A 144179-nucleotide genomic window follows, 5' to 3' on the forward strand; every position below is an offset into this window, starting at 1 on the left:
ACAAGTACATCTCCGCTCAATGTACAAGTACGTCTCCGCTCAATGTACAAGTACCTCTCCGCTCAATGTACAAGTACCTCTCCGCTCCATGTACAAGTACCTCTCCGCTCAATGTACAAGTACATCTCCGCTCAATGTACAAGTACATCTCCGCTCAATGTACAAGTACGTCTCCGCTCAATGTACAAGTACCTCTCCGCTCAATGTACAAGTACCTCTCCGCTCCATGTACAAGTACCTCTCCGCTCAATGTACAAGTACATCTCCGCTCCATGTACCAGTACCTCTCCGCTCAATGTACAAGTACCTCTCCGCTCAATGTACAAGTACATCTCCGCTCCATGTACAAGTACCTCTCCGCTCCATGTACAAGTACCTCTCCGCTCAATGTACAAGTACATCTCCGCTCCATGTACAAGTACATCTCCGCTCCATGTACAAGTACCTCTCCGCTCCATGTACAAGTACCTCTCCGCTCCATGTACAAGTACATCTCCGCTCCATGTACAAGTACCTCTCCGCTCAATGTACAAGTACCTCTCCGCTCCATGTACAAGTACATCTCCGCTCCATGTACAAGTACCTCTCCGCTCCATGTACAAGTACCTCTCCGCTCAATGTACAAGTACCTCTCCGCTCCATGTACAAGTACCTCTCCGCTCCATGTACAAGTACCTCTCCGCTCCATGTACAAGTACCTCTCCGCTCAATGTACAAGTACCTCTCCGCTCCATGTACAAGTACCTCTCCGCTCCATGTACAAGTACATCTCTGCTCCATGTACAAGTACCTCTCCGCTCAATGTACAAGTACATCTCCGCTCCATGTACAAGTACCTCTCCGCTCCATGTACAAGTACATCTCCGCTCCATGTACAAGTACCTCTCCGCTCCATGTACAAGTACCTCTCCGCTCAATGTACAAGTACATCTCCGCTCCATGTACAAGTACCTCTCCGCTCCATGTACAAGTACCTCTCCGCTCCATGTACAAGTACCTCTCCGCTCAATGTACAAGTGTCGACAGTACCTCTCCGCTCCATGTACAAGTACCTCTCCGCTCCATGTACAAGTACCTCTCCGCTCAATGTACAAGTGTCGACAGTACCTCTCCGCTCCATCTACAAGTACCTCTCCGCTCAATGTACAAGTACCTCTCCGCTGAATGTACAAGTACCTCTCCGCTCCATGTACAAGTACCTCTCCGCTCCATGTACAAATACCTCTCCGCTCCATGTACAAGTACCTCTCCGCTCCATGTACAAGCACCTCTCCGCTACATGTACAAGTACCTCTCCGCTCCATGTACAAGTACCTCTCCGCTCCATGTACAAGTACCTCTCCGCTCAATGTACAAGTACCTCTCCGCTCCATGTACAAATACCTCTCCGCTCCATGTACAAATACCTCTCCGCTCCATGTACAAGTACCTCTCCGCTCCATGTACCAGTACCTCTCCGCTCAATGTACAAGTACATCTCCGCTCAATGTACAAGTACATCTCCGCTCAATGTACAAGTACGTCTCCGCTCAATGTACAAGTACCTCTCCGCTCAATGTACAAGTACCTCTCCGCTCCATGTACAAGTACCTCTCCGCTCAATGTACAAGTACATCTCCGCTCAATGTACAAGTACATCTCCGCTCAATGTACAAGTACGTCTCCGCTCAATGTACAAGTACCTCTCCGCTCAATGTACAAGTACCTCTCCGCTCCATGTACAAGTACCTCTCCGCTCAATGTACAAGTACATCTCCGCTCCATGTACCAGTACCTCTCCGCTCAATGTACAAGTACCTCTCCGCTCAATGTACAAGTACATCTCCGCTCCATGTACAAGTACCTCTCCGCTCCATGTACAAGTACCTCTCCGCTCAATGTACAAGTACATCTCCGCTCCATGTACAAGTACATCTCCGCTCCATGTACAAGTACCTCTCCGCTCCATGTACAAGTACCTCTCCGCTCCATGTACAAGTACATCTCCGCTCCATGTACAAGTACCTCTCCGCTCAATGTACAAGTACCTCTCCGCTCCATGTACAAGTACATCTCCGCTCCATGTACAAGTACCTCTCCGCTCCATGTACAAGTACCTCTCCGCTCAATGTACAAGTACCTCTCCGCTCCATGTACAAGTACCTCTCCGCTCCATGTACAAGTACCTCTCCGCTCAATGTACAAGTACCTCTCCGCTCCATGTACAAGTACCTCTCCGCTCCATGTACAAGTACCTCTCCGCTCCATGTACAAGTACCTCTCCGCTCAATGTACAAGTACCTCTCCGCTCCATGTACAAGTACATCTCCGCTCCATGTACAAGTACCTCTCCGCTCCATGTACAAGTACCTCTCCGCTCAATGTACAAGTGTCGACAGTACCTCTCCGCTCCATGTACAAGTACCTCTCCGCTCCATGTACAAGTACCTCTCCGCTCAATGTACAAGTGTCGACAGTACCTCTCCGCTCCATCTACAAGTACCTCTCCGCTCAATGTACAAGTACCTCTCCGCTGAATGTACAAGTACCTCTCCGCTCCATGTACAAGTACCTCTCCGCTCCATGTACAAATACCTCTCCGCTCCATGTACAAGTACCTCTCCGCTCCATGTACAAGCACCTCTCCGCTACATGTACAAGTACCTCTCCGCTCCATGTACAAGTACCTCTCCGCTCCATGTACAAGTACCTCTCTGCTCAATGTACAAGTACCTCTCCGCTCCATGTACAAATACCTCTCCGCTCCATGTACAAATACCTCTCCGCTCCATGTACAAGTACCTCTCCGCTCCATGTACCAGTACCTCTCCGCTCAATGTACAAGTACATCTCCGCTCAATGTACAAGTACATCTCCGCTCAATGTACAAGTACGTCTCCGCTCAATGTACAAGTACCTCTCCGCTCAATGTACAAGTACCTCTCCGCTCCATGTACAAGTACCTCTCCGCTCAATGTACAAGTACATCTCCGCTCCATGTACCAGTACCTCTCCGCTCAATGTACAAGTACCTCTCCGCTCAATGTACAAGTACATCTCCGCTCCATGTACAAGTACGTCTCCGCTCAATGTATAAGTACCTCTCCGCTCCATGTACAAGTACCTCTCCGCTCCATGTACAAGTACATCTCCGCTCCATGTACAAGTACATCTCCGCTCCATGTACAAGTACCTCTCTGCTCCATGTACAAGTACCTCTCCGCTCCATGTACAAGTACATCTCCGCTCCATGTACAAGTACCTCTCCGCTCAATGTACAAGTACATCTCCGCTCCATGTACAAGTACATCTCCACTCCATGTACAAGTACCTCTCCGCTCAATGTACAAGTACATCTCCGCTCCATGTACCAGTACCTCTCCGCTCAATGTACAAGTACATCTCCACTCCATGTACAAGTACCTCTCCGCTCAATGTACAAGTACATCTCCGCTCCATGTACCAGTACCTCTCCGCTCAATGTACAAGTACATCTCCGCTCCATGTACAAGTACCTCTCCGCTCCATGTACAAGTACATCTCCGCTCCATGTACAAGTACCTCTCCGCTCCATGTACAAGTACCTCTCCGCTCAATGTACAAGTACATCTCCGCTCCATGTACAAGTACCTCTCCGCTCCATGTACAAGTACCTCTCCGCTCCATGTACAAGTACCTCTCCGCTCAATGTACAAGTGTCGACAGTACCTCTCCGCTCCATGTACAAGTACCTCTCCGCTCCATGTACAAGTACCTCTCCGCTCAATGTACAAGTGTCGACAGTACCTCTCCGCTCCATCTACAAGTACCTCTCCGCTCAATGTACAAGTACCTCTCCGCTGAATGTACAAGTACCTCTCCGCTCCATGTACAAGTACCTCTCCGCTCCATGTACAAATACCTCTCCGCTCCATGTACAAGTACCTCTCCGCTCCATGTACAAGCACCTCTCCGCTACATGTACAAGTACCTCTCCGCTCCATGTACAAGTACCTCTCCGCTCCATGTACAAGTACCTCTCCGCTCAATGTACAAGTACCTCTCCGCTCCATGTACAAATACCTCTCCGCTCCATGTACAAATACCTCTCCGCTCCATGTACAAGTACCTCTCCGCTCCATGTACCAGTACCTCTCCGCTCAATGTACAAGTACATCTCCGCTCAATGTACAAGTACATCTCCGCTCAATGTACAAGTACGTCTCCGCTCAATGTACAAGTACCTCTCCGCTCAATGTACAAGTACCTCTCCGCTCCATGTACAAGTACCTCTCCGCTCAATGTACAAGTACATCTCCGCTCAATGTACAAGTACATCTCCGCTCAATGTACAAGTACGTCTCCGCTCAATGTACAAGTACCTCTCCGCTCAATGTACAAGTACCTCTCCGCTCCATGTACAAGTACTTCTCCGCTCAATGTACAAGTACATCTCCGCTCCATGTACCAGTACCTCTCCGCTCAATGTACAAGTACCTCTCCGCTCAATGTACAAGTACATCTCCGCTCCATGTACAAGTACCTCTCCGCTCCATGTACAAGTACCTCTCCGCTCAATGTACAAGTACATCTCCGCTCCATGTACAAGTACATCTCCGCTCCATGTACAAGTACCTCTCCGCTCCATGTACAAGTACCTCTCCGCTCCATGTACAAGTACATCTCCGCTCCATGTACAAGTACCTCTCCGCTCAATGTACAAGTACCTCTCCGCTCCATGTACAAGTACATCTCCGCTCCATGTACAAGTACCTCTCCGCTCCATGTACAAGTACCTCTCCGCTCAATGTACAAGTACCTCTCCGCTCCATGTACAAGTACCTCTCCGCTCCATGTACAAGTACCTCTCCGCTCCATGTACAAGTACCTCTCCGCTCAATGTACAAGTACCTCTCCGCTCCATGTACAAGTACCTCTCCGCTCCATGTACAAGTACCTCTCCGCTCCATGTACAAGTACCTCTCCGCTCAATGTACAAGTACCTCTCCGCTCCATGTACAAGTACATCTCCGCTCCATGTACAAGTACCTCTCCGCTCCATGTACAAGTACCTCTCCGCTCAATGTACAAGTGTCGACAGTACCTCTCCGCTCCATGTACAAGTACCTCTCCGCTCCATGTACAAGTACCTCTCCGCTCAATGTACAAGTGTCGACAGTACCTCTCCGCTCCATCTACAAGTACCTCTCCGCTCAATGTACAAGTACCTCTCCGCTGAATGTACAAGTACCTCTCCGCTCCATGTACAAGTACCTCTCCGCTCCATGTACAAATACCTCTCCGCTCCATGTACAAGTACCTCTTCGCTCCATGTACAAGCACCTCTCCGCTACATGTACAAGTACCTCTCCGCTCCATGTACAAGTACCTCTCCGCTCCATGTACAAGTACCTCTCCGCTCAATGTACAAGTACCTCTCCGCTCCATGTACAAATACCTCTCCGCTCCATGTACAAATACCTCTCCGCTCCATGTACAAGTACCTCTCCGCTCCATGTACCAGTACCTCTCCGCTCAATGTACAAGTACATCTCCGCTCAATGTACAAGTACATCTCCGCTCAATGTACAAGTACGTCTCCGCTCAATGTACAAGTACCTCTCCGCTCAATGTACAAGTACCTCTCCGCTCCATGTACAAGTACCTCTCCGCTCAATGTACAAGTACATCTCCGCTCCATGTACCAGTACCTCTCCGCTCAATGTACAAGTACCTCTCCGCTCAATGTACAAGTACATCTCCGCTCCATGTACAAGTACGTCTCCGCTCAATGTATAAGTACCTCTCCGCTCCATGTACAAGTACCTCTCCGCTCCATGTACAAGTACATCTCCGCTCCATGTACAAGTACATCTCCGCTCCATGTACAAGTACCTCTCTGCTCCATGTACAAGTACCTCTCCGCTCCATGTACAAGTACATCTCCGCTCCATGTACAAGTACCTCTCCGCTCAATGTACAAGTACATCTCCGCTCCATGTACAAGTACATCTCCACTCCATGTACAAGTACCTCTCCGCTCAATGTACAAGTACATCTCCGCTCCATGTACCAGTACCTCTCCGCTCAATGTACAAGTACATCTCCACTCCATGTACAAGTACCTCTCCGCTCAATGTACAAGTACATCTCCGCTCCATGTACCAGTACCTCTCCGCTCAATGTACAAGTACATCTCCACTCCATGTACAAGTACCTCTCCGCTCAATGTACAAGTACATCTCCGCTCCATGTACCAGTACCTCTCCGCTCAATGTACAAGTACATCTCCGCTCCATGTACAAGTACCTCTCCGCTCAATGTACAAGTACCTCTCCGCTCAATGTACAAGTACATCTCCGCTCCATGTACCAGTACCTCTCCGCTCAATGTACAAGTACATCTGCGCTCCATGTAGGGCTGGGTATCGTTCAAAATTTTTCGATATCGATACCGTTTCGATACTTGGATTTCGATACCGGTTCCTGAACGATACTTTTTTCGATACCAATTTTTAGAAAAATCCATTTTAACAAAAATAAAACTGCATTACACATTGAAATTATTTTACAAATCTTTAGTTTCCCCCCATCTTAAGTTTTACAGCAGAAAAAAATAAAACCTACTGTATTTAACATAACTTTAAGTTCTCTAAACGTATTGCCGTCCCTACAAAAAATATTGGAGTACTACAAAGGAAAGAAATGTAGCTAAAACAAATAAATCAGTGGAATAGTTTTCAGTGCAAAACAGAGAGTTGCAAATCAGGGTTTAATGCTCACTGATGCAACAGAACTCTATTCTTGTACAAACTGATGAGATGGCTCCACTTCATGCATGGAAGACTAGTTGAGCATTGACTAGCCTATCAATATAGCCTTATATGCCACAAAGTGAATCACATTTATATTCAACAAACTATCATGACATCAGCGTTTGTTAACGAGTTGCTAAAAATACATGGGCGATAACTGCCCGCTTGCACATAACGCTAATTAATTAAACATTAACGCTAGCGTTGCAGATCAGTGTGCTCAATGCTGCAACAGAACGTCATTCTTGTCAAATCTGACGAGACAGCTCAACTTCACTGACTAGCCAATCAATATAAATGAATCGCATTTACATTCAACAAACTATCATGACATCAGCGTTTGTTAACGAGTTGCTAAAAATACACAATGCCCGCTTGCGCATAACGTTACGGCGGCAATTAATTAAACGATCTAATGCTACAACTCACAGCCAGATGCATGGATTTGTCAGACTGAGGGATCTGATAACCGCTAACTTGCGGTAAGCTGAGCTGACCCACCTCTCAATTATTTCTCTTGTCTGTGGAAACCAGTCCGTGTTGTTTCTGTTTCTTTTCCTGCTTTTCATCATCTTCGCCATATGGTAATCCAGGATAGGAGTAGCTTGAGTGGCTAACTTCTTGTATACTATCCGCACCGCACGCCTGGCTCACAGTCACAACAAACACACCGGCTAAAGTGGGCGTAACGTTTCCTGCATGCCTCTACATGACAGCCAATCACCAGCCGTATTAGAGCGCGGCGTGCAAGCATGTCGCATGCTTATAGGCTCAATGACGCTGTTTTGTTTTGGTATCGAAAATTGGTATCGATTGACAAGGGAGGCTTCGATACCCCTTAGTATCGATGTTTCCATTTCGGTGCCAAGTAAGTATCGAAACTCGATACCCAGCCCTAGCTCCATGTACAAGTACCTCTCCGCTCAATGTACAAGTACCTCTCCGCTCAATGTACAAGTACCTCTCCGCTCCATGTACAAGTACCTCTCCGCTCCATGTACAAGTACCTCTCCGCTCCATGTACAAGTACCTCTCCGCTCCATGTACAAGTACATCTCTGCTCCATGTACAAGTACCTCTCCGCTCAATGTACAAGTACATCTCCGCTCCATGTACAAGTACCTCTCCGCTCCATGTACAAGTACATCTCCGCTCCATGTACAAGTACCTCTCCGCTCCATGTACAAGTACCTCTCCGCTCAATGTACAAGTACATCTCCGCTCCATGTACAAGTACCTCTCCGCTCCATGTACAAGTACCTCTCCGCTCCATGTACAAGTACCTCTCCGCTCAATGTACAAGTGTCGACAGTACCTCTCCGCTCCATGTACAAGTACCTCTCCGCTCCATGTACAAGTACCTCTCCGCTCAATGTACAAGTGTCGACAGTACCTCTCCGCTCCATCTACAAGTACCTCTCCGCTCAATGTACAAGTACCTCTCCGCTGAATGTACAAGTACCTCTCCGCTCCATGTACAATTACCTCTCCGCTCCATGTACAAATACCTCTCCGCTCCATGTACAAGTACCTCTCCGCTCCATGTACAAGCACCTCTCCGCTACATGTACAAGTACCTCTCCGCTCCATGTACAAGTACCTCTCCGCTCCATGTACAAGTACCTCTCCGCTCAATGTACAAGTACCTCTCTGCTCCATGTACAAATACCTCTCCGCTCCATGTACAAATACCTCTCCGCTCCATGTACAAGTACCTCTCCGCTCCATGTACCAGTACCTCTCCGCTCAATGTACAAGTACATCTCCGCTCAATGTACAAGTACATCTCCGCTCAATGTACAAGTACGTCTCCGCTCAATGTACAAGTACCTCTCCGCTCAATGTACAAGTACCTATCCGCTCCATGTACAAGTACCTCTCCGCTCAATGTACAAGTACATCTCCGCTCAATGTACAAGTACATCTCCGCTCAATGTACAAGTACGTCTCCGCTCAATGTACAAGTACCTCTCCGCTCAATGTACAAGTACCTCTCCGCTCCATGTACAAGTACCTCTCCGCTCAATGTACAAGTACATCTCCGCTCCATGTACCAGTACCTCTCCGCTCAATGTACAAGTACCTCTCCGCTCAATGTACAAGTACATCTCCGCTCCATGTACAAGTACGTCTCCGCTCAATGTATAAGTACCTCTCCGCTCCATGTACAAGTACCTCTCCGCTCAATGTACAAGTACATCTCCGCTCCATGTACAAGTACATCTCCGCTCCATGTACAAGTACCTCTCCGCTCCATGTACAAGTACCTCTCCGCTCCATGTACAAGTACATCTCCGCTCCATGTACAAGTACCTCTCCGCTCAATGTACAAGTACATCTCCGCTCCATGTACAAGTACATCTCCACTCCATGTACAAGTACCTCTCCGCTCAATGTACAAGTACATCTCCGCTCCATGTACCAGTACCTCTCCGCTCAATGTACAAGTACATCTCCACTCCATGTACAAGTACCTCTCCGCTCAATGTACAAGTACATCTCCGCTCCATGTACCAGTACCTCTCCGCTCAATGTACAAGTACATCTCCACTCCATGTACAAGTACCTCTCCGCTCAATGTACAAGTACATCTCCGCTCCATGTACCAGTACCTCTCCGCTCAATGTACAAGTACATCTCCGCTCCATGTACAAGTACCTCTCCGCTCAATGTACAAGTACCTCTCCGCTCAATGTACAAGTACATCTCCGCTCCATGTACCAGTACCTCTCCGCTCAATGTACAAGTACATCTGCGCTCCATGTAGGGCTGGGTATCGTTCAAAATTTTTCGATATCGATACCGTTTCGATACTTGGATTTCGATACCGGTTCCTGAACGATACTTTTTTCGATACCAATTTTTAGAAAAATCCATTTTAACAAAAATAAAACTGCATTACACATTGAAATTATTTTACAAATCTTTAGTTTCCCCCCATCTTAAGTTTTACAGCAGAAAAAAATAAAACCTACTGTATTTAACATAACTTTAAGTTCTCTAAACGTATTGCCGTCCCTACAAAAAATATTGGAGTACTACAAAGGAAAGAAATGTAGCTAAAACAAATAAATCAGTGGAATAGTTTTCAGTGCAAAACAGAGAGTTGCAAATCAGGGTTTAATGCTCACTGATGCAACATAACTCTATTCTTGTACAAACTGATGAGATGGCTCCACTTCATGCATGGAAGACTAGTTGAGCATTGACTAGCCTATCAATATAGCCTTATATGCCACAAAGTGAATCGCATTTATATTCAACAAACTATCATGACATCAGCGTTTGTTAACGAGTTGCTAAAAATACATGGGCGATAACTGCCCGCTTGCACATAACGCTAATTAATTAAACATTAACGCTAGCGTTGCAGATCAGTGTGCTCACTGCTGCAACAGAACGTCATTCTTGTCAAATCTGACGAGACAGCTCAACTTCACTGACTAGCCAATCAATATAAATGAATCGCATTTACATTCAACAAACTATCATGACATCAGCGTTTGTTAACGAGTTGCTAAAAATACACAATGCCCGCTTGCGCATAACGTTACGGCGGCAATTAATTAAACGATCTATTGCTACAACTCACAGCCAGATGCATGGATTTGTCAGACTGAGGGATCTGATAACCGCTAACTTGCGGTAAGCTGAGCTGACCCACCTCTCAATTATTTCTCTTGTCTGTGGAAACCAGTCCGTGTTGTTTCTGTTTCTTTTCCTGCTTTTCATCATCTTCGCCATATGGTAATCCAGGATAGGAGTAGCTTGAGTGGCTAACTTCTTGTATACTATCCGCACCGCACGCCTGGCTCACAGTCACAACAAACACACCGGCTAAAGTGGGCGTAACGTTTCCTGCATGCCTCTACATGACAGCCAATCACCAGCCGTATTAGAGCGCGGCGTGCAAGCATGTCGCATGCTTATAGGCTCAATGACGCTGTTTTGTTTTGGTATCGAAAATTGGTATCGATTGACAAGGGAGGCTTCGATACCCCTTAGTATCGATGTTTCCATTTCGGTGCCAAGTAAGTATCGAAACTCGATACCCAGCCCTAGCTCCATGTACAAGTACCTCTCCGCTCAATGTACAAGTACCTCTCCGCTCAATGTACAAGTACCTCTCCGCTCCATGTACAAGTACCTCTCCGCTCCATGTACAAGTACCTCTCCGCTCCATGTACAAGTACCTCTCCGCTCCATGTACAAGTACATCTCTGCTCCATGTACAAGTACCTCTCCGCTCAATGTACAAGTACATCTCCGCTCCATGTACAAGTACCTCTCCGCTCCATGTACAAGTACATCTCCGCTCCATGTACAAGTACCTCTCCGCTCCATGTACAAGTACCTCTCCGCTCAATGTACAAGTACATCTCTGCTCCATGTACAAGTACCTCTCCGCTCCATGTACAAGTACCTCTCCGCTCCATGTACAAGTACCTCTCCGCTCAATGTACAAGTGTCGACAGTACCTCTCCGCTCCATGTACAAGTACCTCTCCGCTCCATGTACAAGTACCTCTTCGCTCAATGTACAAGTGTCGACAGTACCTCTCCGCTCCATCTACAAGTACCTCTCCGCTCAATGTACAAGTACCTCTCCGCTGAATGTACAAGTACCTCTCCGCTCCATGTACAAGTACCTCTCCGCTCCATGTACAAATACCTCTCCGCTCCATGTACAAGTACCTCTCCGCTCCATGTACAAGCACCTCTCCGCTACATGTACAAGTACCTCTCCGCTCCATGTACAAGTACCTCTCCGCTCCATGTACAAGTACCTCTCCGCTCAATGTACAAGTACCTCTCCGCTCCATGTACAAATACCTCTCCGCTCCATGTACAAATACCTCTCCGCTCCATGTACAAGTACCTCTCCGCTCCATGTACCAGTACCTCTCCGCTCAATGTACAAGTACATCTCCGCTCAATGTACAAGTACATCTCCGCTCAATGTACAAGTACGTCTCCGCTCAATGTACAAGTACCTCTCCGCTCAATGTACAAGTACCTCTCCGCTCCATGTACAAGTACCTCTCCGCTCAATGTACAAGTACATCTCCGCTCAATGTACAAGTACATCTCCGCTCAATGTACAAGTACGTCTCCGCTCAATGTACAAGTACCTCTCCGCTCAATGTACAAGTACCTCTCCGCTCCATGTACAAGTACCTCTCCGCTCAATGTACAAGTACATCTCCGCTCAATGTACAAGTACATCTCCGCTCAATGTACAAGTACGTCTCCGCTCAATGTACAAGTACCTCTCCGCTCAATGTACAAGTACCTCTCCGCTCCATGTACAAGTACCTCTCCGCTCAATGTACAAGTACATCTCCGCTCCATGTACCAGTACCTCTCCGCTCAATGTACAAGTACCTCTCCGCTCAATGTACAAGTACATCTCCGCTCCATGTACAAGTACGTCTCCGCTCAATGTATAAGTACCTCTCCGCTCCATGTACAAGTACCTCTCCGCTCAATGTACAAGTACATCTCCGCTCCATGTACAAGTACATCTCCGCTCCATGTACAAGTACCTCTCCGCTCCATGTACAAGTACCTCTCCGCTCCATGTACAAGTACATCTCCGCTCCATGTACAAGTACCTCTCCGCTCAATGTACAAGTACATCTCCGCTCCATGTACAAGTACATCTCCACTCCATGTACAAGTACCTCTCCGCTCAATGTACAAGTACCTCTCCGCTCCATGTACAAATACCTCTCCGCTCCATGTACAAATACCTCTCCGCTCCATGTACAAGTACCTCTCCGCTCCATGTACCAGTACCTCTCCGCTCAATGTACAAGTACATCTCCGCTCAATGTACAAGTACATCTCCGCTCAATGTACAAGTACGTCTCCGCTCAATGTACAAGTACCTCTCCGCTCAATGTACAAGTACCTCTCCGCTCCATGTACAAGTACCTCTCCGCTCAATGTACAAGTACATCTCCGCTCAATGTACAAGTACATCTCCGCTCAATGTACAAGTACGTCTCCGCTCAATGTACAAGTACCTCTCCGCTCAATGTACAAGTACCTCTCCGCTCCATGTACAAGTACCTCTCCGCTCAATGTACAAGTACATCTCCGCTCCATGTACCAGTACCTCTCCGCTCAATGTACAAGTACCTCTCCGCTCAATGTACAAGTACATCTCCGCTCCATGTACAAGTACGTCTCCGCTCAATGTATAAGTACCTCTCCGCTCCATGTACAAGTACCTCTCCGCTCAATGTACAAGTACATCTCCGCTCCATGTACAAGTACATCTCCGCTCCATGTACAAGTACCTCTCCGCTCCATGTACAAGTACCTCTCCGCTCCATGTACAAGTACATCTCCGCTCCATGTACAAGTACCTCTCCGCTCAATGTACAAGTACATCTCCGCTCCATGTACAAGTACATCTCCACTCCATGTACAAGTACCTCTCCGCTCAATGTACAAGTACATCTCCGCTCCATGTACCAGTACCTCTCCGCTCAATGTACAAGTACATCTCCACTCCATGTACAAGTACCTCTCCGCTCAATGTACAAGTACATCTCCGCTCCATGTACCAGTACCTCTCCGCTCAATGTACAAGTACATCTCCACTCCATGTACAAGTACCTCTCCGCTCAATGTACAAGTACATCTCCGCTCCATGTACCAGTACCTCTCCGCTCAATGTACAAGTACATCTCCGCTCCATGTACAAGTACCTCTCCGCTCAATGTACAAGTACCTCTCCGCTCAATGTACAAGTACATCTCCGCTCCATGTACCAGTACCTCTCCGCTCAATGTACAAGTACATCTGCGCTCCATGTAGGGCTGGGTATCGTTCAAAATTTTTCGATATCGATACCGTTTCGATACTTGGATTTCGATACCGGTTCCTGAACGATACTTTTTTCGATACCAATTTTTAGAAAAATCCATTTTAACAAAAATAAAACTGCATTACACATTGAAATTATTTTACAAATCTTTAGTTTCCCCCCATCTTAAGTTTTACAGCAGAAAAAAATAAAACCTACTGTATTTAACATAACTTTAAGTTCTCTAAACGTATTGCCGTCCCTACAAAAAATATTGGAGTACTACAAAGGAAAGAAATGTAGCTAAAACAAATAAATCAGTGGAATAGTTTTCAGTGCAAAACAGAGAGTTGCAAATCAGGGTTTAATGCTCACTGATGCAACAGAACTCTATTCTTGTACAAACTGATGAGATGGCTCCACTTCATGCATGGAAGACTAGTTGAGCATTGACTAGCCTATCAATATAGCCTTATATGCCACAAAGTGAATCGCATTTATATTCAACAAACTATCATGACATCAGCGTTTGTTAACGAGTTGCTAAAAATACATGGGCGATAACTGCCCGCTTGCACATAACGCTAATTAATTAAACATTAACGCTAGCGTTGCAGATCAGTGTGCTCACTGCTGCAACAGAACGTCATTCTTGTCAAATCTGACGAGACAGCTCAACTTCACTGACTAGCCAATCAATATAAATGAATCGCATTTACATTCAACAAACTATCATGACATCAGCGTTTGTTAACGAGTTGCTAAAAATACACAATGCCCGCTTGCGCATAACGTTACGGCGGCAATTAATTAAACGATCTAATGCTACAAGTCACAGCCAGATGCATGGATTTGTCAGACTGAGGGATCTGATAACCGCTAACTTGCGGTAAGCTGAGCTGACCCACCTCTCAATTATTTCTCTTGTCTGTGGAAACCAGTCCGTGTTGTTTCTGTTTCTTTTCCTGCTTTTCATCATCTTCGCCATATGGTAATCCAGGATAGGAGTAGCTTGAGTGGCTAACTTCTTGTATACTATCCGCACCGCACGCCTGGCTCACAGTCACAACAAACACACCGGCTAAAGTGGGCGTAACGTTTCCTGCATGCCTCTACATGACAGCCAATCACCAGCCGTATTAGAGCGCGGCGTGCAAGCATGTCGCATGCTTATAGGCTCAATGACGCTGTTTTGTTTTGGTATTGAAAATTGGTATCGATTGACAAGGGAGGCTTCGATACCCCTTAGTATCGATGTTTCCATTTCGGTGCCAAGTAAGTATCGAAACTCGATACCCAGCCCTAGCTCCATGTACAAGTACCTCTCCGCTCAATGTACAAGTACCTCTCCGCTCAATGTACAAGTACCTCTCCGCTCCATGTACAAGTACCTCTCCGCTCCATGTACAAGTACCTCTCCGCTCCATGTACAAGTACCTCTCCGCTCCATGTACAAGTACATCTCTGCTCCATGTACAAGTACCTCTCCGCTCAATGTACAAGTACATCTCCGCTCCATGTACAAGTACCTCTCCGCTCCATGTACAAGTACATCTCCGCTCCATGTACAAGTACCTCTCCGCTCCATGTACAAGTACCTCTCCGCTCAATGTACAAGTACATCTCCGCTCCATGTACAAGTACCTCTCCGCTCCATGTACAAGTACATCTCCGCTCCATGTACAAGTACCTCTCCGCTCAATGTACAAGTACATCTCCGCTCCATGTACAAGTACATCTCCACTCCATGTACAAGTACCTCTCCGCTCAATGTACAAGTACATCTCCGCTCCATGTACCAGTACCTCTCCGCTCAATGTACAAGTACATCTCCACTCCATGTACAAGTACCTCTCCGCTCAATGTACAAGTACATCTCCGCTCCATGTACCAGTACCTCTCCGCTCAATGTACAAGTACATCTCCACTCCATGTACAAGTACCTCTCCGCTCAATGTACAAGTACATCTCCGCTCCATGTACCAGTACCTCTCCGCTCAATGTACAAGTACCTCTCCGCTCAATGTACAAGTACATTCAAGATTCAAGATTCAAGATTCAAGATTCAAGATTTTTATTGTCACTCCATGGTACAAGTACCACGTGTGAAATTCTTGTGCAGTGGACTCCGTTTACGACATAGTACAAATAGGCAACAGCAATAAGTAATAGGCAATAAGAAATAGGCATCAATAAGCAATAAGACAGCAATAAGGCAATAAGAAATAGGCATCTTATAAGCAATAAGACAAGTCGGTGGCTTATACGACAGTGGCATATTCATTGCACATAGGTGCACATGTCATGTGCATACGTTAGACGTGTTCTCCGCTCCATGTACCAGTACCTCTCCGCTCAATGTACAAGTACATCTGCGCTCCATGTAGGGCTGGGTATCGTTCAAAATTTTTCGATATCGATACCGTTTCGATACTTGGATTTCGATACCGGTTCCTGAACGATACTTTTTTCGATACCAATTTTTAGAAAAATCCATTTTAACAAAAATAAAACTGCATTACACATTGAAATTATTTTACAAATCTTTAGTTTCCCCCCATCTTAAGTTTTACAGCAGAAAAAAATAAAACCTACTGTATTTAACATAACTTTAAGTTCTCTAAACGTATTGCTGTCCCTACAAAAAATATTGGAGTACTACAAAGGAAAGAAATGTAGCTAAAACAAATAAATCAGTGGAATAGTTTTCAGTGCAAAACAGAGAGTTGCAAATCAGGGTTTAATGCTCACTGATGCAACAGAACTCTATTCTTGTACAAACTGATGAGATGGCTCCACTTCATGCATGGAAGACTAGTTGAGCATTGACTAGCCTATCAATATAGCCTTATATGCCACAAAGTGAATCGCATTTATATTCAACAAACTATCATGACATCAGCGTTTGTTAACGAGTTGCTAAAAATACATGGGCGATAACTGCCCGCTTGCACATAACGCTAATTAATTAAACATTAACGCTAGCGTTGCAGATCAGTGTGCTCACTGCTGCAACAGAACGTTATTCTTGTCAAATCTGACGAGACAGCTCAACTTCACTGACTAGCCAATCAATATAAATGAATCGCATTTACATTCAACAAACTATCATGACATCAGCGTTTGTTAACGAGTTGCTAAAAATACACAATGCCCGCTTGCGCATAACGTTACGGCGGCAATTAATTAAACGATCTAATGCTACAACTCACAGCCAGATGCATGGATTTGTCAGACTGAGGGATCTGATAACCGCTAACTTGCGGTAAGCTGAGCTGACCCACCTCTCAATTATTTCTCTTGTCTGTGGAAACCAGTCCGTGTTGTTTCTGTTTCTTTTCCTGCTTTTCATCATCTTCGCCATATGGTAATCCAGGATAGGAGTAGCTTGAGTGGCTAACTTCTTGTATACTATCCGCACCGCACGCCTGGCTCACAGTCACAACAAACACACCGGCTAAAGTGGGCGTAACGTTTCCTGCATGCCTCTACATGACAGCCAATCACCAGCCGTATTAGAGCGCGGCGTGCAAGCATGTCGCATGCTTATAGGCTCAATGACGCTGTTTTGTTTTGGTATCGAAAATTGGTATCGATTGACAAGGGAGGCTTCGATACCCCTTAGTATCGATGTTTCCATTTCGGTGCCAAGTAAGTATCGAAACTCGATACCCAGCCCTAGCTCCATGTACAAGTACCTCTCCGCTCAATGTACAATTACCTCTCCGCTCAATGTACAAGTACCTCTCCGCTCCATGTACAAGTACCTCTCCGCTCCATGTACAAGTACCTCTCCGCTCCATGTACAAGTACCTCTCCGCTCCATGTACAAGTACATCTCTGCTCCATGTACAAGTACCTCTCCGCTCAATGTACAAGTACATCTCCGCTCCATGTACAAGTACCTCTCCGCTCCATGTACAAGTACATCTCCGCTCCATGTACAAGTACCTCTCCGCTCCATGTACAAGTACCTCTCCGCTCAATGTACAAGTACATCTCCGCTCCATGTACAAGTACCTCTCCGCTCCATGTACAAGTACCTCTCCGCTCCATGTACAAGTACCTCTCCGCTCAATGTACAAGTGTCGACAGTACCTCTCCGCTCCATGTACAAGTACCTCTCCGCTCCATGTACAAGTACCTCTCCGCTCAATGTACAAGTGTCGACAGTACCTCTCCGCTCCATCTACAAGTACCTCTCCGCTCAATATACAAGTACCTCTCCGCTGAATGTACAAGTACCTCTCCGCTCCATGTACAAGTACCTCTCCGCTCCATGTACAAATACCTCTCCGCTCCATGTACAAGTACCTCTCCGCTCCATGTACAAGCACCTCTCCGCTACATGTACAAGTACCTCTCCGCTCCATGTACAAGTACCTCTCCGCTCCATGTACAAGTACCTCTCCGCTCAATGTACAAGTACCTCTCCGCTCCATGTACAAATACCTCTCCGCTCCATGTACAAATACCTCTCCGCTCCATGTACAAGTACCTCTCCGCTCCATGTACCAGTACCTCTCCGCTCAATGTACAAGTACATCTCCGCTCAATGTACAAGTACATCTCCGCTCAATGTACAAGTACGTCTCCGCTCAATGTACAAGTACCTCTCCGCTCAATGTACAAGTACCTCTCCGCTCCATGTACAAGTACCTCTCCGCTCAATGTACAAGTACATCTCCGCTCAATGTACAAGTACATCTCCGCTCAATGTACAAGTACGTCTCCGCTCAATGTACAAGTACCTCTCCGCTCCATGTACAAGTACCTCTCCGCTCAATGTACAAGTACATCTCCGCTCAATGTACAAGTACATCTCCGCTCAATGTACAAGTACGTCTCCGCTCAATGTACAAGTACCTCTCCGCTCAATGTACAAGTACCTCTCCGCTCCATGTACAAGTACCTCTCCGCTCAATGTACAAGTACATCTCCGCTCCATGTACCAGTACCTCTCCGCTCAATGTACAAGTACCTCTCCGCTCAATGTACAAGTACATCTCCGCTCCATGTACAAGTACGTCTCCGCTCAATGTATAAGTACCTCTCCGCTCCATGTACAAGTACCTCTCCGCTCAATGTACAAGTACATCTCCGCTCCATGTACAAGTACATCTCCGCTCCATGTACAAGTACCTCTCCGCTCCATGTACAAGTACCTCTCCGCTCCATGTACAAGTACATCTCCGCTCCATGTACAAGTACCTCTCCGCTCAATGTACAAGTACATCTCCGCTCCATGTACAAGTACATCTCCACTCCATGTACAAGTACCTCTCCGCTCAATGTACAAGTACATCTCCGCTCCATGTACCAGTACCTCTCCGCTCAATGTACAAGTACATCTCCACTCCATGTACAAGTACCTATCCGCTCAATGTACAAGTACATCTCCGCTCCATGTACCAGTACCTCTCCGCTCAATGTACAAGTACATCTCCACTCCATGTACAAGTACCTCTCCGCTCAATGTACAAGTACATCTCCGCTCCATGTACCAGTACCTCTCCGCTCAATGTACAAGTACATCTCCGCTCCATGTACAAGTACCTCTCCGCTCAATGTACAAGTACCTCTCCGCTCAATGTACAAGTACATCTCCGCTCCATGTACCAGTACCTCTCCGCTCAATGTACAAGTACATCTGCGCTCCATGTAGGGCTGGGTATCGTTCAAAAATTTTCGATATCGATACCGTTTCGATACTTGGATTTCGATACCGGTTCCTGAACGATACTTTTTTCGATACCAATTTTTAGAAAAATCCATTTTAACAAAAATAAAACTGCATTACACATTGAAATTATTTTACAAATCTTTAGTTTCCCCCCATCTTAAGTTTTACAGCAGAAAAAAATAAAACCTACTGTATTTAACATAACTTTAAGTTCTCTAAACGTATTGCCGTCCCTACAAAAAATATTGGAGTACTACAAAGGAAAGAAATGTAGCTAAAACAAATAAATCAGTGGAATAGTTTTCAGTGCAAAACAGAGAGTTGCAAATCAGGGTTTAATGCTCACTGATGCAACAGAACTCTATTCTTGTACAAACTGATGAGATGGCTCCACTTCATGCATGGAAGACTAGTTGAGCATTGACTAGCCTATCAATATAGCCTTATATGCCACAAAGTGAATCGCATTTATATTCAACAAACTATCATGACATCAGCGTTTGTTAACGAGTTGCTAAAAATACATGGGCGATAACTGCCCGCTTGCACATAACGCTAATTAATTAAACATTAACGCTAGCGTTGCAGATCAGTGTGCTCACTGCTGCAACAGAACGTCATTCTTGTCAAATCTGACGAGACAGCTCAACTTCACTGACTAGCCAATCAATATAAATGAATCGCATTTACATTCAACAAACTATCATGACATCAGCGTTTGTTAACGAGTTGCTAAAAATACACAATGCCCGCTTGCGCATAACGTTACGGCGGCAATTAATTAAACGATCTAATGCTACAACTCACAGCCAGATGCATGGATTTGTCAGACTGAGGGATCTGATAACCGCTAACTTGCGGTAAGCTGAGCTGACCCACCTCTCAATTATTTCTCTTGTCTGTGGAAACCAGTCCGTGTTGTTTCTGTTTCTTTTCCTGCTTTTCATCATCTTCGCCATATGGTAATCCAGGATAGGAGTAGCTTGAGTGGCTAACTTCTTGTATACTATCCGCACCGCACGCCTGGCTCACAGTCACAACAAACACACCGGCTAAAGTGGGCGTAACGTTTCCTGCATGCCTCTACATGACAGCCAATCACCAGCCGTATTAGAGCGCGGCGTGCAAGCATGTCGCATGCTTATAGGCTCAATGACGCTGTTTTGTTTTGGTATCGAAAATTGGTATCGATTGACAAGGGAGGCTTCGATACCCCTTAGTATCGATGTTTCCATTTCGGTGCCAAGTAAGTATCGAAACTCGATACCCAGCCCTAGCTCCATGTACAAGTACCTCTCCGCTCAATGTACAAGTACCTCTCCGCTCAATGTACAAGTACCTCTCCGCTCCATGTACAAGTACCTCTCCGCTCCATGTACAAGTACCTCTCCGCTCCATGTACAAGTACCTCTCCGCTCCATGTACAAGTACATCTCTGCTCCATGTACAAGTACCTCTCCGCTCAATGTACAAGTACATCTCCGCTCCATGTACAAGTACCTCTCCGCTCCATGTACAAGTACATCTCCGCTCCATGTACAAGTACCTCTCCGCTCCATGTACAAGTACCTCTCCGCTCAATGTACAAGTACATCTCCGCTCCATGTACAAGTACCTCTCCGCTCCATGTACAAGTACATCTCCGCTCCATGTACAAGTACCTCTCCGCTCAATGTACAAGTACATCTCCGCTCCATGTACAAGTACATCTCCACTCCATGTACAAGTACCTCTCCGCTCAATGTACAAGTACATCTCCGCTCCATGTACCAGTACCTCTCCGCTCAATGTACAAGTACATCTCCACTCCATGTACAAGTACCTCTCCGCTCAATGTACAAGTACATCTCCGCTCCATGTACCAGTACCTCTCCGCTCAATGTACAAGTACATCTCCACTCCATGTACAAGTACCTCTCCGCTCAATGTACAAGTACATCTCCGCTCCATGTACCAGTACCTCTCCGCTCAATGTACAAGTACCTCTCCGCTCAATGTACAAGTACATTCAAGATTCAAGATTCAAGATTCAAGATTCAAGATTTTTATTGTCACTCCATGGTACAAGTACCACGTGTGAAATTCTTGTGCAGTGGACTCCGTTTACGACATAGTACAAATAGGCAACAGCAATAAGTAATAGGCAATAAGAAATAGGCATCAATAAGCAATAAGACAGCAATAAGGCAATAAGAAATAGGCATCTTATAAGCAATAAGACAAGTCGGTGGCTTATACGACAGTGGCATATTCATTGCACATAGGTGCACATGTCATGTGCATACGTTAGACGTGTTCTCCGCTCCATGTACCAGTACCTCTCCGCTCAATGTACAAGTACATCTGCGCTCCATGTAGGGCTGGGTATCGTTCAAAATTTTTCGATATCGATACCGTTTCGATACTTGGATTTCGATACCGGTTCCTGAACGATACTTTTTTCGATACCAATTTTTAGAAAAATCCATTTTAACAAAAATAAAACTGCATTACACATTGAAATTATTTTACAAATCTTTAGTTTCCCCCCATCTTAAGTTTTACAGCAGAAAAAAATAAAACCTACTGTATTTAACATAACTTTAAGTTCTCTAAACGTATTGCTGTCCCTACAAAAAATATTGGAGTACTACAAAGGAAAGAAATGTAGCTAAAACAAATAAATCAGTGGAATAGTTTTCAGTGCAAAACAGAGAGTTGCAAATCAGGGTTTAATGCTCACTGATGCAACAGAACTCTATTCTTGTACAAACTGATGAGATGGCTCCACTTCATGCATGGAAGACTAGTTGAGCATTGACTAGCCTATCAATATAGCCTTATATGCCACAAAGTGAATCGCATTTATATTCAACAAACTATCATGACATCAGCGTTTGTTAACGAGTTGCTAAAAATACATGGGCGATAACTGCCCGCTTGCACATAACGCTAATTAATTAAACATTAACGCTAGCGTTGCAGATCAGTGTGCTCACTGCTGCAACAGAACGTTATTCTTGTCAAATCTGACGAGACAGCTCAACTTCACTGACTAGCCAATCAATATAAATGAATCGCATTTACATTCAACAAACTATCATGACATCAGCGTTTGTTAACGAGTTGCTAAAAATACACAATGCCCGCTTGCGCATAACGTTACGGCGGCAATTAATTAAACGATCTAATGCTACAACTCACAGCCAGATGCATGGATTTGTCAGACTGAGGGATCTGATAACCGCTAACTTGCGGTAAGCTGAGCTGACCCACCTCTCAATTATTTCTCTTGTCTGTGGAAACCAGTCCGTGTTGTTTCTGTTTCTTTTCCTGCTTTTCATCATCTTCGCCATATGGTAATCCAGGATAGGAGTAGCTTGAGTGGCTAACTTCTTGTATACTATCCGCACCGCACGCCTGGCTCACAGTCACAACAAACACACCGGCTAAAGTGGGCGTAACGTTTCCTGCATGCCTCTACATGACAGCCAATCACCAGCCGTATTAGAGCGCGGCGTGCAAGCATGTCGCATGCTTATAGGCTCAATGACGCTGTTTTGTTTTGGTATCGAAAATTGGTATCGATTGACAAGGGAGGCTTCGATACCCCTTAGTATCGATGTTTCCATTTCGGTGCCAAGTAAGTATCGAAACTCGATACCCAGCCCTAGCTCCATGTACAAGTACCTCTCCGCTCAATGTACAATTACCTCTCCGCTCAATGTACAAGTACCTCTCCGCTCCATGTACAAGTACCTCTCCGCTCCATGTACAAGTACCTCTCCGCTCCATGTACAAGTACCTCTCCGCTCCATGTACAAGTACATCTCTGCTCCATGTACAAGTACCTCTCCGCTCAATGTACAAGTACATCTCCGCTCCATGTACAAGTACCTCTCCGCTCCATGTACAAGTACATCTCCGCTCCATGTACAAGTACCTCTCCGCTCCATGTACAAGTACCTCTCCGCTCAATGTACAAGTACATCTCCGCTCCATGTACAAGTACCTCTCCGCTCCATGTACAAGTACCTCTCCGCTCCATGTACAAGTACCTCTCCGCTCAATGTACAAGTGTCGACAGTACCTCTCCGCTCCATGTACAAGTACCTCTCCGCTCCATGTACAAGTACCTCTCCGCTCAATGTACAAGTGTCGACAGTACCTCTCCGCTCCATCTACAAGTACCTCTCCGCTCAATATACAAGTACCTCTCCGCTGAATGTACAAGTACCTCTCCGCTCCATGTACAAGTACCTCTCCGCTCCATGTACAAATACCTCTCCGCTCCATGTACAAGTACCTCTCCGCTCCATGTACAAGCACCTCTCCGCTACATGTACAAGTACCTCTCCGCTCCATGTACAAGTACCTCTCCGCTCCATGTACAAGTACCTCTCCGCTCAATGTACAAGTACCTCTCCGCTCCATGTACAAATACCTCTCCGCTCCATGTACAAATACCTCTCCGCTCCATGTACAAGTACCTCTCCGCTCCATGTACCAGTACCTCTCCGCTCAATGTACAAGTACATCTCCGCTCAATGTACAAGTACATCTCCGCTCAATGTACAAGTACGTCTCCGCTCAATGTACAAGTACCTCTCCGCTCAATGTACAAGTACCTCTCCGCTCCATGTACAAGTACCTCTCCGCTCAATGTACAAGTACATCTCCGCTCAATGTACAAGTACATCTCCGCTCAATGTACAAGTACGTCTCCGCTCAATGTACAAGTACCTCTCCGCTCCATGTACAAGTACCTCTCCGCTCAATGTACAAGTACATCTCCGCTCAATGTACAAGTACATCTCCGCTCAATGTACAAGTACGTCTCCGCTCAATGTACAAGTACCTCTCCGCTCAATGTACAAGTACCTCTCCGCTCCATGTACAAGTACCTCTCCGCTCAATGTACAAGTACATCTCCGCTCCATGTACCAGTACCTCTCCGCTCAATGTACAAGTACCTCTCCGCTCAATGTACAAGTACATCTCCGCTCCATGTACAAGTACGTCTCCGCTCAATGTATAAGTACCTCTCCGCTCCATGTACAAGTACCTCTCCGCTCAATGTACAAGTACATCTCCGCTCCATGTACAAGTACATCTCCGCTCCATGTACAAGTACCTCTCCGCTCCATGTACAAGTACCTCTCCGCTCCATGTACAAGTACATCTCCGCTCCATGTACAAGTACCTCTCCGCTCAATGTACAAGTACATCTCCGCTCCATGTACAAGTACATCTCCACTCCATGTACAAGTACCTCTCCGCTCAATGTACAAGTACATCTCCGCTCCATGTACCAGTACCTCTCCGCTCAATGTACAAGTACATCTCCACTCCATGTACAAGTACCTATCCGCTCAATGTACAAGTACATCTCCGCTCCATGTACCAGTACCTCTCCGCTCAATGTACAAGTACATCTCCACTCCATGTACAAGTACCTCTCCGCTCAATGTACAAGTACATCTCCGCTCCATGTACCAGTACCTCTCCGCTCAATGTACAAGTACATCTCCGCTCCATGTACAAGTACCTCTCCGCTCAATGTACAAGTACCTCTCCGCTCAATGTACAAGTACATCTCCGCTCCATGTACCAGTACCTCTCCGCTCAATGTACAAGTACATCTGCGCTCCATGTAGGGCTGGGTATCGTTCAAAAATTTTCGATATCGATACCGTTTCGATACTTGGATTTCGATACCGGTTCCTGAACGATACTTTTTTCGATACCAATTTTTAGAAAAATCCATTTTAACAAAAATAAAACTGCATTACACATTGAAATTATTTTACAAATCTTTAGTTTCCCCCCATCTTAAGTTTTACAGCAGAAAAAAATAAAACCTACTGTATTTAACATAACTTTAAGTTCTCTAAACGTATTGCCGTCCCTACAAAAAATATTGGAGTACTACAAAGGAAAGAAATGTAGCTAAAACAAATAAATCAGTGGAATAGTTTTCAGTGCAAAACAGAGAGTTGCAAATCAGGGTTTAATGCTCACTGATGCAACAGAACTCTATTCTTGTACAAACTGATGAGATGGCTCCACTTCATGCATGGAAGACTAGTTGAGCATTGACTAGCCTATCAATATAGCCTTATATGCCACAAAGTGAATCGCATTTATATTCAACAAACTATCATGACATCAGCGTTTGTTAACGAGTTGCTAAAAATACATGGGCGATAACTGCCCGCTTGCACATAACGCTAATTAATTAAACATTAACGCTAGCGTTGCAGATCAGTGTGCTCACTGCTGCAACAGAACGTCATTCTTGTCAAATCTGACGAGACAGCTCAACTTCACTGACTAGCCAATCAATATAAATGAATCGCATTTACATTCAACAAACTATCATGACATCAGCGTTTGTTAACGAGTTGCTAAAAATACACAATGCCCGCTTGCGCATAACGTTACGGCGGCAATTAATTAAACGATCTAATGCTACAACTCACAGCCAGATGCATGGATTTGTCAGACTGAGGGATCTGATAACCGCTAACTTGCGGTAAGCTGAGCTGACCCACCTCTCAATTATTTCTCTTGTCTGTGGAAACCAGTCCGTGTTGTTTCTGTTTCTTTTCCTGCTTTTCATCATCTTCGCCATATGGTAATCCAGGATAGGAGTAGCTTGAGTGGCTAACTTCTTGTATACTATCCGCACCGCACGCCTGGCTCACAGTCACAACAAACACACCGGCTAAAGTGGGCGTAACGTTTCCTGCATGCCTCTACATGACAGCCAATCACCAGCCGTATTAGAGCGCGGCGTGCAAGCATGTCGCATGCTTATAGGCTCAATGACGCTGTTTTGTTTTGGTATCGAAAATTGGTATCGATTGACAAGGGAGGCTTCGATACCCCTTAGTATCGATGTTTCCATTTCGGTGCCAAGTAAGTATCGAAACTCGATACCCAGCCCTAGCTCCATGTACAAGTACCTCTCCGCTCAATGTACAAGTACCTCTCCGCTCAATGTACAAGTACCTCTCCGCTCCATGTACAAGTACCTCTCCGCTCCATGTACAAGTACCTCTCCGCTCCATGTACAAGTACCTCTCCGCTCCATGTACAAGTACATCTCTGCTCCATGTACAAGTACCTCTCCGCTCAATGTACAAGTACATCTCCGCTCCATGTACAAGTACCTCTCCGCTCCATGTACAAGTACATCTCCGCTCCATGTACAAGTACCTCTCCGCTCCATGTACAAGTACCTCTCCGCTCAATGTACAAGTACATCTCCGCTCCATGTACAAGTACCTTTCCGCTCCATGTACAAGTACATCTCCGCTCCATGTACAAGTACCTCTCCGCTCAATGTACAAGTACATCTCCGCTCCATGTACAAGTACATCTCCACTCCATGTACAAGTACCTCTCCGCTCAATGTACAAGTACATCTCCGCTCCATGTACCAGTACCTCTCCGCTCAATGTACAAGTACATCTCCACTCCATGTACAAGTACCTCTCCGCTCAATGTACAAGTACATCTCCGCTCCATGTACCAGTACCTCTCCGCTCAATGTACAAGTACATCTCCACTCCATGTACAAGTACCTCTCCGCTCAATGTACAAGTACATCTCCGCTCCATGTACCAGTACCTCTCCGCTCAATGTACAAGTACCTCTCCGCTCAATGTACAAGTACATCTCCGCTCCATGTACCAGTACCTCTCCGCTCAATGTACAAGTACATCTGCGCTCCATGTAGGGCTGGGTATCGTTCAAAATTTTTCGATATCGATACCGTTTCGATACTTGGATTTCGATACCGGTTCCTGAACGATACTTTTTTCGATACCAATTTTTAGAAAAATCCATTTTAACAAAAATAAAACTGCATTACACATTGAAATTATTTTACAAATCTTTAGTTTCCCCCCATCTTAAGTTTTACAGCAGAAAAAAATAAAACCTACTGTATTTAACATAACTTTAAGTTCTCTAAACGTATTGCCGTCCCTACAAAAAATATTGGAGTACTACAAAGGAAAGAAATGTAGCTAAAACAAATAAATCAGTGGAATAGTTTTCAGTGCAAAACAGAGAGTTGCAAATCAGGGTTTAATGCTCACTGATGCAACAGAACTCTATTCTTGTACAAACTGATGAGATGGCTCCACTTCATGCATGGAAGACTAGTTGAGCATTGACTAGCCTATCAATATAGCCTTATATGCCACAAAGTGAATCGCATTTATATTCAACAAACTATCATGACATCAGCGTTTGTTAACAAGTTGCTAAAAATACATGGGCGATAACTGCCCGCTTGCACATAACGCTAATTAATTAAACATTAACGCTAGCGTTGCAGATCAGTGTGCTCACTGCTGCAACAGAACGTCATTCTTGTCAAATCTGACGAGACAGCTCAACTTCACTGACTAGCCAATCAATATAAATGAATCGCATTTACATTCAACAAACTATCATGACATCAGCGTTTGTTAACGAGTTGCTAAAAATACACAATGCCCGCTTGCGCATAACGTTACGGCGGCAATTAATTAAACGATCTAATGCTACAACTCACAGCCAGATGCATGGATTTGTCAGACTGAGGGATCTGATAACCGCTAACTTGCGGTAAGCTGAGCTGACCCACCTCTCAATTATTTCTCTTGTCTGTGGAAACCAGTCCGTGTTGTTTCTGTTTCTTTTCCTGCTTTTCATCATCTTCGCCATATGGTAATCCAGGATAGGAGTAGCTTGAGTGGCTAACTTCTTGTATACTATCCGCACCGCACGCCTGGCTCACAGTCACAACAAACACACCGGCTAAAGTGGGCGTAACGTTTCCTGCATGCCTCTACATGACAGCCAATCACCAGCCGTATTAGAGCGCGGCGTGCAAGCATGTCGCATGCTTATAGGCTCAATGACGCTGTTTTGTTTTGGTATCGAAAATTGGTATCGATTGACAAGGGAGGCTTCGATACCCCTTAGTATCGATGTTTCCATTTCGGTGCCAAGTAAGTATCGAAACTCGATACCCAGCCCTAGCTCCATGTACAAGTACCTCTCCGCTCAATGTACAAGTACCTCTCCGCTCAATGTACAAGTACCTCTCCGCTCCATGTACAAGTACCTCTCCGCTCCATGTACAAGTACCTCTCCGCTCCATGTACAAGTACCTCTCCGCTCCATGTACAAGTACATCTCTGCTCCATGTACAAGTACCTCTCCGCTCAATGTACAAGTACATCTCCGCTCCATGTACAAGTACCTCTCCGCTCCATGTACAAGTACATCTCCGCTCCATGTACAAGTACCTCTCCGCTCCATGTACAAGTACCTCTCCGCTCAATGTACAAGTACATCTCGCTCCATGTACAAGTACCTCTCCGCTCCATGTACAAGTACATCTCCGCTCCATGTACAAGTACCTCTCCGCTCAATGTACAAGTACATCTCCGCTCCATGTACAAGTACATCTCCACTCCATGTACAAGTACCTCTCCGCTCAATGTACAAGTACATCTCCGCTCCATGTACCAGTACCTCTCCGCTCAATGTACAAGTACATCTCCACTCCATGTACAAGTACCTCTCCGCTCAATGTACAAGTACATCTCCGCTCCATGTACCAGTACCTCTCCGCTCAATGTACAAGTACATCTCCACTCCATGTACAAGTACCTCTCCGCTCAATGTACAAGTACATCTCCGCTCCATGTACCAGTACCTCTCCGCTCAATGTACAAGTACATCTCCGCTCCATGTACAAGTACCTCTCCGCTCAATGTACAAGTACCTCTCCGCTCAATGTACAAGTACATCTCCGCTCCATGTACCAGTACCTCTCCGCTCAATGTACAAGTACATCTGCGCTCCATGTAGGGCTGGGTATCGTTCAAAATTTTTCGATATCGATACCGTTTCGATACTTGGATTTCGATACCGGTTCCTGAACGATACTTTTTTCGATACCAATTTTTAGAAAAATCCATTTTAACAAAAATAAAACTGCATTACACATTGAAATTATTTTACAAATCTTTAGTTTCCCCCCATCTTAAGTTTTACAGCAGAAAAAAATAAAACCTACTGTATTTAACATAACTTTAAGTTCTCTAAACGTATTGCCGTCCCTACAAAAAATATTGGAGTACTACAAAGGAAAGAAATGTAGCTAAAACAAATAAATCAGTGGAATAGTTTTCAGTGCAAAACAGAGAGTTGCAAATCAGGGTTTAATGCTCACTGATGCAACAGAACTCTATTCTTGTACAAACTGATGAGATGGCTCCACTTCATGCATGGAAGACTAGTTGAGCATTGACTAGCCTATCAATATAGCCTTATATGCCACAAAGTGAATCGCATTTATATTCAACAAACTATCATGACATCAGCGTTTGTTAACGAGTTGCTAAAAATACATGGGCGATAACTGCCCGCTTGCACATAACGCTAATTAATTAAACATTAACGCTAGCGTTGCAGATCAGTGTGCTCACTGCTGCAACAGAACGTCATTCTTGTCAAATCTGACGAGACAGCTCAACTTCACTGACTAGCCAATCAATATAAATGAATCGCATTTACATTCAACAAACTATCATGACATCAGCGTTTGTTAACGAGTTGCTAAAAATACACAATGCCCGCTTGCGCATAACGTTACGGCGGCAATTAATTAAACGATCTAATGCTACAACTCACAGCCAGATGCATGGATTTGTCAGACTGAGGGATCTGATAACCGCTAACTTGCGGTAAGCTGAGCTGACCCACCTCTCAATTATTTCTCTTGTCTGTGGAAACCAGTCCGTGTTGTTTCTGTTTCTTTTCCTGCTTTTCATCATCTTCGCCATATGGTAATCCAGGATAGGAGTAGCTTGAGTGGCTAACTTCTTGTATACTATCCGCACCGCACGCCTGGCTCACAGTCACAACAAACACACCGGCTAAAGTGGGCGTAACGTTTCCTGCATGCCTCTACATGACAGCCAATCACCAGCCGTATTAGAGCGCGGCGTGCAAGCATGTCGCATGCTTATAGGCTCAATGACGCTGTTTTGTTTTGGTATCGAAAATTGGTATCGATTGACAAGGGAGGCTTCGATACCCCTTAGTATCGATGTTTCCATTTCGGTGCCAAGTAAGTATCGAAACTCGATACCCAGCCCTAGCTCCATGTACAAGTACCTCTCCGCTCAATGTACAAGTACCTCTCCGCTCAATGTACAAGTACCTCTCCGCTCCATGTACAAGTACCTCTCCGCTCCATGTACAAGTACCTCTCCGCTCCATGTACAAGTACCTCTCCGCTCCATGTACAAGTACATCTCTGCTCCATGTACAAGTACCTCTCCGCTCAATGTACAAGTACATCTCCGCTCCATGTACAAGTACCTCTCCGCTCCATGTACAAGTACATCTCCGCTCCATGTACAAGTACCTCTCCGCTCCATGTACAAGTACCTCTCCGCTCAATGTACAAGTACATCTCGCTCCATGTACAAGTACCTCTCCGCTCCATGTACAAGTACATCTCCGCTCCATGTACAAGTACCTCTCCGCTCAATGTACAAGTACATCTCCGCTCCATGTACAAGTACATCTCCACTCCATGTACAAGTACCTCTCCGCTCAATGTACAAGTACATCTCCGCTCCATGTACCAGTACCTCTCCGCTCAATGTACAAGTACATCTCCACTCCATGTACAAGTACCTCTCCGCTCAATGTACAAGTACATCTCCGCTCCATGTACCAGTACCTCTCCGCTCAATGTACAAGTACATCTCCACTCCATGTACAAGTACCTCTCCGCTCAATGTACAAGTACATCTCCGCTCCATGTACCAGTACCTCTCCGCTCAATGTACAAGTACATCTCCGCTCCATGTACAAGTACCTCTCCGCTCAATGTACAAGTACCTCTCCGCTCAATGTACAAGTACATCTCCGCTCCATGTACCAGTACCTCTCCGCTCAATGTACAAGTACATCTGCGCTCCATGTAGGGCTGGGTATCGTTCAAAATTTTTCGATATCGATACCGTTTCGATACTTGGATTTCGATACCGGTTCCTGAACGATACTTTTTTCGATACCAATTTTTAGAAAAATCCATTTTAACAAAAATAAAACTGCATTACACATTGAAATTATTTTACAAATCTTTAGTTTCCCCCCATCTTAAGTTTTACAGCAGAAAAAAATAAAACCTACTGTATTTAACATAACTTTAAGTTCTCTAAACGTATTGCCGTCCCTACAAAAAATATTGGAGTACTACAAAGGAAAGAAATGTAGCTAAAACAAATAAATCAGTGGAATAGTTTTCAGTGCAAAACAGAGAGTTGCAAATCAGGGTTTAATGCTCACTGATGCAACAGAACTCTATTCTTGTACAAACTGATGAGATGGCTCCACTTCATGCATGGAAGACTAGTTGAGCATTGACTAGCCTATCAATATAGCCTTATATGCCACAAAGTGAATCGCATTTATATTCAACAAACTATCATGACATCAGCGTTTGTTAACGAGTTGCTAAAAATACATGGGCGATAACTGCCCGCTTGCACATAACGCTAATTAATTAAACATTAACGCTAGCGTTGCAGATCAGTGTGCTCACTGCTGCAACAGAACGTCATTCTTGTCAAATCTGACGAGACAGCTCAACTTCACTGACTAGCCAATCAATATAAATGAATCGCATTTACATTCAACAAACTATCATGACATCAGCGTTTGTTAACGAGTTGCTAAAAATACACAATGCCCGCTTGCGCATAACGTTACGGCGGCAATTAATTAAACGATCTAATGCTACAACTCACAGCCAGATGCATGGATTTGTCAGACTGAGGGATCTGATACCCGCTAACTTGCGGTAAGCTGAGCTGACCCACCTCTCAATTATTTCTCTTGTCTGTGGAAACCAGTCCGTGTTGTTTCTGTTTCTTTTCCTGCTTTTCATCATCTTCGCCATATGGTAATCCAGGATAGGAGTAGCTTGAGTGGCTAACTTCTTGTATACTATCCGCACCGCACGCCTGGCTCACAGTCACAACAAACACACCGGCTAAAGTGGGCGTAACGTTTCCTGCATGCCTCTACATGACAGCCAATCACCAGCCGTATTAGAGCGCGGCGTGCAAGCATGTCGCATGCTTATAGGCTCAATGACGCTGTTTTGTTTTGGTATCGAAAATTGGTATCGATTGACAAGGGAGGCTTCGATACCCCTTAGTATCGATGTTTCCATTTCGGTGCCAAGTAAGTATCGAAACTCGATACCCAGCCCTAGCTCCATGTACAAGTACCTCTCCGCTCAATGTACAAGTACCTCTCCGCTCAATGTACAAGTACCTCTCCGCTCCATGTACAAGTACCTCTCCGCTCCATGTACAAGTACCTCTCCGCTCCATGTACAAGTACCTCTCCGCTCCATGTACAAGTACATCTCTGCTCCATGTACAAGTACCTCTCCGCTCAATGTACAAGTACATCTCCGCTCCATGTACAAGTACCTCTCCGCTCCATGTACAAGTACATCTCCGCTCCATGTACAAGTACCTCTCCGCTCCATGTACAAGTACCTCTCCGCTCAATGTACAAGTACATCTCGCTCCATGTACAAGTACCTCTCCGCTCCATGTACAAGTACATCTCCGCTCCATGTACAAGTACCTCTCCGCTCAATGTACAAGTACATCTCCGCTCCATGTACAAGTACATCTCCACTCCATGTACAAGTACCTCTCCGCTCAATGTACAAGTACATCTCCGCTCCATGTACCAGTACCTCTCCGCTCAATGTACAAGTACATCTCCACTCCATGTACAAGTACCTCTCCGCTCAATGTACAAGTACATCTCCGCTCCATGTACCAGTACCTCTCCGCTCAATGTACAAGTACATCTCCACTCCATGTACAAGTACCTCTCCGCTCAATGTACAAGTACATCTCCGCTCCATGTACCAGTACCTCTCCGCTCAATGTACAAGTACATCTCCGCTCCATGTACAAGTACCTCTCCGCTCAATGTACAAGTACCTCTCCGCTCAATGTACAAGTACATCTCCGCTCCATGTACCAGTACCTCTCCGCTCAATGTACAAGTACATCTGCGCTCCATGTAGGGCTGGGTATCGTTCAAAATTTTTCGATATCGATACCGTTTCGATACTTGGATTTCGATACCGGTTCCTGAACGATACTTTTTTCGATACCAATTTTTAGAAAAATCCATTTTAACAAAAATAAAACTGCATTACACATTGAAATTATTTTACAAATCTTTAGTTTCCCCCCATCTTAAGTTTTACAGCAGAAAAAAATAAAACCTACTGTATTTAACATAACTTTAAGTTCTCTAAACGTATTGCCGTCCCTACAAAAAATATTGGAGTACTACAAAGGAAAGAAATGTAGCTAAAACAAATAAATCAGTGGAATAGTTTTCAGTGCAAAACAGAGAGTTGCAAATCAGGGTTTAATGCTCACTGATGCAACAGAACTCTATTCTTGTACAAACTGATGAGATGGCTCCACTTCATGCATGGAAGACTAGTTGAGCATTGACTAGCCTATCAATATAGCCTTATATGCCACAAAGTGAATCGCATTTATATTCAACAAACTATCATGACATCAGCGTTTGTTAACGAGTTGCTAAAAATACATGGGCGATAACTGCCCGCTTGCACATAACGCTAATTAATTAAACATTAACGCTAGCGTTGCAGATCAGTGTGCTCACTGCTGCAACAGAACGTCATTCTTGTCAAATCTGACGAGACAGCTCAACTTCACTGACTAGCCAATCAATATAAATGAATCGCATTTACATTCAACAAACTATCATGACATCAGCGTTTGTTAACGAGTTGCTAAAAATACACAATGCCCGCTTGCGCATAACGTTACGGCGGCAATTAATTAAACGATCTAATGCTACAACTCACAGCCAGATGCATGGATTTGTCAGACTGAGGGATCTGATAACCGCTAACTTGCGGTAAGCTGAGCTGACCCACCTCTCAATTATTTCTCTTGTCTGTGGAAACCAGTCCGTGTTGTTTCTGTTTCTTTTCCTGCTTTTCATCATCTTCGCCATATGGTAATCCAGGATAGGAGTAGCTTGAGTGGCTAACTTCTTGTATACTATCCGCACCGCACGCCTGGCTCACAGTCACAACAAACACACCGGCTAAAGTGGGCGTAACGTTTCCTGCATGCCTCTACATGACAGCCAATCACCAGCCGTATTAGAGCGCGGCGTGCAAGCATGTCGCATGCTTATAGGCTCAATGACGCTGTTTTGTTTTGGTATCGAAAATTGGTATCGATTGACAAGGGAGGCTTCGATACCCCTTAGTATCGATGTTTCCATTTCGGTGCCAAGTAAGTATCGAAACTCGATACCCAGCCCTAGCTCCATGTACAAGTACCTCTCCGCTCAATGTACAAGTACCTCTCCGCTCAATGTACAAGTACCTCTCCGCTCCATGTACAAGTACCTCTCCGCTCCATGTACAAGTACCTCTCCGCTCCATGTACAAGTACCTCTCCGCTCCATGTACAAGTACATCTCTGCTCCATGTACAAGTACCTCTCCGCTCAATGTACAAGTACATCTCCGCTCCATGTACAAGTACCTCTCCGCTCCATGTACAAGTACATCTCCGCTCCATGTACAAGTACCTCTCCGCTCCATGTACAAGTACCTCTCCGCTCAATGTACAAGTACATCTCGCTCCATGTACAAGTACCTCTCCGCTCCATGTACAAGTACATCTCCGCTCCATGTACAAGTACCTCTCCGCTCAATGTACAAGTACATCTCCGCTCCATGTACAAGTACATCTCCACTCCATGTACAAGTACCTCTCCGCTCAATGTACAAGTACATCTCCGCTCCATGTACCAGTACCTCTCCGCTCAATGTACAAGTACATCTCCACTCCATGTACAAGTACCTCTCCGCTCAATGTACAAGTACATCTCCGCTCCATGTACCAGTACCTCTCCGCTCAATGTACAAGTACATCTCCACTCCATGTACAAGTACCTCTCCGCTCAATGTACAAGTACATCTCCGCTCCATGTACCAGTACCTCTCCGCTCAATGTACAAGTACATCTCCGCTCCATGTACAAGTACCTCTCCGCTCAATGTACAAGTACCTCTCCGCTCAATGTACAAGTACATCTCCGCTCCATGTACCAGTACCTCTCCGCTCAATGTACAAGTACATCTGCGCTCCATGTAGGGCTGGGTATCGTTCAAAATTTTTCGATATCGATACCGTTTCGATACTTGGATTTCGATACCGGTTCCTGAACGATACTTTTTTCGATACCAATTTTTAGAAAAATCCATTTTAACAAAAATAAAACTGCATTACACATTGAAATTATTTTACAAATCTTTAGTTTCCCCCCATCTTAAGTTTTACAGCAGAAAAAAATAAAACCTACTGTATTTAACATAACTTTAAGTTCTCTAAACGTATTGCCGTCCCTACAAAAAATATTGGAGTACTACAAAGGAAAGAAATGTAGCTAAAACAAATAAATCAGTGGAATAGTTTTCAGTGCAAAACAGAGAGTTGCAAATCAGGGTTTAATGCTCACTGATGCAACAGAACTCTATTCTTGTACAAACTGATGAGATGGCTCCACTTCATGCATGGAAGACTAGTTGAGCATTGACTAGCCTATCAATATAGCCTTATATGCCACAAAGTGAATCGCATTTATATTCAACAAACTATCATGACATCAGCGTTTGTTAACGAGTTGCTAAAAATACATGGGCGATAACTGCCCGCTTGCACATAACGCTAATTAATTAAACATTAACGCTAGCGTTGCAGATCAGTGTGCTCACTGCTGCAACAGAACGTCATTCTTGTCAAATCTGACGAGACAGCTCAACTTCACTGACTAGCCAATCAATATAAATGAATCGCATTTACATTCAACAAACTATCATGACATCAGCGTTTGTTAACGAGTTGCTAAAAATACACAATGCCCGCTTGCGCATAACGTTACGGCGGCAATTAATTAAACGATCTAATGCTACAACTCACAGCCAGATGCATGGATTTGTCAGACTGAGGGATCTGATAACCGCTAACTTGCGGTAAGCTGAGCTGACCCACCTCTCAATTATTTATCTTGTCTGTGGAAACCAGTCCGTGTTGTTTCTGTTTCTTTTCCTGCTTTTCATCATCTTCGCCATATGGTAATCCAGGATAGGAGTAGCTTGAGTGGCTAACTTCTTGTATACTATCCGCACCGCACGCCTGGCTCACAGTCACAACAAACACACCGGCTAAAGTGGGCGTAACGTTTCCTGCATGCCTCTACATGACAGCCAATCACCAGCCGTATTAGAGCGCGGCGTGCAAGCATGTCGCATGCTTATAGGCTCAATGACGCTGTTTTGTTTTGGTATCGAAAATTGGTATCGATTGACAAGGGAGGCTTCGATACCCCTTAGTATCGATGTTTCCATTTCGGTGCCAAGTAAGTATCGAAACTCGATACCCAGCCCTAGCTCCATGTACAAGTACCTCTCCGCTCAATGTACAAGTACCTCTCCGCTCAATGTACAAGTACCTCTCCGCTCCATGTACAAGTACCTCTCCGCTCCATGTACAAGTACCTCTCCGCTCCATGTACAAGTACCTCTCCGCTCCATGTACAAGTACATCTCTGCTCCATGTACAAGTACCTCTCCGCTCAATGTACAAGTACATCTCCGCTCCATGTACAAGTACCTCTCCGCTCCATGTACAAGTACATCTCCGCTCCATGTACAAGTACCTCTCCGCTCCATGTACAAGTACCTCTCCGCTCAATGTACAAGTACATCTCGCTCCATGTACAAGTACCTCTCCGCTCCATGTACAAGTACATCTCCGCTCCATGTACAAGTACCTCTCCGCTCAATGTACAAGTACATCTCCGCTCCATGTACAAGTACATCTCCACTCCATGTACAAGTACCTCTCCGCTCAATGTACAAGTACATCTCCGCTCCATGTACCAGTACCTCTCCGCTCAATGTACAAGTACATCTCCACTCCATGTACAAGTACCTCTCCGCTCAATGTACAAGTACATCTCCGCTCCATGTACCAGTACCTCTCCGCTCAATGTACAAGTACATCTCCACTCCATGTACAAGTACCTCTCCGCTCAATGTACAAGTACATCTCCGCTCCATGTACCAGTACCTCTCCGCTCAATGTACAAGTACATCTCCGCTCCATGTACAAGTACCTCTCCGCTCAATGTACAAGTACCTCTCCGCTCAATGTACAAGTACATCTCCGCTCCATGTACCAGTACCTCTCCGCTCAATGTACAAGTACATCTGCGCTCCATGTAGGGCTGGGTATCGTTCAAAATTTTTCGATATCGATACCGTTTCGATACTTGGATTTCGATACCGGTTCCTGAACGATACTTTTTTCGATACCAATTTTTAGAAAAATCCATTTTAACAAAAATAAAACTGCATTACACATTGAAATTATTTTACAAATCTTTAGTTTCCCCCCATCTTAAGTTTTACAGCAGAAAAAAATAAAACCTACTGTATTTAACATAACTTTAAGTTCTCTAAACGTATTGCCGTCCCTACAAAAAATATTGGAGTACTACAAAGGAAAGAAATGTAGCTAAAACAAATAAATCAGTGGAATAGTTTTCAGTGCAAAACAGAGAGTTGCAAATCAGGGTTTAATGCTCACTGATGCAACAGAACTCTATTCTTGTACAAACTGATGAGATGGCTCCACTTCATGCATGGAAGACTAGTTGAGCATTGACTAGCCTATCAATATAGCCTTATATGCCACAAAGTGAATCGCATTTATATTCAACAAACTATCATGACATCAGCGTTTGTTAACGAGTTGCTAAAAATACATGGGCGATAACTGCCCGCTTGCACATAACGCTAATTAATTAAACATTAACGCTAGCGTTGCAGATCAGTGTGCTCACTGCTGCAACAGAACGTCATTCTTGTCAAATCTGACGAGACAGCTCAACTTCACTGACTAGCCAATCAATATAAATGAATCGCATTTACATTCAACAAACTATCATGACATCAGCGTTTGTTAACGAGTTGCTAAAAATACACAATGCCCGCTTGCGCATAACGTTACGGCGGCAATTAATTAAACGATCTAATGCTACAACTCACAGCCAGATGCATGGATTTGTCAGACTGAGGGATCTGATAACCGCTAACTTGCGGTAAGCTGAGCTGACCCACCTCTCAATTATTTATCTTGTCTGTGGAAACCAGTCCGTGTTGTTTCTGTTTCTTTTCCTGCTTTTCATCATCTTCGCCATATGGTAATCCAGGATAGGAGTAGCTTGAGTGGCTAACTTCTTGTATACTATCCGCACCGCACGCCTGGCTCACAGTCACAACAAACACACCGGCTAAAGTGGGCGTAACGTTTCCTGCATGCCTCTACATGACAGCCAATCACCAGCCGTATTAGAGCGCGGCGTGCAAGCATGTCGCATGCTTATAGGCTCAATGACGCTGTTTTGTTTTGGTATCGAAAATTGGTATCGATTGACAAGGGAGGCTTCGATACCCCTTAGTATCGATGTTTCCATTTCGGTGCCAAGTAAGTATCGAAACTCGATACCCAGCCCTAGCTCCATGTACAAGTACCTCTCCGCTCAATGTACAAGTACCTCTCCGCTCCATGTACAAGTACCTCTCCGCTCCATGTACAAGTACCTCTCCGCTCCATGTACAAGTACCTCTCCGCTCCATGTACAAGTACATCTCTGCTCCATGTACAAGTACCTCTCCGCTCAATGTACAAGTACATCTCCGCTCCATGTACAAGTACCTCTCCGCTCCATGTACAAGTACATCTCCGCTCCATGTACAAGTACCTCTCCGCTCCATGTACAAGTACCTCACCGCTCAATGTACAAGTACATCTCCGCTCCATGTACAAGTACATCTCTGCTCCATGTACAAGTACCTCTCCGCTCAATGTACAAGTACATCTCCGCTCCATGTACAAGTACCTCTCCGCTCCATGTACAAGTACCTCTCCGCTCCATGTACAAGTACCTCTCCGCTCCATGTACAAGTACCTCTCCGCTCCATGTACAAGTACCTCTCCGCTCAATGTCAAGTGTCGACAGTACCTCTCCGCTCCATGTACAAATACCTCTCCGCTCTCATGTACAAGTACCTCTCCGCTCCATGTACAAGTACCTCTCCGCTCAATGTCAAGTGTCGACAGTACCTCTCCGCTCCATGTACAAATACCTCTCCGCTCCATGTACAAGTACCTCTCCGCTCTCATGTACAAGTACCTCTCCGCTCCATGTACAAGTAGCTCTCCGCTCAATGTACAAGTGTCGACAGTACCTTTCCGCTCCATGTACAAATACCTCTCCGCTCTCATGTACAAGTACCTCTCCGCTCCATGTACAAGTACCTCTCCGCTCAATGTACAAATACCTCTCCGCTCCATGTATAAGTACCTCTCCGCTCTATGTACAAGTACCTCTCCGCTCCATGTACAAGTACCTCTCCGCTCAATGTACAAATACCTCTCCGCTCCATGTACAAGTAGCTCTCCGCTGAATGTACAAGTGTCGACAGTACCTCTCCGCTCAATGTACAAGTACCTCTCCGCTCAATGTACAAATACCTCTCCGCTCCATGTACAAGTACCTCTCCGCTCAATGTCAAGTATCGACAGTACCTCTCCGCTCAATGTACAAGTACCTCTCCGCTCAATGTACAAATACCTCTCCGCTCCATGTACAAGTACCTCTCCGCTCAATGTCAAGTATCGACAGTACCTCTCCGCTCCATGTACAAGTACCTCTCCGCTGAATGTACAAGTGTCGACAGTACCTCTCCGCTCAATGTACAAGTACCTCTCCGCTCCATGTACAAGTACCTCTCCGCTCTCATGTACAAGTACCTCTCCGCTCCATGTACAAGTACCTCTCCGCTCAATGTACAAGTACCTCTGCGCTCCATGTACAAGTACCTCTCCGCTCAATGTACAAGTACCTCTCCGCTCAATGTACAAGTACCTCTCCGCTCAATGTACAAGTACATCTCCGCTCCATGTACCAGTACCTCTCCGCTCAATGTACAAGTACATCTGCGCTCCATGTAGGGCTGGGTATCGTTCAAAATTTTTCGATATCGATACCGTTTCGATACTTGGATTTCGATACCGGTTCCTGAACGATACTTTTTTCGATACCAATTTTTAGAAAAATCCATTTTAACAAAAATAAAACTGCATTACACATTGAAATTATTTTACAAATCTTTAGTTTCCCCCCATCTTAAGTTTTACAGCAGAAAAAAATAAAACCTACTGTATTTAACATAACTTTAAGTTCTCTAAACGTATTGCCGTCCCTACAAAAAATATTGGAGTACTACAAAGGAAAGAAATGTAGCTAAAACAAATAAATCAGTGGAATAGTTTTCAGTGCAAAACAGAGAGTTGCAAATCAGGGTTTAATGCTCACTGATGCAACATAACTCTATTCTTGTACAAACTGATGAGATGGCTCCACTTCATGCATGGAAGACTAGTTGAGCATTGACTAGCCTATCAATATAGCCTTATATGCCACAAAGTGAATCGCATTTATATTCAACAAACTATCATGACATCAGCGTTTGTTAACGAGTTGCTAAAAATACATGGGCGATAACTGCCCGCTTGCACATAACGCTAATTAATTAAACATTAACGCTAGCGTTGCAGATCAGTGTGCTCACTGCTGCAACAGAACGTCATTCTTGTCAAATCTGACGAGACAGCTCAACTTCACTGACTAGCCAATCAATATAAATGAATCGCATTTACATTCAACAAACTATCATGACATCAGCGTTTGTTAACGAGTTGCTAAAAATACACAATGCCCGCTTGCGCATAACGTTACGGCGGCAATTAATTAAACGATCTAATGCTACAACTCACAGCCAGATGCATGGATTTGTCAGACTGAGGGATCTGATAACCGCTAACTTGCGGTAAGCTGAGCTGACCCACCTCTCAATTATTTCTCTTGTCTGTGGAAACCAGTCCGTGTTGTTTCTGTTTCTTTTCCTGCTTTTCATCATCTTCGCCATATGGTAATCCAGGATAGGAGTAGCTTGAGTGGCTAACTTCTTGTATACTATCCGCACCGCACGCCTGGCTCACAGTCACAACAAACACACCGGCTAAAGTGGGCGTAACGTTTCCTGCATGCCTCTACATGACAGCCAATCACCAGCCGTATTAGAGCGCGGCGTGCAAGCATGTTGCATGCTTATAGGCTCAATGACGCTGTTTTGTTTTGGTATCGAAAATTGGTATCGATTGACAAGGGAGGCTTCGATACCCCTTAGTATCGATGTTTCCATTTCGGTGCCAAGTAAGTATCGAAACTCGATACCCAGCCCTAGCTCCATGTACAAGTACCTCTCCGCTCAATGTACAAGTACCTCTCCGCTCAATGTACAAGTACCTCTCCGCTCCATGTACAAGTACCTCTCCGCTCCATGTACAAGTACCTCTCCGCTCCATGTACAAGTACCTCTCCGCTCCATGTACAAGTACATCTCTGCTCCATGTACAAGTACCTCTCCGCTCAATGTACAAGTACATCTCCGCTCCATGTACAAGTACCTCTCCGCTCCATGTACAAGTACATCTCCGCTCCATGTACAAGTACCTCTCCGCTCCATGTACAAGTACCTCTCCGCTCAATGTACAAGTACATCTCCGCTCCATGTACAAGTACCTCTCCGCTCCATGTACAAGTACATCTCCGCTCCATGTACAAGTACCTCTCCGCTCAATGTACAAGTACATCTCCGCTCCATGTACAAGTACATCTCCACTCCATGTACAAGTACCTCTCCGCTCAATGTACAAGTACATCTCCGCTCCATGTACCAGTACCTCTCCGCTCAATGTACAAGTACATCTCCACTCCATGTACAAGTACCTCTCCGCTCAATGTACAAGTACATCTCCGCTCCATGTACCAGTACCTCTCCGCTCAATGTACAAGTACATCTCCACTCCATGTACAAGTACCTCTCCGCTCAATGTACAAGTACATCTCCGCTCCATGTACCAGTACCTCTCCGCTCAATGTACAAGTACATCTCCGCTCCATGTACAAGTACCTCTCCGCTCAATGTACAAGTACCTCTCCGCTCAATGTACAAGTACATCTCCGCTCCATGTACCAGTACCTCTCCGCTCAATGTACAAGTACATCTGCGCTCCATGTAGGGCTGGGTATCGTTCAAAATTTTTCGATATCGATACCGTTTCGATACTTGGATTTCGATACCGGTTCCTGAACGATACTTTTTTCGATACCAATTTTTAGAAAAATCCATTTTAACAAAAATAAAACTGCATTACACATTGAAATTATTTTACAAATCTTTAGTTTCCCCCCATCTTAAGTTTTACAGCAGAAAAAAATAAAACCTACTGTATTTAACATAACTTTAAGTTCTCTAAACGTATTGCCGTCCCTACAAAAAATATTGGAGTACTACAAAGGAAAGAAATGTAGCTAAAACAAATAAATCAGTGGAATAGTTTTCAGTGCAAAACAGAGAGTTGCAAATCAGGGTTTAATGCTCACTGATGCAACATAACTCTATTCTTGTACAAACTGATGAGATGGCTCCACTTCATGCATGGAAGACTAGTTGAGCATTGACTAGCCTATCAATATAGCCTTATATGCCACAAAGTGAATCGCATTTATATTCAACAAACTATCATGACATCAGCGTTTGTTAACGAGTTGCTAAAAATACATGGGCGATAACTGCCCGCTTGCACATAACGCTAATTAATTAAACATTAACGCTAGCGTTGCAGATCAGTGTGCTCACTGCTGCAACAGAACGTCATTCTTGTCAAATCTGACGAGACAGCTCAACTTCACTGACTAGCCAATCAATATAAATGAATCGCATTTACATTCAACAAACTATCATGACATCAGCGTTTGTTAACGAGTTGCTAAAAATACACAATGCCCGCTTGCGCATAACGTTACGGCGGCAATTAATTAAACGATCTAATGCTACAACTCACAGCCAGATGCATGGATTTGTCAGACTGAGGGATCTGATAACCGCTAACTTGCGGTAAGCTGAGCTGACCCACCTCTCAATTATTTCTCTTGTCTGTGGAAACCAGTCCGTGTTGTTTCTGTTTCTTTTCCTGCTTTTCATCATCTTCGCCATATGGTAATCCAGGATAGGAGTAGCTTGAGTGGCTAACTTCTTGTATACTATCCGCACCGCACGCCTGGCTCACAGTCACAACAAACACACCGGCTAAAGTGGGCGTAACGTTTCCTGCATGCCTCTACATGACAGCCAATCACCAGCCGTATTAGAGCGCGGCGTGCAAGCATGTCGCATGCTTATAGGCTCAATGACGCTGTTTTGTTTTGGTATCGAAAATTGGTATCGATTGACAAGGGAGGCTTCGATACCCCTTAGTATCGATGTTTCCATTTCGGTGCCAAGTAAGTATCGAAACTCGATACCCAGCCCTAGCTCCATGTACAAGTACCTCTCCGCTCAATGTACAAGTACCTCTCCGCTCAATGTACAAGTACCTCTCCGCTCCATGTACAAGTACCTCTCCGCTCCATGTACAAGTACCTCTCCGCTCCATGTACAAGTACCTCTCCGCTCCATGTACAAGTACATCTCTGCTCCATGTACAAGTACCTCTCCGCTCAATGTACAAGTACATCTCCGCTCCATGTACAAGTACCTCTCCGCTCCATGTACAAGTACATCTCCGCTCCATGTACAAGTACCTCTCCGCTCCATGTACAAGTACCTCTCCGCTCAATGTACAAGTACATCTCCGCTCCATGTACAAGTACCTCTCCGCTCCATGTACAAGTACATCTCCGCTCCATGTACAAGTACCTCTCCGCTCAATGTACAAGTACATCTCCGCTCCATGTACAAGTACATCTCCACTCCATGTACAAGTACCTCTCCGCTCAATGTACAAGTACATCTCCGCTCCATGTACCAGTACCTCTCCGCTCAATGTACAAGTACATCTCCACTCCATGTACAAGTACCTCTCCGCTCAATGTACAAGTACATCTCCGCTCCATGTACCAGTACCTCTCCGCTCAATGTACAAGTACATCTCCACTCCATGTACAAGTACCTCTCCGCTCAATGTACAAGTACATCTCCGCTCCATGTACCAGTACCTCTCCGCTCAATGTACAAGTACATCTCCGCTCCATGTACAAGTACCTCTCCGCTCAATGTACAAGTACCTCTCCGCTCAATGTACAAGTACATCTCCGCTCCATGTGCCAGTACCTCTCCGCTCAATGTACAAGTACATCTGCGCTCCATGTAGGGCTGGGTATCGTTCAAAATTTTTCGATATCGATACCGTTTCGATACTTGGATTTCGATACCGGTTCCTGAACGATACTTTTTTCGATACCAATTTTTAGAAAAATCCATTTTAACAAAAATAAAACTGCATTACACATTGAAATTATTTTACAAATCTTTAGTTTCCCCCCATCTTAAGTTTTACAGCAGAAAAAAATAAAACCTACTGTATTTAACATAACTTTAAGTTCTCTAAACGTATTGCCGTCCCTACAAAAAATATTGGAGTACTACAAAGGAAAGAAATGTAGCTAAAACAAATAAATCAGTGGAATAGTTTTCAGTGCAAAACAGAGAGTTGCAAATCAGGGTTTAATGCTCACTGATGCAACAGAACTCTATTCTTGTACAAACTGATGAGATGGCTCCACTTCATGCATGGAAGACTAGTTGAGCATTGACTAGCCTATCAATATAGCCTTATATGCCACAAAGTGAATCGCATTTATATTCAACAAACTATCATGACATCAGCGTTTGTTAACGAGTTGCTAAAAATACATGGGCGATAACTGCCCGCTTGCACATAACGCTAATTAATTAAACATTAACGCTAGCGTTGCAGATCAGTGTGCTCACTGCTGCAACAGAACGTCATTCTTGTCAAATCTGACGAGACAGCTCAACTTCACTGACTAGCCAATCAATATAAATGAATCGCATTTACATTCAACAAACTATCATGACATCAGCGTTTGTTAACGAGTTGCTAAAAATACACAATGCCCGCTTGCGCATAACGTTACGGCGGCAATTAATTAAACGATCTAATGCTACAACTCACAGCCAGATGCATGGATTTGTCAGACTGAGGGATCTGATAACCGCTAACTTGCGGTAAGCTGAGCTGACCCACCTCTCAATTATTTATCTTGTCTGTGGAAACCAGTCCGTGTTGTTTCTGTTTCTTTTCCTGCTTTTCATCATCTTCGCCATATGGTAATCCAGGATAGGAGTAGCTTGAGTGGCTAACTTCTTGTATACTATCCGCACCGCACGCCTGGCTCACAGTCACAACAAACACACCGGCTAAAGTGGGCGTAACGTTTCCTGCATGCCTCTACATGACAGCCAATCACCAGCCGTATTAGAGCGCGGCGTGCAAGCATGTCGCATGCTTATAGGCTCAATGACGCTGTTTTGTTTTGGTATCGAAAATTGGTATCGATTGACAAGGGAGGCTTCGATACCCCTTAGTATCGATGTTTCCATTTCGGTGCCAAGTAAGTATCGAAACTCGATACCCAGCCCTAGCTCCATGTACAAGTACCTCTCCGCTCAATGTACAAGTACCTCTCCGCTCAATGTACAAGTACCTCTCCGCTCCATGTACAAGTACCTCTCCGCTCCATGTACAAGTACCTCTCCGCTCCATGTACAAGTACCTCTCCGCTCCATGTACAAGTACATCTCTGCTCCATGTACAAGTACCTCTCCGCTCAATGTACAAGTACATCTCCGCTCCATGTACAAGTACCTCTCCGCTCCATGTACAAGTACATCTCCGCTCCATGTACAAGTACCTCTCCGCTCCATGTACAAGTACCTCTCCGCTCAATGTACAAGTACATCTCCGCTCCATGTACAAGTACCTCTCCGCTCCATGTACAAGTACATCTCCGCTCCATGTACAAGTACCTCTCCGCTCAATGTACAAGTACATCTCCGCTCCATGTACAAGTACATCTCCACTCCATGTACAAGTACCTCTCCGCTCAATGTACAAGTACATCTCCGCTCCATGTACCAGTACCTCTCCGCTCAATGTACAAGTACATCTCCACTCCATGTACAAGTACCTCTCCGCTCAATGTACAAGTACATCTCCGCTCCATGTACCAGTACCTCTCCGCTCAATGTACAAGTACATCTCCACTCCATGTACAAGTACCTCTCCGCTCAATGTACAAGTACATCTCCGCTCCATGTACCAGTACCTCTCCGCTCAATGTACAAGTACATCTCCGCTCCATGTACAAGTACCTCTCCGCTCAATGTACAAGTACCTCTCCGCTCAATGTACAAGTACATCTCCGCTCCATGTACCAGTACCTCTCCGCTCAATGTACAAGTACATCTGCGCTCCATGTAGGGCTGGGTATCGTTCAAAATTTTTCGATATCGATACCGTTTCGATACTTGGATTTCGATACCGGTTCCTGAACGATACTTTTTTCGATACCAATTTTTAGAAAAATCCATTTTAACAAAAATAAAACTGCATTACACATTGAAATTATTTTACAAATCTTTAGTTTCCCCCCATCTTAAGTTTTACAGCAGAAAAAAATAAAACCTACTGTATTTAACATAACTTTAAGTTCTCTAAACGTATTGCCGTCCCTACAAAAAATATTGGAGTACTACAAAGGAAAGAAATGTAGCTAAAACAAATAAATCAGTGGAATAGTTTTCAGTGCAAAACAGAGAGTTGCAAATCAGGGTTTAATGCTCACTGATGCAACAGAACTCTATTCTTGTACAAACTGATGAGATGGCTCCACTTCATGCATGGAAGACTAGTTGAGCATTGACTAGCCTATCAATATAGCCTTATATGCCACAAAGTGAATCGCATTTATATTCAACAAACTATCATGACATCAGCGTTTGTTAACGAGTTGCTAAAAATACATGGGCGATAACTGCCCGCTTGCACATAACGCTAATTAATTAAACATTAACGCTAGCGTTGCAGATCAGTGTGCTCACTGCTGCAACAGAACGTCATTCTTGTCAAATCTGACGAGACAGCTCAACTTCACTGACTAGCCAATCAATATAAATGAATCGCATTTACATTCAACAAACTATCATGACATCAGCGTTTGTTAACGAGTTGCTAAAAATACACAATGCCCGCTTGCGCATAACGTTACGGCGGCAATTAATTAAACGATCTAATGCTACAACTCACAGCCAGATGCATGGATTTGTCAGACTGAGGGATCTGATAACCGCTAACTTGCGGTAAGCTGAGCTGACCCACCTCTCAATTATTTCTCTTGTCTGTGGAAACCAGTCCGTGTTGTTTCTGTTTCTTTTCCTGCTTTTCATCATCTTCGCCATATGGTAATCCAGGATAGGAGTAGCTTGAGTGGCTAACTTCTTGTATACTATCCGCACCGCACGCCTGGCTCACAGTCACAACAAACACACCGGCTAAAGTGGGCGTAACGTTTCCTGCATGCCTCTACATGACAGCCAATCACCAGCCGTATTAGAGCGCGGCGTGCAAGCATGTCGCATGCTTATAGGCTCAATGACGCTGTTTTGTTTTGGTATCGAAAATTGGTATCGATTGACAAGGGAGGCTTCGATACCCCTTAGTATCGATGTTTCCATTTCGGTGCCAAGTAAGTATCGAAACTCGATACCCAGCCCTAGCTCCATGTACAAGTACCTCTCCGCTCAATGTACAAGTACCTCTCCGCTCCATGTACAAGTACCTCTCCGCTCCATGTACAAGTACCTCTCCGCTCCATGTACAAGTACCTCTCCGCTCCATGTACAAGTACATCTCTGCTCCATGTACAAGTACCTCTCCGCTCAATGTACAAGTACATCTCCGCTCCATGTACAAGTACCTATCCGCTCCATGTACAAGTACATCTCCGCTCCATGTACAAGTACCTCTCCGCTCCATGTACAAGTACCTCACCGCTCAATGTACAAGTACATCTCCGCTCCATGTACAAGTACATCTCTGCTCCATGTACAAGTACCTCTCCGCTCAATGTACAAGTACATCTCCGCTCCATGTACAAGTACCTCTCCGCTCCATGTACAAGTACCTCTCCGCTCCATGTACAAGTACCTCTCCGCTCCATGTACAAGTACCTCTCCGCTCCATGTACAAGTACCTCTCCGCTCAATGTCAAGTGTCGACAGTACCTCTCCGCTCCATGTACAAATACCTCTCCGCTCTCATGTACAAGTACCTCTCCGCTCCATGTACAAGTACCTCTCCGCTCAATGTCAAGTGTCGACAGTACCTCTCCGCTCCATGTACAAATACCTCTCCGCTCCATGTACAAGTACCTCTCCGCTCTCATGTACAAGTACCTCTCCGCTCCATGTACAAGTAGCTCTCCGCTCAATGTACAAGTGTCGACAGTACCTTTCCGCTCCATGTACAAATACCTCTCCGCTCTCATGTACAAGTACCTCTCCGCTCCATGTACAAGTACCTCTCCGCTCAATGTACAAATACCTCTCCGCTCCATGTATAAGTACCTCTCCGCTCTATGTACAAGTACCTCTCCGCTCCATGTACAAGTACCTCTCCGCTCAATGTACAAATACCTCTCCGCTCCATGTACAAGTAGCTCTCCGCTGAATGTACAAGTGTCGACAGTACCTCTCCGCTCAATGTACAAGTACCTCTCCGCTCAATGTACAAATACCTCTCCGCTCCATGTACAAGTACCTCTCCGCTCAATGTCAAGTATCGACAGTACCTCTCCGCTCCATGTACAAGTACCTCTCCGCTGAATGTACAAGTGTCGACAGTACCTCTCCGCTCAATGTACAAGTACCTCTCCGCTCCATGTACAAGTACCTCTCCGCTCTCATGTACAAGTACCTCTCCGCTCCATGTACAAGTACCTCTCCGCTCAATGTACAAGTACCTCTGCGCTCCATGTACAAGTACCTCTCCGCTCAATGTACAAGTACCTCTCCGCTCAATGTACAAGTACCTCTCCGCTCAATGTACAAGTACATCTCCGCTCCATGTACCAGTACCTCTCTGCTCAATGTACAAGTACATCTGCGCTCCATGTAGGGCTGGGTATCGTTCAAAATTTTTCGATATCGATACCGTTTCGATACTTGGATTTCGATACCGGTTCCTGAACGATACTTTTTTCGATACCAATTTTTAGAAAAATCCATTTTAACAAAAATAAAACTGCATTACACATTGAAATTATTTTACAAATCTTTAGTTTCCCCCCATCTTAAGTTTTACAGCAGAAAAAAATAAAACCTACTGTATTTAACATAACTTTAAGTTCTCTAAACGTATTGCCGTCCCTACAAAAAATATTGGAGTACTACAAAGGAAAGAAATGTAGCTAAAACAAATAAATCAGTGGAATAGTTTTCAGTGCAAAACAGAGAGTTGCAAATCAGGGTTTAATGCTCACTGATGCAACAGAACTCTATTCTTGTACAAACTGATGAGATGGCTCCACTTCATGCATGGAAGACTAGTTGAGCATTGACTAGCCTATCAATATAGCCTTATATGCCACAAAGTGAATCGCATTTATATTCAACAAACTATCATGACATCAGCGTTTGTTAACGAGTTGCTAAAAATACATGGGCGATAACTGCCCGCTTGCACATAACGCTAATTAATTAAACATTAACGCTAGCGTTGCAGATCAGTGTGCTCACTGCTGCAACAGAACGTCATTCTTGTCAAATCTGACGAGACAGCTCAACTTCACTGACTAGCCAATCAATATAAATGAATCGCATTTAAATTCAACAAACTATCATGACATCAGCGTTTGTTAACGAGTTGCTAAAAATACACAATGCCCGCTTGCGCATAACGTTACGGCGGCAATTAATTAAACGATCTAATGCTACAACTCACAGCCAGATGCATGGATTTGTCAGACTGAGGGATCTGATAACCGCTAACTTGCGGTAAGCTGAGCTGACCCACCTCTCAATTATTTCTCTTGTCTGTGGAAACCAGTCCGTGTTGTTTCTGTTTCTTTTCCTGCTTTTCATCATCTTCGCCATATGGTAATCCAGGATAGGAGTAGCTTGAGTGGCTAACTTCTTGTATACTATCCGCACCGCACGCCTGGCTCACAGTCACAACAAACACACCGGCTAAAGTGGGCGTAACGTTTCCTGCATGCCTCTACATGACAGCCAATCACCAGCCGTATTAGAGCGCGGCGTGCAAGCATGTCGCATGCTTATAGGCTCAATGACGCTGTTTTGTTTTGGTATCGAAAATTGGTATCGATTGACAAGGGAGGCTTCGATACCCCTTAGTATCGATGTTTCCATTTCGGTGCCAAGTAAGTATCGAAACTCGATACCCAGCCCTAGCTCCATGTACAAGTACCTCTCCGCTCAATGTACAAGTACCTCTCCGCTCAATGTACAAGTACCTCTCCGCTCCATGTACAAGTACCTCTCCGCTCCATGTACAAGTACCTCTCCGCTCCATGTACAAGTACCTCTCCGCTCCATGTACAAGTACATCTCTGCTCCATGTACAAGTACCTCTCCGCTCAATGTACAAGTACATCTCCGCTCCATGTACAAGTACCTCTCCGCTCCATGTACAAGTACATCTCCGCTCCATGTACAAGTACCTCTCCGCTCCATGTACAAGTACCTCTCCGCTCAATGTACAAGTACATCTCCGCTCCATGTACAAGTACATCTCTGCTCCATGTACAAGTACCTCTCCGCTCAATGTACAAGTACATCTCCGCTCCATGTACAAGTACCTCTCCGCTACATGTACAAGTACCTCTCCGCTCCATGTACAAGTACCTCTCCGCTCCATGTACAAGTACCTCTCCGCTCCATGTACAAGTACCTCTCCGCTCAATGTCAAGTGTCGACAGTACCTCTCCGCTCCATGTACAAATACCTCTCCGCTCTCATGTACAAGTACCTCTCCGCTCCATGTACAAGTACCTCTCCGCTCAATGTCAAGTGTCGACAGTACCTCTCCGCTCCATGTACAAATACCTCTCCGCTCCATGTACAAGTACCTCTCCGCTCTCATGTACAAGTACCTCTCCACTCCATGTACAAGTAGCTCTCCGCTCAATGTACAAGTGTCGACAGTACCTTTCCGCTCCATGTACAAATACCTCTCCGCTCTCATGTACAAGTACCTCTCCGCTCCATGTACAAGTACCTCTCCGCTCAATGTACAAATACCTCTCCGCTCCATGTATAAGTACCTCTCCGCTCTATGTACAAGTACCTCTCCGCTCCATGTACAAGTACCTCTCCGCTCAATGTACAAATACCTCTCCGCTCCATGTACAAGTAGCTCTCCGCTGAATGTACAAGTGTCGACAGTACCTCTCCGCTCAATGTACAAGTATCTCTCCGCTCAATGTACAAATACCTCTCCGCTCCATGTACAAGTACCTCTCCGCTCAATGTCAAGTATCGACAGTACCTCTCCGCTCCATGTACAAGTACCTCTCCGCTGAATGTACAAGTGTCGACAGTACCTCTCCGCTCAATGTACAAGTACCTCTCCGCTCCATGTACAAGTACCTCTCCGCTCTCATGTACAAGTACCTCTCCGCTCCATGTACAAGTACCTCTCCGCTCAATGTACAAGTACCTCTGCGCTCCATGTACAAGTACCTCTCCGCTCAATGTACAAGTACCTCTCCGCTCAATGTACAAGTGTCGACAGTACCTCTCCGCTCCATGTACAAGTACCTCTCCGCTCAATGTACAAGTGTCGACAGTACCTCTACGCTCAATGTACAAGTGTCGACAGTACCTCTCCGCTCTCATGTACAAGTACCTCTCCGATCCATGTACAAGTACATCTCTGCTCCATGTACAAGTACATCTCCGCTCAATGTACAAGTACCTCTCCGCTCCATGTACAAGTACCTCTCCGCTCCATGTACAAGTACCTCTCCGCTCCATGTACAAGTACCTCTCCGCTCCATGTACAAGTACCTCTCCGCTCAATGTACAAGTACCTCTCCGCTCCATGTACAAGTACCTCTCCGCTCAATGTACAAGTACCTCTCCGCTCCATGTACAAGTACCTCTCCGCTCAATGTCAAGTATCGACAGTACCTCTCCGCTCCATGTACAAGTACCTCTCCGCTGAATGTACAAGTGTCGACAGTACCTCTCCGCTCAATGTACAAGTACCTCTCCGCTCCATGTACAAGTACCTCTCCGCTCTCATGTACAAGTACCTCTCCGCTCCATGTACAAGTACCTCTCCGCTCAATGTACAAGTACCTCTGCGCTCCATGTACAAGTACCTCTCCGCTCAATGTACAAGTACCTCTCCGCTCAATGTACAAGTGTCGACAGTACCTCTCCGCTCCATGTACAAGTACCTCTCCGCTCAATGTACAAGTGTCGACAGTACCTCTACGCTCAATGTACAAGTGTCGACAGTACCTCTCCGCTCTCATGTACAAGTACCTCTCCGATCCATGTACAAGTACATCTCCGCTCCATGTACAAGTACATCTCCGCTCAATGTACAAGTACCTCTCCGCTCCATGTACAAGTACCTCTCCGCTCCATGTACAAGTACATCTCTGCTCCATGTACAAGTACCTCTCCGCTCAATGTACAAGTACATCTCCGCTCCATGTACAAGTACCTCTCCGCTCCATGTACAAGTACATCTCCGCTCCATGTACAAGTACCTCTCCGCTCCATGTACAAGTACCTCTCCGCTCAATGTACAAGTACATCTCCGCTCCATGTACAAGTACCTCTCCGCTCCATGTACAAGTACCTCTCCGCTCCATGTACAAGTACCTCTCCGCTCAATGTCAAGTATCGACAGTACCTCTCCGCTCCATGTACAAGTACCTCTCCGCTGAATGTACAAGTGTCGACAGTACCTCTCCGCTCAATGTACAAGTACCTCTCCGCTCCATGTACAAGTACCTCTCCGCTCTCATGTACAAGTACCTCTCCGCTCCATGTACAAGTACCTCTCCGCTCAATGTACAAGTACCTCTGCGCTCCATGTACAAGTACCTCTCCGCTCAATGTACAAGTACCTCTCCGCTCAATGTACAAGTGTCGACAGTACCTCTCCGCTCCATGTACAAGTACCTCTCCGCTCAATGTACAAGTGTCGACAGTACCTCTACGCTCAATGTACAAGTGTCGACAGTACCTCTCCGCTCTCATGTACAAGTACCTCTCCGATCCATGTACAAGTACATCTCCGCTCCATGTACAAGTACATCTCCGCTCAATGTACAAGTACCTCTCCGCTCCATGTACAAGTACCTCTCCGCTCCATGTACAAGTACATCTCTGCTCCATGTACAAGTACCTCTCCGCTCAATGTACAAGTACATCTCCGCTCCATGTACAAGTACCTCTCCGCTCCATGTACAAGTACATCTCCGCTCCATGTACAAGTACCTCTCCGCTCCATGTACAAGTACCTCTCCGCTCAATGTACAAGTACATCTCCGCTCCATGTACAAGTACCTCTCCGCTCCATGTACAAGTACATCTCCGCTCCATGTACAAGTACCTCTCCGCTCAATGTACAAGTACATCTCCGCTCCATGTACAAGTACATCTCCACTCCATGTACAAGTACCTCTCCGCTCAATGTACAAGTACATCTCCGCTCCATGTACCAGTACCTCTCCGCTCAATGTACAAGTACATCTCCACTCCATGTACAAGTACCTCTCCGCTCAATGTACAAGTACATCTCCGCTCCATGTACCAGTACCTCTCCGCTCAATGTACAAGTACATCTCCACTCCATGTACAAGTACCTCTCCGCTCAATGTACAAGTACATCTCCGCTCCATGTACCAGTACCTCTCCGCTCAATGTACAAGTACATCTCCGCTCCATGTACAAGTACCTCTCCGCTCAATGTACAAGTACCTCTCCGCTCAATGTACAAGTACATCTCCGCTCCATGTACCAGTACCTCTCCGCTCAATGTACAAGTACATCTGCGCTCCATGTAGGGCTGGGTATCGTTCAAAATTTTTCGATATCGATACCGTTTCGATACTTGGATTTCGATACCGGTTCCTGAACGATACTTTTTTCGATACCAATTTTTAGAAAAATCCATTTTAACAAAAATAAAACTGCATTACACATTGAAATTATTTTACAAATCTTTAGTTTCCCCCCATCTTAAGTTTTACAGCAGAAAAAAATAAAACCTACTGTATTTAACATAACTTTAAGTTCTCTAAACGTATTGCCGTCCCTACAAAAAATATTGGAGTACTACAAAGGAAAGAAATGTAGCTAAAACAAATAAATCAGTGGAATAGTTTTCAGTGCAAAACAGAGAGTTGCAAATCAGGGTTTAATGCTCACTGATGCAACAGAACTCTATTCTTGTACAAACTGATGAGATGGCTCCACTTCATGCATGGAAGACTAGTTGAGCATTGACTAGCCTATCAATATAGCCTTATATGCCACAAAGTGAATCGCATTTATATTCAACAAACTATCATGACATCAGCGTTTGTTAACGAGTTGCTAAAAATACATGGGCGATAACTGCCCGCTTGCACATAACGCTAATTAATTAAACATTAACGCTAGCGTTGCAGATCAGTGTGCTCACTGCTGCAACAGAACGTCATTCTTGTCAAATCTGACGAGACAGCTCAACTTCACTGACTAGCCAATCAATATAAATGAATCGCATTTACATTCAACAAACTATCATGACATCAGCGTTTGTTAACGAGTTGCTAAAAATACACAATGCCCGCTTGCGCATAACGTTACGGCGGCAATTAATTAAACGATCTAATGCTACAACTCACAGCCAGATGCATGGATTTGTCAGACTGAGGGATCTGATAACCGCTAACTTGCGGTAAGCTGAGCTGACCCACCTCTCAATTATTTCTCTTGTCTGTGGAAACCAGTCCGTGTTGTTTCTGTTTCTTTTCCTGCTTTTCATCATCTTCGCCATATGGTAATCCAGGATAGGAGTAGCTTGAGTGGCTAACTTCTTGTATACTATCCGCACCGCACGCCTGGCTCACAGTCACAACAAACACACCGGCTAAAGTGGGCGTAACGTTTCCTGCATGCCTCTACATGACAGCCAATCACCAGCCGTATTAGAGCGCGGCGTGCAAGCATGTCGCATGCTTATAGGCTCAATGACGCTGTTTTGTTTTGGTATCGAAAATTGGTATCGATTGACAAGGGAGGCTTCGATACCCCTTAGTATCGATGTTTCCATTTCGGTGCCAAGTAAGTATCGAAACTCGATACCCAGCCCTAGCTCCATGTACAAGTACCTCTCCGCTCAATGTACAAGTACCTCTCCGCTCAATGTACAAGTACCTCTCCGCTCCATGTACAAGTACCTCTCCGCTCCATGTACAAGTACCTCTCCGCTCCATGTACAAGTACCTCTCCGCTCCATGTACAAGTACATCTCTGCTCCATGTACAAGTACCTCTCTGCTCAATGTACAAGTACATCTCCGCTCCATGTACAAGTACCTCTCCGCTCCATGTACAAGTACATCTCCGCTCCATGTACAAGTACCTCTCCGCTCCATGTACAAGTACCTCTCCGCTCAATGTACAAGTACATCTCCGCTCCATGTACAAGTACATCTCTGCTCCATGTACAAGTACCTCTCCGCTCAATGTACAAGTACATCTCCGCTCCATGTACAAGTACCTCTCCGCTCCATGTACAAGTACCTCTCCGCTCCATGTACAAGTACCTCTCCGCTCCATGTACAAGTACCTCTCCGCTCCATGTACAAGTACCTCTCCGCTCAATGTCAAGTGTCGACAGTACCTCTCCGCTCCATGTACAAATACCTCTCCGCTCTCATGTACAAGTACCTCTCCGCTCCATGTACAAGTACCTCTCCGCTCAATGTCAAGTGTCGACAGTACCTCTCCGCTCCATGTACAAATACCTCTCCGCTCCATGTACAAGTACCTCTCCGCTCTCATGTACAAGTACCTCTCCACTCCATGTACAAGTAGCTCTCCGCTCAATGTACAAGTGTCGACAGTACCTTTCCGCTCCATGTACAAATACCTCTCCGCTCTCATGTACAAGTACCTCTCCGCTCCATGTACAAGTACCTCTCCGCTCAATGTACAAATACCTCTCCGCTCCATGTATAAGTACCTCTCCGCTCTATGTACAAGTACCTCTCCGCTCCATGTACAAGTACCTCTCCGCTCAATGTACAAATACCTCTCCGCTCCATGTACAAGTAGCTCTCCGCTGAATGTACAAGTGTCGACAGTACCTCTCCGCTCAATGTACAAGTATCTCTCCGCTCAATGTACAAATACCTCTCCGCTCCATGTACAAGTACCTCTCCGCTCAATGTCAAGTATCGACAGTACCTCTCCGCTCCATGTACAAGTACCTCTCCGCTGAATGTACAAGTGTCGACAGTACCTCTCCGCTCAATGTACAAGTACCTCTCCGCTCCATGTACAAGTACCTCTCCGCTCTCATGTACAAGTACCTCTCCGCTCCATGTACAAGTACCTCTCCGCTCAATGTACAAGTACCTCTGCGCTCCATGTACAAGTACCTCTCCGCTCAATGTACAAGTACCTCTCCGCTCAATGTACAAGTGTCGACAGTACCTCTCCGCTCCATGTACAAGTACCTCTCCGCTCAATGTACAAGTGTCGACAGTACCTCTACGCTCAATGTACAAGTGTCGACAGTACCTCTCCGCTCTCATGTACAAGTACCTCTCCGATCCATGTACAAGTACATCTCTGCTCCATGTACAAGTACATCTCCGCTCAATGTACAAGTACCTCTCCGCTCCATGTACAAGTACCTCTCCGCTCCATGTACAAGTACCTCTCCGCTCCATGTACAAGTACCTCTCCGCTCCATGTACAAGTACCTCTCCGCTCAATGTACAAGTACCTCTCCGCTCCATGTACAAGTACCTCTCCGCTCAATGTACAAGTACCTCTCCGCTCCATGTACAAGTACCTCTCCGCTCCATGTACAAGTACCTCTCCGCTCCATGTACAAGTACCTCTCCGCTCAATGTCAAGTATCGACAGTACCTCTCCGCTCCATGTACAAGTACCTCTCCGCTGAATGTACAAGTGTCGACAGTACCTCTCCGCTCAATGTACAAGTACCTCTCCGCTCCATGTACAAGTACCTCTCCGCTCTCATGTACAAGTACCTCTCCGCTCCATGTACAAGTACCTCTCCGCTCAATGTACAAGTACCTCTGCGCTCCATGTACAAGTACCTCTCCGCTCAATGTACAAGTACCTCTCCGCTCAATGTACAAGTGTCGACAGTACCTCTCCGCTCCATGTACAAGTACCTCTCCGCTCAATGTACAAGTGTCGACAGTACCTCTACGCTCAATGTACAAGTGTCGACAGTACCTCTCCGCTCTCATGTACAAGTACCTCTCCGATCCATGTACAAGTACATCTCCGCTCCATGTACAAGTACATCTCCGCTCAATGTACAAGTACCTCTCCGCTCCATGTACAAGTACCTCTCCGCTCCATGTACAAGTACATCTCTGCTCCATGTACAAGTACCTCTCCGCTCAATGTACAAGTACATCTCCGCTCCATGTACAAGTACCTCTCCGCTCCATGTACAAGTACATCTCCGCTCCATGTACAAGTACCTCTCCGCTCCATGTACAAGTACCTCTCCGCTCAATGTACAAGTACATCTCCGCTCCATGTACAAGTACCTCTCCGCTCCATGTACAAGTACCTCTCCGCTCCATGTACAAGTACCTCTCCGCTCAATGTCAAGTATCGACAGTACCTCTCCGCTCCATGTACAAGTACCTCTCCGCTGAATGTACAAGTGTCGACAGTACCTCTCCGCTCAATGTACAAGTACCTCTCCGCTCCATGTACAAGTACCTCTCCGCTCTCATGTACAAGTACCTCTCCGCTCCATGTACAAGTACCTCTCCGCTCAATGTACAAGTACCTCTGCGCTCCATGTACAAGTACCTCTCCGCTCAATGTACAAGTACCTCTCCGCTCAATGTACAAGTGTCGACAGTACCTCTCCGCTCCATGTACAAGTACCTCTCCGCTCAATGTACAAGTGTCGACAGTACCTCTACGCTCAATGTACAAGTGTCGACAGTACCTCTCCGCTCTCATGTACAAGTACCTCTCCGATCCATGTACAAGTACATCTCCGCTCCATGTACAAGTACATCTCCGCTCAATGTACAAGTACCTCTCCGCTCCATGTACAAGTACCTCTCCGCTCCATGTACAAGTACATCTCTGCTCCATGTACAAGTACCTCTCCGCTCAATGTACAAGTACATCTCCGCTCCATGTACAAGTACCTCTCCGCTCCATGTACAAGTACATCTCCGCTCCATGTACAAGTACCTCTCCGCTCCATGTACAAGTACCTCTCCGCTCAATGTACAAGTACATCTCCGCTCCATGTACAAGTACCTCTCCGCTCCATGTACAAGTACATCTCCGCTCCATGTACAAGTACCTCTCCGCTCAATGTACAAGTACATCTCCGCTCCATGTACAAGTACATCTCCACTCCATGTACAAGTACCTCTCCGCTCAATGTACAAGTACATCTCCGCTCCATGTACCAGTACCTCTCCGCTCAATGTACAAGTACATCTCCACTCCATGTACAAGTACCTCTCCGCTCAATGTACAAGTACATCTCCGCTCCATGTACCAGTACCTCTCCGCTCAATGTACAAGTACATCTCCACTCCATGTACAAGTACCTCTCCGCTCAATGTACAAGTACATCTCCGCTCCATGTACCAGTACCTCTCCGCTCAATGTACAAGTACATCTCCGCTCCATGTACAAGTACCTCTCCGCTCAATGTACAAGTACCTCTCCGCTCAATGTACAAGTACATCTCCGCTCCATGTACCAGTACCTCTCCGCTCAATGTACAAGTACATCTGCGCTCCATGTAGGGCTGGGTATCGTTCAAAATTTTTCGATATCGATACCGTTTCGATACTTGGATTTCGATACCGGTTCCTGAACGATACTTTTTTCGATACCAATTTTTAGAAAAATCCATTTTAACAAAAATAAAACTGCATTACACATTGAAATTATTTTACAAATCTTTAGTTTCCCCCCATCTTAAGTTTTACAGCAGAAAAAAATAAAACCTACTGTATTTAACATAACTTTAAGTTCTCTAAACGTATTGCCGTCCCTACAAAAAATATTGGAGTACTACAAAGGAAAGAAATGTAGCTAAAACAAATAAATCAGTGGAATAGTTTTCAGTGCAAAACAGAGAGTTGCAAATCAGGGTTTAATGCTCACTGATGCAACAGAACTCTATTCTTGTACAAACTGATGAGATGGCTGCACTTCATGCATGGAAGACTAGTTGAGCATTGACTAGCCTATCAATATAGCCTTATATGCCACAAAGTGAATCGCATTTATATTCAACAAACTATCATGACATCAGCGTTTGTTAACGAGTTGCTAAAAATACATGGGCGATAACTGCCCGCTTGCACATAACGCTAATTAATTAAACATTAACGCTAGCGTTGCAGATCAGTGTGCTCACTGCTGCAACAGAACGTCATTCTTGTCAAATCTGACGAGACAGCTCAACTTCACTGACTAGCCAATCAATATAAATGAATCGCATTTACATTCAACAAACTATCATGACATCAGCGTTTGTTAACGAGTTGCTAAAAATACACAATGCCCGCTTGCGCATAACGTTACGGCGGCAATTAATTAAACGATCTAATGCTACAACTCACAGCCAGATGCATGGATTTGTCAGACTGAGGGATCTGATAACCGCTAACTTGCGGTAAGCTGAGCTGACCCACCTCTCAATTATTTCTCTTGTCTGTGGAAACCAGTCCGTGTTGTTTCTGTTTCTTTTCCTGCTTTTCATCATCTTCGCCATATGGTAATCCAGGATAGGAGTAGCTTGAGTGGCTAACTTCTTGTATACTATCCGCACCGCACGCCTGGCTCACAGTCACAACAAACACACCGGCTAAAGTGGGCGTAACGTTTCCTGCATGCCTCTACATGACAGCCAATCACCAGCCGTATTAGAGCGCGGCGTGCAAGCATGTCGCATGCTTATAGGCTCAATGACGCTGTTTTGTTTTGGTATCGAAAATTGGTATCGATTGACAAGGGAGGCTTCGATACCCCTTAGTATCGATGTTTCCATTTCGGTGCCAAGTAAGTATCGAAACTCGATACCCAGCCCTAGCTCCATGTACAAGTACCTCTCCGCTCAATGTACAAGTACCTCTCCGCTCAATGTACAAGTACCTCTCCGCTCCATGTACAAGTACCTCTCCGCTCCATGTACAAGTACCTCTCCGCTCCATGTACAAGTACCTCTCCGCTCCATGTACAAGTACATCTCTGCTCCATGTACAAGTACCTCTCTGCTCAATGTACAAGTACATCTCCGCTCCATGTACAAGTACCTCTCCGCTCCATGTACAAGTACATCTCCGCTCCATGTACAAGTACCTCTCCGCTCCATGTACAAGTACCTCTCCGCTCAATGTACAAGTACATCTCTGCTCCATGTACAAGTACCTCTCCGCTCAATGTACAAGTACATCTCCGCTCCATGTACAAGTACCTCTCCGCTCCATGTACAAGTACCTCTCCGCTCCATGTACAAGTACCTCTCCGCTCCATGTACAAGTACCTCTCCGCTCCATGTACAAGTACCTCTCCGCTCAATGTCAAGTGTCGACAGTACCTCTCCGCTCCATGTACAAATACCTCTCCGCTCTCATGTACAAGTACCTCTCCGCTCCATGTACAAGTACCTCTCCGCTCAATGTCAAGTGTCGACAGTACCTCTCCGCTCCATGTACAAATACCTCTCCGCTCCATGTACAAGTACCTCTCCGCTCTCATGTACAAGTACCTCTCCACTCCATGTACAAGTAGCTCTCCGCTCAATGTACAAGTGTCGACAGTACCTTTCCGCTCCATGTACAAATACCTCTCCGCTCTCATGTACAAGTACCTCTCCGCTCCATGTACAAGTACCTCTCCGCTCAATGTACAAATACCTCTCCGCTCCATGTATAAGTACCTCTCCGCTCTATGTACAAGTACCTCTCCGCTCCATGTACAAGTACCTCTCCGCTCAATGTACAAATACCTCTCCGCTCCATGTACAAGTAGCTCTCCGCTGAATGTACAAGTGTCGACAGTACCTCTCCGCTCAATGTACAAGTATCTCTCCGCTCAATGTACAAATACCTCTCCGCTCCATGTACAAGTACCTCTCCGCTCAATGTCAAGTATCGACAGTACCTCTCCGCTCCATGTACAAGTACCTCTCCGCTGAATGTACAAGTGTCGACAGTACCTCTCCGCTCAATGTACAAGTACCTCTCCGCTCCATGTACAAGTACCTCTCCGCTCTCATGTACAAGTACCTCTCCGCTCCATGTACAAGTACCTCTCCGCTCAATGTACAAGTACCTCTGCGCTCCATGTACAAGTACCTCTCCGCTCAATGTACAAGTACCTCTCCGCTCAATGTACAAGTGTCGACAGTACCTCTCCGCTCCATGTACAAGTACCTCTCCGCTCAATGTACAAGTGTCGACAGTACCTCTACGCTCAATGTACAAGTGTCGACAGTACCTCTCCGCTCTCATGTACAAGTACCTCTCCGATCCATGTACAAGTACATCTCTGCTCCATGTACAAGTACATCTCCGCTCAATGTACAAGTACCTCTCCGCTCCATGTACAAGTACCTCTCCGCTCCATGTACAAGTACCTCTCCGCTCCATGTACAAGTACCTCTCCGCTCCATGTACAAGTACCTCTCCGCTCAATGTACAAGTACCTCTCCGCTCCATGTACAAGTACCTCTCCGCTCAATGTACAAGTACCTCTCCGCTCCATGTACAAGTACCTCTCCGCTCCATGTACAAGTACCTCTCCGCTCCATGTACAAGTACCTCTCCGCTCAATGTCAAGTATCGACAGTACCTCTCCGCTCCATGTACAAGTACCTCTCCGCTGAATGTACAAGTGTCGACAGTACCTCTCCGCTCAATGTACAAGTACCTCTCCGCTCCATGTACAAGTACCTCTCCGCTCTCATGTACAAGTACCTCTCCGCTCCATGTACAAGTACCTCTCCGCTCAATGTACAAGTACCTCTGCGCTCCATGTACAAGTACCTCTCCGCTCAATGTACAAGTACCTCTCCGCTCAATGTACACGTGTCGACAGTACCTCTCCGCTCCATGTACAAGTACCTCTCCGCTCAATGTACAAGTGTCGACAGTACCTCTACGCTCAATGTACAAGTGTCGACAGTACCTCTCCGCTCTCATGTACAAGTACCTCTCCGATCCATGTACAAGTACATCTCCGCTCCATGTACAAGTACATCTCCGCTCAATGTACAAGTACCTCTCCGCTCCATGTACAAGTACCTCTCCGCTCCATGTACAAGTACATCTCTGCTCCATGTACAAGTACCTCTCCGCTCAATGTACAAGTACATCTCCGCTCCATGTACAAGTACCTCTCCGCTCCATGTACAAGTACATCTCCGCTCCATGTACAAGTACCTCTCCGCTCAATGTACAAGTACATCTCCGCTCCATGTACAAGTACATCTCCACTCCATGTACAAGTACCTCTCCGCTCAATGTACAAGTACATCTCCGCTCCATGTACCAGTACCTCTCCGCTCAATGTACAAGTACATCTCCACTCCATGTACAAGTACCTCTCCGCTCAATGTACAAGTACATCTCCGCTCCATGTACCAGTACCTCTCCGCTCAATGTACAAGTACATCTCCACTCCATGTACAAGTACCTCTCCGCTCAATGTACAAGTACATCTCCGCTCCATGTACCAGTACCTCTCCGCTCAATGTACAAGTACATCTCCGCTCCATGTACAAGTACCTCTCCGCTCAATGTACAAGTACCTCTCCGCTCAATGTACAAGTACATCTCCGCTCCATGTACCAGTACCTCTCCGCTCAATGTACAAGTACATCTGCGCTCCATGTAGGGCTGGGTATCGTTCAAAATTTTTCGATATCGATACCGTTTCGATACTTGGATTTCGATACCGGTTCCTGAACGATACTTTTTTCGATACCAATTTTTAGAAAAATCCATTTTAACAAAAATAAAACTGCATTACACATTGAAATTATTTTACAAATCTTTAGTTTCCCCCCATCTTAAGTTTTACAGCAGAAAAAAATAAAACCTACTGTATTTAACATAACTTTAAGTTCTCTAAACGTATTGCCGTCCCTACAAAAAATATTGGAGTACTACAAAGGAAAGAAATGTAGCTAAAACAAATAAATCAGTGGAATAGTTTTCAGTGCAAAACAGAGAGTTGCAAATCAGGGTTTAATGCTCACTGATGCAACAGAACTCTATTCTTGTACAAACTGATGAGATGGCTGCACTTCATGCATGGAAGACTAGTTGAGCATTGACTAGCCTATCAATATAGCCTTATATGCCACAAAGTGAATCGCATTTATATTCAACAAACTATCATGACATCAGCGTTTGTTAACGAGTTGCTAAAAATACATGGGCGATAACTGCCCGCTTGCACATAACGCTAATTAATTAAACATTAACGCTAGCGTTGCAGATCAGTGTGCTCACTGCTGCAACAGAACGTCATTCTTGTCAAATCTGACGAGACAGCTCAACTTCACTGACTAGCCAATCAATATAAATGAATCGCATTTACATTCAACAAACTATCATGACATCAGCGTTTGTTAACGAGTTGCTAAAAATACACAATGCCCGCTTGCGCATAACGTTACGGCGGCAATTAATTAAACGATCTAATGCTACAACTCACAGCCAGATGCATGGATTTGTCAGACTGAGGGATCTGATAACCGCTAACTTGCGGTAAGCTGAGCTGACCCACCTCTCAATTATTTCTCTTGTCTGTGGAAACCAGTCCGTGTTGTTTCTGTTTCTTTTCCTGCTTTTCATCATCTTCGCCATATGGTAATCCAGGATAGGAGTAGCTTGAGTGGCTAACTTCTTGTATACTATCCGCACCGCACGCCTGGCTCACAGTCACAACAAACACACCGGCTAAAGTGGGCGTAACGTTTCCTGCATGCCTCTACATGACAGCCAATCACCAGCCGTATTAGAGCGCGGCGTGCAAGCATGTCGCATGCTTATAGGCTCAATGACGCTGTTTTGTTTTGGTATCGAAAATTGGTATCGATTGACAAGGGAGGCTTCGATACCCCTTAGTATCGATGTTTCCATTTCGGTGCCAAGTAAGTATCGAAACTCGATACCCAGCCCTAGCTCCATGTACAAGTACCTCTCCGCTCAATGTACAAGTACCTCTCCGCTCAATGTACAAGTACCTCTCCGCTCCATGTACAAGTACCTCTCCGCTCCATGTACAAGTACCTCTCCGCTCCATGTACAAGTACCTCTCCGCTCCATGTACAAGTACATCTCTGCTCCATGTACAAGTACCTCTCTGCTCAATGTACAAGTACATCTCCGCTCCATGTACAAGTACCTCTCCGCTCCATGTACAAGTACATCTCCGCTCCATGTACAAGTACCTCTCCGCTCCATGTACAAGTACCTCTCCGCTCAATGTACAAGTACATCTCTGCTCCATGTACAAGTACCTCTCCGCTCAATGTACAAGTACATCTCCGCTCCATGTACAAGTACCTCTCCGCTCCATGTACAAGTACCTCTCCGCTCCATGTACAAGTACCTCTCCGCTCCATGTACAAGTACCTCTCCGCTCCATGTACAAGTACCTCTCCGCTCAATGTCAAGTGTCGACAGTACCTCTCCGCTCCATGTACAAATACCTCTCCGCTCTCATGTACAAGTACCTCTCCGCTCCATGTACAAGTACCTCTCCGCTCAATGTCAAGTGTCGACAGTACCTCTCCGCTCCATGTACAAATACCTCTCCGCTCCATGTACAAGTACCTCTCCGCTCTCATGTACAAGTACCTCTCCACTCCATGTACAAGTAGCTCTCCGCTCAATGTACAAGTGTCGACAGTACCTTTCCGCTCCATGTACAAATACCTCTCCGCTCTCATGTACAAGTACCTCTCCGCTCCATGTACAAGTACCTCTCCGCTCAATGTACAAATACCTCTCCGCTCCATGTATAAGTACCTCTCCGCTCTATGTACAAGTACCTCTCCGCTCCATGTACAAGTACCTCTCCGCTCAATGTACAAATACCTCTCCGCTCCATGTACAAGTAGCTCTCCGCTGAATGTACAAGTGTCGACAGTACCTCTCCGCTCAATGTACAAGTATCTCTCCGCTCAATGTACAAATACCTCTCCGCTCCATGTACAAGTACCTCTCCGCTCAATGTCAAGTATCGACAGTACCTCTCCGCTCCATGTACAAGTACCTCTCCGCTGAATGTACAAGTGTCGACAGTACCTCTCCGCTCAATGTACAAGTACCTCTCCGCTCCATGTACAAGTACCTCTCCGCTCTCATGTACAAGTACCTCTCCGCTCCATGTACAAGTACCTCTCCGCTCAATGTACAAGTACCTCTGCGCTCCATGTACAAGTACCTCTCCGCTCAATGTACAAGTACCTCTCCGCTCAATGTACAAGTGTCGACAGTACCTCTCCGCTCCATGTACAAGTACCTCTCCGCTCAATGTACAAGTGTCGACAGTACCTCTACGCTCAATGTACAAGTGTCGACAGTACCTCTCCGCTCTCATGTACAAGTACCTCTCCGATCCATGTACAAGTACATCTCTGCTCCATGTACAAGTACATCTCCGCTCAATGTACAAGTACCTCTCCGCTCCATGTACAAGTACCTCTCCGCTCCATGTACAAGTACCTCTCCGCTCCATGTACAAGTACCTCTCCGCTCCATGTACAAGTACCTCTCCGCTCAATGTACAAGTACCTCTCCGCTCCATGTACAAGTACCTCTCCGCTCAATGTACAAGTACCTCTCCGCTCCATGTACAAGTACCTCTCCGCTCCATGTACAAGTACCTCTCCGCTCCATGTACAAGTACCTCTCCGCTCAATGTCAAGTATCGACAGTACCTCTCCGCTCCATGTACAAGTACCTCTCCGCTGAATGTACAAGTGTCGACAGTACCTCTCCGCTCAATGTACAAGTACCTCTCCGCTCCATGTACAAGTACCTCTCCGCTCTCATGTACAAGTACCTCTCCGCTCCATGTACAAGTACCTCTCCGCTCAATGTACAAGTACCTCTGCGCTCCATGTACAAGTACCTCTCCGCTCAATGTACAAGTACCTCTCCGCTCAATGTACAAGTGTCGACAGTACCTCTCCGCTCCATGTACAAGTACCTCTCCGCTCAATGTACAAGTGTCGACAGTACCTCTACGCTCAATGTACAAGTGTCGACAGTACCTCTCCGCTCTCATGTACAAGTACCTCTCCGATCCATGTACAAGTACATCTCCGCTCCATGTACAAGTACATCTCCGCTCAATGTACAAGTACCTCTCCGCTCCATGTACAAGTACCTCTCCGCTCCATGTACAAGTACATCTCTGCTCCATGTACAAGTACCTCTCCGCTCAATGTACAAGTACATCTCCGCTCCATGTACAAGTACCTCTCCGCTCCATGTACAAGTACATCTCCGCTCCATGTACAAGTACCTCTCCGCTCCATGTACAAGTACCTCTCCGCTCAATGTACAAGTACATCTCCGCTCCATGTACAAGTACCTCTCCGCTCCATGTACAAGTACCTCTCCGCTCCATGTACAAGTACCTCTCCGCTCAATGTCAAGTATCGACAGTACCTCTCCGCTCCATGTACAAGTACCTCTCCGCTGAATGTACAAGTGTCGACAGTACCTCTCCGCTCAATGTACAAGTACCTCTCCGCTCCATGTACAAGTACCTCTCCGCTCTCATGTACAAGTACCTCTCCGCTCCATGTACAAGTACCTCTCCGCTCAATGTACAAGTACCTCTGCGCTCCATGTACAAGTACCTCTCCGCTCAATGTACAAGTACCTCTCCGCTCAATGTACAAGTGTCGACAGTACCTCTCCGCTCCATGTACAAGTACCTCTCCGCTCAATGTACAAGTGTCGACAGTACCTCTACGCTCAATGTACAAGTGTCGACAGTACCTCTCCGCTCTCATGTACAAGTACCTCTCCGATCCATGTACAAGTACATCTCCGCTCCATGTACAAGTACATCTCCGCTCAATGTACAAGTACCTCTCCGCTCCATGTACAAGTACCTCTCCGCTCCATGTACAAGTACATCTCTGCTCCATGTACAAGTACCTCTCCGCTCAATGTACAAGTACATCTCCGCTCCATGTACAAGTACCTCTCCGCTCCATGTACAAGTACATCTCCGCTCCATGTACAAGTACCTCTCCGCTCCATGTACAAGTACCTCTCCGCTCAATGTACAAGTACATCTCCGCTCCATGTACAAGTACCTCTCCGCTCCATGTACAAGTACATCTCCGCTCCATGTACAAGTACCTCTCCGCTCAATGTACAAGTACATCTCCGCTCCATGTACAAGTACATTTCCACTCCATGTACAAGTACCTCTCCGCTCAATGTACAAGTACATCTCCGCTCCATGTACCAGTACCTCTCCGCTCAATGTACAAGTACATCTCCACTCCATGTACAAGTACCTCTCCGCTCAATGTACAAGTACATCTCCGCTCCATGTACCAGTACCTCTCCGCTCAATGTACAAGTACATCTCCACTCCATGTACAAGTACCTCTCCGCTCAATGTACAAGTACATCTCCGCTCCATGTACCAGTACCTCTCCGCTCAATGTACAAGTACATCTCCGCTCCATGTACAAGTACCTCTCCGCTCAATGTACAAGTACCTCTCCGCTCAATGTACAAGTACATCTCCGCTCCATGTACCAGTACCTCTCCGCTCAATGTACAAGTACATCTGCGCTCCATGTAGGGCTGGGTATCGTTCAAAATTTTTCGATATCGATACCGTTTCGATACTTGGATTTCGATACCGGTTCCTGAACGATACTTTTTTCGATACCAATTTTTAGAAAAATCCATTTTAACAAAAATAAAACTGCATTACACATTGAAATTATTTTACAAATCTTTAGTTTCCCCCCATCTTAAGTTTTACAGCAGAAAAAAATAAAACCTACTGTATTTAACATAACTTTAAGTTCTCTAAACGTATTGCCGTCCCTACAAAAAATATTGGAGTACTACAAAGGAAAGAAATGTAGCTAAAACAAATAAATCAGTGGAATAGTTTTCAGTGCAAAACAGAGAGTTGCAAATCAGGGTTTAATGCTCACTGATGCAACAGAACTCTATTCTTGTACAAACTGATGAGATGGCTCCACTTCATGCATGGAAGACTAGTTGAGCATTGACTAGCCTATCAATATAGCCTTATATGCCACAAAGTGAATCGCATTTATATTCAACAAACTATCATGACATCAGCGTTTGTTAACGAGTTGCTAAAAATACATGGGCGATAACTGCCCGCTTGCACATAACGCTAATTAATTAAACATTAACGCTAGCGTTGCAGATCAGTGTGCTCACTGCTGCAACAGAACGTCATTCTTGTCAAATCTGACGAGACAGCTCAACTTCACTGACTAGCCAATCAATATAAATGAATCGCATTTACATTCAACAAACTATCATGACATCAGCGTTTGTTAACGAGTTGCTAAAAATACACAATGCCCGCTTGCGCATAACGTTACGGCGGCAATTAATTAAACGATCTAATGCTACAACTCACAGCCAGATGCATGGATTTGTCAGACTGAGGGATCTGATAACCGCTAACTTGCGGTAAGCTGAGCTGACCCACCTCTCAATTATTTATCTTGTCTGTGGAAACCAGTCCGTGTTGTTTCTGTTTCTTTTCCTGCTTTTCATCATCTTCGCCATATGGTAATCCAGGATAGGAGTAGCTTGAGTGGCTAACTTCTTGTATACTATCCGCACCGCACGCCTGGCTCACAGTCACAACAAACACACCGGCTAAAGTGGGCGTAACGTTTCCTGCATGCCTCTACATGACAGCCAATCACCAGCCGTATTAGAGCGCGGCGTGCAAGCATGTCGCATGCTTATAGGCTCAATGACGCTGTTTTGTTTTGGTATCGAAAATTGGTATCGATTGACAAGGGAGGCTTCGATACCCCTTAGTATCGATGTTTCCATTTCGGTGCCAAGTAAGTATCGAAACTCGATACCCAGCCCTAGCTCCATGTACAAGTACCTCTCCGCTCAATGTACAAGTACCTCTCCGCTCAATGTACAAGTACCTCTCCGCTCCATGTACAAGTACCTCTCCGCTCCATGTACAAGTACCTCTCCGCTCCATGTACAAGTACCTCTCCGCTCCATGTACAAGTACATCTCTGCTCCATGTACAAGTACCTCTCCGCTCAATGTACAAGTACATCTCCGCTCCATGTACAAGTACCTCTCCGCTCCATGTACAAGTACATCTCCGCTCCATGTACAAGTACCTCTCCGCTCCATGTACAAGTACCTCTCCGCTCAATGTACAAGTACATCTCTGCTCCATGTACAAGTACCTCTCCGCTCCATGTACAAGTACATCTCCGCTCCATGTACAAGTACCTCTCCGCTCAATGTACAAGTACATCTCCGCTCCATGTACAAGTACATCTCCACTCCATGTACAAGTACCTCTCCGCTCAATGTACAAGTACATCTCCGCTCCATGTACCAGTACCTCTCCGCTCAATGTACAAGTACATCTCCACTCCATGTACAAGTACCTCTCCGCTCAATGTACAAGTACATCTCCGCTCCATGTACCAGTACCTCTCCGCTCAATGTACAAGTACATCTCCACTCCATGTACAAGTACCTCTCCGCTCAATGTACAAGTACATCTCCGCTCCATGTACCAGTACCTCTCCGCTCAATGTACAAGTACATCTCCGCTCCATGTACAAGTACCTCTCCGCTCAATGTACAAGTACCTCTCCGCTCAATGTACAAGTACATCTCCGCTCCATGTACCAGTACCTCTCCGCTCAATGTACAAGTACATCTGCGCTCCATGTAGGGCTGGGTATCGTTCAAAATTTTTCGATATCGATACCGTTTCGATACTTGGATTTCGATACCGGTTCCTGAACGATACTTTTTTCGATACCAATTTTTAGAAAAATCCATTTTAACAAAAATAAAACTGCATTACACATTGAAATTATTTTACAAATCTTTAGTTTCCCCCCATCTTAAGTTTTACAGCAGAAAAAAATAAAACCTACTGTATTTAACATAACTTTAAGTTCTCTAAACGTATTGCCGTCCCTACAAAAAATATTGGAGTACTACAAAGGAAAGAAATGTAGCTAAAACAAATAAATCAGTGGAATAGTTTTCAGTGCAAAACAGAGAGTTGCAAATCAGGGTTTAATGCTCACTGATGCAACAGAACTCTATTCTTGTACAAACTGATGAGATGGCTCCACTTCATGCATGGAAGACTAGTTGAGCATTGACTAGCCTATCAATATAGCCTTATATGCCACAAAGTGAATCGCATTTATATTCAACAAACTATCATGACATCAGCGTTTGTTAACGAGTTGCTAAAAATACATGGGCGATAACTGCCCGCTTGCACATAACGCTAATTAATTAAACATTAACGCTAGCGTTGCAGATCAGTGTGCTCACTGCTGCAACAGAACGTCATTCTTGTCAAATCTGACGAGACAGCTCAACTTCACTGACTAGCCAATCAATATAAATGAATCGCATTTACATTCAACAAACTATCATGACATCAGCGTTTGTTAACGAGTTGCTAAAAATACACAATGCCCGCTTGCGCATAACGTTACGGCGGCAATTAATTAAACGATCTAATGCTACAACTCACAGCCAGATGCATGGATTTGTCAGACTGAGGGATCTGATAACCGCTAACTTGCGGTAAGCTGAGCTGACCCACCTCTCAATTATTTCTCTTGTCTGTGGAAACCAGTCCGTGTTGTTTCTGTTTCTTTTCCTGCTTTTCATCATCTTCGCCATATGGTAATCCAGCATAGGAGTAGCTTGAGTGGCTAACTTCTTGTATACTATCCGCACCGCACGCCTGGCTCACAGTCACAACAAACACACCGGCTAAAGTGGGCGTAACGTTTCCTGCATGCCTCTACATGACAGCCAATCACCAGCCGTATTAGAGCGCGGCGTGCAAGCATGTCGCATGCTTATAGGCTCAATGACGCTGTTTTGTTTTGGTATCGAAAATTGGTATCGATTGACAAGGGAGGCTTCGATACCCCTTAGTATCGATGTTTCCATTTCGGTGCCAAGTAAGTATCGAAACTCGATACCCAGCCCTAGCTCCATGTACAAGTACCTCTCCGCTCAATGTACAAGTACCTCTCCGCTCAATGTACAAGTACCTCTCCGCTCCATGTACAAGTACCTCTCCGCTCCATGTACAAGTACCTCTCCGCTCCATGTACAAGTACCTCTCCGCTCCATGTACAAGTACATCTCTGCTCCATGTACAAGTACCTCTCCGCTCAATGTACAAGTACATCTCTGCTCCATGTACAAGTACCTCTCCGCTCCATGTACAAGTACATCTCCGCTCCATGTACAAGTACCTCTCCGCTCCATGTACAAGTACCTCTCCGCTCAATGTACAAGTACATCTCCGCTCCATGTACAAGTACATCTCTGCTCCATGTACAAGTACCTCTCCGCTCAATGTACAAGTACATCTCCGCTCCATGTACAAGTACCTCTCCGCTCCATGTACAAGTACCTCTCCGGTCCATGTACAAGTACCTCTCCGCTCCATGTACAAGTACCTCTCCGCTCCATGTACAAGTACCTCTCCGCTCAATGTCAAGTGTCGACAGTACCTCTCCGCTCCATGTACAAATACCTCTCCGCTCTCATGTACAAGTACCTCTCCGCTCCATGTACAAGTACCTCTCCGCTCAATGTCAAGTGTCGACAGTACCTCTCCGCTCCATGTACAAATACCTCTCCGCTCCATGTACAAGTACCTCTCCGCTCTCATGTACAAGTACCTCTCCGCTCCATGTACAAGTAGCTCTCCGCTCAATGTACAAGTGTCGACAGTACCTTTCCGCTCCATGTACAAATACCTCTCCGCTCTCATGTACAAGTACCTCTCCGCTCAATGTACAAATACCTCTCCGCTCCATGTATAAGTACCTCTCCGCTCTATGTACAAGTACCTCTCCGCTCCATGTACAAGTACCTCTCCGCTCAATGTACAAATACCTCTCCGCTCCATGTACAAGTAGCTCTCCGCTGAATGTACAAGTGTCGACAGTACCTCTCCGCTCAATGTACAAGTACCTCTCCGCTCAATGTACAAATACCTCTCCGCTCCATGTACAAGTACCTCTCCGCTCAATGTCAAGTATCGACAGTACCTCTCCGCTCCATGTACAAGTACCTCTCCGCTGAATGTACAAGTGTCGACAGTACCTCTCCGCTCAATGTACAAGTACCTCTCCGCTCCATGTACAAGTACCTCTCCGCTCTCATGTACAAGTACCTCTCCGCTCCATGTACAAGTACCTCTCCGCTCAATGTACAAGTACCTCTGCGCTCCATGTACAAGTACCTCTCCGCTCAATGTACAAGTACCTCTCCGCTCAATGTACAAGTGTCGACAGTACCTCTCCGCTCCATGTACAAGTACCTCTCCGCTCAATGTACAAGTGTCGACAGTACCTCTACGCTCAATGTACAAGTGTCGACAGTACCTCTCCGCTCTCATGTACAAGTACCTCTCCGATCCATGTACAAGTACATCTCCGCTCCATGTACAAGTACATCTCCGCTCAATGTACAAGTACCTCTCCGCTCCATGTACAAGTACCTCTCCGCTCCATGTACAAGTACCTCTCCGCTCCATGTACAAGTACCTCTCCGCTCCATGTACAAGTACCTCTCCGCTCAATGTACAAGTACCTCTCCGCTCCATGTACAAGTACATCTCCGCTCCATGTACAAGTACATCTCCGCTCCATGTACAAGTACCTCTCCGCTCCATGTACAAGTACCTCTCCGCTCCATGTACAAGTACATCTCCGCTCCATGTACAAGTACCTCTCCGCTCAATGTACAAGTACATCTCCGCTCCATGTACAAGTACATCTCCACTCCATGTACAAGTACCTCTCCGCTCAATGTACAAGTACATCTCCGCTCCATGTACCAGTACCTCTCCGCTCAATGTACAAGTACATCTCCACTCCATGTACAAGTACCTCTCCGCTCAATGTACAAGTACATCTCCGCTCCATGTACCAGTACCTCTCCGCTCAATGTACAAGTACATCTCCACTCCATGTACAAGTACCTCTCCGCTCAATGTACAAGTACATCTCCGCTCCATGTACCAGTACCTCTCCGCTCAATGTACAAGTACATCTCCGCTCCATGTACAAGTACCTCTCCGCTCAATGTACAAGTACCTCTCCGCTCAATGTACAAGTACATCTCCGCTCCATGTACCAGTACCTCTCCGCTCAATGTACAAGTACATCTGCGCTCCATGTAGGGCTGGGTATCGTTCAAAATTTTTCGATATCGATACCGTTTCGATACTTGGATTTCGATACCGGTTCCTGAACGATACTTTTTTCGATACCAATTTTTAGAAAAATCCATTTTAACAAAAATAAAACTGCATTACACATTGAAATTATTTTACAAATCTTTAGTTTCCCCCCATCTTAAGTTTTACAGCAAAAAAAAATAAAACCTACTGTATTTAACATAACTTTAAGTTCTCTAAACGTATTGCCGTCCCTACAAAAAATATTGGAGTACTACAAAGGAAAGAAATGTAGCTAAAACAAATAAATCAGTGGAATAGTTTTCAGTGCAAAACAGAGAGTTGCAAATCAGGGTTTAATGCTCACTGATGCAACAGAACTCTATTCTTGTACAAACTGATGAGATGGCTCCACTTCATGCATGGAAGACTAGTTGAGCATTGACTAGCCTATCAATATAGCCTTATATGCCACAAAGTGAATCGCATTTATATTCAACAAACTATCATGACATCAGCGTTTGTTAACGAGTTGCTAAAAATACATGGGCGATAACTGCCCGCTTGCACATAACGCTAATTAATTAAACATTAACGCTAGCGTTGCAGATCAGTGTGCTCACTGCTGCAACAGAACGTCATTCTTGTCAAATCTGACGAGACAGCTCAACTTCACTGACTAGCCAATCAATATAAATGAATCGCATTTACATTCAACAAACTATCATGACATCAGCGTTTGTTAACGAGTTGCTAAAAATACACAATGCCCGCTTGCGCATAACGTTACGGCGGCAATTAATTAAACGATCTAATGCTACAACTCACAGCCAGATGCATGGATTTGTCAGACTGAGGGATCTGATAACCGCTAACTTGCGGTAAGCTGAGCTGACCCACCTCTCAATTATTTCTCTTGTCTGTGGAAACCAGTCCGTGTTGTTTCTGTTTCTTTTCCTGCTTTTCATCATCTTCGCCATATGGTAATCCAGCATAGGAGTAGCTTGAGTGGCTAACTTCTTGTATACTATCCGCACCGCACGCCTGGCTCACAGTCACAACAAACACACCGGCTAAAGTGGGCGTAACGTTTCCTGCATGCCTCTACATGACAGCCAATCACCAGCCGTATTAGAGCGCGGCGTGCAAGCATGTCGCATGCTTATAGGCTCAATGACGCTGTTTTGTTTTGGTATCGAAAATTGGTATCGATTGACAAGGGAGGCTTCGATACCCCTTAGTATCGATGTTTCCATTTCGGTGCCAAGTAAGTATCGAAACTCGATACCCAGCCCTAGCTCCATGTACAAGTACCTCTCCGCTCAATGTACAAGTACCTCTCCGCTCAATGTACAAGTACCTCTCCGCTCCATGTACAAGTACCTCTCCGCTCCATGTACAAGTACCTCTCCGCTCCATGTACAAGTACCTCTCCGCTCCATGTACAAGTACATCTCTGCTCCATGTACAAGTACCTCTCCGCTCAATGTACAAGTACATCTCTGCTCCATGTACAAGTACCTCTCCGCTCCATGTACAAGTACATCTCCGCTCCATGTACAAGTACCTCTCCGCTCCATGTACAAGTACCTCTCCGCTCAATGTACAAGTACATCTCCGCTCCATGTACAAGTACATCTCTGCTCCATGTACAAGTACCTCTCCGCTCAATGTACAAGTACATCTCCGCTCCATGTACAAGTACCTCTCCGCTCCATGTACAAGTACCTCTCCGGTCCATGTACAAGTACCTCTCCGCTCCATGTACAAGTACCTCTCCGCTCCATGTACAAGTACCTCTCCGCTCAATGTCAAGTGTCGACAGTACCTCTCCGCTCCATGTACAAATACCTCTCCGCTCTCATGTACAAGTACCTCTCCGCTCCATGTACAAGTACCTCTCCGCTCAATGTCAAGTGTCGACAGTACCTCTCCGCTCCATGTACAAATACCTCTCCGCTCCATGTACAAGTACCTCTCCGCTCTCATGTACAAGTACCTCTCCGCTCCATGTACAAGTAGCTCTCCGCTCAATGTACAAGTGTCGACAGTACCTTTCCGCTCCATGTACAAATACCTCTCCGCTCTCATGTACAAGTACCTCTCCGCTCCATGTACAAGTACCTCTCCGCTCAATGTACAAATACCTCTCCGCTCCATGTATAAGTACCTCTCCGCTCTATGTACAAGTACCTCTCCGCTCCATGTACAAGTACCTCTCCGCTCAATGTACAAATACCTCTCCGCTCCATGTACAAGTAGCTCTCCGCTGAATGTACAAGTGTCGACAGTACCTCTCCGCTCAATGTACAAGTACCTCTCCGCTCAATGTACAAATACCTCTCCGCTCCATGTACAAGTACCTCTCCGCTCAATGTCAAGTATCGACAGTACCTCTCCGCTCCATGTACAAGTACCTCTCCGCTGAATGTACAAGTGTCGACAGTACCTCTCCGCTCAATGTACAAGTACCTCTCCGCTCCATGTACAAGTACCTCTCCGCTCTCATGTACAAGTACCTCTCCGCTCCATGTACAAGTACCTCTCCGCTCAATGTACAAGTACCTCTGCGCTCCATGTACAAGTACCTCTCCGCTCAATGTACAAGTACCTCTCCGCTCAATGTACAAGTGTCGACAGTACCTCTCCGCTCCATGTACAAGTACCTCTCCGCTCAATGTACAAGTGTCGACAGTACCTCTACGCTCAATGTACAAGTGTCGACAGTACCTCTCCGCTCTCATGTACAAGTACCTCTCCGATCCATGTACAAGTACATCTCCGCTCCATGTACAAGTACATCTCCGCTCAATGTACAAGTACCTCTCCGCTCCATGTACAAGTACCTCTCCGCTCCATGTACAAGTACCTCTCCGCTCCATGTACAAGTACCTCTCCGCTCCATGTACAAGTACCTCTCCGCTCAATGTACAAGTACCTCTCCGCTCCATGTACAAGTACCTCTCCGCTCAATGTACAAGTACCTCTCCGCTCCATGTACAAGTACCTCTCCGCTCCATGTACAAGTACCTCTCCGCTCCATGTACAAGTACCTCTCCGCTCAATGTCAAGTATCGACAGTACCTCTCCGCTCCATGTACAAGTACCTCTCCGCTGAATGTACAAGTGTCGACAGTACCTCTCCGCTCAATGTACAAGTACCTCTCCGCTCCATGTACAAGTACCTCTCCGCTCTCATGTACAAGTACCTCTCCGCTCCATGTACAAGTACCTCTCCGCTGAATGTACAAGTGTCGACAGTACCTCTCCGCTCAATGTACAAGTACCTCTCCGCTCCATGTACAAGTACCTCTCCGCTCAATGTACAAGTGTCGACAGTACCTCTACGCTCAATGTACAAGTGTCGACAGTACCTCTCCGCTCTCATGTACAAGTACCTCTCCGATCCATGTACAAGTACATCTCCGCTCCATGTACAAGTACATCTCCGCTCAATGTACAAGTACCTCTCCGCTCCATGTACAAGTACCTCTCCGCTCCATGTACAAGTACCTCTCCGCTCCATGTACAAGTACCTCTCCGCTCCATGTACAAGTACCTCTCCGCTCAATGTACAAGTACCTCTCCGCTCCATGTACAAGTACCTCTCCGCTCCATGTACAAGTACCTCTCCGCTCAATGTACAAGTACCTCTCCGCTCCATGTACAAGTACCTCTCCGCTCCATGTACAAGTACCTCTCCGCTCCATGTACAAGTACCTCTCCGCTCAATGTACAAGTACCTCTCCGCTCCCTGTACAAGTACATCTCCGCTCCATGTACAAGTACCTCTCCGCTCCATGTACAAGTACCTCTCCGCTCAATGTACAAGTGTCGACAGTACCTCTCCGCTCCATGTACAAGTACCTCTCCGCTCCATGTACAAGTACCTCTCCGCTCAATGTACAAGTGTCGACAGTACCTCTCCGCTCCATCTACAAGTACCTCTCCGCTCAATGTACAAGTACCTCTCCGCTGAATGTACAAGTACCTCTCCGCTCCATGTACAAGTACCTCTCCGCTCCATGTACAAATACCTCTCCGCTCCATGTACAAGTACCTCTCCGCTCCATGTACAAGCACCTCTCCGCTACATGTACAAGTACCTCTCCGCTCCATGTACAAGTACCTCTCCGCTCCATGTACAAGTACCTCTCCGCTCAATGTACAAGTACCTCTCCGCTCCATGTACAAATACCTCTCCGCTCCATGTACAAATACCTCTCCGCTCCATGTACAAGTACCTCTCCGCTCCATGTACCAGTACCTCTCCGCTCAATGTACAAGTACATCTCCGCTCAATGTACAAGTACATCTCCGCTCAATGTACAAGTACGTCTCCGCTCCATGTACAAGTACCTCTCCGCTCAATGTACAAGTACATCTCCGCTCCATGTACCAGTACCTCTCCGCTCAATGTACAAGTACCTCTCCGCTCAATGTACAAGTACATCTCCGCTCCATGTACAAGTACCTCTCCGCTCCATGTACAAGTACATCTCCGCTCCATGTACAAGTACCTCTCCGCTCCATGTACAAGTACCTCTCCGCTCAATGTACAAGTACATCTCCGCTCCATGTACAAGTACATCTCTGCTCCATGTACAAGTACCTCTCCGCTCAATGTACAAGTACATCTCCGCTCCATGTACAAGTACCTCTCCGCTCCATGTACAAGTACCTCTCCGGTCCATGTACAAGTACCTCTCCGCTCCATGTACAAGTACCTCTCCGCTCCATGTACAAGTACCTCTCCGCTCAATGTCAAGTGTCGACAGTACCTCTCCGCTCCATGTACAAATACCTCTCCGCTCTCATGTACAAGTACCTCTCCGCTCCATGTACAAGTACCTCTCCGCTCAATGTCAAGTGTCGACAGTACCTCTCCGCTCCATGTACAAATACCTCTCCGCTCCATGTACAAGTACCTCTCCGCTCTCATGTACAAGTACCTCTCCGCTCCATGTACAAGTAGCTCTCCGCTCAATGTACAAGTGTCGACAGTACCTTTCCGCTCCATGTACAAATACCTCTCCGCTCTCATGTACAATTACCTCTCCGCTCCATGTACAAGTACCTCTCCGCTCAATGTACAAATACCTCTCCGCTCCATGTATAAGTACCTCTCCGCTCTATGTACAAGTACCTCTCCGCTCCATGTACAAGTACCTCTCCGCTCAATGTACAAATACCTCTCCGCTCCATGTACAAGTAGCTCTCCGCTGAATGTACAAGTGTCGACAGTACCTCTCCGCTCAATGTACAAGTACCTCTCCGCTCAATGTACAAATACCTCTCCGCTCCATGTACAAGTACCTCTCCGCTCAATGTCAAGTATCGACAGTACCTCTCCGCTCCATGTACAAGTACCTCTCCGCTGAATGTACAAGTGTCGACAGTACCTCTCCGCTCAATGTACAAGTACCTCTCCGCTCCATGTACAAGTACCTCTCCGCTCTCATGTACAAGTACCTCTCCGCTCCATGTACAAGTACCTCTCCGCTCAATGTACAAGTACCTCTGCGCTCCATGTACAAGTACCTCTCCGCTCAATGTACAAGTACCTCTCCGCTCAATGTACAAGTGTCGACAGTACCTCTCCGCTCCATGTACAAGTACCTCTCCGCTCAATGTACAAGTGTCGACAGTACCTCTACGCTCAATGTACAAGTGTCGACAGTACCTCTCCGCTCTCATGTACAAGTACCTCTCCGATCCATGTACAAGTACATCTCCGCTCCATGTACAAGTACATCTCCGCTCAATGTACAAGTACCTCTCCGCTCCATGTACAAGTACCTCTCCGCTCCATGTACAAGTACCTCTCCGCTCCATGTACAAGTACCTCTCCGCTCCATGTACAAGTACCTCTCCGCTCAATGTACAAGTACCTCTCCGCTCCATGTACAAGTACCTCTCCGCTCAATGTACAAGTACCTCTCCGCTCCATGTACAAGTACCTCTCCGCTCCATGTACAAGTACCTCTCCGCTCCATGTACAAGTACCTCTCCGCTCAATGTCAAGTATCGACAGTACCTCTCCGCTCCATGTACAAGTACCTCTCCGCTGAATGTACAAGTGTCGACAGTACCTCTCCGCTCAATGTACAAGTACCTCTCCGCTCCATGTACAAGTACCTCTCCGCTCTCATGTACAAGTACCTCTCCGCTCCATGTACAAGTACCTCTCCGCTGAATGTACAAGTGTCGACAGTACCTCTCCGCTCAATGTACAAGTACCTCTCCGCTCCATGTACAAGTACCTCTCCGCTCAATGTACAAGTGTCGACAGTACCTCTACGCTCAATGTACAAGTGTCGACAGTACCTCTCCGCTCTCATGTACAAGTACCTCTCCGATCCATGTACAAGTACATCTCCGCTCCATGTACAAGTACATCTCCGCTCAATGTACAAGTACCTCTCCGCTCCATGTACAAGTACCTCTCCGCTCCATGTACAAGTACCTCTCCGCTCCATGTACAAGTACCTCTCCGCTCCATGTACAAGTACCTCTCCGCTCAATGTACAAGTACCTCTCCGCTCCATGTACAAGTACCTCTCCGCTCCATGTACAAGTACCTCTCCGCTCAATGTACAAGTACCTCTCCGCTCCATGTACAAGTACCTCTCCGCTCCATGTACAAGTACCTCTCCGCTCCATGTACAAGTACCTCTCCGCTCAATGTACAAGTACCTCTCCGCTCCCTGTACAAGTACATCTCCGCTCCATGTACAAGTACCTCTCCGCTCCATGTACAAGTACCTCTCCGCTCAATGTACAAGTGTCGACAGTACCTCTCCGCTCCATGTACAAGTACCTCTCCGCTCCATGTACAAGTACCTCTCCGCTCAATGTACAAGTGTCGACAGTACCTCTCCGCTCCATCTACAAGTACCTCTCCGCTCAATGTACAAGTACCTCTCCGCTGAATGTACAAGTACCTCTCCGCTCCATGTACAAGTACCTCTCCGCTCCATGTACAAATACCTCTCCGCTCCATGTACAAGTACCTCTCCGCTCCATGTACAAGCACCTCTCCGCTACATGTACAAGTACCTCTCCGCTCCATGTACAAGTACCTCTCCGCTCCATGTACAAGTACCTCTCCGCTCAATGTACAAGTACCTCTCCGCTCCATGTACAAATACCTCTCCGCTCCATGTACAAATACCTCTCCGCTCCATGTACAAGTACCTCTCCGCTCCATGTACCAGTACCTCTCCGCTCAATGTACAAGTACATCTCCGCTCAATGTACAAGTACATCTCCGCTCAATGTACAAGTACGTCTCCGCTCCATGTACAAGTACCTCTCCGCTCAATGTACAAGTACATCTCCGCTCCATGTACCAGTACCTCTCCGCTCAATGTACAAGTACCTCTCCGCTCAATGTACAAGTACATCTCCGCTCCATGTACAAGTACGTCTCCGCTCAATGTATAAGTACCTCTCCGCTCCATGTACAAGTACCTCTCCGCTCCATGTACAAGTACATCTCCGCTCCATGTACAAGTACATCTCCGCTCCATGTACAAGTACCTCTCCGCTCCATGTACAAGTACCTCTCCGCTCCATGTACAAGTACATCTCCGCTCCATGTACAAGTACCTCTCCGCTCAATGTACAAGTACATCTCCGCTCCATGTACAAGTACATCTCCACTCCATGTACAAGTACCTCTCCGCTCAATGTACAAGTACATCTCCGCTCCATGTACCAGTACCTCTCCGCTCAATGTACAAGTACATCTCCACTCCATGTACAAGTACCTCTCCGCTCAATGTACAAGTACATCTCCGCTCCATGTACCAGTACCTCTCCGCTCAATGTACAAGTACATCTCCACTCCATGTACAAGTACCTCTCCGCTCAATGTACAAGTACATCTCCGCTCCATGTACCAGTACCTCTCCGCTCAATGTACAAGTACATCTCCGCTCCATGTACAAGTACCTCTCCGCTCAATGTACAAGTACCTCTCCGCTCAATGTACAAGTACATCTCCGCTCCATGTACCAGTACCTCTCCGCTCAATGTACAAGTACATCTGCGCTCCATGTAGGGCTGGGTATCGTTCAAAATTTTTCGATATCGATACCGTTTCGATACTTGGATTTCGATACCGGTTCCTGAACGATACTTTTTTCGATACCAATTTTTAGAAAAATCCATTTTAACAAAAATAAAACTGCATTACACATTGAAATTATTTTACAAATCTTTAGTTTCCCCCCATCTTAAGTTTTACAGCAGAAAAAAATAAAACCTACTGTATTTAACATAACTTTAAGTTCTCTAAACGTATTGCCGTCCCTACAAAAAATATTGGAGTACTACAAAGGAAAGAAATGTAGCTAAAACAAATAAATCAGTGGAATAGTTTTCAGTGCAAAACAGAGAGTTGCAAATCAGGGTTTAATGCTCACTGATGCAACAGAACTCTATTCTTGTACAAACTGATGAGATGGCTCCACTTCATGCATGGAAGACTAGTTGAGCATTGACTAGCCTATCAATATAGCCTTATATGCCACAAAGTGAATCGCATTTATATTCAACAAACTATCATGACATCAGCGTTTGTTAACGAGTTGCTAAAAATACATGGGCGATAACTGCCCGCTTGCACATAACGCTAATTAATTAAACATTAACGCTAGCGTTGCAGATCAGTGTGCTCACTGCTGCAACAGAACGTCATTCTTGTCAAATCTGACGAGACAGCTCAACTTCACTGACTAGCCAATCAATATAAATGAATCGCATTTACATTCAACAAACTATCATGACATCAGCGTTTGTTAACGAGTTGCTAAAAATACACAATGCCCGCTTGCGCATAACGTTACGGCGGCAATTAATTAAACGATCTAATGCTACAACTCACAGCCAGATGCATGGATTTGTCAGACTGAGGGATCTGATAACCGCTAACTTGCGGTAAGCTGAGCTGACCCACCTCTCAATTATTTCTCTTGTCTGTGGAAACCAGTCCGTGTTGTTTCTGTTTCTTTTCCTGCTTTTCATCATCTTCGCCATATGGTAATCCAGCATAGGAGTAGCTTGAGTGGCTAACTTCTTGTATACTATCCGCACCGCACGCCTGGCTCACAGTCACAACAAACACACCGGCTAAAGTGGGCGTAACGTTTCCTGCATGCCTCTACATGACAGCCAATCACCAGCCGTATTAGAGCGCGGCGTGCAAGCATGTCGCATGCTTATAGGCTCAATGACGCTGTTTTGTTTTGGTATCGAAAATTGGTATCGATTGACAAGGGAGGCTTCGATACCCCTTAGTATCGATGTTTCCATTTCGGTGCCAAGTAAGTATCGAAACTCGATACCCAGCCCTAGCTCCATGTACAAGTACCTCTCCGCTCAATGTACAAGTACCTCTCCGCTCAATGTACAAGTACCTCTCCGCTCCATGTACAAGTACCTCTCCGCTCCATGTACAAGTACCTCTCCGCTCCATGTACAAGTACCTCTCCGCTCCATGTACAAGTACATCTCTGCTCCATGTACAAGTACCTCTCCGCTCAATGTACAAGTACATCTCCGCTCCATGTACAAGTACCTCTCCGCTCCATGTACAAGTACATCTCCGCTCCATGTACAAGTACCTCTCCGCTCCATGTACAAGTACCTCTCCGCTCAATGTACAAGTACATCTCCGCTCCATGTACAAGTACATCTCTGCTCCATGTACAAGTACCTCTCCGCTCAATGTACAAGTACATCTCCGCTCCATGTACAAGTACCTCTCCGCTCCATGTACAAGTACCTCTCCGGTCCATGTACAAGTACCTCTCCGCTCCATGTACAAGTACCTCTCCGCTCCATGTACAAGTACCTCTCCGCTCAATGTCAAGTGTCGACAGTACCTCTCCGCTCCATGTACAAATACCTCTCCGCTCTCATGTACAAGTACCTCTCCGCTCCATGTACAAGTACCTCTCCGCTCAATGTCAAGTGTCGACAGTACCTCTCCGCTCCATGTACAAATACCTCTCCGCTCCATGTACAAGTACCTCTCCGCTCTCATGTACAAGTACCTCTCCGCTCCATGTACAAGTAGCTCTCCGCTCAATGTACAAGTGTCGACAGTACCTTTCCGCTCCATGTACAAATACCTCTCCGCTCTCATGTACAAGTACCTCTCCGCTCCATGTACAAGTACCTCTCCGCTCAATGTACAAATACCTCTCCGCTCCATGTATAAGTACCTCTCCGCTCTATGTACAAGTACCTCTCCGCTCCATGTACAAGTACCTCTCCGCTCAATGTACAAATACCTCTCCGCTCCATGTACAAGTAGCTCTCCGCTGAATGTACAAGTGTCGACAGTACCTCTCCGCTCAATGTACAAGTACCTCTCCGTATAATGTACAAATACCTCTCCGCTCCATGTACAAGTACCTCTCCGCTCAATGTCAAGTATCGACAGTACCTCTCCGCTCCATGTACAAGTACCTCTCCGCTGAATGTACAAGTGTCGACAGTACCTCTCCGCTCAATGTACAAGTACCTCTCCGCTCCATGTACAAGTACCTCTCCGCTCTCATGTACAAGTACCTCTCCGCTCCATGTACAAGTACCTCTCCGCTCAATGTACAAGTACCTCTGCGCTCCATGTACAAGTACCTCTCCGCTCAATGTACAAGTACCTCTCCGCTCAATGTACAAGTGTCGACAGTACCTCTCCGCTCCATGTACAAGTACCTCTCCGCTCAATGTACAAGTGTCGACAGTACCTCTACGCTCAATGTACAAGTGTCGACAGTACCTCTCCGCTCTCATGTACAAGTACCTCTCCGATCCATGTACAAGTACATCTCCGCTCCATGTACAAGTACATCTCCGCTCAATGTACAAGTACCTCTCCGCTCCATGTACAAGTACCTCTCCGCTCCATGTACAAGTACCTCTCCGCTCCATGTACAAGTACCTCTCCGCTCCATGTACAAGTACCTCTCCGCTCAATGTACAAGTACCTCTCCGCTCCATGTACAAGTACCTCTCCGCTCAATGTACAAGTACCTCTCCGCTCCATGTACAAGTACCTCTCCGCTCCATGTACAAGTACCTCTCCGCTCAATGTCAAGTATCGACAGTACCTCTCCGCTCCATGTACAAGTACCTCTCCGCTGAATGTACAAGTGTCGACAGTACCTCTCCGCTCAATGTACAAGTACCTCTCCGCTCCATGTACAAGTACCTCTCCGCTCTCATGTACAAGTACCTCTCCGCTCCATGTACAAGTACCTCTCCGCTCAATGTACAAGTACCTCTGCGCTCCATGTACAAGTACCTCTCCGCTCAATGTACAAGTACCTCTCCGCTCAATGTACAAGTGTCGACAGTACCTCTCCGCTCCATGTACAAGTACCTCTCCGCTCAATGTACAAGTGTCGACAGTACCTCTACGCTCAATGTACAAGTGTCGACAGTACCTCTCCGCTCTCATGTACAAGTACCTCTCCGATCCATGTACAAGTACATCTCCGCTCCATGTACAAGTACATCTCCGCTCAATGTACAAGTACCTCTCCGCTCCATGTACAAGTACCTCTCCGCTCCATGTACAAGTACCTCTCCGCTCCATGTACAAGTACCTCTCCGCTCCATGTACAAGTACCTCTCCGCTCAATGTACAAGTACCTCTCCGCTCCATGTACAAGTACCTCTCCGCTCCATGTACAAGTACCTCTCCGCTCCATGTACAAGTACCTCTCCGCTCAATGTACAAGTACCTCTCCGCTCCATGTACAAGTACCTCTCCGCTCCATGTACAAGTACCTCTCCGCTCCATGTACAAGTACCTCTCCGCTCAATGTACAAGTACCTCTCCGCTCCCTGTACAAGTACATCTCCGCTCCATGTACAAGTACCTCTCCGCTCCATGTACAAGTACCTCTCCGCTCAATGTACAAGTGTCGACAGTACCTCTCCGCTCCATGTACAAGTACCTCTCCGCTCCATGTACAAGTACCTCTCCGCTTAATGTACAAGTGTCGACAGTACCTCTCCGCTCCATCTACAAGTACCTCTCCGCTCAATGTACAAGTACCTCTCCGCTGAATGTACAAGTACCTCTCCGCTCCATGTACAAGTACCTCTCCGCTCCATGTACAAATACCTCTCCGCTCCATGTACAAGTACCTCTCCGCTCCATGTACAAGCACCTCTCCGCTACATGTACAAGTACCTCTCCGCTCCATGTACAAGTACCTCTCCGCTCCATGTACAAGTACCTCTCCGCTCAATGTACAAGTACCTCTCCGCTCCATGTACAAATACCTCTCCGCTCCATGTACAAATACCTCTCCGCTCCATGTACAAGTACCTCTCCGCTCCATGTACCAGTACCTCTCCGCTCAATGTACAAGTACATCTCCGCTCAATGTACAAGTACATCTCCGCTCAATGTACAAGTACGTCTCCGCTCAATGTACAAGTACCTCTCCGCTCAATGTACAAGTACCTCTCCGCTCCATGTACAAGTACCTCTCCGCTCAATGTACAAGTACATCTCCGCTCCATGTACCAGTACCTCTCCGCTCAATGTACAAGTACCTCTCCGCTCAATGTACAAGTACATCTCCGCTCCATGTACAAGTACGTCTCCGCTCAATGTATAAGTACCTCTCCGCTCCATGTACAAGTACCTCTCCGCTCCATGTACAAGTACATCTCCGCTCCATGTACAAGTACATCTCCGCTCCATGTACAAGTACCTCTCCGCTCCATGTACAAGTACCTCTCCGCTCCATGTACAAGTACATCTCCGCTCCATGTACAAGTACCTCTCCGCTCAATGTACAAGTACATCTCCGCTCCATGTACAAGTACATCTCCACTCCATGTACAAGTACCTCTCCGCTCAATGTACAAGTACATCTCCGCTCCATGTACCAGTACCTCTCCGCTCAATGTACAAGTACATCTCCACTCCATGTACAAGTACCTCTCCGCTCAATGTACAAGTACATCTCCGCTCCATGTACCAGTACCTCTCCGCTCAATGTACAAGTACATCTCCACTCCATGTACAAGTACCTCTCCGCTCAATGTACAAGTACATCTCCGCTCCATGTACCAGTACCTCTCCGCTCAATGTACAAGTACATCTCCGCTCCATGTACAAGTACCTCTCCGCTCAATGTACAAGTACCTCTCCGCTCAATGTACAAGTACATCTCCGCTCCATGTACCAGTACCTCTCCGCTCAATGTACAAGTACATCTGCGCTCCATGTAGGGCTGGGTATCGTTCAAAATTTTTCGATATCGATACCGTTTCGATACTTGGATTTCGATACCGGTTCCTGAACGATACTTTTTTCGATACCAATTTTTAGAAAAATCCATTTTAACAAAAATAAAACTGCATTACACATTGAAATTATTTTACAAATCTTTAGTTTCCCCCCATCTTAAGTTTTACAGCAGAAAAAAATAAAACCTACTGTATTTAACATAACTTTAAGTTCTCTAAACGTATTGCCGTCCCTACAAAAAATATTGGAGTACTACAAAGGAAAGAAATGTAGCTAAAACAAATAAATCAGTGGAATAGTTTTCAGTGCAAAACAGAGAGTTGCAAATCAGGGTTTAATGCTCACTGATGCAACAGAACTCTATTCTTGTACAAACTGATGAGATGGCTCCACTTCATGCATGGAAGACTAGTTGAGCATTGACTAGCCTATCAATATAGCCTTATATGCCACAAAGTGAATCGCATTTATATTCAACAAACTATCATGACATCAGCGTTTGTTAACGAGTTGCTAAAAATACATGGGCGATAACTGCCCGCTTGCACATAACGCTAATTAATTAAACATTAACGCTAGCGTTGCAGATCAGTGTGCTCACTGCTGCAACAGAACGTCATTTTTGTCAAATCTGACGAGACAGCTCAACTTCACTGACTAGCCAATCAATATAAATGAATCGCATTTACATTCAACAAACTATCATGACATCAGCGTTTGTTAACGAGTTGCTAAAAATACACAATGCCCGCTTGCGCATAACGTTACGGCGGCAATTAATTAAACGATCTAATGCTACAACTCACAGCCAGATGCATGGATTTGTCAGACTGAGGGATCTGATAACCGCTAACTTGCGGTAAGCTGAGCTGACCCACCTCTCAATTATTTCTCTTGTCTGTGGAAACCAGTCCGTGTTGTTTCTGTTTCTTTTCCTGCTTTTCATCATCTTCACCATATGGTAATCCAGGATAGGAGTAGCTTGAGTGGCTAACTTCTTGTATACTATCCGCACCGCACGCCTGGCTCACAGTCACAACAAACACACCGGCTAAAGTGGGCGTAACGTTTCCTGCATGCCTCTACATGACAGCCAATCACCAGCCGTATTAGAGCGCGGCGTGCAAGCATGTCGCATGCTTATAGGCTCAATGACGCTGTTTTGTTTTGGTATCGAAAATTGGTATCGATTGACAAGGGAGGCTTCGATACCCCTTAGTATCGATGTTTCCATTTCGGTGCCAAGTAAGTATCGAAACTCGATACCCAGCCCTAGCTCCATGTACAAGTACCTCTCCGCTCAATGTACAAGTACCTCTCCGCTCAATGTACAAGTACCTCTCCGCTCCATGTACAAGTACCTCTCCGCTCCATGTACAAGTACCTCTCCGCTCCATGTACAAGTACCTCTCCGCTCCATGTACAAGTACATCTCTGCTCCATGTACAAGTACCTCTCCGCTCAATGTACAAGTACATCTCCGCTCCATGTACAAGTACCTCTCCGCTCCATGTACAAGTACATCTCCGCTCCATGTACAAGTACCTCTCCGCTCCATGTACAAGTACCTCTCCGCTCAATGTACAAGTACATCTCCGCTCCATGTACAAGTACATCTCTGCTCCATGTACAAGTACCTCTCCGCTCAATGTACAAGTACATCTCCGCTCCATGTACAAGTACCTCTCCGCTCCATGTACAAGTACCTCTCCGGTCCATGTACAAGTACCTCTCCGCTCCATGTACAAGTACCTCTCCGCTCCATGTACAAGTACCTCTCCGCTCAATGTCAAGTGTCGACAGTACCTCTCCGCTCCATGTACAAATACCTCTCCGCTCTCATGTACAAGTACCTCTCCGCTCCATGTACAAGTACCTCTCCGCTCAATGTCAAGTGTCGACAGTACCTCTCCGCTCCATGTACAAATACCTCTCCGCTCCATGTACAAGTACCTCTCCGCTCTCATGTACAAGTACCTCTCCGCTCCATGTACAAGTAGCTCTCCGCTCAATGTACAAGTGTCGACAGTACCTTTCCGCTCCATGTACAAATACCTCTCCGCTCTCATGTACAAGTACCTCTCCGCTCCATGTACAAGTACCTCTCCGCTCAATGTACAAATACCTCTCCGCTCCATGTATAAGTACCTCTCCGCTCTATGTACAAGTACCTCTCCGCTCCATGTACAAGTACCTCTCCGCTCAATGTACAAATACCTCTCCGCTCCATGTACAAGTAGCTCTCCGCTGAATGTACAAGTGTCGACAGTACCTCTCCGCTCAATGTACAAGTACCTCTCCGCTCAATGTACAAATACCTCTCCGCTCCATGTACAAGTACCTCTCCGCTCAATGTCAAGTATCGACAGTACCTCTCCGCTCCATGTACAAGTACCTCTCCGCTGAATGTACAAGTGTCGACAGTACCTCTCCGCTCAATGTACAAGTACCTCTCCGCTCCATGTACAAGTACCTCTCCGCTCTCATGTACAAGTACCTCTCCGCTCCATGTACAAGTACCTCTCCGCTCAATGTACAAGTACCTCTGCGCTCCATGTACAAGTACCTCTCCGCTCAATGTACAAGTACCTCTCCGCTCAATGTACAAGTGTCGACAGTACCTCTCCGCTCCATGTACAAGTACCTCTCCGCTCAATGTACAAGTGTCGACAGTACCTCTACGCTCAATGTACAAGTGTCGACAGTACCTCTCCGCTCTCATGTACAAGTACCTCTCCGATCCATGTACAAGTACATCTCCGCTCCATGTACAAGTACATATCCGCTCAATGTACAAGTACCTCTCCGCTCCATGTACAAGTACCTCTCCGCTCCATGTACAAGTACCTCTCCGCTCCATGTACAAGTACCTCTCCGCTCCATGTACAAGTACCTCTCCGCTCAATGTACAAGTACCTCTCCGCTCCATGTACAAGTACCTCTCCGCTCAATGTACAAGTACCTCTCCGCTCCATGTACAAGTACCTCTCCGCTCCATGTACAAGTACCTCTCCGCTCCATGTACAAGTACCTCTCCGCTCAATGTCAAGTATCGACAGTACCTCTCCGCTCCATGTACAAGTACCTCTCCGCTGAATGTACAAGTGTCGACAGTACCTCTCCTCTCAATGTACAAGTACCTCTCCGCTCCATGTACAAGTACCTCTCCGCTCTCATGTACAAGTACCTCTCCGCTCCATGTACAAGTACCTCTCCGCTCAATGTACAAGTACCTCTGCGCTCCATGTACAAGTACCTCTCCGCTCAATGTACAAGTACCTCTCCGCTCAATGTACAAGTGTCGACAGTACCTCTCCGCTCCATGTACAAGTACCTCTCCGCTCAATGTACAAGTGTCGACAGTACCTCTACGCTCAATGTACAAGTGTCGACAGTACCTCTCCGCTCTCATGTACAAGTACCTCTCCGATCCATGTACAAGTACATCTCCGCTCCATGTACAAGTACATCTCCGCTCAATGTACAAGTACCTCTCCGCTCCATGTACAAGTACCTCTCCGCTCCATGTACAAGTACCTCTCCGCTCCATGTACAAGTACCTCTCCGCTCCATGTACAAGTACCTCTCCGCTCAATGTACAAGTACCTCTCCGCTCCATGTACAAGTACCTCTCCGCTCCATGTACAAGTACCTCTCCGCTCCATGTACAAGTACCTCTCCGCTCAATGTACAAGTACCTCTCCGCTCCATGTACAAGTACCTCTCCGCTCCATGTACAAGTACCTCTCCGCTCCATGTACAAGTACCTCTCCGCTCAATGTACAAGTACCTCTCCGCTCCCTGTACAAGTACATCTCCGCTCCATGTACAAGTACCTCTCCGCTCCATGTACAAGTACATCTCCGCTCCATGTACCAGTACCTCTCCGCTCAATGTACAAGTACATCTCCACTCCATGTACAAGTACCTCTCCGCTCAATGTACAAGTACATCTCCGCTCCATGTACCAGTACCTCTCCGCTCAATGTACAAGTACATCTCCACTCCATGTACAAGTACCTCTCCGCTCAATGTACAAGTACATCTCCGCTCCATGTACCAGTACCTCTCCGCTCAATGTACAAGTACATCTCCGCTCCATGTACAAGTACCTCTCCGCTCAATGTACAAGTACCTCTCCGCTCAATGTACAAGTACATCTCCGCTCCATGTACCAGTACCTCTCCGCTCAATGTACAAGTACATCTGCGCTCCATGTAGGGCTGGGTATCGTTCAAAATTTTTCGATATCGATACCGTTTCGATACTTGGATTTCGATACCGGTTCCTGAACGATACTTTTTTCGATACCAATTTTTAGAAAAATCCATTTTAACAAAAATAAAACTGCATTACACATTGAAATTATTTTACAAATCTTTAGTTTCCCCCCATCTTAAGTTTTACAGCAGAAAAAAATAAAACCTACTGTATTTAACATAACTTTAAGTTCTCTAAACGTATTGCCGTCCCTACAAAAAATATTGGAGTACTACAAAGGAAAGAAATGTAGCTAAAACAAATAAATCAGTGGAATAGTTTTCAGTGCAAAACAGAGAGTTGCAAATCAGGGTTTAATGCTCACTGATGCAACAGAACTCTATTCTTGTACAAACTGATGAGATGGCTCCACTTCATGCATGGAAGACTAGTTGAGCATTGACTAGCCTATCAATATAGCCTTATATGCCACAAAGTGAATCGCATTTATATTCAACAAACTATCATGACATCAGCGTTTGTTAACGAGTTGCTAAAAATACATGGGCGATAACTGCCCGCTTGCACATAACGCTAATTAATTAAACATTAACGCTAGCGTTGCAGATCAGTGTGCTCACTGCTGCAACAGAACGTCATTCTTGTCAAATCTGACGAGACAGCTCAACTTCACTGACTAGCCAATCAATATAAATGAATCGCATTTACATTCAACAAACTATCATGACATCAGCGTTTGTTAACGAGTTGCTAAAAATACACAATGCCCGCTTGCGCATAACGTTACGGCGGCAATTAATTAAACGATCTAATGCTACAACTCACAGCCAGATGCATGGATTTGTCAGACTGAGGGATCTGATAACCGCTAACTTGCGGTAAGCTGAGCTGACCCACCTCTCAATTATTTCTCTTGTCTGTGGAAACCAGTCCGTGTTGTTTCTGTTTCTTTTCCTGCTTTTCATCATCTTCACCATATGGTAATCCAGGATAGGAGTAGCTTGAGTGGCTAACTTCTTGTATACTATCCGCACCGCACGCCTGGCTCACAGTCACAACAAACACACCGGCTAAAGTGGGCGTAACGTTTCCTGCATGCCTCTACATGACAGCCAATCACCAGCCGTATTAGAGCGCGGCGTGCAAGCATGTCGCATGCTTATAGGCTCAATGACGCTGTTTTGTTTTGGTATCGAAAATTGGTATCGATTGACAAGGGAGGCTTCGATACCCCTTAGTATCGATGTTTCCATTTCGGTGCCAAGTAAGTATCGAAACTCGATACCCAGCCCTAGCTCCATGTACAAGTACCTCTCCGCTCAATGTACAAGTACCTCTCCGCTCAATGTACAAGTACCTCTCCGCTCCATGTACAAGTACCTCTCCGCTCCATGTACAAGTACCTCTCCGCTCCATGTACAAGTACCTCTCCGCTCCATGTACAAGTACATCTCTGCTCCATGTACAAGTACCTCTCCGCTCAATGTACAAGTACATCTCCGCTCCATGTACAAGTACCTCTCCGCTCCATGTACAAGTACATCTCCGCTCCATGTACAAGTACCTCTCCGCTCCATGTACAAGTACCTCTCCGCTCAATGTACAAGTACATCTCCGCTCCATGTACAAGTACATCTCTGCTCCATGTACAAGTACCTCTCCGCTCAATGTACAAGTACATCTCCGCTCCATGTACAAGTACCTCTCCGCTCCATGTACAAGTACCTCTCCGGTCCATGTACAAGTACCTCTCCGCTCCATGTACAAGTACCTCTCCGCTCCATGTACAAGTACCTCTCCGCTCAATGTCAAGTGTCGACAGTACCTCTCCGCTCCATGTACAAATACCTCTCCGCTCTCATGTACAAGTACCTCTCCGCTCCATGTACAAGTACCTCTCCGCTCAATGTCAAGTGTCGACAGTACCTCTCCGCTCCATGTACAAATACCTCTCCGCTCCATGTACAAGTACCTCTCCGCTCTCATGTACAAGTACCTCTCCGCTCCATGTACAAGTAGCTCTCCGCTCAATGTACAAGTGTCGACAGTACCTTTCCGCTCCATGTACAAATACCTCTCCGCTCTCATGTACAAGTACCTCTCCGCTCCATGTACAAGTACCTCTCCGCTCAATGTACAAATACCTCTCCGCTCCATGTATAAGTACCTCTCCGCTCTATGTACAAGTACCTCTCCGCTCCATGTACAAGTACCTCTCCGCTCAATGTACAAATACCTCTCCGCTCCATGTACAAGTAGCTCTCCGCTGAATGTACAAGTGTCGACAGTACCTCTCCGCTCAATGTACAAGTACCTCTCCGCTCAATGTACAAATACCTCTCCGCTCCATGTACAAGTACCTCTCCGCTCAATGTCAAGTATCGACAGTACCTCTCCGCTCCATGTACAAGTACCTCTCCGCTGAATGTACAAGTGTCGACAGTACCTCTCCGCTCAATGTACAAGTACCTCTCCGCTCCATGTACAAGTACCTCTCCGCTCTCATGTACAAGTACCTCTCCGCTCCATGTACAAGTACCTCTCCGCTCAATGTACAAGTACCTCTGCGCTCCATGTACAAGTACCTCTCCGCTCAATGTACAAGTACCTCTCCGCTCAATGTACAAGTGTCGACAGTACCTCTCCGCTCCATGTACAAGTACCTCTCCGCTCAATGTACAAGTGTCGACAGTACCTCTACGCTCAATGTACAAGTGTCGACAGTACCTCTCCGCTCTCATGTACAAGTACCTCTCCGATCCATGTACAAGTACATCTCCGCTCCATGTACAAGTACATATCCGCTCAATGTACAAGTACCTCTCCGCTCCATGTACAAGTACCTCTCCGCTCCATGTACAAGTACCTCTCCGCTCCATGTACAAGTACCTCTCCGCTCCATGTACAAGTACCTCTCCGCTCAATGTACAAGTACCTCTCCGCTCCATGTACAAGTACCTCTCCGCTCAATGTACAAGTACCTCTCCGCTCCATGTACAAGTACCTCTCCGCTCCATGTACAAGTACCTCTCCGCTCCATGTACAAGTACCTCTCCGCTCAATGTCAAGTATCGACAGTACCTCTCCGCTCCATGTACAAGTACCTCTCCGCTGAATGTACAAGTGTCGACAGTACCTCTCCTCTCAATGTACAAGTACCTCTCCGCTCCATGTACAAGTACCTCTCCGCTCTCATGTACAAGTACCTCTCCGCTCCATGTACAAGTACCTCTCCGCTCAATGTACAAGTACCTCTGCGCTCCATGTACAAGTACCTCTCCGCTCAATGTACAAGTACCTCTCCGCTCAATGTACAAGTGTCGACAGTACCTCTCCGCTCCATGTACAAGTACCTCTCCGCTCAATGTACAAGTGTCGACAGTACCTCTACGCTCAATGTACAAGTGTCGACAGTACCTCTCCGCTCTCATGTACAAGTACCTCTCCGATCCATGTACAAGTACATCTCCGCTCCATGTACAAGTACATCTCCGCTCAATGTACAAGTACCTCTCCGCTCCATGTACAAGTACCTCTCCGCTCCATGTACAAGTACCTCTCCGCTCCATGTACAAGTACCTCTCCGCTCCATGTACAAGTACCTCTCCGCTCAATGTACAAGTACCTCTCCGCTCCATGTACAAGTACCTCTCCGCTCCATGTACAAGTACCTCTCCGCTCCATGTACAAGTACCTCTCCGCTCAATGTACAAGTACCTCTCCGCTCCATGTACAAGTACCTCTCCGCTCCATGTACAAGTACCTCTCCGCTCCATGTACAAGTACCTCTCCGCTCAATGTACAAGTACCTCTCCGCTCCCTGTACAAGTACATCTCCGCTCCATGTACAAGTACCTCTCCGCTCCATGTACAAGTACCTCTCCGCTCAATGTACAAGTGTCGACAGTACCTCTCCGCTCCATGTACAAGTACCTCTCCGCTCCATGTACAAGTACCTCTCCGCTCAATGTACAAGTGTCGACAGTACCTCTCCGCTCCATCTACAAGTACCTCTCCGCTCAATGTACAAGTACCTCTCCGCTGAATGTACAAGTACCTCTCCGCTCCATGTACAAGTACCTCTCCGCTCCATGTACAAATACCTCTCCGCTCCATGTACAAGTACCTCTCCGCTCCATGTACAAGCACCTCTCCGCTACATGTACAAGTACCTCTCCGCTCCATGTACAAGTACCTCTCCGCTCCATGTACAAGTACCTCTCCGCTCAATGTACAAGTACCTCTCCGCTCCATGTACAAATACCTCTCCGCTCCATGTACAAATACCTCTCTGCTCCATGTACAAGTACCTCTCCGCTCCATGTACCAGTACCTCTCCGCTCAATGTACAAGTACATCTCCGCTCAATGTACAAGTACATCTCCGCTCAATGTACAAGTACGTCTCCGCTCAATGTACAAGTACCTCTCCGCTCAATGTACAAGTACCTCTCCGCTCCATGTACAAGTACCTCTCCGCTCAATGTACAAGTACATCTCCGCTCCATGTACCAGTACCTCTCCGCTCAATGTACAAGTACCTCTCCGCTCAATGTACAAGTACATCTCCGCTCCATGTACAAGTACGTCTCCGCTCAATGTATAAGTACCTCTCCGCTCCATGTACAAGTACCTCTCCGCTCCATGTACAAGTACATCTCCGCTCCATGTACAAGTACATCTCCGCTCCATGTACAAGTACCTCTCCGCTCCATGTACAAGTACCTCTCCGCTCCATGTACAAGTACATCTCCGCTCCATGTACAAGTACCTCTCCGCTCAATGTACAAGTACATCTCCGCTCCATGTACAAGTACATCTCCACTCCATGTACAAGTACCTCTCCGCTCAATGTACAAGTACATCTCCGCTCCATGTACCAGTACCTCTCCGCTCAATGTACAAGTACATCTCCACTCCATGTACAAGTACCTCTCCGCTCAATGTACAAGTACATCTCCGCTCCATGTACCAGTACCTCTCCACTCAATGTACAAGTACATCTCCACTCCATGTACAAGTACCTCTCCGCTCAATGTACAAGTACATCTCCGCTCCATGTACCAGTACCTCTCCGCTCAATGTACAAGTACATCTCCGCTCCATGTACAAGTACCTCTCCGCTCAATGTACAAGTACCTCTCCGCTCAATGTACAAGTACATCTCCGCTCCATGTACCAGTACCTCTCCGCTCAATGTACAAGTAGATCTCCGCTCCATGTACAAGTACCTCTCCGCTCAATGTACAAGTACCTCTCCGCTCAATGTACAAGTACATCTCCGCTCCATGTACCAGTACCTCTCCGCTCAATGTACAAGTACATCTGCGCTCCATGTAGGGCTGGGTATCGTTCAAAATTTTTCGATATCGATACCGTTTCGATACTTGGATTTCGATACCGGTTCCTGAACGATACTTTTTTCGATACCAATTTTTAGAAAAATCCATTTTAACAAAAATAAAACTGCATTACACGTTGAAATTATTTTACAAATCTTTAGTTTCCCCCCATCTTAAGTTTTACAGCAGAAAAAAATAAAACCTACTGTATTTAACATAACTTTAAGTTCTCTAAACGTATTGCCGTCCCTACAAAAAATATTGGAGTACTACAAAGGAAAGAAATGTAGCTAAAACAAATAAATCAGTGGAATAGTTTTCAGTGCAAAACAGAGAGTTGCAAATCAGGGTTTAATGCTCACTGATGCAACAGAACTCTATTCTTGTACAAACTGATGAGATGGCTCCACTTCATGCATGGAAGACTAGTTGAGCATTGACTAGCCTATCAATATAGCCTTATATGCCACAAAGTGAATCGCATTTATATTCAACAAACTATCATGACATCAGCGTTTGTTAACGAGTTGCTAAAAATACATGGGCGATAACTGCCCGCTTGCACATAACGCTAATTAATTAAACATTAACGCTAGCGTTGCAGATCAGTGTGCTCACTGCTGCAACAGAACGTCATTCTTGTCAAATCTGACGAGACAGCTCAACTTCACTGACTAGCCAATCAATATAAATGAATCGCATTTACATTCAACAAACTATCATGACATCAGCGTTTGTTAACGAGTTGCTAAAAATACACAATGCCCGCTTGCGCATAACGTTACGGCGGCAATTAATTAAACGATCTAATGCTACAACTCACAGCCAGATGCATGGATTTGTCAGACTGAGGGATCTGATAACCGCTAACTTGCGGTAAGCTGAGCTGACCCACCTCTCAATTATTTCTCTTGTCTGTGGAAACCAGTCCGTGTTGTTTCTGTTTCTTTTCCTGCTTTTCATCATCTTCGCCATATGGTAATCCAGGATAGGAGTAGCTTGAGTGGCTAACTTCTTGTATACTATCCGCACCGCACGCCTGGCTCACAGTCACAACAAACACACCGGCTAAAGTGGGCGTAACGTTTCCTGCATGCCTCTACATGACAGCCAATCACCAGCCGTATTAGAGCGCGGCGTGCAAGCATGTCGCATGCTTATAGGCTCAATGACGCTGTTTTGTTTTGGTATCGAAAATTGGTATCGATTGACAAGGGAGGCTTCGATACCCCTTAGTATCGATGTTTCCATTTCGGTGCCAAGTAAGTATCGAAACTCGATACCCAGCCCTAGCTCCATGTACAAGTACCTCTCCGCTCAATGTACAAGTACCTCTCCGCTCAATGTACAAGTACCTCTCCGCTCCATGTACAAGTACCTCTCCGCTCCATGTACAAGTACCTCTCCGCTCCATGTACAAGTACCTCTCCGCTCCATGTACAAGTACATCTCTGCTCCATGTACAAGTACCTCTCCGCTCAATGTACAAGTACATCTCCGCTCCATGTACAAGTACCTCTCCGCTCCATGTACAAGTACATCTCCGCTCCATGTACAAGTACCTCTCCGCTCCATGTACAAGTACCTCTCCGCTCAATGTACAAGTACATCTCCGCTCCATGTACAAGTACCTCTCCGCTCCATGTACAAGTACATCTCCGCTCCATGTACAAGTACCTCTCCGCTCAATGTACAAGTACATCTCCGCTCCATGTACAAGTACATCTCCACTCCATGTACAAGTACCTCTCCGCTCAATGTACAAGTACATCTCCGCTCCATGTACCAGTACCTCTCCGCTCAATGTACAAGTACATCTCCACTCCATGTACAAGTACCTCTCCGCTCAATGTACAAGTACATCTCCGCTCCATGTACCAGTACCTCTCCGCTCAATGTACAAGTACATCTCCACTCCATGTACAAGTACCTCTCCGCTCAATGTACAAGTACATCTCCGCTCCATGTACCAGTACCTCTCCGCTCAATGTACAAGTACCTCTCCGCTCAATGTACAAGTACATCTCCGCTCCATGTACCAGTACCTCTCCGCTCAATGTACAAGTACATCTGCGCTCCATGTAGGGCTGGGTATCGTTCAAAATTTTTCGATATCGATACCGTTTCGATACTTGGATTTCGATACCGGTTCCTGAACGATACTTTTTTCGATACCAATTTTTAGAAAAATCCATTTTAACAAAAATAAAACTGCATTACACATTGAAATTATTTTACAAATCTTTAGTTTCCCCCCATCTTAAGTTTTACAGCAGAAAAAAATAAAACCTACTGTATTTAACATAACTTTAAGTTCTCTAAACGTATTGCCGTCCCTACAAAAAATATTGGAGTACTACAAAGGAAAGAAATGTAGCTAAAACAAATAAATCAGTGGAATAGTTTTCAGTGCAAAACAGAGAGTTGCAAATCAGGGTTTAATGCTCACTGATGCAACAGAACTCTATTCTTGTACAAACTGATGAGATGGCTCCACTTCATGCATGGAAGACTAGTTGAGCATTGACTAGCCTATCAATATAGCCTTATATGCCACAAAGTGAATCGCATTTATATTCAACAAACTATCATGACATCAGCGTTTGTTAACGAGTTGCTAAAAATACATGGGCGATAACTGCCCGCTTGCACATAACGCTAATTAATTAAACATTAACGCTAGCGTTGCAGATCAGTGTGCTCACTGCTGCAACAGAACGTCATTCTTGTCAAATCTGACGAGACAGCTCAACTTCACTGACTAGCCAATCAATATAAATGAATCGCATTTACATTCAACAAACTATCATGACATCAGCGTTTGTTAACGAGTTGCTAAAAATACACAATGCCCGCTTGCGCATAACGTTACGGCGGCAATTAATTAAACGATCTAATGCTACAACTCACAGCCAGATGCATGGATTTGTCAGACTGAGGGATCTGATAACCGCTAACTTGCGGTAAGCTGAGCTGACCCACCTCTCAATTATTTCTCTTGTCTGTGGAAACCAGTCCGTGTTGTTTCTGTTTCTTTTCCTGCTTTTCATCATCTTCGCCATATGGTAATCCAGGATAGGAGTAGCTTGAGTGGCTAACTTCTTGTATACTATCCGCACCGCACGCCTGGCTCACAGTCACAACAAACACACCGGCTAAAGTGGGCGTAACGTTTCCTGCATGCCTCTACATGACAGCCAATCACCAGCCGTATTAGAGCGCGGCGTGCAAGCATGTCGCATGCTTATAGGCTCAATGACGCTGTTTTGTTTTGGTATCGAAAATTGGTATCGATTGACAAGGGAGGCTTCGATACCCCTTAGTATCGATGTTTCCATTTCGGTGCCAAGTAAGTATCGAAACTCGATACCCAGCCCTAGCTCCATGTACAAGTACCTCTCCGCTCAATGTACAAGTACCTCTCCGCTCAATGTACAAGTACCTCTCCGCTCCATGTACAAGTACCTCTCCGCTCCATGTACAAGTACCTCTCCGCTCCATGTACAAGTACCTCTCCGCTCCATGTACAAGTACATCTCTGCTCCATGTACAAGTACCTCTCCGCTCAATGTACAAGTACATCTCCGCTCCATGTACAAGTACCTCTCCGCTCCATGTACAAGTACCTCTCCGCTCAATGTACAAGTACATCTCCGCTCCATGTACAAGTACCTCTCCGCTCCATGTACAAGTACATCTCCGCTCCATGTACAAGTACCTCTCCGCTCAATGTACAAGTACATCTCCGCTCCATGTACAAGTACATCTCCACTCCATGTACAAGTACCTCTCCGCTCAATGTACAAGTACATCTCCGCTCCATGTACCAGTACCTCTCCGCTCAATGTACAAGTACATCTCCACTCCATGTACAAGTACCTCTCCGCTCAATGTACAAGTACATCTCCGCTCCATGTACCAGTACCTCTCCGCTCAATGTACAAGTACATCTCCACTCCATGTACAAGTACCTCTCCGCTCAATGTACAAGTACATCTCCGCTCCATGTACCAGTACCTCTCCGCTCAATGTACAAGTACATCTCCGCTCCATGTACAAGTACCTCTCCGCTCAATGTACAAGTACCTCTCCGCTCAATGTACAAGTACATCTCCGCTCCATGTACCAGTACCTCTCCGCTCAATGTACAAGTACATCTGCGCTCCATGTAGGGCTGGGTATCGTTCAAAATTTTTCGATATCGATACCGTTTCGATACTTGGATTTCGATACCAGTTCCTGAACGATACTTTTTTCGATACCAATTTTTAGAAAAATCCATTTTAACAAAAATAAAACTGCATTACACATTGAAATTATTTTACAAATCTTTAGTTTCCCCCCATCTTAAGTTTTACAGCAGAAAAAAATAAAACCTACTGTATTTAACATAACTTTAAGTTCTCTAAACGTATTGCCGTCCCTACAAAAAATATTGGAGTACTACAAAGGAAAGAAATGTAGCTAAAACAAATAAATCAGTGGAATAGTTTTCAGTGCAAAACAGAGAGTTGCAAATCAGGGTTTAATGCTCACTGATGCAACAGAACTCTATTCTTGTACAAACTGATGAGATGGCTCCACTTCATGCATGGAAGACTAGTTGAGCATTGACTAGCCTATCAATATAGCCTTATATGCCACAAAGTGAATCGCATTTATATTCAACAAACTATCATGACATCAGCGTTTGTTAACGAGTTGCTAAAAATACATGGGCGATAACTGCCCGCTTGCACATAACGCTAATTAATTAAACATTAACGCTAGCGTTGCAGATCAGTGTGCTCACTGCTGCAACAGAACGTCATTCTTGTCAAATCTGACGAGACAGCTCAACTTCACTGACTAGCCAATCAATATAAATGAATCGCATTTACATTCAACAAACTATCATGACATCAGCGTTTGTTAACGAGTTGCTAAAAATACACAATGCCCGCTTGCGCATAACGTTACGGCGGCAATTAATTAAACGATCTAATGCTACAACTCACAGCCAGATGCATGGATTTGTCAGACTGAGGGATCTGATAACCGCTAACTTGCGGTAAGCTGAGCTGACCCACCTCTCAATTATTTCTCTTGTCTGTGGAAACCAGTCCGTGTTGTTTCTGTTTCTTTTCCTGCTTTTCATCATCTTCGCCATATGGTAATCCAGGATAGGAGTAGCTTGAGTGGCTAACTTCTTGTATACTATCCGCACCGCACGCCTGGCTCACAGTCACAACAAACACACCGGCTAAAGTGGGCGTAACGTTTCCTGCATGCCTCTACATGACAGCCAATCACCAGCCGTATTAGAGCGCGGCGTGCAAGCATGTCGCATGCTTATAGGCTCAATGACGCTGTTTTGTTTTGGTATCGAAAATTGGTATCGATTGACAAGGGAGGCTTCGATACCCCTTAGTATCGATGTTTCCATTTCGGTGCCAAGTAAGTATCGAAACTCGATACCCAGCCCTAGCTCCATGTACAAGTACCTCTCCGCTCAATGTACAAGTACCTCTCCGCTCAATGTACAAGTACCTCTCCGCTCCATGTACAAGTACCTCTCCGCTCCATGTACAAGTACCTCTCCGCTCCATGTACAAGTACCTCTCCGCTCCATGTACAAGTACATATCTGCTCCATGTACAAGTACCTCTCCGCTCAATGTACAAGTACATCTCCGCTCCATGTACAAGTACCTCTCCGCTCCATGTACAAGTACATCTCCGCTCCATGTACAAGTACCTCTCCGCTCCATGTACAAGTACCTCTCCGCTCAATGTACAAGTACATCTCCGCTCCATGTACAAGTACCTCTCCGCTCCATGTACAAGTACATCTCCGCTCCATGTACAAGTACCTCTCCGCTCAATGTACAAGTACATCTCCGCTCCATGTACAAGTACATCTCCACTCCATGTACAAGTACCTCTCCGCTCAATGTACAAGTACATCTCCGCTCCATGTACCAGTACCTCTCCGCTCAATGTACAAGTACATCTCCACTCCATGTACAAGTACCTCTCCGCTCAATGTACAAGTACATCTCTGCTCCATGTACCAGTACCTCTCCGCTCAATGTACAAGTACATCTCCACTCCATGTACAAGTACCTCTCCGCTCAATGTACAAGTACATCTCCGCTCCATGTACCAGTACCTCTCCGCTCAATGTACAAGTACCTCTCCGCTCAATGTACAAGTACATCTCCGCTCCATGTACCAGTACCTCTCCGCTCAATGTACAAGTACATCTGCGCTCCATGTAGGGCTGGGTATCGTTCAAAATTTTTCGATATCGATACCGTTTCGATACTTGGATTTCGATACCGGTTCCTGAACGATACTTTTTTCGATACCAATTTTTAGAAAAATCCATTTTAACAAAAATAAAACTGCATTACACATTGAAATTATTTTACAAATCTTTAGTTTCCCCCCATCTTAAGTTTTACAGCAGAAAAAAATAAAACCTACTGTATTTAACATAACTTTAAGTTCTCTAAACGTATTGCCGTCCCTACAAAAAATATTGGAGTACTACAAAGGAAAGAAATGTAGCTAAAACAAATAAATCAGTGGAATAGTTTTCAGTGCAAAACAGAGAGTTGCAAATCAGGGTTTAATGCTCACTGATGCAACAGAACTCTATTCTTGTACAAACTGATGAGATGGCTCCACTTCATGCATGGAAGACTAGTTGAGCATTGACTAGCCTATCAATATAGCCTTATATGCCACAAAGTGAATCGCATTTATATTCAACAAACTATCATGACATCAGCGTTTGTTAACGAGTTGCTAAAAATACATGGGCGATAACTGCCCGCTTGCACATAACGCTAATTAATTAAACATTAACGCTAGCGTTGCAGTTTAGTGTGCTCACTGCTGCAACAGAACGTCATTCTTGTCAAATCTGACGAGACAGCTCAACTTCACTGACTAGCCAATCAATATAAATGAATCGCATTTACATTCAACAAACTATCATGACATCAGCGTTTGTTAACGAGTTGCTAAAAATACACAATGCCCGCTTGCGCATAACGTTACGGCGGCAATTAATTAAACGATCTAATGCTACAACTCACAGCCAGATGCATGGATTTGTCAGACTGAGGGATCTGATAACCGCTAACTTGCGGTAAGCTGAGCTGACCCACCTCTCAATTATTTCTCTTGTCTGTGGAAACCAGTCCGTGTTGTTTCTGTTTCTTTTCCTGCTTTTCATCATCTTCGCCATATGGTAATCCAGGATAGGAGTAGCTTGAGTGGCTAACTTCTTGTATACTATCCGCCCTGCACGCCTGGCTCACAGTCACAACAAACACACCGGCTAAAGTGGGCGTAACGTTTCCTGCATGCCTCTACATGACAGCCAATCACCAGCCGTATTAGAGCGCGGCGTGCAAGCATGTCGCATGCTTATAGGCTCAATGACGCTGTTTTGTTTTGGTATCGAAAATTGGTATCGATTGACAAGGGAGGCTTCGATACCCCTTAGTATCGATGTTTCCATTTCGGTGCCAAGTAAGTATCGAAACTCGATACCCAGCCCTAGCTCCATGTACAAGTACCTCTCCGCTCAATGTACAAGTACCTCTCCGCTCAATGTACAAGTACCTCTCCGCTCCATGTACAAGTACCTCTCCGCTCCATGTACAAGTACCTCTCCGCTCCATGTACAAGTACCTCTCCGCTCCATGTACAAGTACATCTCTGCTCCATGTACAAGTACCTCTCCGCTCAATGTACAAGTACATCTCCGCTCCATGTACAAGTACCTCTCCGCTCCATGTACAAGTACCTCTCCGCTCAATGTACAAGTACATCTCCGCTCCATGTACAAGTACCTCTCCGCTCCATGTACAAGTACATCTCCGCTCCATGTACAAGTACCTCTCCGCTCAATGTACAAGTACATCTCCGCTCCATGTACAAGTACATCTCCACTCCATGTACAAGTACCTCTCCGCTCAATGTACAAGTACATCTCCGCTCCATGTACCAGTACCTCTCCGCTCAATGTACAAGTACATCTCCACTCCATGTACAAGTACCTCTCCGCGCAATGTACAAGTACATCTCCGCTCCATGTACCAGTACCTCTCCGCTCAATGTACAAGTACATCTCCACTCCATGTACAAGTACCTCTCCGCTCAATGTACAAGTACATCTCCGCTCCATGTACCAGTACCTCTCCGCTCAATGTACAAGTACATCTCCGCTCCATGTACAAGTACCTCTCCGCTCAATGTACAAGTACCTCTCCGCTCAATGTACAAGTACATCTCCGCTCCATGTACCAGTACCTCTCCGCTCAATGTACAAGTACATCTGCGCTCCATGTAGGGCTGGGTATCGTTCAAAATTTTTCGATATCGATACCGTTTCGATACTTGGATTTCGATACCAGTTCCTGAACGATACTTTTTTCGATACCAATTTTTAGAAAAATCCATTTTAACAAAAATAAAACTGCATTACACATTGAAATTATTTTACAAATCTTTAGTTTCCCCCCATCTTAAGTTTTACAGCAGAAAAAAATAAAACCTACTGTATTTAACATAACTTTAAGTTCTCTAAACGTATTGCCGTCCCTACAAAAAATATTGGAGTACTACAAAGGAAAGAAATGTAGCTAAAACAAATAAATCAGTGGAATAGTTTTCAGTGCAAAACAGAGAGTTGCAAATCAGGGTTTAATGCTCACTGATGCAACAGAACTCTATTCTTGTACAAACTGATGAGATGGCTCCACTTCATGCATGGAAGACTAGTTGAGCATTGACTAGCCTATCAATATAGCCTTATATGCCACAAAGTGAATCGCATTTATATTCAACAAACTATCATGACATCAGCGTTTGTTAACGAGTTGCTAAAAATACATGGGCGATAACTGCCCGCTTGCACATAACGCTAATTAATTAAACATTAACGCTAGCGTTGCAGATCAGTGTGCTCACTGCTGCAACAGAACGTCATTCTTGTCAAATCTGACGAGACAGCTCAACTTCACTGACTAGCCAATCAATATAAATGAATCGCATTTACATTCAACAAACTATCATGACATCAGCGTTTGTTAACGAGTTGCTAAAAATACACAATGCCCGCTTGCGCATAACGTTACGGCGGCAATTAATTAAACGATCTAATGCTACAACTCACAGCCAGATGCATGGATTTGTCAGACTGAGGGATCTGATAACCGCTAACTTGCGGTAAGCTGAGCTGACCCACCTCTCAATTATTTCTCTTGTCTGTGGAAACCAGTCCGTGTTGTTTCTGTTTCTTTTCCTGCTTTTCATCATCTTCGCCATATGGTAATCCAGGATAGGAGTAGCTTGAGTGGCTAACTTCTTGTATACTATCCGCACCGCACGCCTGGCTCACAGTCACAACAAACACACCGGCTAAAGTGGGCGTAACGTTTCCTGCATGCCTCTACATGACAGCCAATCACCAGCCGTATTAGAGCGCGGCGTGCAAGCATGTCGCATGCTTATAGGCTCAATGACGCTGTTTTGTTTTGGTATCGAAAATTGGTATCGATTGACAAGGGAGGCTTCGATACCCCTTAGTATCGATGTTTCCATTTCGGTGCCAAGTAAGTATCGAAACTCGATACCCAGCCCTAGCTCCATGTACAAGTACCTCTCCGCTCAATGTACAAGTACCTCTCCGCTCAATGTACAAGTACCTCTCCGCTCCATGTACAAGTACCTCTCCGCTCCATGTACAAGTACCTCTCCGCTCCATGTACAAGTACCTCTCCGCTCCATGTACAAGTACATCTCTGCTCCATGTACAAGTACCTCTCCGCTCAATGTACAAGTACATCTCCGCTCCATGTACAAGTACCTCTCCGCTCCATGTACAAGTACATCTCCGCTCCATGTACAAGTACCTCTCCGCTCCATGTACAAGTACCTCTCCGCTCAATGTACAAGTACATCTCCGCTCCATGTACAAGTACCTCTCCGCTCCATGTACAAGTACATCTCCGCTCCATGTACAAGTACCTCTCCGCTCAATGTACAAGTACATCTCCGCTCCATGTACAAGTACATCTCCACTCCATGTACAAGTACCTCTCCGCTCAATGTACAAGTACATCTCCGCTCCATGTACCAGTACCTCTCCGCTCAATGTACAAGTACATCTCCACTCCATGTACAAGTACCTCTCCGCTCAATGTACAAGTACATCTCCGCTCCATGTACCAGTACCTCTCCGCTCAATGTACAAGTACATCTCCACTCCATGTACAAGTACCTCTCCGCTCAATGTACAAGTACATCTCCGCTCCATGTACCAGTACCTCTCCGCTCAATGTACAAGTACCTCTCCGCTCAATGTACAAGTACATCTCCGCTCCATGTACCAGTACCTCTCCGCTCAATGTACAAGTACATCTGCGCTCCATGTAGGGCTGGGTATCGTTCAAAATTTTTCGATATCGATACCGTTTCGATACTTGGATTTCGATACCGGTTCCTGAACGATACTTTTTTCGACACCAATTTTTAGAAAAATCCATTTTAACAAAAATAAAACTGCATTACACATTGAAATTATTTTACAAATCTTTAGTTTCCCCCCATCTTAAGTTTTACAGCAGAAAAAAATAAAACCTACTGTATTTAACATAACTTTAAGTTCTCTAAACGTATTGCCGTCCCTACAAAAAATATTGGAGTACTACAAAGGAAAGAAATGTAGCTAAAACAAATAAATCAGTGGAATAGTTTTCAGTGCAAAACAGAGAGTTGCAAATCAGGGTTTAATGCTCACTGATGCAACAGAACTCTATTCTTGTACAAACTGATGAGATGGCTCCACTTCATGCATGGAAGACTAGTTGAGCATTGACTAGCCTATCAATATAGCCTTATATGCCACAAAGTGAATCGCATTTATATTCAACAAACTATCATGACATCAGCGTTTGTTAACGAGTTGCTAAAAATACATGGGCGATAACTGCCCGCTTGCACATAACGCTAATTAATTAAACATTAACGCTAGCGTTGCAGATCAGTGTGCTCACTGCTGCAACAGAACGTCATTCTTGTCAAATCTGACGAGACAGCTCAACTTCACTGACTAGCCAATCAATATAAATGAATCGCATTTACATTCAACAAACTATCATGACATCAGCGTTTGTTAACGAGTTGCTAAAAATACACAATGCCCGCTTGCGCATAACGTTACGGCGGCAATTAATTAAACGATCTAATGCTACAACTCACAGCCAGATGCATGGATTTGTCAGACTGAGGGATCTGATAACCGCTAACTTGCGGTAAGCTGAGCTGACCCACCTCTCAATTATTTCTCTTGTCTGTGGAAACCAGTCCGTGTTGTTTCTGTTTCTTTTCCTGCTTTTCATCATCTTCGCCATATGGTAATCCAGGATAGGAGTAGCTTGAGTGGCTAACTTCTTGTATACTATCCGCACCGCACGCCTGGCTCACAGTCACAACAAACACACCGGCTAAAGTGGGCGTAACGTTTCCTGCATGCCTCTACATGACAGCCAATCACCAGCCGTATTAGAGCGCGGCGTGCAAGCATGTCGCATGCTTATAGGCTCAATGACGCTGTTTTGTTTTGGTATCGAAAATTGGTATCGATTGACAAGGGAGGCTTCGATACCCCTTAGTATCGATGTTTCCATTTCGGTGCCAAGTAAGTATCGAAACTCGATACCCAGCCCTAGCTCCATGTACAAGTACCTCTCCGCTCAATGTACAAGTACCTCTCCGCTCAATGTACAAGTACCTCTCCGCTCCATGTACAAGTACCTCTCCGCTCCATGTACAAGTACCTCTCCGCTCCATGTACAAGTACCTCTCCGCTCCATGTACAAGTACATCTCTGCTCCATGTACAAGTACCTCTCCGCTCAATGTACAAGTACATCTCCGCTCCATGAACAAGTACCTCTCCGCTCCATGTACAAGTACATCTCCGCTCCATGTACAAGTACCTCTCCGCTCCATGTACAAGTACCTCTCCGCTCAATGTACAAGTACATCTCCGCTCCATGTACCAGTACCTCTCCGCTCAATGTACAAGTACATCTCCGCTCCATGTACAAGTACCTCTCCGCTCAATGTACAAGTACCTCTCCGCTCAATGTACAAGTACATCTCCGCTCCATGTACCAGTACCTCTCCGCTCAATGTACAAGTACATCTGCGCTCCATGTAGGGCTGGGTATCGTTCAAAATTTTTCGATATCGATACCGTTTCGATACTTGGATTTCGATACCAGTTCCTGAACGATACTTTTTTCGATACCAATTTTTAGAAAAATCCATTTTAACAAAAATAAAACTGCATTACACATTGAAATTATTTTACAAATCTTTAGTTTCCCCCCATCTTAAGTTTTACAGCAGAAAAAAATAAAACCTACTGTATTTAACATAACTTTAAGTTCTCTAAACGTATTGCCGTCCCTACAAAAAATATTGGAGTACTACAAAGGAAAGAAATGTAGCTAAAACAAATAAATCAGTGGAATAGTTTTCAGTGCAAAACAGAGAGTTGCAAATCAGGGTTTAATGCTCACTGATGCAACAGAACTCTATTCTTGTACAAACTGATGAGATGGCTCCACTTCATGCATGGAAGACTAGTTGAGCATTGACTAGCCTATCAATATAGCCTTATATGCCACAAAGTGAATCGCATTTATATTCAACAAACTATCATGACATCAGCGTTTGTTAACGAGTTGCTAAAAATACATGGGCGATAACTGCCCGCTTGCACATAACGCTAATTAATTAAACATTAACGCTAGCGTTGCAGATCAGTGTGCTCACTGCTGCAACAGAACGTCATTCTTGTCAAATCTGACGAGACAGCTCAACTTCACTGACTAGCCAATCAATATAAATGAATCGCATTTACATTCAACAAACTATCATGACATCAGCGTTTGTTAACGAGTTGCTAAAAATACACAATGCCCGCTTGCGCATAACGTTACGGCGGCAATTAATTAAACGATCTAATGCTACAACTCACAGCCAGATGCATGGATTTGTCAGACTGAGGGATCTGATAACCGCTAACTTGCGGTAAGCTGAGCTGACCCACCTCTCAATTATTTCTCTTGTCTGTGGAAACCAGTCCGTGTTGTTTCTGTTTCTTTTCCTGCTTTTCATCATCTTCGCCATATGGTAATCCAGGATAGGAGTAGCTTGAGTGGCTAACTTCTTGTATACTATCCGCACCGCACGCCTGGCTCACAGTCACAACAAACACACCGGCTAAAGTGGGCGTAACGTTTCCTGCATGCCTCTACATGACAGCCAATCACCAGCCGTATTAGAGCGCGGCGTGCAAGCATGTCGCATGCTTATAGGCTCAATGACGCTGTTTTGTTTTGGTATCGAAAATTGGTATCGATTGACAAGGGAGGCTTCGATACCCCTTAGTATCGATGTTTCCATTTCGGTGCCAAGTAAGTATCGAAACTCGATACCCAGCCCTAGCTCCATGTACAAGTACCTCTCCGCTCAATGTACAAGTACCTCTCCGCTCAATGTACAAGTACCTCTCCGCTCCATGTACAAGTACCTCTCCGCTCCATGTACAAGTACCTCTCCGCTCCATGTACAAGTACCTCTCCGCTCCATGTACAAGTACATATCTGCTCCATGTACAAGTACCTCTCCGCTCAATGTACAAGTACATCTCCGCTCCATGTACAAGTACCTCTCCGCTCCATGTACAAGTACATCTCCGCTCCATGTACAAGTACCTCTCCGCTCCATGTACAAGTACCTCTCCGCTCAATGTACAAGTACATCTCCGCTCCATGTACAAGTACCTCTCCGCTCCATGTACAAGTACATCTCCGCTCCATGTACAAGTACCTCTCCGCTCAATGTACAAGTACATCTCCGCTCCATGTACAAGTACATCTCCACTCCATGTACAAGTACCTCTCCGCTCAATGTACAAGTACATCTCCACTCCATGTACAAGTACCTCTCCGCTCAATGTACAAGTACATCTCCGCTCCATGTACCAGTACCTCTCCGCTCAATGTACAAGTACATCTCCACTCCATGTACAAGTACCTCTCCGCTCAATGTACAAGTACATCTCCGCTCCATGTACCAGTACCTCTCCGCTCAATGTACAAGTACATCTCCGCTCCATGTACAAGTACCTCTCCGCTCAATGTACAAGTACCTCTCCGCTCAATGTACAAGTACATCTCCGCTCCATGTACCAGTACCTCTCCGCTCAATGTACAAGTACATCTGCGCTCCATGTAGGGCTGGGTATCGTTCAAAATTTTTCGATATCGATACCGTTTCGATACTTGGATTTCGATACCAGTTCCTGAACGATACTTTTTTCGATACCAATTTTTAGAAAAATCCATTTTAACAAAAATAAAACTGCATTACACATTGAAATTATTTTACAAATCTTTAGTTTCCCCCCATCTTAAGTTTTACAGCAGAAAAAAATAAAACCTACTGTATTTAACATAACTTTAAGTTCTCTAAACGTATTGCCGTCCCTACAAAAAATATTGGAGTACTACAAAGGAAAGAAATGTAGCTAAAACAAATAAATCAGTGGAATAGTTTTCAGTGCAAAACAGAGAGTTGCAAATCAGGGTTTAATGCTCACTGATGCAACAGAACTCTATTCTTGTACAAACTGATGAGATGGCTCCACTTCATGCATGGAAGACTAGTTGAGCATTGACTAGCCTATCAATATAGCCTTATATGCCACAAAGTGAATCGCATTTATATTCAACAAACTATCATGACATCAGCGTTTGTTAACGAGTTGCTAAAAATACATGGGCGATAACTGCCCGCTTGCACATAACGCTAATTAATTAAACATTAACGCTAGCGTTGCAGATCAGTGTGCTCACTGCTGCAACAGAACGTCATTCTTGTCAAATCTGACGAGACAGCTCAACTTCACTGACTAGCCAATCAATATAAATGAATCGCATTTACATTCAACAAACTATCATGACATCAGCGTTTGTTAACGAGTTGCTAAAAATACACAATGCCCGCTTGCGCATAACGTTACGGCGGCAATTAATTAAACGATCTAATGCTACAACTCACAGCCAGATGCATGGATTTGTCAGACTGAGGGATCTGATAACCGCTAACTTGCGGTAAGCTGAGCTGACCCACCTCTCAATTATTTCTCTTGTCTGTGGAAACCAGTCCGTGTTGTTTCTGTTTCTTTTCCTGCTTTTCATCATCTTCGCCATATGGTAATCCAGGATAGGAGTAGCTTGAGTGGCTAACTTCTTGTATACTATCCGCACCGCACGCCTGGCTCACAGTCACAACAAACACACCGGCTAAAGTGGGCGTAACGTTTCCTGCATGCCTCTACATGACAGCCAATCACCAGCCGTATTAGAGCGCGGCGTGCAAGCATGTCGCATGCTTATAGGCTCAATGACGCTGTTTTGTTTTGGTATCGAAAATTGGTATCGATTGACAAGGGAGGCTTCGATACCCCTTAGTATCGATGTTTCCATTTCGGTGCCAAGTAAGTATCGAAACTCGATACCCAGCCCTAGCTCCATGTACAAGTACCTCTCCGCTCAATGTACAAGTACCTCTCCGCTCAATGTACAAGTACCTCTCCGCTCCATGTACAAGTACCTCTCCGCTCCATGTACAAGTACCTCTCCGCTCCATGTACAAGTACCTCTCCGCTCCATGTACAAGTACATCTCTGCTCCATGTACAAGTACCTCTCCGCTCAATGTACAAGTACATCTCCGCTCCATGTACAAGTACCTCTCCGCTCCATGTACAAGTACATCTCCGCTCCATGTACAAGTACCTCTCCGCTCCATGTACAAGTACCTCTCCGCTCAATGTACAAGTACATCTCCGCTCCATGTACAAGTACCTCTCCGCTCCATGTACAAGTACATCTCCGCTCCATGTACAAGTACCTCTCCGCTCAATGTACAAGTACATCTCCGCTCCATGTACAAGTACATCTCCACTCCATGTACAAGTACCTCTCCGCTCAATGTACAAGTACATCTCCGCTCCATGTACCAGTACCTCTCCGCTCAATGTACAAGTACATCTCCACTCCATGTACAAGTACCTCTCCGCTCAATGTACAAGTACATCTCCGCTCCATGTACCAGTACCTCTCCGCTCAATGTACAAGTACATCTCCACTCCATGTACAAGTACCTCTCCGCTCAATGTACAAGTACATCTCCGCTCCATGTACCAGTACCTCTCCGCTCAATGTACAAGTACCTCTCCGCTCAATGTACAAGTACATCTCCGCTCCATGTACCAGTACCTCTCCGCTCAATGTACAAGTACATCTGCGCTCCATGTAGGGCTGGGTATCGTTCAAAATTTTTCGATATCGATACCGTTTCGATACTTGGATTTCGATACCGGTTCCTGAACGATACTTTTTTCGACACCAATTTTTAGAAAAATCCATTTTAACAAAAATAAAACTGCATTACACATTGAAATTATTTTACAAATCTTTAGTTTCCCCCCATCTTAAGTTTTACAGCAGAAAAAAATAAAACCTACTGTATTTAACATAACTTTAAGTTCTCTAAACGTATTGCCGTCCCTACAAAAAATATTGGAGTACTACAAAGGAAAGAAATGTAGCTAAAACAAATAAATCAGTGGAATAGTTTTCAGTGCAAAACAGAGAGTTGCAAATCAGGGTTTAATGCTCACTGATGCAACAGAACTCTATTCTTGTACAAACTGATGAGATGGCTCCACTTCATGCATGGAAGACTAGTTGAGCATTGACTAGCCTATCAATATAGCCTTATATGCCACAAAGTGAATCGCATTTATATTCAACAAACTATCATGACATCAGCGTTTGTTAACGAGTTGCTAAAAATACATGGGCGATAACTGCCCGCTTGCACATAACGCTAATTAATTAAACATTAACGCTAGCGTTGCAGATCAGTGTGCTCACTGCTGCAACAGAACGTCATTCTTGTCAAATCTGACGAGACAGCTCAACTTCACTGACTAGCCAATCAATATAAATGAATCGCATTTACATTCAACAAACTATCATGACATCAGCGTTTGTTAACGAGTTGCTAAAAATACACAATGCCCGCTTGCGCATAACGTTACGGCGGCAATTAATTAAACGATCTAATGCTACAACTCACAGCCAGATGCATGGATTTGTCAGACTGAGGGATCTGATAACCGCTAACTTGCGGTAAGCTGAGCTGACCCACCTCTCAATTATTTCTCTTGTCTGTGGAAACCAGTCCGTGTTGTTTCTGTTTCTTTTCCTGCTTTTCATCATCTTCGCCATATGGTAATCCAGGATAGGAGTAGCTTGAGTGGCTAACTTCTTGTATACTATCCGCACCGCACGCCTGGCTCACAGTCACAACAAACACACCGGCTAAAGTGGGCGTAACGTTTCCTGCATGCCTCTACATGACAGCCAATCACCAGCCGTATTAGAGCGCGGCGTGCAAGCATGTCGCATGCTTATAGGCTCAATGACGCTGTTTTGTTTTGGTATCGAAAATTGGTATCGATTGACAAGGGAGGCTTCGATACCCCTTAGTATCGATGTTTCCATTTCGGTGCCAAGTAAGTATCGAAACTCGATACCCAGCCCTAGCTCCATGTACAAGTACCTCTCCGCTCAATGTACAAGTACCTCTCCGCTCAATGTACAAGTACCTCTCCGCTCCATGTACAAGTACCTCTCCGCTCCATGTACAAGTACCTCTCCGCTCCATGTACAAGTACCTCTCCGCTCCATGTACAAGTACATCTCTGCTCCATGTACAAGTACCTCTCCGCTCAATGTACAAGTACATCTCCGCTCCATGTACAAGTACCTCTCCGCTCCATGTACAAGTACATCTCCGCTCCATGTACAAGTACCTCTCCGCTCCATGTACAAGTACCTCTCCGCTCAATGTACAAGTACATCTCCGCTCCATGTACAAGTACCTCTCCGCTCCATGTACAAGTACATCTCCGCTCCATGTACAAGTACCTCTCCGCTCAATGTACAAGTACATCTCCGCTCCATGTACAAGTACATCTCCACTCCATGTACAAGTACCTCTCCGCTCAATGTACAAGTACATCTCCGCTCCATGTACCAGTACCTCTCCGCTCAATGTACAAGTACATCTCCACTCCATGTACAAGTACCTCTCCGCTCAATGTACAAGTACATCTCCGCTCCATGTACCAGTACCTCTCCGCTCAATGTACAAGTACATCTCCACTCCATGTACAAGTACCTCTCCGCTCAATGTACAAGTACATCTCCGCTCCATGTACCAGTACCTCTCCGCTCAATGTACAAGTACCTCTCCGCTCAATGTACAAGTACATCTCCGCTCCATGTACCAGTACCTCTCCGCTCAATGTACAAGTACATCTGCGCTCCATGTAGGGCTGGGTATCGTTCAAAATTTTTCGATATCGATACCGTTTCGATACTTGGATTTCGATACCGGTTCCTGAACGATACTTTTTTCGATACCAATTTTTAGAAAAATCAATTTTAACAAAAATAAAACTGCATTACACATTGAAATTATTTTACAAATCTTTAGTTTCCCCCCATCTTAAGTTTTACAGCAGAAAAAAATAAAACCTACTGTATTTAACATAACTTTAAGTTCTCTAAACGTATTGCCGTCCCTACAAAAAATATTGGAGTACTACAAAGGAAAGAAATGTAGCTAAAACAAATAAATCAGTGGAATAGTTTTCAGTGCAAAACAGAGAGTTGCAAATCAGGGTTTAATGCTCACTGATGCAACAGAACTCTATTCTTGTACAAACTGATGAGATGGCTCCACTTCATGCATGGAAGACTAGTTGAGCATTGACTAGCCTATCAATATAGCCTTATATGCCACAAAGTGAATCGCATTTATATTCAACAAACTATCATGACATCAGCGTTTGTTAACGAGTTGCTAAAAATACATGGGCGATAACTGCCCGCTTGCACATAACGCTAATTAATTAAACATTAACGCTAGCGTTGCAGATCAGTGTGCTCACTGCTGCAACAGAACGTCATTCTTGTCAAATCTGACGAGACAGCTCAACTTCACTGACTAGCCAATCAATATAAATGAATCGCATTTACATTCAACAAACTATCATGACATCAGCGTTTGTTAACGAGTTGCTAAAAATACACAATGCCCGCTTGCGCATAACGTTACGGCGGCAATTAATTAAACGATCTAATGCTACAACTCACAGCCAGATGCATGGATTTGTCAGACTGAGGGATCTGATAACCGCTAACTTGCGGTAAGCTGAGCTGACCCACCTCTCAATTATTTCTCTTGTCTGTGGAAACCAGTCCGTGTTGTTTCTGTTTCTTTTCCTGCTTTTCATCATCTTCGCCATATGGTAATCCAGGATAGGAGTAGCTTGAGTGGCTAACTTCTTGTATACTATCCGCACCGCACGCCTGGCTCACAGTCACAACAAACACACCGGCTAAAGTGGGCGTAACGTTTCCTGCATGCCTCTACATGACAGCCAATCACCAGCCGTATTAGAGCGCGGCGTGCAAGCATGTCGCATGCTTATAGGCTCAATGACGCTGTTTTGTTTTGGTATCGAAAATTGGTATCGATTGACAAGGGAGGCTTCGATACCCCTTAGTATCGATGTTTCCATTTCGGTGCCAAGTAAGTATCGAAACTCGATACCCAGCCCTAGCTCCATGTACAAGTACCTCTCCGCTCAATGTACAAGTACCTCTCCGCTCAATGTACAAGTACCTCTCCGCTCCATGTACAAGTACCTCTCCGCTCCATGTACAAGTACCTCTCCGCTCCATGTACAAGTACCTCTCCGCTCCATGTACAAGTACATCTCTGCTCCATGTACAAGTACCTCTCCGCTCAATGTACAAGTACATCTCCGCTCCATGAACAAGTACCTCTCCGCTCCATGTACAAGTACATCTCCGCTCCATGTACAAGTACCTCTCCGCTCCATGTACAAGTACCTCTCCGCTCAATGTACAAGTACATCTCCGCTCCATGTACAAGTACCTCTCCGCTCCATGTACAAGTACATCTCCGCTCCATGTACAAGTACCTCTCCGCTCAATGTACAAGTACATCTCCGCTCCATGTACAAGTACATCTCCACTCCATGTACAAGTACCTCTCCGCTCAATGTACAAGTACATCTCCGCTCCATGTACCAGTACCTCTCCGCTCAATGTACAAGTACATCTCCACTCCATGTACAAGTACCTCTCCGCTCAATGTACAAGTACATCTCCGCTCCATGTACCAGTACCTCTCCGCTCAATGTACAAGTACATCTCCACTCCATGTACAAGTACCTCTCCGCTCAATGTACAAGTACATCTCCGCTCCATGTACCAGTACCTCTCCGCTCAAGGTACAAGTACCTCTCCGCTCAATGTACAAGTACATCTCCGCTCCATGTACCAGTACCTCTCCGCTCAATGTACAAGTACATCTGCGCTCCATGTAGGGCTGGGTATCGTTCAAAATGTTTCGATATCGATACCGTTTCGATACTTGGATTTCGATACCGGTTCCTGAACGATACTTTTTTCGATACCAATTTTTAGAAAAATCCATTTTAACAAAAATAAAACTGCATTACACATTGAAATTATTTTACAAATCTTTAGTTTCCCCCCTTCTTAAGTTTTACAGCAGAAAAAAATAAAACCTACTGTATTTAACATAACTTTAAGTTCTCTAAACGTATTGCCGTCCCTACAAAAAATATTGGAGTACTACAAAGGAAAGAAATGTAGCTAAAACAAATAAATCAGTGGAATAGTTTTCAGTGCAAAACAGAGAGTTGCAAATCAGGGTTTAATGCTCACTGATGCAACAGAACTCTATTCTTGTACAAACTGATGAGATGGCTCCACTTCATGCATGGAAGACTAGTTGAGCATTGACTAGCCTATCAATATAGCCTTATATGCCACAAAGTGAATCGCATTTATATTCAACAAACTATCATGACATCAGCGTTTGTTAACGAGTTGCTAAAAATACATGGGCGATAACTGCCCGCTTGCACATAACGCTAATTAATTAAACATTAACGCTAGCGTTGCAGATCAGTGTGCTCACTGCTGCAACAGAACGTCATTCTTGTCAAATCTGACGAGACAGCTCAACTTCACTGACTAGCCAATCAATATAAATGAATCGCATTTACATTCAACAAACTATCATGACATCAGCGTTTGTTAACGAGTTGCTAAAAATACACAATGCCCGCTTGCGCATAACGTTACGGCGGCAATTAATTAAACGATCTAATGCTACAACTCACAGCCAGATGCATGGATTTGTCAGACTGAGGGATCTGATAACCGCTAACTTGCGGTAAGCTGAGCTGACCCACCTCTCAATTATTTCTCTTGTCTGTGGAAACCAGTCCGTGTTGTTTCTGTTTCTTTTCCTGCTTTTCATCATCTTCGCCATATGGTAATCCAGGATAGGAGTAGCTTGAGTGGCTAACTTCTTGTATACTATCCGCACCGCACGCCTGGCTCACAGTCACAACAAACACACCGGCTAAAGTGGGCGTAACGTTTCCTGCATGCCTCTACATGACAGCCAATCACCAGCCGTATTAGAGCGCGGCGTGCAAGCATGTCGCATGCTTATAGGCTCAATGACGCTGTTTTGTTTTGGTATCGAAAATTGGTATCGATTGACAAGGGAGGCTTCGATACCCCTTAGTATCGATGTTTCCATTTCGGTGCCAAGTAAGTATCGAAACTCGATACCCAGCCCTAGCTCCATGTACAAGTACCTCTCCGCTCAATGTACAAGTACCTCTCCGCTCAATGTACAAGTACCTCTCCGCTCCATGTACAAGTACCTCTCCGCTCCATGTACAAGTACCTCTCCGCTCCATGTACAAGTACCTCTCCGCTCCATGTACAAGTACATCTCTGCTCCATGTACAAGTACCTCTCCGCTCAATGTACAAGTACATCTCCGCTCCATGTACAAGTACCTCTCCGCTCCATGTACAAGTACCTCTCTGCTCAATGTACAAGTACATCTCCGCTCCATGTACAAGTACCTCTCATCTCCATGTACAAGTACATCTCCGCTCCATGTACAAGTACCTCTCCGCTCAATGTACAAGTACATCTCCGCTCCATGTACAAGTACATCTCCACTCCATGTACAAGTACCTCTCCGCTCAATGTACAAGTACATCTCCGCTCCATGTACCAGTACCTCTCCGCTCAATGTACAAGTACATCTCCACTCCATGTACAAGTACCTCTCCGCTCAATGTACAAGTACATCTCCGCTCCATGTACCAGTACCTCTCCGCTCAATGTACAAGTACATCTCCACTCCATGTACAAGTACCTCTCCGCTCAATGTACAAGTACATCTCCGCTCCATGTACCAGTACCTCTCCGCTCAATGTACAAGTACATCTCCGCTCCATGTACAAGTACCTCTCCGCTCAATGTACAAGTACCTCTCCGCTCAATGTACAAGTACATCTCCGCTCCATGTACCAGTACCTCTCCGCTCAATGTACAAGTACATCTGCGCTCCATGTAGGGCTGGGTATCGTTCAAAATTTTTCGATATCGATACCGTTTCGATACTTGGATTTCGATACCAGTTCCTGAACGATACTTTTTTCGATACCAATTTTTAGAAAAATCCATTTTAACAAAAATAAAACTGCATTACACATTGAAATTATTTTACAAATCTTTAGTTTCCCCCCATCTTAAGTTTTACAGCAGAAAAAAATAAAACCTACTGTATTTAACATAACTTTAAGTTCTCTAAACGTATTGCCGTCCCTACAAAAAATATTGGAGTACTACAAAGGAAAGAAATGTAGCTAAAACAAATAAATCAGTGGAATAGTTTTCAGTGCAAAACAGAGAGTTGCAAATCAGGGTTTAATGCTCACTGATGCAACAGAACTCTATTCTTGTACAAACTGATGAGATGGCTCCACTTCATGCATGGAAGACTAGTTGAGCATTGACTAGCCTATCAATATAGCCTTATATGCCACAAAGTGAATCGCATTTATATTCAACAAACTATCATGACATCAGCGTTTGTTAACGAGTTGCTAAAAATACATGGGCGATAACTGCCCGCTTGCACATAACGCTAATTAATTAAACATTAACGCTAGCGTTGCAGATCAGTGTGCTCACTGCTGCAACAGAACGTCATTCTTGTAAAATCTGACGAGACAGCTCAACTTCACTGACTAGCCAATCAATATAAATGAATCGCATTTACATTCAACAAACTATCATGACATCAGCGTTTGTTAACGAGTTGCTAAAAATACACAATGCCCGCTTGCGCATAACGTTACGGCGGCAATTAATTAAACGATCTAATGCTACAACTCACAGACAGATGCATGGATTTGTCAGACTGAGGGATCTGATAACCGCTAACTTGCGGTAAGCTGAGCTGACCCACCTCTCAATTATTTCTCTTGTCTGTGGAAACCAGTCCGTGTTGTTTCTGTTTCTTTTCCTGCTTTTCATCATCTTCGCCATATGGTAATCCAGGATAGGAGTAGCTTGAGTGGCTAACTTCTTGTATACTATCCGCACCGCACGCCTGGCTCACAGTCACAACAAACACACCGGCAAAAGTGGGCGTAACGTTTCCTGCATGCCTCTACATGACAGCCAATCACCAGCCGTATTAGAGCGCGGCGTGCAAGCATGTCGCATGCTTATAGGCTCAATGACGCTGTTTTGTTTTGGTATCGAAAATTGGTATCGATTGACAAGGGAGGCTTCGATACCCCTTAGTATCGATGTTTCCATTTCGGTGCCAAGTAAGTATCGAAACTCGATACCCAGCCCTAGCTCCATGTACAAGTACCTCTCCGCTCAATGTACAAGTACCTCTCCGCTCAATGTACAAGTACCTCTCCGCTCCATGTACAAGTACCTCTCCGCTCCATGTACAAGTACCTCTCCGCTCCATGTGCAAGTACCTCTCCGCTCCATGTACAAGTACATCTCTGCTCCATGTACAAGTACCTCTCCGCTCAATGTACAAGTACATCTCCGCTCCATGTACAAGTACCTCTCCGCTCCATGTACAAGTACATCTCCGCTCCATGTACAAGTACCTCTCCGCTCCATGTACAAGTACCTCTCCGCTCAATGTACAAGTACATCTCCGCTCCATGTACAAGTACCTCTCCGCTCCATGTACAAGTACATCTCCGCTCCATGTACAAGTACCTCTCCGCTCAATGTACAAGTACATCTCCGCTCCATGTACAAGTACATCTCCACTCCATGTACAAGTACCTCTCCGCTCAATGTACAAGTACATCTCCGCTCCATGTACCAGTACCTCTCCGCTCAATGTACAAGTACATCTCCACTCCATGTACAAGTACCTCTCCGCTCAATGTACAAGTACATCTCCGCTCCATGTACCAGTACCTCTCCGCTCAATGTACAAGTACATCTCCACTCCATGTACAAGTACCTCTCCGCTCAATGTACAAGTACATCTCCGCTCCATGTACCAGTACCTCTCCGCTCCATGTACAAGTACCTCTCCGCTCCATGTACAAGTACCTCTCCGCTCCATGTACAAGTACATCTCTGCTCCATGTACAAGTACCTCTCCGCTCAATGTACAAGTACATCTCCGCTCCATGTACAAGTACCTCTCCGCTCCATGTACAAGTACATCTCCGCTCCATGTACAAGTACCTCTCCGCTCCATGTACAAGTACCTCTCCGCTCAATGTACAAGTACATCTCCGCTCCATGTACAAGTACCTCTCCGCTCCATGTACAAGTACATCTCCGCTCCATGTACAAGTACCTCTCCGCTCAATGTACAAGTACATCTCCGCTCCATGTACAAGTACATCTCCACTCCATGTACAAGTACCTCTCCGCTCAATGTACAAGTACATCTCCGCTCCATGTACCAGTACCTCTCCGCTCAATGTACAAGTACATCTCCACTCCATGTACAAGTACCTCTCCGCTCAATGTACAAGTACATCTCCGCTCCATGTACCAGTACCTCTCCGCTCAATGTACAAGTACATCTCCACTCCATGTACAAGTACCTCTCCGCTCAATGTACAAGTACATCTGCGCTCCATGTAGGGCTGGGTATCGTTCAAAATTTTTCGATATCGATACCGTTTCGATACTTGGATTTCGATACCGGTTCCTGAACGATACTTTTTTCGATACCAATTTTTAGAAAAATCCATTTTAACAAAAATAAAACTGCATTACACATTGAAATTATTTTACAAATCTTTAGTTTCCCCCCATCTTAAGTTTTACAGCAGAAAAAAATAAAACCTACTGTATTTAACATAACTTTAAGTTCTCTAAACGTATTGCCGTCCCTACAAAAAATATTGGAGTACTACAAAGGAAAGAAATGTAGCTAAAACAAATAAATCAGTGGAATAGTTTTCAGTGCAAAACAGAGAGTTGCAAATCAGGGTTTAATGCTCACTGATGCAACAGAACTCTATTCTTGTACAAACTGATGAGATGGCTCCACTTCATGCATGGAAGACTAGTTGAGCATTGACTAGCCTATCAATATAGCCTTATATGCCACAAAGTGAATCGCATTTATATTCAACAAACTATCATGACATCAGCGTTTGTTAACGAGTTGCTAAAAATACATGGGCGATAACTGCCCGCTTGCACATAACGCTAATTAATTAAACATTAACGCTAGCGTTGCAGATCAGTGTGCTCACTGCTGCAACAGAACGTCATTCTTGTCAAATCTGACGAGACAGCTCAACTTCACTGACTAGCCAATCAATATAAATGAATCGCATTTACATTCAACAAACTATCATGACATCAGCGTTTGTTAACGAGTTGCTAAAAATACACAATGCCCGCTTGCGCATAACGTTACGGCGGCAATTAATTAAACGATCTAATGCTACAACTCACAGCCAGATGCATGGATTTGTCAGACTGAGGGATCTGATAACCGCTAACTTGCGGTAAGCTGAGCTGACCCACCTCTCAATTATTTCTCTTGTCTGTGGAAACCAGTCCGTGTTGTTTCTGTTTCTTTTCCTGCTTTTCATCATCTTCGCCATATGGTAATCCAGGATAGGAGTAGCTTGAGTGGCTAACTTCTTGTATACTATCCGCACCGCACGCCTGGCTCACAGTCACAACAAACACACCGGCTAAAGTGGGCGTAACGTTTCCTGCATGCCTCTACATGACAGCCAATCACCAGCCGTATTAGAGCGCGGCGTGCAAGCATGTCGCATGCTTATAGGCTCAATGACGCTGTTTTGTTTTGGTATCGAAAATTGGTATCGATTGACAAGGGAGGCTTCGATACCCCTTAGTATCGATGTTTCCATTTCGGTGCCAAGTAAGTATCGAAACTCGATACCCAGCCCTAGCTCCATGTACAAGTACCTCTCCGCTCAATGTACAAGTACCTCTCCGCTCAATGTACAAGTACCTCTCCGCTCCATGTACAAGTACCTCTCCGCTCCATGTACAAGTACCTCTCCGCTCCATGTACAAGTACCTCTCCGCTCCATGTACAAGTACATCTCTGCTCCATGTACAAGTACCTCTCCGCTCAATGTACAAGTACATCTCCGCTCCATGTACAAGTACCTCTCCGCTCCATGTACAAGTACATCTCCGCTCCATGTACAAGTACCTCTCCGCTCCATGTACAAGTACCTCTCCGCTCAATGTACAAGTACATCTCCGCTCCATGTACAAGTACCTCTCCGCTCCATGTACAAGTACATCTCCGCTCCATGTACAAGTACCTCTCCGCTCAATGTACAAGTACATCTCCGCTCCATGTACAAGTACATCTCCACTCCATGTACAAGTACCTCTCCGCTCAATGTACAAGTACATCTCCGCTCCATGTACCAGTACCTCTCCGCTCAATGTACAAGTACATCTCCACTCCATGTACAAGTACCTCTCCGCTCAATGTACAAGTACATCTCCGCTCCATGTACCAGTACCTCTCCGCTCAATGTACAAGTACATCTCCACTCCATGTACAAGTACCTCTCCGCTCAATGTACAAGTACATCTCCGCTCCATGTACCAGTACCTCTCCGCTCCATGTACAAGTACCTCTCCGCTCCATGTACAAGTACCTCTCCGCTCCATGTACAAGTACATCTCTGCTCCATGTACAAGTACCTCTCCGCTCAATGTACAAGTACATCTCCGCTCCATGTACAAGTACCTCTCCGCTCCATGTACAAGTACATCTCCGCTCCATGTACAAGTACCTCTCCGCTCCATGTACAAGTACCTCTCCGCTCAATGTACAAGTACATCTCCGCTCCATGTACAAGTACCTCTCCGCTCCATGTACAAGTACATCTCCGCTCCATGTACAAGTACCTCTCCGCTCAATGTACAAGTACATCTCCGCTCCATGTACAAGTACATCTCCACTCCATGTACAAGTACCTCTCCGCTCAATGTACAAGTACATCTCCGCTCCATGTACCAGTACCTCTCCGCTCAATGTACAAGTACATCTCCACTCCATGTACAAGTACCTCTCCGCTCAATGTACAAGTACATCTCCGCTCCATGTACCAGTACCTCTCCGCTCAATGTACAAGTACATCTCCACTCCATGTACAAGTACCTCTCCGCTCAATGTACAAGTACATCTGCGCTCCATGTAGGGCTGGGTATCGTTCAAAATTTTTCGATATCGATACCGTTTCGATACTTGGATTTCGATACCGGTTCCTGAACGATACTTTTTTCGATACCAATTTTTAGAAAAATCCATTTTAACAAAAATAAAACTGCATTACACATTGAAATTATTTTACAAATCTTTAGTTTCCCCCCATCTTAAGTTTTACAGCAGAAAAAAATAAAACCTACTGTATTTAACATAACTTTAAGTTCTCTAAACGTATTGCCGTCCCTACAAAAAATATTGGAGTACTACAAAGGAAAGAAATGTAGCTAAAACAAATAAATCAGTGGAATAGTTTTCAGTGCAAAACAGAGAGTTGCAAATCAGGGTTTAATGCTCACTGATGCAACAGAACTCTATTCTTGTACAAACTGATGAGATGGCTCCACTTCATGCATGGAAGACTAGTTGAGCATTGACTAGCCTATCAATATAGCCTTATATGCCACAAAGTGAATCGCATTTATATTCAACAAACTATCATGACATCAGCGTTTGTTAACGAGTTGCTAAAAATACATGGGCGATAACTGCCCGCTTGCACATAACGCTAATTAATTAAACATTAACGCTAGCGTTGCAGATCAGTGTGCTCACTGCTGCAACAGAACGTCATTCTTGTCAAATCTGACGAGACAGCTCAACTTCACTGACTAGCCAATCAATATAAATGAATCGCATTTACATTCAACAAACTATCATGACATCAGCGTTTGTTAACGAGTTGCTAAAAATACACAATGCCCGCTTGCGCATAACGTTACGGCGGCAATTAATTAAACGATCTAATGCTACAACTCACAGCCAGATGCATGGATTTGTCAGACTGAGGGATCTGATAACCGCTAACTTGCGGTAAGCTGAGCTGACCCACCTCTCAATTATTTCTCTTGTCTGTGGAAACCAGTCCGTGTTGTTTCTGTTTCTTTTCCTGCTTTTCATCATCTTCGCCATATGGTAATCCAGGATAGGAGTAGCTTGAGTGGCTAACTTCTTGTATACTATCCGCACCGCACGCCTGGCTCACAGTCACAACAAACACACCGGCTAAAGTGGGCGTAACGTTTCCTGCATGCCTCTACATGACAGCCAATCACCAGCCGTATTAGAGCGCGGCGTGCAAGCATGTCGCATGCTTATAGGCTCAATGACGCTGTTTTGTTTTGGTATCGAAAATTGGTATCGATTGACAAGGGAGGCTTCGATACCCCTTAGTATCGATGTTTCCATTTCGGTGCCAAGTAAGTATCGAAACTCGATACCCAGCCCTAGCTCCATGTACAAGTACCTCTCCGCTCAATGTACAAGTACCTCTCCGCTCAATGTACAAGTACCTCTCCGCTCCATGTACAAGTACCTCTCCGCTCCATGTACAAGTACCTCTCCGCTCCATGTACAAGTACCTCTCCGCTCCATGTACAAGTACATCTCTGCTCCATGTACAAGTACCTCTCCGCTCAATGTACAAGTACATCTCCGCTCCATGTACAAGTACCTCTCCGCTCCATGTACAAGTACATCTCCGCTCCATGTACAAGTACCTCTCCGCTCCATGTACAAGTACCTCTCCGCTCAATGTACAAGTACATCTCCGCTCCATGTACAAGTACCTCTCCGCTCCATGTACAAGTACATCTCCGCTCCATGTACAAGTACCTCTCCGCTCAATGTACAAGTACATCTCCGCTCCATGTACAAGTACATCTCCACTCCATGTACAAGTACCTCTCCGCTCAATGTACAAGTACATCTCCGCTCCATGTACCAGTACCTCTCCGCTCAATGTACAAGTACATCTCCACTCCATGTACAAGTACCTCTCCGCTCAATGTACAAGTACATCTCCGCTCCATGTACCAGTACCTCTCCGCTCAATGTACAAGTACATCTCCACTCCATGTACAAGTACCTCTCCGCTCAATGTACAAGTACATCTCCGCTCCATGTACCAGTACCTCTCCGCTCAATGTACAAGTACCTCTCCGCTCAATGTACAAGTACATCTCCGCTCCATGTACCAGTACCTCTCCGCTCAATGTACAAGTACATCTGCGCTCCATGTAGGGCTGGGTATCGTTCAAAATTTTTCGATATCGATACCGTTTCGATACTTGGATTTCGATACCGGTTCCTGAACGATACTTTTTTCGATACCAATTTTTAGAAAAATCCATTTTAACAAAAATAAAACTGCATTACACATTGAAATTATTTTACAAATCTTTAGTTTCCCCCCATCTTAAGTTTTACAGCAGAAAAAAATAAAACCTACTGTATTTAACATAACTTTAAGTTCTCTAAACGTATTGCCGTCCCTACAAAAAATATTGGAGTACTACAAAGGAAAGAAATGTAGCTAAAACAAATAAATCAGTGGAATAGTTTTCAGTGCAAAACAGAGAGTTGCAAATCAGGGTTTAATGCTCACTGATGCAACAGAACTCTATTCTTGTACAAACTGATGAGATGGCTCCACTTCATGCATGGAAGACTAGTTGAGCATTGACTAGCCTATCAATATAGCCTTATATGCCACAAAGTGAATCGCATTTATATTCAACAAACTATCATGACATCAGCGTTTGTTAACGAGTTGCTAAAAATACATGGGCGATAACTGCCCGCTTGCACATAACGCTAATTAATTAAACATTAACGCTAGCGTTGCAGATCAGTGTGCTCACTGCTGCAACAGAATGTCATTCTTGTCAAATCTGACGAGACAGCTCAACTTCACTGACTAGCCAATCAATATAAATGAATCGCATTTACATTCAACAAACTATCATGACATCAGCGTTTGTTAACGAGTTGCTAAAAATACACAATGCCCGCTTGCGCATAACGTTACGGCGGCAATTAATTAAACGATCTAATGCTACAACTCACAGCCAGATGCATGGATTTGTCAGACTGAGGGATCTGATAACCGCTAACTTGCGGTAAGCTGAGCTGACCCACCTCTCAATTATTTCTCTTGTCTGTGGAAACCAGTCCGTGTTGTTTCTGTTTCTTTTCCTGCTTTTCATCATCTTCGCCATATGGTATTCCAGGATAGGAGTAGCTTGAGTGGCTAACTTCTTGTATACTATCCGCACCGCACGCCTGGCTCACAGTCACAACAAACACACCGGCTAAAGTGGGCGTAACGTTTCCTGCATGCCTCTACATGACAGCCAATCACCAGCCGTATTAGAGCGCGGCGTGCAAGCATGTCGCATGCTTATAGGCTCAATGACGCTGTTTTGTTTTGGTATCGAAAATTGGTATCGATTGACAAGGGAGGCTTCGATACCCCTTAGTATCGATGTTTCCATTTCGGTGCCAAGTAAGTATCGAAACTCGATACCCAGCCCTAGCTCCATGTACAAGTACCTCTCCGCTCAATGTACAAGTACCTCTCCGCTCAATGTACAAGTACCTCTCCGCTCCATGTACAAGTACCTCTCCGCTCCATGTACAAGTACCTCTCCGCTCCATGTACAAGTACCTCTCCGCTCCATGTACAAGTACATCTCTGCTCCATGTACAAGTACCTCTCCGCTCAATGTACAAGTACATCTCCGCTCCATGTACAAGTACCTCTCCGCTCCATGTACAAGTACATCTCCGCTCCATGTACAAGTACCTCTCCGCTCCATGTACAAGTACCTCTCCGCTCAATGTACAAGTACATCTCCGCTCCATGTACAAGTACCTCTCCGCTCCATGTACAAGTACATCTCCGCTCCATGTACAAGTACCTCTCCGCTCAATGTACAAGTACATCTCCGCTCCATGTACAAGTACATCTCCACTCCATGTACAAGTACCTCTCCGCTCAATGTACAAGTACATCTCCGCTCCATGTACCAGTACCTCTCCGCTCAATGTACAAGTACATCTCCACTCCATGTACAAGTACCTCTCCGCTCAATGTACAAGTACATCTCCGCTCCATGTACCAGTACCTCTCCGCTCAATGTACAAGTACATCTCCACTCCATGTACAAGTACCTCTCCGCTCAATGTACAAGTACATCTCCGCTCCATGTACCAGTACCTCTCCGCTCAATGTACAAGTACCTCTCCGCTCAATGTACAAGTACATCTCCGCTCCATGTACCAGTACCTCTCCGCTCAATGTACAAGTACATCTGCGCTCCATGTAGGGCTGGGTATCGTTCAAAATTTTTCGATATCGATACCGTTTCGATACTTGGATTTCGATACCGGTTCCTGAACGATACTTTTTTCGATACCAATTTTTAGAAAAATCCATTTTAACAAAAATAAAACTGCATTACACATTGAAATTATTTTACAAATCTTTAGTTTCCCCCCATCTTAAGTTTTACAGCAGAAAAAAATAAAACCTACTGTATTTAACATAACTTTAAGTTCTCTAAACGTATTGCCGTCCCTACAAAAAATATTGGAGTACTACAAAGGAAAGAAATGTAGCTAAAACAAATAAATCAGTGGAATAGTTTTCAGTGCAAAACAGAGAGTTGCAAATCAGGGTTTAATGCTCACTGATGCAACAGAACTCTATTCTTGTACAAACTGATGAGATGGCTCCACTTCATGCATGGAAGACTAGTTGAGCATTGACTAGCCTATCAATATAGCCTTATATGCCACAAAGTGAATCGCATTTATATTCAACAAACTATCATGACATCAGCGTTTGTTAACGAGTTGCTAAAAATACATGGGCGATAACTGCCCGCTTGCACATAACGCTAATTAATTAAACATTAACGCTAGCGTTGCAGATCAGTGTGCTCACTGCTGCAACAGAACGTCATTCTTGTCAAATCTGACGAGACAGCTCAACTTCACTGACTAGCCAATCAATATAAATGAATCGCATTTACATTCAACAAACTATCATGACATCAGCGTTTGTTAACGAGTTGCTAAAAATACACAATGCCCGCTTGCGCATAACGTTACGGCGGCAATTAATTAAACGATCTAATGCTACAACTCACAGCCAGATGCATGGATTTGTCAGACTGAGGGATCTGATAACCGCTAACTTGCGGTAAGCTGAGCTGACCCACCTCTCAATTATTTCTCTTGTCTGTGGAAACCAGTCCGTGTTGTTTCTGTTTCTTTTCCTGCTTTTCATCATCTTCGCCATATGGTAATCCAGGATAGGAGTAGCTTGAGTGGCTAACTTCTTGTATACTATCCGCACCGCACGCCTGGCTCACAGTCACAACAAACACACCGGCTAAAGTGGGCGTAACGTTTCCTGCATGCCTCTACATGACAGCCAATCACCAGCCGTATTAGAGCGCGGCGTGCAAGCATGTCGCATGCTTATAGGCTCAATGACGCTGTTTTGTTTTGGTATCGAAAATTGGTATCGATTGACAAGGGAGGCTTCGATACCCCTTAGTATCGATGTTTCCATTTCGGTGCCAAGTAAGTATCGAAACTCGATACCCAGCCCTAGCTCCATGTACAAGTACCTCTCCGCTCAATGTACAAGTACCTCTCCGCTCAATGTACAAGTACCTCTCCGCTCCATGTACAAGTACCTCTCCGCTCCATGTACAAGTACCTCTCCGCTCCATGTACAAGTACCTCTCCGCTCCATGTACAAGTACATCTCTGCTCCATGTACAAGTACCTCTCCGCTCAATGTACAAGTACATCTCCGCTCCATGTACAAGTACCTCTCCGCTCCATGTACAAGTACATCTCCGCTCCATGTACAAGTACCTCTCCGCTCCATGTACAAGTACCTCTCCGCTCAATGTACAAGTACATCTCCGCTCCATGTACAAGTACCTCTCCGCTCCATGTACAAGTACATCTCCGCTCCATGTACAAGTACCTCTCCGCTCAATGTACAAGTACATCTCCGCTCCATGTACAAGTACATCTCCACTCCATGTACAAGTACCTCTCCGCTCAATGTACAAGTACATCTCCGCTCCATGTACCAGTACCTCTCCGCTCAATGTACAAGTACATCTCCACTCCATGTACAAGTACCTCTCCGCTCAATGTACAAGTACATCTCCGCTCCATGTACCAGTACCTCTCCGCTCAATGTACAAGTACATCTCCACTCCATGTACAAGTACCTCTCCGCTCAATGTACAAGTACATCTCCGCTCCATGTACCAGTACCTCTCCGCTCCATGTACAAGTACCTCTCCGCTCCATGTACAAGTACCTCTCCGCTCCATGTACAAGTACCTCTCCGCTCCATGTACAAGTACCTCTCCGCTCAATGTACAAGTACATCTCCGCTCCATGTACAAGTACCTCTCCGCTCCATGTACAAGTACATCTCCGCTCCATGTACAAGTACCTCTCCGCTCAATGTACAAGTACATCTCCGCTCCATGTACAAGTACATCTCCACTCCATGTACAAGTACCTCTCCGCTCAATGTACAAGTACATCTCCGCTCCATGTACCAGTACCTCTCCGCTCAATGTACAAGTACATCTCCACTCCATGTACAAGTACCTCTCCGCTCAATGTACAAGTACATCTCCGCTCCATGTACCAGTACCTCTCCGCTCAATGTACAAGTACATCTCCACTCCATGTACAAGTACCTCTCCGCTCAATGTACAAGTACATCTGCGCTCCATGTAGGGCTGGGTATCGTTCAAAATTTTTCGATATCGATACCGTTTCGATACTTGGATTTCGATACCGGTTCCTGAACGATACTTTTTTCGATACCAATTTTTAGAAAAATCCATTTTAACAAAAATAAAACTGCATTACACATTGAAATTATTTTACAAATCTTTAGTTTCCCCCCATCTTAAGTTTTACAGCAGAAAAAAATAAAACCTACTGTATTTAACATAACTTTAAGTTCTCTAAACGTATTGCCGTCCCTACAAAAAATATTGGAGTACTACAAAGGAAAGAAATGTAGCTAAAACAAATAAATCAGTGGAATAGTTTTCAGTGCAAAACAGAGAGTTGCAAATCAGGGTTTAATGCTCACTGATGCAACAGAACTCTATTCTTGTACAAACTGATGAGATGGCTCCACTTCATGCATGGAAGACTAGTTGAGCATTGACTAGCCTATCAATATAGCCTTATATGCCACAAAGTGAATCGCATTTATATTCAACAAACTATCATGACATCAGCGTTTGTTAACGAGTTGCTAAAAATACATGGGCGATAACTGCCCGCTTGCACATAACGCTAATTAATTAAACATTAACGCTAGCGTTGCAGATCAGTGTGCTCACTGCTGCAACAGAACGTCATTCTTGTCAAATCTGACGAGACAGCTCAACTTCACTGACTAGCCAATCAATATAAATGAATCGCATTTACATTCAACAAACTATCATGACATCAGCGTTTGTTAACGAGTTGCTAAAAATACACAATGCCCGCTTGCGCATAACGTTACGGCGGCAATTAATTAAACGATCTAATGCTACAACTCACAGCCAGATGCATGGATTTGTCAGACTGAGGGATCTGATAACCGCTAACTTGCGGTAAGCTGAGCTGACCCACCTCTCAATTATTTCTCTTGTCTGTGGAAACCAGTCCGTGTTGTTTCTGTTTCTTTTCCTGCTTTTCATCATCTTCGCCATATGGTAATCCAGCATAGGAGTAGCTTGAGTGGCTAACTTCTTGTATACTATCCGCACCGCACGCCTGGCTCACAGTCACAACAAACACACCGGCTAAAGTGGGCGTAACGTTTCCTGCATGCCTCTACATGACAGCCAATCACCAGCCGTATTAGAGCGCGGCGTGCAAGCATGTCGCATGCTTATAGGCTCAATGACGCTGTTTTGTTTTGGTATCGAAAATTGGTATCGATTGACAAGGGAGGCTTCGATACCCCTTAGTATCGATGTTTCCATTTCGGTGCCAAGTAAGTATCGAAACTCGATACCCAGCCCTAGCTCCATGTACAAGTACCTCTCCGCTCAATGTACAAGTACCTCTCCGCTCAATGTACAAGTACCTCTCCGCTCCATGTACAAGTACCTCTCCGCTCCATGTACAAGTACCTCTCCGCTCCATGTACAAGTACCTCTCCGCTCCATGTACAAGTACATCTCTGCTCCATGTACAAGTACCTCTCCGCTCAATGTACAAGTACATCTCCGCTCCATGTACAAGTACCTCTCCGCTCCATGTACAAGTACATCTCCGCTCCATGTACAAGTACCTCTCCGCTCCATGTACAAGTACCTCTCCGCTCAATGTACAAGTACATCTCCGCTCCATGTACAAGTACATCTCTGCTCCATGTACAAGTACCTCTCCGCTCAATGTACAAGTACATCTCCGCTCCATGTACAAGTACCTCTCCGCTCCATGTACAAGTACCTCTCTGGTCCATGTACAAGTACCTCTCCGCTCCATGTACAAGTACCTCTCCGCTCCATGTACAAGTACCTCTCCGCTCAATGTCAAGTGTCGACAGTACCTCTCCGCTCCATGTACAAATACCTCTCCGCTCTCATGTACAAGTACCTCTCCGCTCCATGTACAAGTACCTCTCCGCTCAATGTCAAGTGTCGACAGTACCTCTCCGCTCCATGTACAAATACCTCTCCGCTCCATGTACAAGTACCTCTCCGCTCTCATGTACAAGTACCTCTCCGCTCCATGTACAAGTAGCTCTCCGCTCAATGTACAAGTGTCGCCAGTACCTTTCCGCTCCATGTACAAATACCTCTCCGCTCTCATGTACAAGTACCTCTCCGCTCCATGTACAAGTACCTCTCCGCTCAATGTACAAATACCTCTCCGCTCCATGTATAAGTACCTCTCCGCTCTATGTACAAGTACCTCTCCGCTCCATGTACAAGTACCTCTCCGCTCAATGTACAAATACCTCTCCGCTCCATGTACAAGTAGCTCTCCGCTGAATGTACAAGTGTCGACAGTACCTCTCCGCTCAATGTACAAGTACCTCTCCGCTCAATGTACAAATACCTCTCCGCTCCATGTACAAGTACCTCTCCGCTCAATGTCAAGTATCGACAGTACCTCTCCGCTCCATGTACAAGTACCTCTCCGCTGAATGTACAAGTGTCGACAGTACCTCTCCGCTCAATGTACAAGTACCTCTCCGCTCCATGTACAAGTACCTCTCCGCTCTCATGTACAAGTACCTCTCCGCTCCATGTACAAGTACCTCTCCGCTCAATGTACAAGTACCTCTGCGCTCCATGTACAAGTACCTCTCCGCTCAATGTACAAGTACCTCTCCGCTCAATGTACAAGTGTCGACAGTACCTCTCCGCTCCATGTACAAGTACCTCTCCGCTCAATGTACAAGTGTCGACAGTACCTCTACGCTCAATGTACAAGTGTCGACAGTACCTCTCCGCTCTCATGTACAAGTACCTCTCCGATCCATGTACAAGTACATCTCCGCTCAATGTACAAGTACCTCTCCGCTCCATGTACAAGTACCTCTCCGCTCCATGTACAAGTACCTCTCCGCTCCATGTACAAGTACCTCTCCGCTCCATGTACAAGTACCTCTCCGTTCAATGTACAAGTACCTCTCCGCTCCATGTACAAGTACCTCTCCGCTCAATGTACAAGTACCTCTCCGCTCCATGTACAAGTACCTCTCCGCTCCATGTACAAGTACCTCTCCGCTCCATGTACAAGTACCTCTCCGCTCAATGTCAAGTATCGACAGTACCTCTCCGCTCCATGTACAAGTACCTCTCCGCTGAATGTACAAGTGTCGACAGTACCTCTCCGCTCAATGTACAAGTACCTCTCCGCTCCATGTACAAGTACCTCTCCGCTCTCATGTACAAGTACCTCTCCGCTCCATGTACAAGTACCTCTCCGCTCAATGTACAAGTACCTCTGCGCTCCATGTACAAGTACCTCTCCGCTCAATGTACAAGTACCTCTCCGCTCAATGTACAAGTGTCGACAGTACCTCTCCGCTCCATGTACAAGTACCTCTCCGCTCAATGTACAAGTGTCGACAGTACCTCTACGCTCAATGTACAAGTGTCGACAGTACCTCTCCGCTCTCATGTACAAGTACCTCTCCGATCCATGTACAAGTACATCTCTGCTCCATGTACAAGTACATCTCCGCTCAATGTACAAGTACCTCTCCGCTCCATGTACAAGTACCTCTCCGCTCCATGTACAAGTACCTCTCCGCTCCATGTACAAGTACCTCTCCGCTCAATGTACAAGTACCTCTCCGCTCCATGTACAAGTACCTCTCCGCTCCATGTACAAGTACCTCTCCGCTCCATGTACAAGTACCTCTCCGCTCAATGTACAAGTACCTCTCCGCTCCATGTACAAGTACCTCTCCGCTCCATGTACAAGTACCTCTCCGCTCCATGTACAAGTACCTCTCCGCTCAATGTACAAGTACCTCTCCGCTCCCTGTACAAGTACATCTCCGCTCCATGTACAAGTACCTCTCCGCTCCATGTACAAGTACCTCTCCGCTCAATGTACAAGTGTCGACAGTACCTCTCCGCTCCATGTACAAGTACCTCTCCGCTCCATGTACAAGTACCTCTCCGCTCAATGTACAAGTGTCGACAGTACCTCTCCGCTCCATCTACAAGTACCTCTCCGCTCAATGTACAAGTACCTCTCCGCTGAATGTACAAGTACCTCTCCGCTCCATGTACAAGTACCTCTCCGCTCCATGTACAAATACCTCTCCGCTCCATGTACAAGTACCTCTCCGCTCCATGTACAAGCACCTCTCCGCTACATGTACAAGTACCTCTCCGCTCCATGTACAAGTACCTCTCCGCTCCATGTACAAGTACCTCTCCGCTCAATGTACAAGTACCTCTCCGCTCCATGTACAAATACCTCTCCGCTCCATGTACAAATACCTCTCCGCTCCATGTACAAGTACCTCTCCGCTCCATGTACCAGTACCTCTCCGCTCAATGTACAAGTACATCTCCGCTCAATGTACAAGTACATCTCCGCTCAATGTACAAGTACGTCTCCGCTCAATGTACAAGTACCTCTCCGCTCAATGTACAAGTACCTCTCCGCTCCATGTACAAGTACCTCTCCGCTCAATGTACAAGTACATCTCCGCTCCATGTACCAGTACCTCTCCGCTCAATGTACAAGTACCTCTCCGCTCAATGTACAAGTACATCTCCGCTCCATGTACAAGTACGTCTCCGCTCAATGTATAAGTACCTCTCCGCTCCATGTACAAGTACCTCTCCGCTCCATGTACAAGTACATCTCCGCTCCATGTACAAGTACATCTCCGCTCCATGTACAAGTACCTCTCCGCTCCATGTACAAGTACCTCTCCGCTCCATGTACAAGTACATCTCCGCTCAATGTACAAGTACCTCTCCGCTCAATGTACAAGTACATCTCCGCTCCATGTACAAGTACATCTCCACTCCATGTACAAGTACCTCTCCGCTCAATGTACAAGTACATCTCCGCTCCATGTACCAGTACCTCTCCGCTCAATGTACAAGTACATCTCCACTCCATGTACAAGTACCTCTCCGCTCAATGTACAAGTACATCTCCGCTCCATGTACCAGTACCTCTCCGCTCAATGTACAAGTACATCTCCACTCCATGTACAAGTACCTCTCCGCTCAATGTACAAGTACATCTCCGCTCCATGTACCAGTACCTCTCCGCTCAATGTACAAGTACATCTCCGCTCCATGTACAAGTACCTCTCCGCTCAATGTACAAGTACCTCTCCGCTCAATGTACAAGTACATCTCCGCTCCATGTACCAGTACCTCTCCGCTCAATGTACAAGTACATCTGCGCTCCATGTAGGGCTGGGTATCGTTCAAAATTTTTCGATATCGATACCGTTTCGATACTTGGATTTCGATACCGGTTCCTGAACGATACTTTTTTCGATACCAATTTTTAGAAAAATCCATTTTAACAAAAATAAAACTGCATTACACATTGAAATTATTTTACAAATCTTTAGTTTCCCCCCATCTTAAGTTTTACAGCAGAAAAAAATAAAACCTACTGTATTTAACATAACTTTAAGTTCTCTAAACGTATTGCCGTCCCTACAAAAAATATTGGAGTACTACAAAGGAAAGAAATGTAGCTAAAACAAATAAATCAGTGGAATAGTTTTCAGTGCAAAACAGAGAGTTGCAAATCAGGGTTTAATGCTCACTGATGCAACAGAACTCTATTCTTGTACAAACTGATGAGATGGCTCCACTTCATGCATGGAAGACTAGTTGAGCATTGACTAGCCTATCAATATAGCCTTATATGCCACAAAGTGAATCGCATTTATATTCAACAAACTATCATGACATCAGCGTTTGTTAACGAGTTGCTAAAAATACATGGGCGATAACTGCCCGCTTGCACATAACGCTAATTAATTAAACATTAACGCTAGCGTTGCAGATCAGTGTGCTCACTGCTGCAACAGAACGTCATTCTTGTCAAATCTGACGAGACAGCTCAACTTCACTGACTAGCCAATCAATATAAATGAATCGCATTTACATTCAACAAACTATCATGACATCAGCGTTTGTTAACGAGTTGCTAAAAATACACAATGCCCGCTTGCGCATAACGTTACGGCGGCAATTAATTAAACGATCTAATGCTACAACTCACAGCCAGATGCATGGATTTGTCAGACTGAGGGATCTGATAACCGCTAACTTGCGGTAAGCTGAGCTGACCCACCTCTCAATTATTTCTCTTGTCTGTGGAAACCAGTCCGTGTTGTTTCTGTTTCTTTTCCTGCTTTTCATCATCTTCGCCATATGGTAATCCAGCATAGGAGTAGCTTGAGTGGCTAACTTCTTGTATACTATCCGCACCGCACGCCTGGCTCACAGTCACAACAAACACACCGGCTAAAGTGGGCGTAACGTTTCCTGCATGCCTCTACATGACAGCCAATCACCAGCCGTATTAGAGCGCGGCGTGCAAGCATGTCGCATGCTTATAGGCTCAATGACGCTGTTTTGTTTTGGTATCGAAAATTGGTATCGATTGACAAGGGAGGCTTCGATACCCCTTAGTATCGATGTTTCCATTTCGGTGCCAAGTAAGTATCGAAACTCGATACCCAGCCCTAGCTCCATGTACAAGTACCTCTCCGCTCAATGTACAAGTACCTCTCCGCTCAATGTACAAGTACCTCTCCGCTCCATGTACAAGTACCTCTCCGCTCCATGTACAAGTACCTCTCCGCTCCATGTACAAGTACCTCTCCGCTCCATGTACAAGTACATCTCTGCTCCATGTACAAGTACCTCTCCGCTCAATGTACAAGTACATCTCCGCTCCATGTACAAGTACCTCTCCGCTCCATGTACAAGTACATCTCCGCTCCATGTACAAGTACCTCTCCGCTCCATGTACAAGTACCTCTCCGCTCAATGTACAAGTACATCTCCGCTCCATGTACAAGTACATCTCTGCTCCATGTACAAGTACCTCTCCGCTCAATGTACAAGTACATCTCCGCTCCATGTACAAGTACCTCTCCGCTCCATGTACAAGTACCTCTCCGGTCCATGTACAAGTACCTCTCCGCTCCATGTACAAGTACCTCTCCGCTCCATGTACAAGTACCTCTCCGCTCAATGTCAAGTGTCGACAGTACCTCTCCGCTCCATGTACAAATACCTCTCCGCTCTCATGTACAAGTACCTCTCCGCTCCATGTACAAGTACCTCTCCGCTCAATGTCAAGTGTCGACAGTACCTCTCCGCTCCATGTACAAATACCTCTCCGCTCCATGTACAAGTACCTCTCCGCTCTCATGTACAAGTACCTCTCCGCTCCATGTACAAGTAGCTCTCCGCTCAATGTACAAGTGTCGACAGTACCTTTCCGCTCCATGTACAAATACCTCTCCGCTCTCATGTACAAGTACCTCTCCGCTCCATGTACAAGTACCTCTCCGCTCAATGTACAAATACCTCTCCGCTCCATGTATAAGTACCTCTCCGCTCAATGTACAAGTACATCTCCGCTCCATGTACCAGTACCTCTCCGCTCAATGTACAAGTACATCTCCGCTCCATGTACAAGTACCTCTCCGCTCAATGTACAAGTACCTCTCCGCTCAATGTACAAGTACATCTCCGCTCCATGTACCAGTACCTCTCCGCTCAATGTACAAGTACATCTGCGCTCCATGTAGGGCTGGGTATCGTTCAAAATTTTTCGATATCGATACCGTTTCGATACTTGGATTTCGATACCGGTTCCTGAACGATACTTTTTTCGATACCAATTTTTAGAAAAATCCATTTTAACAAAAATAAAACTGCATTACACATTGAAATTATTTTACAAATCTTTAGTTTCCCCCCATCTTAAGTTTTACAGCAGAAAAAAATAAAACCTACTGTATTTAACATAACTTTAAGTTCTCTAAACGTATTGCCGTCCCTACAAAAAATATTGGAGTACTACAAAGGAAAGAAATGTAGCTAAAACAAATAAATCAGTGGAATAGTTTTCAGTGCAAAACAGAGAGTTGCAAATCAGGGTTTAATGCTCACTGATGCAACAGAACTCTATTCTTGTACAAACTGATGAGATGGCTCCACTTCATGCATGGAAGACTAGTTGAGCATTGACTAGCCTATCAATATAGCCTTATATGCCACAAAGTGAATCGCATTTATATTCAACAAACTATCATGACATCAGCGTTTGTTAACGAGTTGCTAAAAATACATGGGCGATAACTGCCCGCTTGCACATAACGCTAATTAATTAAACATTAACGCTAGCGTTGCAGATCAGTGTGCTCACTGCTGCAACAGAACGTCATTCTTGTCAAATCTGACGAGACAGCTCAACTTCACTGACTAGCCAATCAATATAAATGAATCGCATTTACATTCAACAAACTATCATGACATCAGCGTTTGTTAACGAGTTGCTAAAAATACACAATGCCCGCTTGCGCATAACGTTACGGCGGCAATTAATTAAACGATCTAATGCTACAACTCACAGCCAGATGCATGGATTTGTCAGACTGAGGGATCTGATAACCGCTAACTTGCGGTAAGCTGAGCTGACCCACCTCTCAATTATTTCTCTTGTCTGTGGAAACCAGTCCGTGTTGTTTCTGTTTCTTTTCCTGCTTTTCATCATCTTCGCCATATGGTAATCCAGCATAGGAGTAGCTTGAGTGGCTAACTTCTTGTATACTATCCGCACCGCACGCCTGGCTCACAGTCACAACAAACACACCGGCTAAAGTGGGCGTAACGTTTCCTGCATGCCTCTACATGACAGCCAATCACCAGCCGTATTAGAGCGCGGCGTGCAAGCATGTCGCATGCTTATAGGCTCAATGACGCTGTTTTGTTTTGGTATCGAAAATTGGTATCGATTGACAAGGGAGGCTTCGATACCCCTTAGTATCGATGTTTCCATTTCGGTGCCAAGTAAGTATCGAAACTCGATACCCAGCCCTAGCTCCATGTACAAGTACCTCTCCGCTCAATGTACAAGTACCTCTCCGCTCAATGTACAAGTACCTCTCCGCTCCATGTACAAGTACCTCTCCGCTCCATGTACAAGTACCTCTCCGCTCCATGTACAAGTACCTCTCCGCTCCATGTACAAGTACATCTCTGCTCCATGTACAAGTACCTCTCCGCTCAATGTACAAGTACATCTCCGCTCCATGTACAAGTACCTCTCCGCTCCATGTACAAGTACATCTCCGCTCCATGTACAAGTACCTCTCCGCTCCATGTACAAGTACCTCTCCGCTCAATGTACAAGTACATCTCCGCTCCATGTACAAGTACATCTCTGCTCCATGTACAAGTACCTCTCCGCTCAATGTACAAGTACATCTCCGCTCCATGTACAAGTACCTCTCCGCTCCATGTACAAGTACCTCTCCGGTCCATGTACAAGTACCTCTCCGCTCCATGTACAAGTACCTCTCCGCTCCATGTACAAGTACCTCTCCGCTCAATGTCAAGTGTCGACAGTACCTCTCCGCTCCATGTACAAATACCTCTCCGCTCTCATGTACAAGTACCTCTCCGCTCCATGTACAAGTACCTCTCCGCTCAATGTCAAGTGTCGACAGTACCTCTCCGCTCCATGTACAAATACCTCTCCGCTCCATGTACAAGTACCTCTCCGCTCTCATGTACAAGTACCTCTCCGCTCCATGTACAAATACCTCTCCGCTCCATGTACAAGTACCTCTCCGCTCTATGTACAAGTACCTCTCCGCTCCATGTACAAGTACCTCTCCGCTCAATGTACAAATACCTCTCCGCTCCATGTACAAGTAGCTCTCCGCTGAATGTACAAGTGTCGACAGTACCTCTCCGCTCAATGTACAAGTACCTCTCCGCTCAATGTACAAATACCTCTCCGCTCCATGTACAAGTACCTCTCCGCTCAATGTCAAGTATCGACAGTACCTCTCCGCTCCATGTACAAGTACCTCTCCGCTGAATGTACAAGTGTCGACAGTACCTCTCCGCTCAATGTACAAGTACCTCTCCGCTCCATGTACAAGTACCTCTCCGCTCTCATGTACAAGTACCTCTCCGCTCCATGTACAAGTACCTCTCCGCTCAATGTACAAGTACCTCTGCGCTCCATGTACAAGTACCTCTCCGCTCAATGTACAAGTACCTCTCCGCTCAATGTACAAGTGTCGACAGTACCTCTCCGCTCCATGTACAAGTACCTCTCCGCTCAATGTACAAGTGTCGACAGTACCTCTACGCTCAATGTACAAGTGTTGACAGTACCTCTCCGCTCTCATGTACAAGTACCTCTCCGATCCATGTACAAGTACATCTCCGCTCCATGTACAAGTACATCTCCGCTCAATGTACAAGTACCTCTCCGCTCCATGTACAAGTACCTCTCCGCTCCATGTACAAGTACCTCTCCGCTCCATGTACAAGTACCTCTCCGCTCCATGTACAAGTACCTCTCCGCTCAATGTACAAGTACCTCTCCGCTCCATGTACAAGTACCTCTCCGCTCAATGTACAAGTACCTCTCCGCTCCATGTACAAGTACCTCTCCGCTCCATGTACAAGTACCTCTCCGCTCCATGTACAAGTACCTCTCCGCTCAATGTCAAGTATCGACAGTACCTCTCCGCTCCATGTACAAGTACCTCTCCGCTGAATGTACAAGTGTCGACAGTACCTCTCCGCTCAATGTACAAGTACCTCTCCGCTCCATGTACAAGTACCTCTCCGCTCTCATGTACAAGTACCTCTCCGCTCCATGTACAAGTACCTCTCCGCTCAATGTACAAGTACCTCTGCGCTCCATGTACAAGTACCTCTCCGCTCAATGTACAAGTACCTCTCCGCTCAATGTACAAGTGTCGACAGTACCTCTCCGCTCCATGTACAAGTACCTCTCCGCTCAATGTACAAGTGTCGACAGTACCTCTACGCTCAATGTACAAGTGTCGACAGTACCTCTCCGCTCTCATGTACAAGTACCTCTCCGATCCATGTACAAGTACATCTCCGCTCCATGTACAAGTACATCTCCGCTCAATGTACAAGTACCTCTCCGCTCCATGTACAAGTACCTCTCCGCTCCATGTACAAGTACCTCTCCGCTCCATGTACAAGTACCTCTCCGCTCCATGTACAAGTACCTCTCCGCTCAATGTACAAGTACCTCTCCGCTCCATGTACAAGTACCTCTCCGCTCCATGTACAAGTACCTCTCCGCTCCATGTACAAGTACCTCTCCGCTCAATGTACAAGTACCTCTCCGCTCCATGTACAAGTACCTCTCCGCTCCATGTACAAGTACCTCTCCGCTCCATGTACAAGTACCTCTCCGCTCAATGTCAAGTGTCGACAGTACCTCTCCGCTCCATGTACAAATACCTCTCCGCTCTCATGTACAAGTACCTCTCCGCTCCATGTACAAGTACCTCTCCGCTCAATGTCAAGTGTCGACAGTACCTCTCCGCTCCATGTACAAATACCTCTCCGCTCCATGTACAAGTACCTCTCCGCTCTCATGTACAAGTACCTCTCCGCTCCATGTACAAATACCTCTCCGCTCCATGTACAAGTACCTCTCCGCTCTATGTACAAGTACCTCTCCGCTCCATGTACAAGTACCTCTCCGCTCAATGTACAAATACCTCTCCGCTCCATGTACAAGTAGCTCTCCGCTGAATGTACAAGTGTCGACAGTACCTCTCCGCTCAATGTACAAGTACCTCTCCGCTCAATGTACAAATACCTCTCCGCTCCATGTACAAGTACCTCTCCGCTCAATGTCAAGTATCGACAGTACCTCTCCGCTCCATGTACAAGTACCTCTCCGCTGAATGTACAAGTGTCGACAGTACCTCTCCGCTCAATGTACAAGTACCTCTCCGCTCCATGTACAAGTACCTCTCCGCTCTCATGTACAAGTACCTCTCCGCTCCATGTACAAGTACCTCTCCGCTCAATGTACAAGTACCTCTGCGCTCCATGTACAAGTACCTCTCCGCTCAATGTACAAGTACCTCTCCGCTCAATGTACAAGTGTCGACAGTACCTCTCCGCTCCATGTACAAGTACCTCTCCGCTCAATGTACAAGTGTCGACAGTACCTCTACGCTCAATGTACAAGTGTTGACAGTACCTCTCCGCTCTCATGTACAAGTACCTCTCCGATCCATGTACAAGTACATCTCCGCTCCATGTACAAGTACATCTCCGCTCAATGTACAAGTACCTCTCCGCTCCATGTACAAGTACCTCTCCGCTCCATGTACAAGTACCTCTCCGCTCCATGTACAAGTACCTCTCCGCTCCATGTACAAGTACCTCTCCGCTCAATGTACAAGTACCTCTCCGCTCCATGTACAAGTACCTCTCCGCTCAATGTACAAGTACCTCTCCGCTCCATGTACAAGTACCTCTCCGCTCCATGTACAAGTACCTCTCCGCTCCATGTACAAGTACCTCTCCGCTCAATGTCAAGTATCGACAGTACCTCTCCGCTCCATGTACAAGTACCTCTCCGCTGAATGTACAAGTGTCGACAGTACCTCTCCGCTCAATGTACAAGTACCTCTCCGCTCCATGTACAAGTACCTCTCCGCTCTCATGTACAAGTACCTCTCCGCTCCATGTACAAGTACCTCTCCGCTCAATGTACAAGTACCTCTGCGCTCCATGTACAAGTACCTCTCCGCTCAATGTACAAGTACCTCTCCGCTCAATGTACAAGTGTCGACAGTACCTCTCCGCTCCATGTACAAGTACCTCTCCGCTCAATGTACAAGTGTCGACAGTACCTCTACGCTCAATGTACAAGTGTCGACAGTACCTCTCCGCTCTCATGTACAAGTACCTCTCCGATCCATGTACAAGTACATCTCCGCTCCATGTACAA

Source organism: Poromitra crassiceps (assembly GCF_964638095.1).
Source record: "Poromitra crassiceps genome assembly, contig: HAP1_SCAFFOLD_60, whole genome shotgun sequence".
Taxonomy (NCBI): Eukaryota; Metazoa; Chordata; class Actinopteri; order Beryciformes; family Melamphaidae; genus Poromitra; species Poromitra crassiceps.